Source organism: Nyctibius grandis, chromosome 1 (assembly GCF_013368605.1).
Source record: "Nyctibius grandis isolate bNycGra1 chromosome 1, bNycGra1.pri, whole genome shotgun sequence".
Taxonomy (NCBI): domain Eukaryota; kingdom Metazoa; phylum Chordata; class Aves; order Nyctibiiformes; family Nyctibiidae; genus Nyctibius; species Nyctibius grandis.
In genome coordinates, this window is record NC_090658.1 from 104893507 (window position 1) to 105037685 (window position 144179).

Consider the following 144179-nt stretch of genomic DNA (forward strand, 5'->3'; position numbering starts at 1 on the left):
CTAACCACACTGTAGTACTTTCTTGTTTAACAATAAATTTCCTCTTTAGTTTGCTTCTGTGCAGGCACAGAAGTAGCGCATTTTGAGCTTAAGTGTGCAGTTGTCATGTAGGGCCTGACGAGTGTTCTTCCATCGAAGATCCTGTGAGCATGTTTAACTGATGTGAGCAAGATTGACCTTCTCACAGAATGAAAGTGAAGTCACCCCTTGAAAAAAAAGTAGTTGTGATGCAAACTGCCTTTTAAATACTAGCCGGAATGTTGGGCTAAAGAATTGGTCTGAGATTAGCTTGCTACTCAGCCTGAGGAGATTCAAATGCACATTTTTTCTGCATCCTAATCAATGGATTTAACCGCGAGGCTATATACAGAACGGAAAAAGAATGCACTGGGTGACACTGGGTAGGATGGAATGCAAAATTCCTGAGACCAGAAAGGTCACAGGAAAAAAAAGTCTCTGCGACAGATAAGGGTTTTTTGCCTTGAAGATGGTGGTGAGGGCTTCAGCTATAGGCCAAGTTAGGAAATGAACTGATACTGTCCATTTTTTTTGATAAGTATACTAACCATAGCATCTTAGATAAAAGTGAGTGGTTTCGCTATTACCACAACTTCTGCATTAAATAAAATACCTATGTAGAACACAGGCTATAGAATAAAAGCGCTAGCTCTGCTCAGTGCTTCGAGAGTTCTAGATGTCTGTGTTGCTAACTACCATGGAGGATTGCTAACTTTGGCACTAGGAGACCCTTACACTCTGGAGGAGTTTTCAGATAAGCCTCTGTGCATAGTGCATCCTAGGCTTCTCAGCATCTGGGCTGTCCAGTTTGCAATTCTGAGGCTCTTAACAGTCACTATGCACTGAAACAGGGTACCTATTAAATCACGGGGATGAACAACCTAAAATGCCTCCATTCTTTATTGGGTCTGTTTTAGAAACTACTTGGGAGCTTCTGGAGAGCCTTAAATGCAGGTCTGTTATTCTATAATGATGTGAGCATTGGAAAAGATGAGCAGTCACGTCTGGAGCCCATGCTTTACCCGCACGTTCAGCTTCAACCACATAGTGAGTTATAGGAATCCAGGGTGGAGGTCACAAATAAATAGATTTTTTTGTCAGGATTGTTACAACAGAGGAAGAAACGTAGAGCCAGATTCAAAAAAACCCAACGTTTATGTGCCAAAAGTGCCACCTGGGATGAATTTAGGCCTGTGGGTCCAGGTGAGAAATCCCCACAAAATCCTTCTTTACTTGTAGTGTGACTGAGAATCCTGAGACATCTCACGTTCTTGCTACTAAAATTTGTTAGGCACATAAAGTGCTGCTGCTCTGCTTTCCTGGGCTGGCATCATTTTGACTATGTGGAGCGTTTTAACACCTAATCTTTGGCTTCACAAAATAGGCATATATTGCCCTTAAGATCAAGGGCTAATCCAGTAGCTATGCCATGAGCATGCATCACTCACGTAGGCAGCTTTGAGTTCAGCACATAATAAAGCAGTTGACACTACATCCCTTCAAAAACATGGCAAGAACTGTAAGTGATGTGATGGCACTACTGCTTTCCAGTGCTTCTGAACTTCTGAATCTTTATGCTTATATTAAGAGTGACCCTCCACTAGATGTGCCTGCTTTTTTAGTCCCTACCAGTGTCCCCCACTGAGTACATTGCTGTGACTTCACCCTGAAGTAACCCTCTGGCTGCGGAAGGCTTGCATCCAGGTTTTTGGCTTCCATGAGCAGGTGTTCCTATTACTATGTCATTATAAAAATTATATATATATATTTGTTGAAAGGTATCAAGAAAAAGCAACAGAGTGCTGAATATCATGATCACACTGTTGGAATGTGGGGACATGCTGTCTCCTGTCTGTTTTGCTGATGGTCCTCTGTAAATGCTGAAAAGGGGACAGCATAAGCTCTGAGAGCCTGCAGAAGGAGAGAAGGGGTACTGGTTGACTGCCCTCTCTGAGTCTTATCAGAGACAAATTGGATGTACCAAGATACTACTTCTATACTTTGGAGACTTTCTTCTGTGGCTCACTGTATCAAAGTCACTGCAGAGATCTTACAGAACAATGTGGCGTTCGTCTTACTTGTGCCAGGGCTATGGAATGCGTAAACCAGAGTTCCCAGGGCAGTCTTTGGTCTCTGCCCTGGTCTGAACCTGTGAAGGTTCAACAGCTGACCAATGTCATATTGCTGGCATTTTCTTTGATACTTTCACAGTAGTTTTTCTTTTTCCCACGTTGTTGGCAATAGCTAGAAAGTCAAATACCGGTTTCTTTGGCTGGTCAAGATATGTTGTTCTAAAGGCATGGCTGGCTTTCTCCTCCTTTTTTGGAGAAGTTGATCAGTTCCGTTAGTAATGGGCATAATTGTTCTTCAGTGCCTTTCACAAGACAGCAATGACATGGATCCCATACATGGATAGTGCAATGTCTTCCAGCAGCAGCTTGCTTTGTAATTTAAACTTTTATGTATTAGGGCAACTTGGCTCTGGACCAGCACTTTAATGTTTCATTTTCATGTATAACCAGAGTTTATGGAAATAAGAAGTGAATATTCTGGTCTTATGAATAAGTCTAGAGAGGCTTTGGCTAATTTTCCTTTCTTAATAGCGTCATTTGAGTTCATAAAACTTTTATTATTGTAATAAGGAGCCGCAAAATGAAGACTGCAATTCTGTGAGGTAAAATTCCTATGTTTGGGATCAGTGCTGTTGAAATGAAATACTTGTCCAAAGAGTTAGTGTGAATACATAAGATCTGCCTATTTTTTCACAGAGTTAGTTTTAAGGGGTAGAAATATTGTTTAGTTACTGTGATACCTGAAAATGAGTGTTCTCTGCCACTGAATTTTTCTGTGATTTCTTAGACTGCCTTAAGTTCTCTTTATTGATTGTGAAATGTCTGGAGAACTGACTAAACAGAAGAATCAGTCTGGAGAAGTGAATGAAAGATACTTGCTTTCCAGTCCTTGACTTGCTGATCAGTGCTTTTCTTTTGTTATATTTTTGAAGATTATTTTTCTCTACAGTCCTGCTCAAATGCAGTGTTGATCTTCATTGCTGCAATAACACAGCAGGCAGAAGGACTGCAGCCAAAGTTAACTTACTCCTTTGAAACCGATGTCAAAGAGATGATGTTTGTTAAGGAATTGTCATGTACCCTCTTGGTTAAATGCATTTGTGATTTTGCAATATGTGGTGTTGAAGCTGAAATAAAATCTATCTCAGTGTTTACTGAAACTGATGTGCTCACATATTATGCCAGATTCAGCAGCTCTGACTAACCAGCTCACACATACGGCATTAGCAAATACAAGCTGTCACTCTGACATTACGCCTGTGTTGACTTTGTTACCTCGTAATCCATTTGGAGTGCATTTTCTTAAGATTGCCTTTCTATCAGTTGTTCCTGTGTGCTTTTATAGCTGACAAATCTCTTCTAAGTTACTAGGGAAACATTTCTTCCCTCCATTAACTAAACGTTAAAAGCTACAGCCAGGAATGGAGGTAGGAGTCGAAAAATTCAATGAGGCATTATCTAACTTCAGATGTTCCACTGCAAAGTAGAAATCTGTGCCATCTAAGTGATGTCTAAGACCCCCTGCACACTTTGTGGGAGACTGGATGACTTCAGCATGTGGTCTGAAACATTAGCAAGTTGATCAGGGAACTTTCTTGGAAAAGTCAACAGTAAAATTCCCTACCCCATTCTACTGTTGACATGAGCTGCAGTTAGTTATCTTCACCAGCTTGAATCCAACAGTATTTTCCCTGGTGGAAAGACACCCACAGTATTTTTTTTGGAAGAACTGAATGGTGTTCACTCTTTTAAGACACCATCTTGGGGATGGTGTTGATGCTGCTTCCATCCATGTTATTAGCTTGATCTGACATCTAGCTGAGTACCAGGATGCAATTCCCACAACAGCCTGAAAAGGCTGAGTCCACACCTGTCTCTCCAAACAGCCCATTCTCTCACCTCACAAACAGGTGAGACGGCTGAGGAAAATCTTCCTTTTGAAGAATTCAAGATTCACTGTGGCAAGACAGAAGTGAAGACTTGGACCTTACAGCCTTGTAGCTTCACTACTGCATAAAGAATAGGTCCTGCATACTTGTCTCAAAAACTCTTTACATGTTTAATTTGAAACAATCTTTAGATAAACCACATAAACAATCTTGAAAGAAAAAAATGGAACCCAGTATGTCCCCTTTCAGATGAGAGTGCTGTAAGGCTAAAATTTATGCTTTCTTCCTCTGGCCCAATCAGTCTTCATTTCTTCACCAGCGATGTCCTAGCTCCAATGGAAGGGAAATGAACACCACATCCTTACACAAAATGACCTGTGTCCTGGGAATCCCAAGTCATGAATGAGACTTTATTTTCCTCAGCTGGGAATTGGGTGCAGATGTCTCACTTCAAAGGAAAAGATTTTAATGATGAGGCTGTTACAAAAATACTACTTCTTCATCACAAAACGGTTCATGAAGAAATTGGAGTCTAATCATGATCACCTGAATACAGATCATCCCAGCAGAAATTCCTTTATTTAATAAGTAACGCCTAGATACAATTGACAAAATACAGTGTCACTAGGAAATATAAATCAAATGAATACATTTTACATGTATAATGGAGGAAATGTATTTTTCCATTAAGCATTAAAGTCAGCCCTAAAGAAGAGAGCCTGTAAAATTAGAGAAGCAACACAATAGCTACTAAATATCTTGCTGCTTTTCAGAGTAACTCACATATTTGCCCTCTGCTTCAAATACATTTTATATACTTGTGTGTGTATGAGTGTGCGTGTTTGTCTAAGCATATACGTGAGGAGAATTGCTAACATCTAAATATAAGATAATAAGAAAACAAAAAGTTTATAGAGATGTTTTTATGATTGAGGTTTAGTCAAATCTGAATATAAATAGATCTCTTCAAATTTTGTGACACAGAGGGCTCAGCATTGCATCGTTGTCTTTTGAAGTCAGATTGAAAACCAATACAAGGTTCACTTTGTATGTATATCCTATATAAAGAAACGTTTTTATCCAACACTGATGAGAATATATTCTCAACAGTATTTTCAGTTTGAACTTTTCCTCTTCACAGTTTTAAGATTTAAGGAGATTGTTTTGATTAACAAACTAACCAGCTTTCCACTTTTCTGTTGTATTTTTGTCCAAAGGCTGATTTAGTAATGGAATAGCATTTGATCACAAGAAAAGAAGGAATTTTTGATTTTATGCAGATCCTAAAGAAAGAAAAGCGGCATGTTGTAATAATTGTTAAAAATTTCTAAAACTCTCCCTAATAGAATTGCATGCCTTAAGCATTTCACAAGCTACCAAAGCCAGAAGCAAAAGTCACACTGAAGAGTAGAGATTCCTGCTCCTCTGATCACATCATAGATTTCTAGCCCTAGATCTAAATCAGTCCTGGTCAAAACTGGAGCTGAATTCAGTGGAACCGGTATTTCATTCCTGATACTGTTTGTTGTATGAGTTATATTTAGTGGGAATTCAGACAAAATTCAAATTAATCAAAAATAATTAATCAAATTAATCAAATTCAAAAGCATCAGATGCCAACATAACAAGACAATACATCCACTACTTATGGTAACAGTTGTATAAGAAGTACCTGTCCATCATCTTGTGCTGACCAGAACCAGATCGTTACAAAGATATAACAAAGACAACCAATTGCTAGTAAATAGGAGCTTAAATCTGGCAAAACAACTCAGCTACGGGGAGAAATCCAGAGCTCATAGCCAGAAAGTGGAATCCAGGGTGGTGTGTTAGGGACCATGACTCCCAGTACAGTGCATGGGGAGAATTAGGCACTTCGGGTATTGCCTAGAGACAATGAATAGGAAACACAGATGATGAGATGGGTCGTAACTTCTCTCTCGAGAAGTAGGCACTTCACTCCAGCCCCAAGCAAGTGGCTCTCTCCACAGGGCATTCAGACCACAAAATGCTTTCTAAAATTACTGTGTTTGAATTGGCAAGGCTCACTCATTTCTTCTTGAAGGAGGAGAAAGAATAACCGGTTTCAGCAAAAACATACTCGAGTCAAAGCATTAGCTCAGATAGTCAGAGTTTAGTTCCTTTTCATACTGAAAATGATTGTAATCCTGATCTCCCACCCCACCAAGTGCTCCACCATCAAACTACAGGCAGTCTACCTGTGAGTGCTGCCTTACAAATATGGTATTAGGTACTTGGGAACCTAGTATACAAAACTACCCCATGTGTACTTTTTAACAGCTCTTTAAAATGTTTGTGAGTGGATTTTTTTTCCTTTCTGCCAGATGAGTTCAAATCAGAAGGGTGGGTTGCAAAGATTGCCACTGCTACGCATATTCATGCTGATACATCATTCATACCATTGTCATGTGCATCTAAAGATGTAGGAAATGTGCAGCTTAGGACAGGTCTGTGCACCTATGCAAATGAGAGTACAGTTCTACTTTTTTTTTAGCTTGTGAAAGGTTTTGTCCTGGTTTGGCCCAAACCAGGCCAATTAGTCTTAAAGAAACCAAGGTCACTGCTAAATTCCTCACTGCTTACGAGTGAAGAGCCGAAGGGGGGTCGCACCTGCAGGGAGGAGCAGACAGGGCAGGTAAACCCAAGATTGACCAACGAGGTATTCCATCCCATACATGTCATTGTCACTTTCCTATTTATCACTAACCCACTGCCTCCTGGAGGTGGGGCCCAGGAGGGACGGGCCCTCCTGTCTCCCACTGATTGGTACCAGCTTTGCCAATTCTCCAGTTAAAAGCCTGCAGGTGTGATGGCAGGGGGAGCTACTGCATTTTCCCCTCTGCCTGTGCTGGGGGGGAGCAACTCTGCCTGAGGAGGTTTTCCAAGCTCTCGATCTTGGTTTTGTATATATTTGTATATATTTGATTATTTCTATTATTCTTATTATACTCTTTTTTTTTTATTACTATAGTTTATTAAAACTGTTTTAACTTTCCAACCCGTAAGTCTCTCTCCCTTTTCCCTTTCCCTTAGGGTCGGGGGGGGGGAGAGGGTTAACAGAGAGCGTCTGCCACCGGGTTAACAGCTGGCCCAGCTTTAAACTGTGACACCAGCCCAGCTTTAAACCGTGACAGGTTTAATATGTGTTAATAAATATAAAAATCTTTTCTATGCTCAACTACAAAATTCCATAATTTATAGTAGGTTTTCTAATATATATTTTATTATCGCATATGTACAACAGGCTGGCTTTCAAGAATAGCCTTAAAAAGCATAAGCAACAGGGTAGTTCATCTGTGACTTTTATAACGGACCATAAATGTTTCAGAAGAATGGTCTGGCGAGGGACTTCTTGACTCATGTTTTGCTCTGCAGGCTCTGAAAACAAAGAATGTGCATGTATTTAACAATAAATTATGCAGCTTTTGGTTTGAACTTTCGCTTAATTGAAATCAGTGGCAAAATTCCCCTCTTTTTATGATGAGCACTGTGGTATAAAATAATTCCTTTCATCATTATTAATGTACTGTTCTTTCTTCCATCTCCTGTATTCTTTAAATCTGAGTTTTATTTATATGCTGATATTCCTGTAACTGCAAACCTAAAGAGAAAGCCTGTGTTCCCATATATCCTTGACTTGCCTTTTGCATTTTTCTGCATGATTCCTCTTTGATCTGCCTCTGAATTTAATAATGAAATTTGACTCAATATCCCTCCCACTATATATAGCTCCTGCTACATTATGTTCTGTTACCTATCATCTGACAGTGTAAGTCTTGAAACCTGGCCATTTAATTTGGTCCAAGAAAATGTATCATTTAAGAAAAGGCCATGTTCATTTGACTAAGTGAATGCACATTTTTGTTTTCTTACCAAGCATTGGTGTATGGGCAGTTTCTCGTACTGTGTGTGGGGAAATGTTTACAGAATCCTATCAGCAAAAATGGCATTTGGCAAGAATATTAACTACAATAGCAGCATTCACGGGTCGGTTTCTAAATATGTTATAATGTTGAATATTCTCATTTCCTTTCTGCATTACCTCTGCCTGCTACAGGGCTAGGAAGGTAGCCTCGCAGAATTTTTGAATTCAGATTTCACCTTCCCCTGCCATGGGACAGGAAATGAAAGCTCCTGAAGCCTGGGATCTCTGCATGAATGGGGGGCATTGTAGGTACGCATCGTATTTCACTCCTTCCTGCTGACACTCGCAATGTCAGTTCTTTCCATCACTGGGGCATGCTGGACTGTTTTTTAAAGACAATCGCAGTGCCAGCCTCTTAACTAAGTCAAAACATTTTATTTTCTGCTTTTCCAATTTGCTAGAACCAATGATTAATATCCCTATCAAATTACCTGATCTTTAGGAGAGTCAACAGGACTATTCCTAGGATGAGAACTATGCAGGAGGAATAGGCAATAATGTAGACTGTTTCACCTGTAAGTAAAAAACAGAAAGCAGACATGAAACATTCACTTCTTCAGTAATAAGAATCAGATTTGAGATCAGAATTGGAATGCATACATATGTAAGCTAAATTAGCTATCAGTTCTGACATCAGTAATTAAAAGTAGGAAAAAGACCTCGATAGTATGCCAAGGGTAGGAATTACTCTCCCTTCATCAGTTGGTGCAAAATCATTTTCAGACTCCTTTGAGTAAATACCAGCTCCAATAGCACTTCATATGTGTAGCACTACCTTTTACTCTTCTACAGGAAAACAGCTTGTTACTCCGATTTGTGTTTTTGGGTATTCTCCCCATTGATTTTAAGGTGTTAAATTTTATTCTGTGTATCAGAGGAGATGTGGATCTTACTTACCTGCTAGACCTCTTTTCCTTTTTCACATATTACCATAATTGCAGTGTGCAGCAATACTTGATCTACAATCAAATTAATGTAAAATGGGATCTAACACTGTGTTTCTCGGCCCTGTGCCCATGGAGTTTCCTCTTTCTCTTAGGCTGCTCACCAAAAAGTCACTTAGGCAGCTTATGTGCTAAAAATTCCAACTGTTGAAAAACTGGGAGTTGTTTCAACTTTTGTTTTCCAGATGAGGAGAAACTTATTTTTCCTGGAGAAATGAATCCATCAGTTTTGATCAAATATTCTGAAGGAAAAGTTTCAGTTGAGAGTGTAATGTAAGCCCTGAACCTGGAAAGGAGAGGTTAGATGACTTGACAAGAGGATTCAAATCCAGAGCCACAAGCGTAAAACATGAGAACTTTCTGTTACTTTCCTGTTGCATTGATTATGTTCTGTTTACAATTACAATTATAATTACATTTACAATTAAATAAGTTTTGTTTATATAGGCACTCAAATGCAGAGGGCCTTAGCTGTTCTCAAGCTGCTCCACCTTACGTTGTCAGTGAAACATACAGCGAGGAAGAGAAGGAGTCCTGGCCCCATCACCAGGCCACTTACTTGGGCAGCAAGAAGGCCAAATTCTAGTCTCTGAATCAGTTATTAGTTATTATATGTTGTGTATGTTTGTGCATATTCACACACACGGATTCTAAATGAGACATTTCTGTATACACTACATACATGCAACGGATGTAGTGTAGTGTAATACAAACACAGGTGGTACGGATACTGGAGCAGCTCCAGTAAGAGAGAGTAAATATATTTTCTACAACAAGGCAAGCAATGAGCAAGAGCTGAGCAGGGGGTTGGATCTGCCTGGTTTTTATTGCAGGATGATGCTCACTTTTTCTCAAAAAGCTATCCAAAAGTCAAGTTTTCCAATAAAAGAAAAATGAAAGCAATGATTGAACCATCATGAGTTGCACAGAATGAACGTAGCACTTAATGCAGCAAGCTACTGAAAAATATTTAATATGTGGTGAATTTTTGAGAAGGGCTGAGGTCTATCTTAGTGCAGGACTGCTAATATCATACATTAAAACATAGATCAGCAGTTGGCCCTCCTCCCAAATTACAACATTTCTTTAAGATAATGAATTTTAGGAAAAGAATAATTTTTAGGCTTTTCTTGCAGTTTCTGAATCTTAATTGTATGCTCAGTCAATTTTTAAAACTTTCTGCAACTGCAGGGGCAGTTGTAGGGGCAAAAGTTTCCCAATTTCTTGAAGTGGAAAGTGAGGTTCACACATATTTAAGGCAAATGAAAGTTTTTAAAGTACATACAAGCCTAGGAAAATTATTAGGAGCAACAGCCGTGGATGGTTAAAAATGGTCTAATATAATTTCACCAAAACATTGTAAAATTTTTCTTTCAAAAGTTGGAAAAAAATGCTTCATTTTGATAAAACAAAACACTCTGAAATGATCAAATGAAATAGGAATGTTCTACTTTGTGTCAGAATCTTATAAAATGCTATGTTTTTGGTGAAGTAATTGCTGGTTAAAGAGATGTTGATTATAACATTTGCAGTTCTATGGGGAACAGTAGAAGGATGTTAATGATGAGATCATGCTAGAAACCATATATTTTCTCTTGCCTTCTGAGAAGTGAGGGAATTTGTAAGGCTAGGAGAGGGCACAATTTTGTGGCTGTAGAGCTATTTCTTCATTTTATATATTCTTTGTGGTTTAACTACTTGAATGTGCTTATTCATCTTCCCTTAAAAATGTTGTTGGGGTGTGCATTTCTTGATAGATGCTCTGCTCTTCTTTAAAAATCCAAAGGAATAATTTATATAAATTTTCACAATTAATCTATATCTAACCAGCTCTTGAAATGTGAAAAATAGCTAGGGAAGTTAAGAAACATAGATATGAAATTTTGGCTCGGTTCATCCCCAATCCTGTCTACCAGAATCCATGTTTAAATTCCTCTATGACATAACAGGATGTATTATCCCATTTTGATCTCTGTATATGCGCTATCAATCTTCTAAACACGATCTAAATAATGACAAGTTAAGGCTTAAAAAACAGTGGCCTAAACGAACAATAAAAACACTGACTGAAATTAGGCACATTTGTAATTATGGATCTGTAAGCAACCTCAGCGCTCATGCTGTGTGCCCATTCACAGTTCACTGGAGAGCAGACAGATCCATCACAAGAATTAAAAACATGATTGAAAGTTAGAATACTTTCCTCTTCTTAGCAGAAATGGTAAAAAATGTAGTGTGCATAACCTGCCTATGTCATTACTCTTCTAAGAAACAGCTGTTCCTATTTCAGTACTTTTCAACTGCCTGAGGTGCAGAAAAGCAAACCTAGTTTGGGTTCTCTGACTAGATGGAGAAAGCAATACAAATATCTGCATGTACCATGGAGAAAGACACATGCGGCGTCCAGCCTTTCTGGCTGGAAAAAAAGATGTTTCCAGCTCAGTCCTGCAGAGTGAATCAACACAAGTGGAGAGCACTCATTTCCATTGCAAGGGGAAGGACTGCAAGGCATTGTGTGGGCTGCTCTGTCCTGTGGAGGTGGCCTGTAGTCATGAGAAGCTCATGGACCATCTCACCTTGGGGTAGGTGTATAGCAGGGTCACCATGGCTGTGTGATGCATGTCTTGCCCTTCCTAGGGTGGGCTGCAAACCTCAGGGACACAACTACTGGGGCTGCAGGTACCACTGAAGCACTAGCTGGGGCTGCCCACATAGACACACGGACATTTCCAGTGATGAAGTTTGGTAGAGGATAGCTGTGGGCTCAGCAGCTGGAACAATTAGTGGGATTACACTCTTGTATAAATCTACCTGCTTATGTATACCTAGTGAAATGGCTGTGAATATTCATCCGACAGACTAATTGCAGCTGGTGCCCAGAGGTTTCTTGGCTACCTGCAGCTTGTCACAGGCTTTTTTTCTGCATTTATAAAACAATCAGATTGACAGCGTTTCATACCTTACAAATTAAAGTTGCTGGAGATGAACTAATCTTAGTTCCCACAGCAGCTGGTATAATTATAGATAAACCCTGCCAATTACTTGTTTATCTAGATTCTCAGCATGGCACAACTCCTTAGTAGGAAATATATGATAACTCTACAATTTAAGGCAAAATAAGATTAATTTCAACAGTTTTGGGTCAGGCCCAATTATATTGTATCTCACAAGAACAGGATAAGAGTCCTGTGTTTCTAGCTCTGTCTTCCAGCCAAAAAATACTTTAGCTCCAAAGCTCTCTGCTGATGAATGTAAATGCTTATCTTCACATATGAATAATTTTTTAAATTAAAGTCTGGGAAGGAATCCTTTAAACTATGTGGATCTGTAAAATCCTAGAGATAATTTGCGTAAGATAAAGTCAAAACAAGGCTGAAAGTGCATAACTAGGTAGGCAATAACAACATTTTTGAAGTTCAGAAAACTTTTGATTTATCACTTTTTGATGATGTTTCCAAAATGACATAAAATTCTGGCCCCATCTAAGCTTACAACAAAAGTCTCATTAACTTTCATATAGTTAGGACTCTGCCTACATCACATCTTGTTAACAGGGTTATATCAGCCCACAGACGATGGGGTTGGCCTGTACCCTCCTGGGTATGTGAATGAGTGTAAATCCAGTCAAGATTTTTAAACAATCCCATTATCACACCAAGAGCTGGAATATTCTTCCAATTGAACAGGGTTATATTTATTTGCAAATACATCCAAATATATGTATATATGTTTAGATTTATTATTTATTATGAAAGACTCCTTTTATTAAAACCAATCTTATCCAATGGCATGATTTGCAATGCCACTGAATAGAATGGAGTAATCTTACTGGTTTTTGAACAATAAGTATTTTTTTTGAATTACAAAATTAAGAAACAGTTCAAGAGGTACTGAGTTTCTTCTGAGCTTGTTCATCTGTAGACAGTCATTAGTTTGAATTGGTGAAAGATCTCCTTGTATCTTTCAATGACAAGCTAACTAAAGGATTCTTCTGAGATTTTGATGTAGGGACAAGACATCAGCAAATTGTATCTCCTGCTTTACAAGCAGAAAATAGCCAAGAAGCAAGTATTTTCAAATATCTTCAACACACACAGAAGGCCATATTTGACAAGTTAACCATTTTGCCTCTGCACCCTGCGATTCTCGTCTTGGGATTTGATTTCAGTAAAGATAAATATTTTGTAATGATAACTCCCTTTGCAGCCTGAGTAATGCACATTTACTAGCATATGAATCTAGGATACTGGGTTAGATTTTTGGCAGTGGGATTTATGAAACAATTTGCAATATAGTTTTTATCATCAGGTAGATATCCTGAATCAGATTCTCCTTCTTGACCTGGCTTCCTATGAGACATTTATAGCTTAGAGAGTTCCCAGCTAGTGTACATGACAGTTCCAATAGAAGGAATATTTTATTGTATGGTTTAGGCTGGTCAGCATTCTTTTTATTTTTCTAAGGCCATCCAAAATTCTGTTGAGTTCAAGGACAGGTTTTTGGAAAGTATTCAGACTTCAATGGGAACAGAATTAACTGGGTGCAGGCTGCTTTTTGCAAACATTTATCCGAATCTCTGAGGGAAATGTGTAATACATTTTAACCACTAAAAGGGTCTGCAGTTAAAACTAGTCACAGGGGTGAAATATCTCACATTTTACATTTTCTCACTTCAAGCAAGATTTCTTGCATTATAACTGGTATTATTTAACCACTATAGTATCTTTCCAGCTATAGACTCAGGCTTCCCCTGTAGCTGGCAAAGAGAAGCTAACTCTGCCAGCAAAGACAGTCTGAAAAGTAGGATTAATCTTCCTCTGAGGGTCCCTGACTTTCTTCTCTGGCTACATAGAGCACTTGGATGCCATGCATGGTTCCTAAGTAATTTAAATGCTAAAATTACAGCTGAGTGCTTAATTATTCAGATACAGGTCTCAGGAATCCCATTCCCATGAATCTTGTTTTTATACTTCTCAGGTTGCCCACTTCAGCAGTAGTTGAAGGATGGAGATGATACAAGTCCCTTCATTTTGTACTGCATGCGGAGCTTGAATTGTTTTTCCACTGTTAAAGGTGTTCAGTATGAACAATTCTGGGAACTAATTTGTAGTCATGTCTGGAGTATTGTAGTCTGCCCCACACAAGGTAGAACAGGTCATTCTCATTTACAGTTGATATTTGTACATTAAGCTCTTTAGTGTTCTCACTCTGTAATTGGGTCCTTCAAAAGGAAATATAAAATTAATATTATTTCAACCATGAGAAAAACTGTATATTAATTCAGTATCCTTTAACTTTATGTCACTTAATTGCTTACTGTAAATACGTGGAAATAAAACCAGATGCAGCTCTTCAGCCCAGGGGGTATCATGATCTGCAATTGCGTGCCCTTCTGTTGCATGAGAAGGTAAAGTCTGATGGCATGTAATGCAAGCCCCTTCTCAGACCACTCACTGTGGCTTCCTAATTTCGTTGTTGTAACTACTATGGCACAAAAAGTTAAGAGAGACAGGAGAGAAGTAGGTGTGACAAAGCTAATAATTTGTATTACACATTATGACTACTACTCTCTAATGACTCTATGGAGAGTCAAGCTCCGGCAGGCTTAATGGCTTAATTTTCCCCAATTATAATATAGTGATTGTGAGACATCTATTTCAAAACCACTTATCAGAGAAATTGATTCAGTCTTATTATCTTTATTTTGTGGTTATATAAGCTAAGCCGAACAGGTAGAGAGATTTTTCCACATTATGTTGTACAGGGGAGCAACAGCTAGAGCTCACTTGCCTGAACCCACCCAAGGGGCCCAATCTTTAGTTTTCCCTATCATACACATGGGAAATTTCAAGAGTACTTCTACTAAAATCATGGAGTGGTTTGCCCAAACTCACCATTAATTGAAGAAGAATGGAGCTGTGCTCTGGAAAGCTTTTCTCCTGGCATTTCTGTATTTACCCAGTTGAAACCTTTCATCTCAATGGAAATTTGACCTGAATGTTGGAAAGAAAATATCCATTCAAAATATTACTTTAAAATAATAATTTAAGTGAATATTGTTGTTTGGTGTTTTGATCAGAGTCACATAATTTATAAAGGCAGATATTTAAAAATATTGTTTACTGATACTCAACGAACAAAGTGAATGAGTGAACGAGAGTTCTTCCTTTCACATCTCAGTTAAACCTCCCCTGCAGTTTGTCTTATGGGGGACAAGTGTGCTTTAAAATTATTCTCTGCCTCAAAACAGCGTAAATTCTCTTTTCACATAAACTATTTTACAAATAGGCCCACCAGAAGAATTGGGCCCACCAAACCAATATAGAAGCGATGAGAAATGGGTAGTAGTTTGAAGTAATTTCCAAAAGGCAGAGCTTACTCTCCAAATGAATTGCTAGACCTCAGTCAACTCTTTCAGAAAGGCCTGTACTCTTAGTGGGTGTAATTTCATGAATGTATCTGAAAATATATATCTCTGTTGAAATGAAAAATAAAAGGTTTACCTAAGTAGAACAGTTTACAGAGCAAGAGGCTAAACCATACAAGACTATGCGCATGAACTGTAAGCTGAGAAATTTTTATTCCCTAGAAGAATGAAAACAGTATGACAAAGTCTCATTTTTGCAGCCTGGAACATTGTCTAAATAGCAATGGACTAAATCTTGTAATCTATTTTTTCTGTGAGATCCAAAAGTACAACCCAGAGTTAAAATATTTTGCAAATTTAACTTTTTACTTTCTGTCACTGGCATTTTTGCTTATTCCTGTTGTGACACATTCTACATTGGCACTGATCCACACTGTGCTTCTGTCTCATATAGCAGCCAGTTACTCACAGTTCTTACCTTTTATTGAGTCTGCAGCAAGCTTTAGTCCTGTAAGCACAGCCCCAAGCGCAAACACTTGTAGCAAGGGAGTGCCATAGGAGAGGAGGAAGATGTGATGGTGTAAACACCACTTGTGGGTCTGTTCACAGGAGCTGTAGAGGTAAAGATCCCTTTTGCTAGCCCTGGGTATTTGCCTATTCAGAAAGACTTCAGTGTTAAAAATCATCACCACTGTAAGAGTGAAAGTTATCCAAAATTCACACCCAGGCCAGATGAATGAGTTCGCAGAGGGGATGGATGAGGTCTGCCGCAGAGCACTCACTCCACGTCTCTGAATGCCATGCAGATAATGGCATTTAACACTATGCTTTACAATCAAACCCATAATCATCTCTCTCTTCAGTTTAGCTGCATTACAACTAGACATCTAGAAAAAACAAAAGCAAGATTCACAAGACTCTGCAAATGTTCTGTAGAGTAGGTGCCAGTCCTTCACTCAGCCAAAGGCCCTGGATCCCCACACTGTTTTTGTTTAACTAGCAGGAATTCACTGCGCTTCAGGAGCAAGCAAGCTTCTGTTCTTCAATCCCAATTAGGTTAGGGAAGTTTCCATCACAAAAAAAAAAGTTATCCTGGTACTGCTTCAGGGAATGGCAAAAGCTGATGAGCAGTTATTTGATTATTATGACATGAGGGTCATCTTTTTGCTTTGTAGGTAAAGAATAACTAACACAATGATGTGATCACTCATTTGGACCATTAAATGCAGCCATAAAGCGAGAAAACAAATAACATTCATCAGCAAAATCATCACCAGTAGTCTGAAATCTAAGTGTGTTATGGTATCACTTTTCCAGGGGAGATGTTATATGATTTTTAAACTTTTCTGAGAGTCTGAATTTTAATAGCGATTAACTAAACTAAACAGCAGTGTTTCAGCAACTTGATTTTAGTTTCTGGATAGACTTTGAGTGACAAGAAAGAAATTACATCCTTATCAGTGGTAACATTTTGGCTGCTAAAACTAAAAAATTAGCTAATTCATTCAATGAAATGCAGGCATGTAATTAATACATGTTTTTAAAAGACAGTCCATCAGATGGAACTATGAAATAGTCATTGCTTTTCATTGAAATCTTTAGATATGGTTACCTATCCCAAGCTAGGCTGAGAATATATATAATTACATATAGAAGATGACTGGTATAGGGTACGATGCACTAGCAAGCAGTGTGTCCTAAGAGGATTTATATAGCAAAATAGCTGTGATAGGTGTGATAGATCAGAGATTTGATGAGAAGAGGGTACTTTGGTCTTTACTCTTGTCCATGGACCAGATGCCTGGATGTAGCTGGAGCATTGCAGAGGCAGCAGATGAACCTTCAGGTTCAGTTTTAGGCTGCAGGAGCCCAGGAACCACCCTGTGATGTGACCCACAGCACAGTAAGTGGGGACAAGCAGGGGATTTGCTTCAAAGGCACACCCTGATTCAGACTAAAACCCCAGAAATTATTTTTATTGTTATTCCAGCAAATTCATGTAATGAGATATGTAGTTTATTTTATTGATTTAATACTAATATTTCCCACAACCAGAGGAAAAAATTGTACGTGCAATTTGTATTTTGATTTGGATTTAAAAAAAAAGCAGATAAGTCTTGCTGAAATCAGTGGTAGCAAAGATATAGTAAAGATTTGGTGTAATTCAGCATTTTAATAGTCTTTAATTATTCTTTAAATTTTTATGTGTTACTCACGTAACTCACTGAAGCAGGATTTGCTGTGAAGCATGTGATGGAAGAGCTTGCACAAAGACTGTTCCGCAGGAGGTAAATCCTGGCAGGCGCACTCCACACGCAGCATTGTGCCCCAGTTGCTAATGTAGGCTGCTTTGCAATCAGCATTTGCAGAACAGGGCATGTCACCCTTGATTAACATTTCAAGACAAGTTTCATCGTCATAGCATTTTTTTGTCACGTGTCTCCAACACTTTGACCGAAAAGTTGTGTATTTTTTCCTCATGGAAAAAAAAAAAAAGAATTATATAATGACAGTTTAAAAACTCTGTAATTCCACAAAAATACATTTAAGGATCATAATGAAAAAAGAGTGTATTCCCAAGGTACTACTTAAGCCTTAAAAATCACAATATTCTGTGATAACTGGCCTAAATTCCGCTCTGATTTGCACCTAATGGTTTTGAGTGAAATCTGCAAAATTGTAATTTGAGGAAAAACTTGGGTTTATTGGCAAAATTTTTAAGAAAAAGCAACTGCACTTGTAATTAGCACTTGTGAATATTTTCCCAGGGTCCAGCAAAAATCAGTGTGAATACCAACAGTCTTAGATCCTCAAAGAAACGCAGACAGAGGAATTAGACCAGTCACCACAGTGAAACCAAAACAGGTGCCATTCTAGTGAATCAGTTTGTTGGGCAGTGTAAAGGAAGAATGAATATTCAACTTATTTTACACAAAACAATCTACATCCAATGCCAACCCCTCCTCCTCCCCAATGCTAACAAAATACAAAATGTCTGAAGCTCAAGAAAAATTAGAAGTGATTCGGTTGTCCTTAAAGATTAATTGATAGCAGATAAGGTACAAGAAGAATTAACTTTTTTCCCAGCTCAATAATCTCAAATTATTTCATTTTATTTGCTGTTAGGATGGAATAAAATTGGCCTTGAGTGCACTATGTATGACAATAGAAAACATCTATTAAAAGTTAACTAAAAAACCTATAGATATTAATTAGAAACCAATTTATCACTTACATTAAATGTTGAGGACAATAAACTTTGTTGTATATTGTACATTAATATATTAAAACCTTATTTCCTTAATAACAAAATCAGGTTATTAATTTACTGTTGATACTGTGTAGCTGGAACAGGCAAGTCACATGGAAAGACATGGACTGTTACAATACCAGCTAGGACTTTATTGTAAATATTTTCATCACACAAGCAAAGGTTTCAAAGCAGATGCCACCTCTGTGCTAAATTGAATTATTTTTATTCACCTCCTGGTTTATAGATATGGCTAGCCATAATTCACAGACTAATTTTGCTAATTATATCCACTTATTGTCAGTGCCAGGAAACATTAATGTTCTCAAAATAATGTGTGGTTTGCCACATCTCCATTATGATATTACATGTGTACACATGCACATGTACAGACATATATTTGTAGCCCAATTCTTCTTGACATAGAAAGGGGCAATTCCCACTGACGTCAATCTGAACAGCCTGCACAGAATTGAAAGCATCTCTTGGCCTCCTGGTTTGTTGACTGAAGGTTAATTTGAGCACAGCTTTGATGTAAAATTCAGGTCTAATCCACAAGGGAACCAGTGACTACACTGAAAACCAAAGTGAGTCAGTCAGCCATCCACAAATGGTCGCAATTAAGTAGAGCTACGAATATGGGCTAATCCTGTTGTGTGTTTTCTAAAATAAAATCAAATCTGTGAAGTGGGTTATTCTTCATGAGTTTGGTAGTCTGTACATGTTTCAGGGAAGCTTTTTTCAAGTATCAGTATGCTTGAGATGAAAAGAATAAGACAAGTTTTCTGAACAGGACAAGTTGGCTGTAGGGCCGTTGGGTACAAAGGGTCAGACTCTACAGTGGAAGAGGTAATTACTTTAACCAAACAAACTTCAGCCGGTCTGCAGCATAACTTGTGCAAACTGCTGGAGGGCCAAGGTACAGAATGGCAGGCATTATCTGAAGAAAGTGATAATGAAAATATGCAACAGCACAGTTTGTCCAGCAGAAATAGTGTTGAGAGTCATGAAAGAGGCAGAAGCAAAGCCCACACTAGATTCCAGAACTTTCTGGAAATTAACTTTTTCAGTTTCCTTGTGGAATTACCACAGCTGATGCAGACATCTGTGAAGATGTCAAACACAAGTGATAATATACAATAGATACAGTGCAGAAAAAGATTTTGCTATAGAGGAGATTTATGGCATATGTATAAAAATTATTTTATCAAATCCGTATTCACAGGCACATTACTAAGCAAAATCTTTCGTTCACTTACCTGCACAATTCATTCTCCTCACACATGTGGATTACATTCAGACATGATGGGGGTGGGACTGCAGTAACTGCACAGGGCTTGCCATGGAGAAGTTCTTTGGCTCTGTGGCAGGATTCATCAGGCTGGGGACAATCACAAAATGTCATCGTTTGGGCAACTACAAAAGGCATGTTTCGATAGAAGAACCTTATGGCTTCTTGACATTCTTCCATGTTGCACTTCTTATTTACTGAGCAAACCTTAAGGTACAGGGACAACTGTTTGTTACATACTTCATCTTCAATACACTCCTTGTTCACGTCCAAACAGGTTCTGTTTGCCCTGTATGCTAAAAAGAATAACAGTTTTTAAAAGCAAAATCACAAGAAAACCTATCTCAACTGATGATTGGTAGCCATCCTGCCTGCAACATTCCCATTCAAAACAAGTTTGAGTCCCAAAAACTCTGATCCAGCTTTTCCAGCATCGCCTCTTTTAAATCTATTATGTGATCTTCATATTTCTCCATTCCACTGCTTGGCCCTCATAAGCAACCCTCCTGCAAGTTTCTGACCCTGCCAGGTTAAGTGAGGGAGAAGAAAGAGAAAACTGGCAAGATGGATGTTTCTTCACAGCATGTGATGGTTTCTGGGAGCTAGGGGCTAGTGGATACCTGAAACTGCTGAAGTCTTAGGCTAGGCTACATAATAACCAATGGAGAAAAGTATATAAAGGGCATTTCCATGTTTTTAAAAAAAGTTCAGGTATTTCTAGCTTATGCTATAAACCTTCTAAAAAGACCTAGATAATTCTGACCTTAAAATGTTTATGAGATAAGACTTGCCTCTGTAAACTTAACAGGATCAGGATTTTGTCTTCGTTTAGCCCACACCCAGGACTAAACAATAAGCAGTTGTTCTATTATCCAGTGACCCCTCCTCGACCAAGAAAGGGAAGTGGGAAAAGGAGGGAGACTCATGGGTTGAAATTTAAACAGTTTTAATAAAATAAGGAAACCAATATCAATGTTAATACAAAAGACTCAAAATTATACTTAGCCCACAGAGTTGTGGCAAGTTGCTCCAGGGATATTAACCATTAAGAAGAAGAACAAAGAGCAAGAGAAAAAGATAGCAGATCAAACAGCCCCCCACCCGTACCAAGCCCTCCCTTTTATAGTGAACCTGATGTTAACTGTATATAGAATACACCTGTGGGCCAGCCTGGGTCAGCTGCCCTGGATTTAACTGCTAATGGCCTCAATCACCATGGCTGGCCACAAACTGAAACAAAATGTAACAGAAAAGTGATTCTATAAATTCTATCCCCACGAAACCAGGACAGATTGTTACCTGACATTTTTGGATTCTTATCTACCCAGTAGCTTAACTGAAAATATGTTGGATCTATTGGCTCCCTGCTCTTCAGTAATTTGAATGAAAAATATTCATTTTAATCTTGAGATACATTGTACACTATCTGAAAACAGAGCTAAAACCAGTTATTAGGATTCATAAGTAAATTCAGACTTACCTTGTTTGGAGAGAGCAGATAAACTCCATTGTAATTTTGTTTCCTTACTAATATTGTCTAGAACAAAAAGAAATGGATAAAGGCACAAGTGACAAATCAGGTCTTAGCTTAGTTTTTAAAGTATTGGCTGTGTTGCTGACATAGCACCAGTAGTAAAAATAAACAATAAGAATAAAACAAATTATCTTGACCATATAGGACTTGTCAGCTTGTCAACAAATTCTAAAAGCTAAGTTTTGGGGTGACAGCACAGTTTATCAATGGCTGCTGATAACATTCTCTACATAATTATAGATCTTGTGAGCTCAAGAAGAGTTTTCAGAGCTGCTTAGCGCAGTATGAAGTTTCCTGTGAATAAATAAAGGCCAGAGGCATTAATGTGTTCATCTGTGCACCCAGTTTTCAAGCTCAACTGCTTGTCGTGTTCTAAAGTCAAGGCAGGCAGACAGTTCTTTGCTATTAGAAAATTGTTGCTATTGTTCTTATATTGTTTCTAGTTATAGTGTAATATTAAAAGGAACTGATTTGGATCAGATTGTATCAAATTAACACATTGAAGGATGATAATATTTGCAGTCAGACTATACTTTTGCTATCAGAGTATTCATTTGCATCTAAATAAGCCTCTTAAAACTATCCTGTTTCCAATGTTAAACTGCAAATTATTAAGAAAACCTTTTGCACAGACACGTATACAGTACGGTATGTATGAAAGCATTCAGACTGCTGGAATACCACTAACCTGTGTCAGTGTCCTGATTTTTCTCATCATCAACATCATCATCATCGTCATCATCATTTTCACTAGCTGCTGAAGCTTGGCTCTCTTCAGAGTATTGTAAACAAGGGTTGTTAAATATTCCCTTCCATATTTTAACACATCTCATCTGAAGTGGCTCTGAGCACTTGCACTCTCCCGGCACTGTTTTCCTCAGTTCTTTCCATGCTGACAAACACTCCTGGTTGACCTTCGTGAGCCTGCATTTTGCTGCGTCCGCCCAGCATGCTCGCTGGAAAGTCTCATACACTGGAAAACAGTAAGGGTCCTCTCGACAGCGTTGCTTTGCAATACTGCAGTGGTTCTCTAATTCATCTGGGTTTCTTCGGTCTTTGGGGTTTCTGTGTTGCCTAAAACTCAGTTCAGTATCTGATCTTGAGGAAGTTTCCAAATATTCTGTACAAATAGGTACAAACAGAGATATAAATCAAATGGAAGATGGAGCATCATCATGCGTCAGCTCAAAACGAACTCAGGAAAAAGACAATTGTCAATGCAATAACACGAATTAAACAGCCCTAGTTTCATTCTGAGCTGTATGCAAATACATAATAATTTCAGATTCTTGCAGACCAATGAATCTTCCTCATGCTTACTGTGTCCTGGTAGCTCTATAATACAGCCTACTTAAACAATTCAGCTGCTAACAGTAATACAAGAAACTCTCACTAAAAGTACTGCGTAAAGGGATTCATCTCACATAATTTTAACCACCTACAGATTGGACATATTATGGATTATCATCTTAACTCAATGCATAATTTGTAAAGAGAGAAGGGCAACTCCAGAAAATGGTTCATTCATTACCTAAAATAGTCATTTAAGATAGACAGGGTGAATTACTCCTGAAAGTACCTACTAACACCATAAAATATCATCTGTAGGTAAAACCAATACTAGCGTAACTCCATCCAAACTTTTTGCTATACTGGTGAGAAATGTAATCTCAATCAGCCAAAAATATGAAATGACTTCATTTTGCTAGAAGCAAAAGCAACTGTTCCAATGACATCTACATCAAGTTTTAGATACCTACACTTCTTGTTTGAGGCAAGGAATATTGGATCAGGATGTCATTATTTCCTCTCCAATAAAGTCATATATTCTACTACTATATGATATACACTGATTGATGCCAGCAGGGAGTGATGGATCAGGGCTGGGAATCAGCCTTGGGGCACACTTTCCAGACTCTCATTCACTGGCTGATCTTACCTCTCATATGTCAGCTTTGCTAATCATTAATCCAGGAGACACTGGATCAGAAACTGCAAGCCTTTCATGCACCAAGTAATTCTCAATCATAGAAATAGGTTTTCTGAAGGGAAAAGAGTTCTCAGGATAATAAAAAAATAAATTTAAAGGAGCTGGGCCCATTGATTACAATGGAATTTTTAAAAGGATGTACTTTATATATAAAGTACAGCTTTACGAAGGCAGTAGCTGTGTTTGCCACATCCAGTAACCTCTCCTGGATGTAGTGAAGATGTTCCTGTAACACAGTGTGACACAACTGCACAGCTGTGCATCCCCATTCACCCACACTCCCATTCACAACGTGGCTGGATGTGGGTCTCTGTATGTAACATAGATCCAGTGGTGCTCAAGCCTCATTGGACAACACATAGCCCTCAACACACGTAGTTTTTTCACTCTTGCTTTCCATTGGATTGAGCAAGAGTTTTAAAAACCATTTGAATTTCTCACATGCCTTTTATTGGTTTTGTTTCTTTTAAAGCAGATATGGCATTGCTCTCGTATGCATATGTGCATATGTGTGTGAATATCATAGAAAAGACAAAACTAATTTTTGGGGGGGACAATTAACAGATTTGAGAAATATGCAAAGAAACTTAAATCAAGTTAAAATGAGGGTTACAAAATTATATATTTCTTTTTGTTTTTCCTAATCATATCTTTATGTTTAGTTACCTTTATCAATGCTGCACTGTTTCCCAAGCAAAGTTGTGATACTACAGAAATCATCTGTAGTGCAGACACAGGTTTTAAATTCTGGGTATTTGTCAGCCAGGACCTGGATGATTCTATTACATCCAATAGCGTCTTCTGCCTTGCATCTATTACCTAGAACTTACCATTAAAATGATAATGTTATTAATGTTTATGAACGCTTAAGGGATATGGTTACATAAAACAATTAAATTGAAGCACAAAAATAATATGTTTTGCCAAGAGAAGATGGTTTGAACTTAGCTTTTTTGAAACCTGTCATAATTTACAAATTTTAAATAATATTCAGAGTGATATAATAAAGTTGTGGGTATGATATTGCCTTCTTTTATTCGATCTGACCCTTTGCCAGAACGTCTGTTTCTGTTCTCATTTCCAAAGTACATAAAACCTTAAACTCATACCTTTTATTCTAGGTAGAGGAGGTACAGAGACCAAGCTAAAAATGTGCGCAGGAGTTGGGGGGCACATCCTGAACTGAGGCACTGAAATGCTCAACTTGGTCCTGTGTAGAAATGAGGTGCCTGATACGGGGACAGGAATTCACAGTGGAAGCTAAGGTGCTGCCACGTAACGGAGTAGGAGAGGGGACGTAGGAGGGCAGGCGCAGTGCTATGATAGTGATATTGCTAACCCCGTGCTGAGAGATGTCAGCTCTGCTTCAGATCCCTCACTCACATGAGGGTGGCACGAGCCTGCAAATGCCTGGCTGCTTGGATATGCCCTTGGACTTATGAGGAGCAGCTGAGGGAACTGGGGGGTGTTTAGCCTGGAGAAAAGGAGGCTGAGTGGAGACCTTATCGCTGTCTACAACTACCTGAAAAGAGGCTGTAGTGAGGAAGGTGTTAGTCTCTTCTCTCAGGTAACAAATGATAGGACAAGGGGAAATGGCCTCAAGTTGTGCCAGGGGAGGTTTAGATTGGATGTCAGGAAAAATTTCTTCACCAAAAGGGTTATCGAGCATTGGAACAGGCTGCCCAGGGAAGTGGTGGAGTCACCATCCCTGGAGGTATTTAAAAGATGTGTAGATGTGGTGCTTAGGGACATGGTTTAGTGGTGGACTTGGCAGTGTTAGGTTAACGATTGGACTCGATGATCTTAAAGGTCCTTTCCAACCAAAATGATTCTATGATTCTATGCTACCCTATAGAACAACTTCACTGCCTAAGTTTAGCAATGACAACAAATTTAAAGTAGTCCAAGAATATTCTGATTTTTTTTATAATAAAAATAAGAGAAGTTAACATTAAAAGACGAAGAAACCTTAGTTTGCCCATCCAGTTTCAAGTCTGTTGCTTGCATAAGCACTTGGACTCATGACAAAGACACTCACACAGGCTGTTAGATCATATTTTCCTTGTATGTATAGCCAAAATAAAGAACATGTACTAGTTTGTTGCCCAAAGATAAATCAATCAACCCTCTACTTTATGGACTAATGTTTTTTAAAGTATTTTTTTTACTTATTATTGCTTAAGAAGGTTACAAGTTACTTAAGAAAGTTACATAAGAAGCAGTTTAATATAATTTAAGAAAGTTTTATCTTGTGAAAGCCGTGGTGTACCTTGTAAAAACAGGTACACAGGTCCTCAAACCAGCACACTCCTCTCTTTGCTTCATAGATATTAAGTATCTTGCAATATGTAGCATAAGGAGTATGTGGCTCACAAGATCCAGGCAGCACGAGGATCAGTTTTAATCTATGGAGCATATATGCTGCTGTCCCTGCCCTGTCAACGGTGATGTCTGGCTTCCTGCCTTGCTGCTTCCCAGGTGACTAGCGTGGAGCAGCAGAGCCCGTGTGCTCTAGTAAAACTGCAAAGCTAGCAGCCATGTGTCGCTGCCACCATGGACAAGCTTTAATGTGATTAGAGCTTTAATGTCCTTTATACATTGTTGACACAAGTAGCAGTGAAGGCAGTCTGGGAGAAGGCCTGCAACAGGAAACAGTGCATTTTGCCTGTGCCCGAAGGAATGAGTATTAGCTGTTCCAGAGCGCACATCCCCATCCTGCCACCCCAAAATCCTTTTTCAAACAGTGCCTGCACTGCCCTTTCCTCAGTTGCTGTCGCTGACTAAGGAGGGCTTGGGGATGTATTAAAATGTGCACTGCAACAGGGGGACGTTGCAGTCCAGCAAGAGCTACAGCTCTTGTATCAGCAAAGGAGGAGGTCATGGTGCCCAGGCTTGCCTGTATCTCTCCAACCCCATCTCCAACTTGCTTTCTGCATTTTTAGAGGTAGAGCATGACTCTGACCCTTAGCCCTCACATTTCTTTTTTTTTTTTTTTTTTTCCAGTAGCGAAGGAGCTGAGGAGATCTAAATAGGAGCTACTGATGGTCATAGACGTAGAACACTCCCTGACCATGAAGACAGGATGGAAAGTATGTGGTGACATGGGAACTATGGAGGCCCATGGAGGTGGGTGGGTGAATATTCTACTCTGTGTTTTATCAAGTGAGTAAGGGATAATAAAGGTATTTCAGGAGACAATTTCAAGAGGACAAATTCCAGGAATAGAAAAAGAGCAACAAAGATCAGGAGGGGCTTGAGTAAACATTAGCTAATTTACAAAATTTATGACTGCTTTCTTCAAGGTCCTGAGGACCCTTCAAGGGTGGAGGTAGTAGAGATGATAAGATAATAAGAAACACAAATCCCACTTTATTTTATGCAGCACCCCAGCCTCACTTAACTCATCTCCATTTATGGCACTAACAAGTTGTGGTTAGGAGTCAGGTGCAGGGGCCCTGCACTGAATCACAGCAACTGACAACGACGGGATGAGACGTAGGTTGTGGGGTTATGAACATACAAAGGGCACGGACAGAATCAGGAAGCACATCAGATTTATGGGGTTCACTTGCCTGGCCTCTTGAAAGCTGTGTAGAAATAACCTATTATCAGTATTGGTCTGTTTGTGCACTGTGTTGATTCAGCTGTGATGAACAGCAGAAAATATTTTATTGCTGGTTTTCAATTATTGTTGCTTTATCATTGATTAGTTCTAGGTAATATATTTTAGCTTATGCTTATGCTTCCAAGGCAGTTACAAAAAATGCTCTCTGACCTAATGCTTGGCAGCCATTATTCATAATTTGATTTATTTTTATGTACATGATTTATGTACATGGGACCACAAATAGAAGCATGACAGAGTAGAAGCTGACACTTCCAAGGTGATAATCTGTGTTCTTGCACAGCCAGCTCTTCAGTGATCTCAGTAGGAATCACATCTGAAGACTGCAGAGATGAGTACTGGGTTTTCCCCTCTAGCACTGGTGAGACCACATCTGGAGTGCTGTGTCCAGTGCTGGGCTCCTCAGGACAAGGGGGACATGGGCATACTGGAGTGGGTCCTGCAAAGTGCCACAAATGTGATTAATGGACTGAAGCATCTGTCTTAAAAGGAGAGGCTGAGAGCTGGGATTACTCAGCCTGGGGGAGAGAAGGCTCAGGGGTGTACTGATACACATGTCCATGGGCATAAATACCTGATGGGAGGGACTTGAATAAAGCAGGGACAGACTCCTCAGTGGTATCCAGTGACAGGACAAGAGGTACAAACTGAACTACAAGAAATTCCATTTAAAGGTCAGAAAAAGCTTTTTTAGTGTGATGGTTCCCTAACAGTGGAAGAGGCTGCCCAGAGGGGTTTTGGTGCCTCCATCATTGCAGATATTAAAAATCCAAATGGACGCAGACCTGGAAGAGAGCCCACAGTTGACCCTGCCTGAGCAGGAGTGTTGGACTAGATCTCCAGAGATCCCTTCCAACCTCAATGATCCTGTTTCTCTAAGAAAAATAAACTCTTACTTCCCAATCTATTTCAAAATGTGATGCCTTAATATCTGAGCAAACTGAGATTTTTTTTCTTTTGAACCCAGATGTTTCCAGTTCTGAAAAATTAAGAAAATGTATACTCATGGTTAAATCAAAGCTCAGAAATTTCTATTTTTTTATCAGTGAACTAAAAGAAGAAAAAACTAGCAAAATCCAAACCTTAAAATCTTCATTCTGCAGTGATGAAACACTTCTGACATTTTCAAAGTGAAAACTTTTGATTCTATCAAAATTAAATATTTCAGTCTTTTTCATCCTGATCTGGAAGGCGACTCATAGACATTTTCACCCCTTTTTTTTTCAATGTGTCTTGGCAGAGAAAAGGAAGTGAAAGAAGGATTGGACTCAGAGGACTATAAACTGAGACCCTGAAAATGCTGCTGTAGCAGTAGGGGAGCAGTGATGGACAGTTTGACAGAGAAAGGAGTGACTGAGGCAATCATCTGGAGAGTGCCCCCAGACCTGCTCTGAAGAACAAAAGATAGAGGTCCTGATAATGCATACATTTAACTTGGAGGTTACAGCTGAGGGACTGAGTTGTTGAACTCATACCACAGAGCAGGAGTATAATTATAATTTGCAGTTAGGTTTTTCATAAAGAATCTAGTAAAAGGGATATTTGCCTCATTGCCTGTTGCCTCCAACTAACATGCTCCTGCTCGGCCTTTCCATTCACACAGCTCGTCCATGAAGTTTGTAGTCTTGAATATGTGAAGTAATTTTGACAGGTAGTATAGTGTTATTCTTGCTAATAATGCTGCTGGTAGATTTTTCTGTTGCTGTTTCTGTGGGCTTTCTGAGAGGTACTATCAGCTGTCTCACTGTGGGTTTACACCCTCTGAGGTCATGGCACCTAACAACCACATTTAGAATAATTTGTCCTAGACCCAACACAATATCTGAGTGCTCTGCAATGCTGGAGAGTCCTTGCCAAAGGCTATTATCCTAAGGAAATACACAGATGCAAAAACAAACAAGCAATCACAAGAAGCGTTTATTTGCAGCAGGTTTCTCTGATCCAGTTACAAATACCTTTAATATCGGTGAATAAGCACATAGGACAATAAGTGAGGGAAATTGCTTATTATGGGACAATGCAACGAATCCAAAGGGGAGACCACAGAAGTCATCATGCTGGCTCACTTCATCTGGGTGCAGCGTATGATGAAGAACAGGCTACAGTACAAATCCTGATCTTTATGTCAAGTAGTCTTGGTGCTAATGCCTTTGCAAATGATGTGAGAAGCATATTCAGCTTCTGATTTGGGGAAGAGGTTTGGTTCTAGAGAGCTCATCTTTAGGTCACTATCTTGAACCTGAAAGCACTGCATATTCCAATACTTCTTTTCAAACAGCAGCCATAGCTTTTGAAACTTTTCTGCTTCACATAAAATATTTAAAAACTCAATAGAACATGAGCTGAAACCCAGTTCCTTTGGGGACTGTTGTAACCATTAGGTTATTATGTATTTTTCATTTTCTCTGTCTGTTCTTAAAAGTATTCAGCCATTCTATGCAAAGCAGATACGTATCTGGAACAGGACACACTAAGAAGGACCCCTCAGAGAATTTTCTGCTCTAATTATTTTGAATACTGCCTTGTGACTTGGGACACTTGGGTTCAAATCTCTGCAACAAACCAGACAGGCAGAGGCATTCAGGTAGCTCACACTGCAGGTGAATGTTCTAGCAACGGGCTACTGAGGATGAAGTCAGGCAGCATCTTCTGCTGCCTGGCTTCCCACACAGACTGAACATGAGACTGGGTCCTGACATCAAGATAGACAGAGGGACATTCACTTTATCAACTCTGCTGCAGCTTAGGCTCAAAGCAGATTATGGCATCGGGACATGTCTGGTTTTGTTCAAATAATGTCAATATAAGGAGGAGGGAGGTTTCCATGGAGTTATAGATACCTCTTATTCCCAGTGACAGAGAACCTGCCTTATGTAATTAAGTTGCTAGAAATGGAAGTTACATACCTAAATATGTACCCTGCCCATGGCAGGGAGGTTGGAACTAGATGATCTTTAAGGTCCCTTCCAATCCAAAGCATTCTATGATTCTATGATTCTATACCCTTGGCTGCATTTATGAACAGGACCAAGGTGTGGGCTAGGCTAATGGCAAGTGACTGTGTCTATACTGCTGTACGTTTGCATGGCACCCAGTCTGGACTGAGCCAGCTAGACTGTGAAGATAGCGTGGGCCTGGAGTCACTCCCAAAAGGCAGTTTTGTGCAGCCAGCATGGGGGTAAGACAGTTTCATTGTGTGGATACATGATGCCCCATGACAGCTGAACTCAGGGCCAGAAAATAGTCCCTGGCCCATTTTATTTGTTAGTACTGATGTAGCCTTGGCAGATCAAGGCCCTTTATATTTATCAGTCAACAAAGGCGTTGTTACTAGCTTGGTCTAATGACACTACCACTCTTCTTCTCCCTTCTATATTCACAGCACCTGGCAAGTGAATACTCAACATTTAACAGCAAGGTCTCGGAGGGATTTAAAGGAAGAGAGAGATGGTGACTGATACCCAAGATTTGTTCAAGAAGATAATAGACCTTCAGAGAAACTAACATTTTCATCTGAATGACAACAAAGATTAGGATGAGTTTCAGGTCAAACTTATAATACCTGGTCTTCCCCCACTTAAAACATACTTTACTTGGAAATGATGCACCCGGTGTTGGAAGTGCAATAAAGAGAGACAGAGACTGATTTTCTGCTTTCATTTATGTGAGAATCTGTTTAACAATTCAAGGAGGCTTAGTCACATCATAGCCTGCACTTTATCATACCATCACTCCCTGCAAGTGAATCACTCTGACACGTAGGTACTATTCACTGAATAAATACAATGTGCCTCCCTACAACACAACTTTCTTTGACACATGCTTTATTTGATTTGATTCCTGTTCTAATACAATATTTGAAAATTACCGTAACTAACTATGACATTGTTTTGGGTATCGTGCGAGATCATAGATCACAGAGTCATAGAATGGTTTGGGTTGGAAGGGACCTTAAAGATCATCTAGTTCCAACCCCCCTGACATGGCCAAAGACACCTTCCACTAGATCAGGTTGCTCAAAGCCTCATCCAACCTGGCCTTGCACACTGCCAGGGAGGGGGCAGATCAACTCCTCTGAATTATGGAAAGTAAGGTTGGAACTTTTTTCCCAGCTGCATGCTGGCTTTGTTTAACAGGATCCCACAAGAGCATAATTTCTGTTGAATCCAGACTTCGTGAGTTGGTTCAGACTCTGTTCATAGTCTGGAAATTTACTTTATCACCTTATTGAAGAGACAGTGTGACTGTTACTGAAAATAGTATTGGCCATTGTCAAGGATTTCAGAAGTTGACTGTCTTCTGCAGTCATTTGCTCTTTAAAATCTCACTGACTTCGTCCAGTTACCACAGCAATATTATGATGAACTATGAATACACAACCATCCAGCAATTCAAAATAAAGCTGTGTACACCATAAAGGATTACCTGAAACATTGCAGACATGTTCAACAACATTCCAGACACTCTCACATCCATTTGCAGCATTTATACATTGCTCCCTCAAGTGCAGACAGTCGGTAGTCTGGGCAGTAGATGTGCTTGTGCAGTACATGAACAACACTGTAAAAACAGAATATAATGACTATTTAATACAACAGATATTGTACTGACCTTTTTCATTTATACTTAGACTATAACAAGATAATTTAGTTTAATTTATCTATAGATTCAAATTTTCTACCAAGTTACTTTTGAACAGAAAAAAATTTTTCCTCAGTTTCACAACTAGAAAATTAAATTTAAATTTTAAATTTCAAAGTTGCAGTGTGGCATCTTTTGTATTATTTTTATCCCAGTATTATAACATCATCAACCACAGCTATATATGACATCAGTCCATAGATATATATAAATGACTGCAGTTCTGAGATCCATAATAAATTATAGAAAGGAAGACAGTATAAAATTCAGAGGAAACAGCATTTTATTTGGACTGCAGTTTGGTCCAGCTAGAGACTACATGAATAGATCATGTGAAAGAGATTTGACGGCTACACAACTGTTAGATAATAAATGAGATTTTATTTCATAATACAGTACTCTTCACTCTCTTTATACTTCAAAGATGCATCATTTCTTGAAAGCAACCCCCACATTTATGTCTTTATCTGCTTCCCTGAGTGCACTGAAACTAAAGGCCATGTTAATTGCATAAAAAATTTCTGAAACTGAAGACTGATATGGAGACTTCAAGGTAAAGAATTTTAAATCAGCACCACCTCTGGCTTATCAGTAGAAAATTAAATTGCCTTGCTAAGAAAAGACAAATCAGTTAGGGCTTAGCTCTTTCATCAACATTCCCATGGTAACACAACTTCTAATTTGTAACCATGTGTCTTAATTTTCTATAAAATTAAGTTTCAGACACTGATTTCAGGCCTTATCAAACTAGCTGCGGAACACCTGATGGGAGTGTTTTCCTTAGGTATTGAAGGACACAGCATCTCCCAGACCAAGTCTCCTTTTTTTCCTCGTAATCAGACAAGTTCATATGGAATTTGAGGAATTTCCAGCACTGTTTAATTCCTTAAACATAATCTCCAAGAGGCATGAAATACTCACTCAGGACTTGTCCAGATCCTACCCAGAGAAATGAAATGTTTCCAATGATATATTTGAGAAATAAGAAATGAAATATTAAATATTGGTCTTAATAATCTTGAAGAGCCACTACTGTTTAGAGGTGATGCCATCCCTTCTGGAAATGATGCTTACCTGTGATATAATAGTGCTGCCGTAGGGAACACTTTCTGGATGCATGTTGATAAAGATGAAGCAACATTTAATACTTTATAACTGACAGGTGCAATAGCACCTAGTGTGCCTCAGAGACATAGAAGTGGCCACATGTGCTTTCCGTAAGAGAGTGAATGAAGCTGGTGCTAATCCTTTCCCAGTTGTGCATATTCCTGCCAGTTCTCAGATCTATGCAGAGTTGGTTGTGAGATCAGTGGTTTCCAGCCTGAAACACTCTTTAAGGCTGCTTCTGTCAGTCAGCCTGGGAGACTGATCGATAGGAACGGCTCCTGCCACTTGACATTGAGGAATGTGAAGCTGGCCCATCCAAAGGGACAATTTTGGCTCATGACAATATTTTAGTCCTGGAACTGTCTCCAAAAGTCCTTTCTAATTGTGAAATTACTCACTATTTATTCAGATGACAGAGAAAAAAAGGTTGCCATATACCTTACAGGTGAAAATGACTGTATATGTAAGACAATGCAAAATTACAAATCCAGAAACTTTTTAAGAAATGGTATTTTGCTGGATAACCATTTAGCTATTTTGTAGGTACTAACATGATGGTAGATTTACACAGATGATTAGGATCTGCAGGACAAAGACTCTGTGCTGTCTCCCTTCTGTTAAGACAGCTTTTCAGAACAAGTGGCTGAAAAGGAATAGTCAAAGAAGGACTGATTAAACAGCCAATTAGCAGCTCCTGCTCCTTTGTAAGGATTATTTCAGAGTGTGTTTATTTCGAGCCCATCTGGAAACTGTGCCTGCAAAAAGGAGGAGATGCTTTTGCAAAATAAAGAGCCGAGTGGCATAATCTATGATTGAAGCTAGTTCAATCTAAGAAAGGGCTTCTCCAGATCTAATGACATACTATGGATGGGTCTTTTGTTTCATCAGCAGTATACAGGGGGCATATTGTGGCAAGCCTACATGAAACAAACTAGCCTATATGATTTTAGAATCCAGTGCACTGTAGCTTATACAATTGCCTAAATTGGCAGCTATTACTTTAGTCAGTCACTTTAGTTATTTGCTCCAGTGTTTGGAGTACTCAGTCACTGTTTTCTACTTAAAAGAGTTCAGGGCATCTAAGAGTTTGAAGCTAAAACTTTTAGAGTGATCCAGTTTGATATGAAGATACGTAAATTTAGATTTCTACAGGTGTCTGCATTTTTGTACAGGTGTCTATTTATTCACTGGGTAGGTGTAAAATTCCCTGTTCTGAAGAATTTGGTGTCTAAAGTAAAACGGGAAAAGAAGGGACATTTTAGCACCTTCATTTTTGCAGATTGGGAACAGAGGAACAGAGGAATTACAGTGTGTCTCCCAAGATTGCAGAATTATTATCTGGCAGATAATAATGAATAATGGGAAACCAAGCTGTGGTGTCTATCCAACTGCAAGAGCAGCAAGATAGCTAGCGCCAAAGCAGAAAGGCAAACTATAGTTAAATATAGTTTGAATATAGTTGAAAAGTGATAAAGGACAACTTTATTCTAACAAAACCTGTGGCAGAACTACCTACAGAATGTTTTTAACAGTGGAATATGTGTTTAGAGTAGTGGGATGTTAAAGGGAGGAGCAGCACGTATACAATGCATAGAGAGCGGAAAAGGAGAATAAAAGAAATTAAAATATATGTGTCTCCTTGTATTCTCTTCTACCAATTCCTTCTGTAGCTGCTTTGTTGATTTTCCCCTTTTGTCCATCCCAAATGCAAAGGGGAATGTCCATAGCCCTCTGTGTAGCTCTGCCAGCACCAAATGCTTTCCAGTTAGCAAACAAGTGGCTGTTTATTTAGACAAGGCATCCCATTTGTGGGTCTCCTCGCCAGTTCAACTTTTTACCAGTGCCAGCCCTGCTACCATGCCTTACCTCCCGCTTCAGACACGCTACCCGGAGCCGGGCTGAAGACGTCTGCACCAAGCCGCGGGGCCTGGACTTCGCAGGCTGGTGCGAACCCCCCGACAGGTACCTGCTCGCCCCCGCCTTGAGGCTCGCCAGGAGAAGGAGCAAGGGACGGAGCTGTAAGGGGAACCCGCGGAGAGGAGAGGCCAGGGGGCGCGGGGCGAGGCGAGGATCCTGGCGAGGCTGGGGGCTGCCTCCCTCCCCTCCTCCCGCCGCACTTACCGAAGCAGAGGAGCGCGGCCATGGCCGGCCGCGGGCGGCTGCAGCTCCGCGCCGAGCGGGTGGCGCCGGGCGGCAGGTGCCGGTGCGGCACCGCCCCTTCAGCACCCGCCGCGGGGACAGCGCCCCGCCCGCTACCGCCCGCCCGGCCCCCGCCCGGCCCCCGCCCGGCTGGTCCCTGCCCGCTCCCCGCCCGGCCCCCGGCAGCTCTTGCCGCGCAGGGCGGGCCGTGTCGGGGGGGGGGGGGGTGTCGTGCCGACAAGGTCACGGCAAAGGGCGGGAGGGGGCAGGTCTGTCGCCCTTCCGAGGTAAATATTGTCTCTCGCTCTGCCCACCTCTTTCGGTCAGGAGCCGTTGATTAAGGTTCCGCCCTCACCGCCCACCCCCGCCAGCTTCCTTTGCTGCCGTTGTTATACAGAATCACAGCATGGTTAGGGTTGGAAGGGACCTCTGGAGACCATCTAGTCCAACCCCCTGCCAAGGCAGGTTCACCTAGAGCACGTTGCACAGCGTGGTGTCCAGGTGGGTTTTGAATATCTCCAGAGAAGGAGACTCCACGACCTCCCTGGGCAGCCTGTTCCAGTGCTCTGTCACCCTCAAAGTAAAGAAGTTTTTCCTCATGTTGGGATGGAACTTCCCATGTTTCAGTTTGTGCCCGTTGCCCCTTGTCCTGTCACTGGGCACCACTGAGAAGAGTCTGGCCCCAGTGCTAGACTGTACCTTTTGCTCACATTTCTCTTTTTGCCATAACCGTTAAGCTGGACTGCATCTACATGAGACGTGGTTCTTGGGTGTTTTTCATGGGATCTGGCAATCCCTCTGCATTCAGTCCTGCTTGATTTCCAGAGAAGCTAACAGAGCAAGTCTTTGGCTACTGCCTATAATCTTTCCCAAAAATGCCTGTTGCTATGTCCAATCATCTTCTGTCAGCACTTTAAAATGCATTTTAGAAGGGAATTTGTTTGTTTTCATCTCAGACATGGAATAGGATCATGATCTAGTAAGGAAAGAGGGGAGCTATGGAGCATGTTGGACAGCAGACCAGAGGAACAAAGAACTAGAATGAAAGTATAGAATGAAAGTATAGGTTTGCAAAATTTTGACATAATTGATGTTTTTCAGCAGTGGTTTGAGGCAACATTTTATGGCACAATTAAATGATTACTGATAATTATTTGCAGCTACATTACTATACTAGTTTTTAACTTTTCAACTTTTTATTTACTTATATAAAAATGAAGGAAAAAAATTAGAAGACTTCAAATTCCATTCTTCCATTTCTGTAATTTTTTCATTCAGCAGCTGTTCATCCAATCATTTCAGATGATATAGAAAAGTTATATATTGTTCCACTCAGTTTAAGAATATAATTTTCTATGGCTGAAAAGCAAAAATAGCCTTCTAATGGCAAAGGAATTGCAATCGCTATGAAATAAAATCCTGCTGTACTTTCCACAACTATTTGGGTTTTCTTTTCTTAGAAGAGACAAAGTAAAATAGTTTCTTGAAATAAAAATGACATAATAGCTATACGAAAAAATTAAGTTTACACATAGGAATATAGGAATTCCTACGATTTTATTTGATGTTTAAACACTCTTTCCATTTAGGTATTTCTCCTTATTCTTTAATAGAAAAAGAATATTCTCCTTTTCTCTTTTAATAGAAAAAAACACTTTAATATACAAAGAAATGCAAATTTTTTTCTCTCACTTTACACCAGTGTAAACTAGGAGTAATTGCAACAATGTCACATAAAACAGCTGTCGGGGAAGGCTAAAGCATAAAGTGATTAATCAGTTCAGAAAACTATAGCTGTCATGATAGACAGTACATCGCATGATACTAGGTCAAAGTGAAACCTAGAAAACTATTTACATAAGTTAATGAAATAACACCTTGTCTATGAATAATTGGTTTTTCAGAAACATTTGAATGTGTGAGAATGTCTTCTTTCTATGATGTCAAATGCTTTTTACTGAAAAACAAATCCTCCCTCGCATCTTACCCTTCCTTTTGAAAAAAATCTTAACTGAAATGCAAGAATAGTGCCACAGGGAGATTGTAGCTCAGGTTCTTATAGATTAGCCTCTTTCTAACCAATAGGCCACATGCCCCTCATAGACTAAGCCTCCACTGATGCACCACCTTCATTCTTTAAGAAGGAAAATTAGAATGTGTGGTAGGAAGCCCCAAGCCAGGGAGCTTATCCCATAAATGGAAAATGGATAAGTGAGTACTTGATCTGCTGGTCCAATGAGGTATCACCTCTATAATTTCCAGAGAAAAACATTTTAATTGTTGAAAAGTCAACACTTTCTTGGCATATAAATCTATTAACTGTTTGTATCATTAGTATTAAATGGCAGCTGAGAAAGAAATTGTGAAAGCAAGCAAGATAACCAATCTTTTCTGTTTTAAAGATCCTCAGATATCTTCTAGAGCAACATTTGCAGACATTATGGATTAAAATGAGCTACCAAAATTTAAATGTCCTGTCCTTCAGGGGTGCTGACACTTGTTACTCCTATTGGTCTGAGTAGGAATTTTGAGCTTATAGCACCTTTGAGCATCACATAAGTTTTATTTAAGTAGTTACTTTTTAGGCACTCAAGTCTGAAGAAAAATGCCAATTGGCTATTTAGTGTAATCTTATGAAAACGTGTGACTTGCAGCACTTTGGGTTCATGTCTTAGAAGCATGTCTGTTCTTAGAAAAGTAGCCTGGAATCTCCCCAAATCAATCTGAAGTTAAACTTCCATAATGAACGTAGAATTTACTAGAAGTGAATTAGCAGAAAAAGAAGTGCAAAGTAATTCCAAAATATCACTAGTGCATAAGTAAGCATTCCTTGTAAATAAGTCACTCATTTATAGAAACAGGATATAAATAAATGATGTTTGAGACTTTTTTCAAATACTTAGAGTTCTTTATAGGATACATTTTAGAACATTGCACAGCATCTAAAATATATAAAAATAAATATCTACAGTATTTACAAAGTATGATACAATACAATCTTTAAAAAGACTTGTAAAGACAGGTTCTTCAGTTCATACTGAGGTAAGCAGGTTTCTGTAAGACTGAGAAGAAACAGGAGAGGCAATCATTTTGAAGGAATCCCTTCAAGTCCAGTTGTTGTAGTCTGTAACACAGCTAAAAGCATGTGCCATTCTCTGGTAGTATTACATCTACTGAGCTAAAGTCATCCTTGCTGTAACTCCATCGAGGTAAGTTTAGTTATGCTAGGGGTGAATTTGTCCCACTCTACATTCTTTGTGTTGCCAGTGTCTTCTGCAGAAACCCTCACAGCTTCGTGTAAATTTGAGGTCACGTTCATCCCTGGTATGTGGAGATGCAGTGATTTCAATGGGCTGAATGTAGCTGGGATATCTGTAAGATAAAATAAGGATTTAAAGTTGATTTTACTGTTTGTAGCAGGTAGCTGACTGGCTCACCCTGTGATTGTCACTCTGAACACCATGCAGGTGATGATCTATTAACAAAACGGTCTGCCCAGAAAATGTTCCAAACTGCACTTCCAAATTTTAAGACTTCTTGACTGAAGTCTAAGGGGATTTCTGATGCATAAACCTTGTTTTTCTTACTTTTAAACATTTCTACTGTGTTCTACTACTTATTTAATATGCACTGTTTGGTAAATTGCCCTGTGGTTCCTTATTCAGATGCCACTGTGACCAGCAGAGCACTACCGCTTCCTGTGTACAAGTCAATCATAGAATCATAGAATGGTTTGGGTTGGAAGACACCTTTAAAGATCATCTAGTCCAACCCCCTTGCCATGAGCACAGGACAGACAGGGAGAACAGAATGATGATAAATAATAGATATATAGCAAAACATCATCTACAGCCACAGTGTTGTCCAGGTTTCATGGCTGCAACCTTCCTTGTGCCATACATACAGGAATGGCAACAATACCAGAGAGAGCAAGCTGAATTCATGGAAAAAAAAATTCCTTCTATAGTAAGTGAAAAGAACAGACTTCTTCAGAGGTAATTTATTTAATTCTTTTTAGATATGTATTTTAGGAACAGATCAGCTGTCCTTGGAGATACCAATTTCTCTGCTATCAAAATATAGCTTATAAATTCCTAGCCTATAGTGTCTGAGATAACTTCTAGACAACCAATGTTCATGTCCCTAGGAAAGGAGGGAGGAGTTCTGTACTTGCAGTCCCTTGCAAAGTCCTGCTGGGATATAACATATAATGTAATGAGAAATATCAAATAATAAATTATATGCCATTTTCCAACTATTCACAAAGCTAGGGAATTGCACAATCATTTCAGTGTTTACCCAGAATTGGGAAAGTTTGAACAACTCCTGCCTTTCATTCCAGACTGTGTTCATTTGTTTATCAACCTGTATTGCAGAAAAATCACGAGTGGTTTCCCAGCTGTTCCTGAATACATACCACAACCCACCCAACAGGAAAAAGAACAGAAAATGTAAGAAAATAAATTAATGTGAATTTCTGATTTGATCAGCCCAATTCACATCAGAATGCATGGTAAGCAGATCATTTGAAATAGTCAAGGACATTCAGGTAGCTCAATCTACACCTAGTTTTGGTTATAATATTTGTTATAAAACTGACCACAACTTCAGAGAATTAGCTCTGAGTAGAATATAGCTGTTTATAAATACATTGCAACTCCAGAGAAAATTATTTTCATACTTTCAGGTACCTGTTCTTTACTTAGGAGTCTGAAGGAAGTAGAGATCCAAATAAAATATTTATATAAAATATTATTACTTTATCCCCTCCCCAGTTGCAACTCAGCTTTTGAAATAAATGAGATGAAATTTTGTTTCATCAATATATAACAAAAGTGGTAGCATATTCTATAAACTATTTCTTGCAAGTTACTTTCCTTACAGTCAGTTCTTAATTGTAAATGCCCTTCTCTTACTGCATTGTGCTCAGATTCAAATATTGCTGTTTGCACAATTAAATTTTACTTCCACCGCATCAAAAGACATAGGGACAAGCATACTACCAGTGGGTAATGGGTGCAGTACCATTTGCTGGAAGTGTGTTTATGTTGGTCAGTACAACGTGTTCTGAAAGTTTTGAAACGTTATCAAAATTGCTGATCTGGGTGGTCAAGGATTTCCGACTCTCTGTACTGGCATGACCTCTGGTGAGCCGTTCATCTTGGTGACTGCGAATGCCAAAGATGCAACAAGAAAATGCTGCTTTAAATTCTTCTCTAAATTTCCCTGCCAACCACAAAAAAAAAAAACCTCATGAAAAAATTGTACTATAAACCGTGTTTCAACAAATTTTATAGATTTGAAAAAAGCAGCTATCTAAAGCAAAATGAACCCAAAACACCCAGATGTTCTTCTAATGCAGAAGTAGGAAATCACAATTTCAACATCTTGGAGAAAGACAGAAAAAATATAACCTTTGTAAGAAGATATGTGAGGTATGGTATGAAACCTAAATTATTCTTGGCTAGACAGAATGGACAAATTAGAATGATTTATGAAATCATGTCATGGATAGTCTGTTGATTAATAACGTATCTAACAAAAACAAGTAGTTGAGCAATCATTGGCTTAAATGACTCAATCATTAATTGACATGTGAAATGTGAGGGCATGGATAATTGGTATTTCATCTGGAATATATTTTAAAAAAAGATTCAAAGTGTGCAACAGCCCATTAGTTTGCTTTTGGGGCTCAGACTAAATTGTTTAGATCATCCTCACACTACACACCACAAAAAACCTACAATGGGCAAATGTGTAGTGAGGATCAACAGACTTTTGCCTCTCTGCATTTAGCTGTAATACCACCAGTTTAGGTCATGATTCTGCTGTCCACAACCAAATAAGACAAATACAAACTAAGAGAAATCTACACCAATAAGCAAACAGCATCCTGGCTGGTTCTTTGACCTTGAACCTAATTGGCACAATCTGGTCATGCAAGTGCTGTTAAATACTCGTAGCCTCCAAAACCCAATAGCTGCATATAAAGTACCAAGTGGGGACAGTGCAGTTGGCAGCCTGTGCTACCTCCCAGACAGTATCCAGGGAGTTTTTAGGAGAATGGTAATTGTTACAGACCAAAGTCATGCCAGGGACTTCTCTACCAAATTAATGGCATGGACAGTCAAATTCAAGCCCTTGGACTCAGGCTCTGGCACTGTTTAGTTTAGTTATAGGTAGATAGCCTGAAGGTAATGGGATACATCAGGCAACTCGTTCCAAGAAGAGGATCTAATTCCCACCAGAGGAGCTGGGCTGATGTTACACAGTCATTAATCTTATTTGCTATGGCTCATTACATTCAAACTATACATTAAACTTGAATTCTAGGTGACTGTAACTTACCACTGAGGAAGTTATAAATAATAGGATTGGCTGCACTGTTTGCATATACAAGCCAGTGTGAGAATGTGAACCAGGCGTATACAGTTTCTCTGTCATCAGCATTATTAAACATCCCAAAAACCCTACAGAAAAAGAAAAGCAAACCTGAAAGATGGCAAAATTAGAAATCACATAAAAAGATTTGGCAACTTTTAGCCTAATTTTATCTCTGATGATCTATTTGTAGTATCGCAGAAAAGCTGATTCTACACTGCTCACTTTCTGGAGCGAATGAAGTCCTCTCCCCATCCCTCAGCCTCCTTTCTTGGTGGTTTAGCACAACAGAGACCATCAGTACTTTACTTTGCAATGGTGCAGATGCATGACTTTTCTGCTAAGCACCAAAATAAACGGGTGTTAGATAAGCCAAAAAAAAAGATGGGAAAAGTTGCTTTTGAACTATTCCAGTCAAGGTTGCCGGCTCTAGGCCCACTCTCCAATAAATAGGGCCTCTGGCGTTACAAAGGCACTGAACTGGCCCAAAACCTGAGGCCACAGTACCAGCTTCTGTCCTCCAGAGAAACCTGCTTTGCCCAGATTTGTTACAGCTAACTTTTGCCATTTAAGTGAAAATCTAACTACAGGCGCACTCTGCTATTGTAGTCGAGGCAGCCTGTGTAGTTCCTCTGTGGTTCAGATCACAGGTGGCCTGAACTGCCTTCTGGAAATACTTCTGCCTCTCCGCATTGCCTACCAAGGGACCTGAGGATGAAAAGTACTTAAATTAGGCCTCAGGAAAGTGCCAGAATCAAGTGGGAAGCCTTCATACCCAACTTGAAACTATTCCTTAAAAACTAAAACGTTCCTCAAGCACCAATAAAAGGCTGGTTATTTTTTTAAGATATTCAAATCTTCTGCTATATGTTACTATTTATTCCAGAGGTCTCAGGAGCTATAACAATATGAAAGCCTTAGCCTGTCAGGCACTGTACCAAAAAAGAGAGTGTAAACAATTATGGCTCAAATAAGCAGGACAGAAAAGGGTAAATAAGTAAAACAAGGCTTCATAGGCAAACTAAACTGTTAGCCTAAGGTCTCAAAATTGTACATGATGGTGCTTGGGTTTGAACCCAGCATTTCACAGTCCTGGGGGCCAAGCCACAACACTACAGCTCACCTTCAGCTGCTGCTTTAGGTAAATGCACTTCCATGGGTGCATTTAGAGCAAAGAAGCTGTAATCCCATGTATATGACAGGTTTTAATGAGGAGATAGGTTAGATCATTTTCATGAGGAAGATCTTGCTCATAAGTGTTCCACAATCTGGCCTTTAGTTTAATTAATACGGATGAGTTAGATATATGTTTTTCTTGTAACTGTATGCTTATTTTCCATTTCTTTATCATGAAATAAGTAAGCTTATCCTTCAAAAGTATCTGCCAGAATAAGAGCAATCTCATAACAGAGGATTGGTTTTAGACAGAAAGCTTTACCAAGTGTTTACACTTTGGGATAAACTTTACCTTTTCAAGACATTGAGGATGCTAATTGGTAGATAGCAAAGTGCAAAAACCAGGAGGACAACCATTAGCATACGTGCTGTTTTCCTTCTTGCATGAATCTGTTTTATTTCAGCTGCCACAGCGCTAATCTTTGACTTTGATTGTCCCAGCCCTCGGGGCTGTGCTGAGGACTGCAGAGGCTTCCATTTTTTCTGAACAACAGAAGAAGTTCCTGGGATCTAAAAAAGATAAAATACGGGCACTTTGAAAAACTAGCACCATGGGTAGCTAGAACAAGAAAAATAGACATGTTGACATACACAATGTAAGTTGCAAGGAGAAGTAGGTTTTTTTATTAAATTAATCAATGTAGCTGCAAGAAAAAAAAAACAATTTCAGACACACTTGAAGGACTGCATAAAAATTTGTGTTTTATCCAAATATATCAACTGATGTATCAAAATTGTCTTTACTTCACACATACTTTGCCTTCTTGTCTCTTCAGACTATTACACTTACCAACTCTATTACTGCAATTATGTTGCTGTAAAGTTCTACATTAAATGCTTTCTTGTATGCCAGAGTAGTTTATCCCATTCATATGCTGCTAATTTAAGATGCTAAACAGCTTTTCAGCATTGGAAAACAAGGATTTAAAGCCTACATAGTTTTAAGTGCCATAAAACTTCCAAATATGCAATCTAGATGACAATGAAGCAACTAAAGAAATCACAGCTGAAGTGTGGATCTCCCTGCAAAGCTCTTCAAAACTGAATGCATATACAGTGATGAATGGAGGGGAATCACAGAAGAGTGCCAAGATATAGGAAGAATTAGGTTAGCCAAAGACACCTTGCAATGGGTAGATGTAGCACCATGATATTAAAAAAAAAAAGCTCATATTTTTTTTTCCTGTGCCCTCACATAAACTGAGCCAAATAAAGCAATTTTGCCTCAGTTCTTCAAAATTATTTCCTGCCTGCAGCCAAATGTGAAAGACTACAGATGGCAAGGTCTTTCTCAGAGAACTCTATTACAATGACATTTAGAATGTTTTCAATGTACACATTGTGAAAACCTTTTGGGTAGAAATATAGTTATATTCATGCATAGTGCAATTGTCTGTGGGGTGAGTAGTCTCATGAGTGCAAAATAATTAATGTTTAAAAGTGTCTGCAAAATTCAGATTGTCTATTGTAACATTTTAAAAATTAGGGCTTATCCACACAAACTGACCAGAAGAGAATGAAATTTTGGATATTCATTTCAGAAAAAAATAAGCTAAAATGAAAATACTTGTTCTAAAATAAAAGCATGCACATGTAGAACTGTTCTAGAATAGCTATTATATATTTTTTTGTGAATAGCTTCCTTGCACAGACAAGTCCTTAATTTAATTTAGCGTTTATGTGCACCATCAAACCTGATTTACAACTAGTGGAACATTTTGGCAAAGCTGTGTTGTAATGAACAGGAAATCAATGAAGCAAAACGAGGGCTACGTTATAACATACATTTTTTTACTAATGTCTCTATGGACATAAAGCAAAAAAAAAAATCCCTTGCATTTACTTCTACTGAGGATTTCCACTCATTCAGCTGAAATCAGTTTCATATCTGGACACATCTGTCCTACTGCAAGGGATTTACCTGACTTAGCTGTGGGGTGTAGTACTGCAATGTGTCTTTGCCATGCACTACTGAGATAATACACTAAGATTCTGATTTTGGTTTATCAGGGGTACTTTGGTACTCTGTTCTTCTAACTTCAAAGCAGAAGCTTTTCCTTCCTTTTCAGTCATACCAAGTTACCATATTTGTAGCAAGAACTGATAAGAAAAAGGAGATGGAAGCAGAGAAAAACAGCCAAACCTCTCCCTCCTGATCATGCCAAAGATTCACTTGAAGAATTCTTTGACCAGGTTTCTTGGTAGCTAGAAGCAATTTAGAGGAAGAGAAACAGTATCTGGGCTCGAAATTGTGAATGGCTATTTCTACAGAAATGTTAAAATATGTCTGGTTTTGTACATGGCTTGTACCTGTCTGTACCGGTAGAAGGGTCTTTTCTGCTATTTGAGCAGTCTTTAATAGCAAGGGGTGATCAAAGGCAGGGACTGTGTACAACATACAGTCTCACTGTACTATATATTACATTGCTAAATCTTCAGGAGTTTGTATTGAGGACCTTTCTACAAAGCCCTATTTTCCTCAGTCTTTACCTGGCATACACCTGGGCTTTGCTACAGTTACGCCAATAAGCAATAATACAGCAAGAATTTTATCAGAAAAAAAAAGAAGAGCTATATGCCCACAGATGTGTTGCTGAACCAGTACCATCGAAGGAGCAAAACACTTAAGTGTGTGTGTGTGTATGCAGAAACATTTACAAATACACATTTATGTTAGCACACACGTGTATTATGTATGTGCAAGTACACACATGCCAGCATAATGCATATATTTGCTTTTCAGTAATGAATCAGCTATAGAGATAATTGTGGAGAATTTGTGTAATCCCAATAATCCACGAAAAGCCCACTAGCTGTGTCCAAACAGGTACTAAAAGTTGCATAGTTATTTTCATATGCACTTTTCTTCTATCCCCTCAAATTATTATCAAGGGGTTTATAACCAGAGGAAATCTCTCCAAACATAATAACAGCGTGCAAGGATTGGAAGGCAATATTTCAGCTGCCAAAATAAAAATGAGTAGGGTTCCTAGTTATCAATATGAGTAGGCTTCAGTGTCAATGCATTGGGACATTGGTAAACCAAAGCATACAGTATGGAACTTGATAATACAAATTATGTACCAGCATTTTTATTGTAAGTCCATTCAGTCCTATTTATTTGTTCAGAAGTTACTTTTAATCTCCTTAAAATTCACAAGAGAACATAGCCTTCTAAGTCACCACTTCCTTGCTAATAATTAAAATAAATTGCTCAAAATCCCATGCATTTGTGGCATGATTGTTCTTGTCTTTACAAAGATGAATCACTAATTCAAAGTTTGTAAAGCTTGTATTCAAAGGTCTGCTTGAAAGACACAATCAGTAATTTTAAGAGCTAGTGAACAAAGTACGGTAAGGATAGCTTGTAAATCTTACCTTCAGTGATCTGAAAATTTGCACGCACAACACACCCTATTTTAAAGAAGAACCTTTAGAAAAAGTGTAAGGCATAGAAAGCATCTAGTGTTTGTTGTGTTTTTTCTATCATGTACATCTGAAAGTCTCATTGTACCTTGCAATAGGATCACTATATTTAACTGAAGTTCTGGTAAACAGCATGATTTCTTAATTGAAACTATTATCAAATAATACATTTAAGAGCACTGCATTCATTCGCTCTACATGACTGATTCTGGCACACCTGTTGCACTTGGAAAAACACCTGATGTTGGCAGCCAAGTCACAATTGATAATAGATGTGCAGTGGTTTTAATTTCACTTAGTGCAGCCTTGTGCTATCATCTATGCTAGGAAAAGAGACATCTGTAATTTCGCATCACTGATAGCACTAAGCCTGTAGCAGTATTTTTCTTTTTGCCACTGAACAAAAAGGATCAACCTAACCTTGTCAGCATGCAAGATGTATAGGGAGAAGAAATATTGTGAGAAAGAAATAGGCCAGCTAATACAATTGGGGGAAAAAACCCCAACAAAACAGGTTGGTTTCCAGTCATTCAACTTCTGCTCTGAATCTGAACCAGCATTTTCAAGCTACATGCAGGTTAAGAACAAGTACTTTGCATTTAACTTAATTAATGTACAGTTTGAGACACTAGGTAGATTGTAAAGAAAGTACAGAAGAGAAGGTTAACAAGGAATATGGTGATAAGGCCATTGGCTGCTACAGGACAGATAACAACTCTTCAGCGATGCAGAGCATCTTAGAGCTATGTTAGACTGAACTTAATTTCAAAACTAACCATGCAAAGCCTTTGTTCTGGTGAAAAGGCCCCTCAAATTGTAAAGGTTACATTTTACCTTCAAACTATCTTGTTATTTAATCTTATAGATGTAAGAAATTAAAAGCAAAAATAATAATTTAAAGATAAACAGCAAGACAAAGAGCAACTCTTGTTTAACCTAATATGATTAGACATGAGAATAATTGCTGTTACGATGAATGGATGATAACAAAATGCCTTAAAGCAGATTTGTTTTTTCCTATATTTTAGCTATTTGCAAGAGAGATGTTTTGTCAGTGTAAGATTTGATTTTTACTTTTAACATATATATTCAGAAATCTAAAGTCTACTTGTGATTTCTCTGGTGGATCAATTTGAACTGCACAGAAAATGCTCCTGATGTGGCAGATACTATGCCCTGTCCAGGACAGCCTCAAATTCGGATGGTATCAGACACAATGGTGAGAGAGAAATGATTCATGCCCATATCTTGACAGAAGTGTCAGCCATTGTTAGAGCCATTTCAGAAGACAGGAGAGGGAATATCTTGCATCATATCTTCAACAGGGTGAGTTTATTGTCATTTACAGAATGACAGGGCAGGGGGTGGTGGGGGACTACAACCATGGACAAATTCCAGACAAAGCAGAAGACAGCAAAGGGAACCATAGACTGATGTATGACAGATTACAGCTCACATCCAGAAAATGATTCTTAATCTGACACCACTTTTGGAGAGTGAAGATGTTCCTGAAAAATTCACATCATTTTTGCCACTTCAGTTCAAATGCTCTTTGTGTGCTTGCTTGTGTTCTTTTTTTTGTTTAGTATTTTTCTTTTCTTTCCTGTACTTCTAATTTGAAGCTTGAAAAAAATAGGTGTTCACATTAGAAATCATGCCAATTATTTGACAATAATTCACATCAAAAGTTACTAATAACAGCTAGCTTCACATCAGGCAATTCGAGTCTCACAGTTCTGATAGCTGGACTTTCTAGTCTAACTTTTGTTCAGATTGGACCTGCTCTGGCCCTGAGACTTTGTAGAATGAAAAATAAAACCAAAATATTGTACAGACTACTAACACAATGAGAAGGTCAATCCTAACTTTTGACTTCTACAGGAGATTTTAGCAGTATAAATAAGGTCACCTAAGGTATTTCGGTAAGCATTTCAGATACAATGTGAGAGATCTTTCTTCTGCCTATAACTAATCTTTCTGTTGCCTTTTTCTCTCTTTCTCTCCCTCTAAGCCCTTCATAGATGTGAGCAAGAAGGGGTTTACATTCAGCCTGCCTTCATTTTTTAATGCATCTCAGTGCCTATCCAAGGTGACTGTAAGCCAGCAGTGTCACTGAACTTGGTAACAGTGCTGGATGTAAAAATCCAAGTCCTAATCGACAACATGGAGCATCTAGAGAAGGAAACTGCACACAATCACAAGAACAAGCAAATAGAGCTAGTTTTAAGTGACTTACCTGGCGACACCACAGCTTTCGAAATATTTGCAAATAGGCCAACACCATAAGACACAGTGGTGCCATGTATGTCACCAGAAAAAAGCATGTGTGATACATTTTGGGGTAAACCTCAGCTGGAAAGAGAATTCAAATAGGAAAAGTGCATTTAAATATACATACATTTCGTAATCACTTTAAACCAAACTATTCGTATAGATATGCATGTGTTTTTCAAACATTATAGGTTATAATGGAAGATGTAGACAATAATATTATGGTCAGGACTGATTTTTTAATCGCTTCTATATACATTCTGTTTCTACTATAAATATGCTTTTATCTCAAGTGTGTATCTCTTACATCACATTATTGCCTTCATATCACATTTTAACCTTAGGTATGAAGCCTTGAGAAGTTTTGTTTTTATTAAAGCAGAGAAAGAACATTTCATTGTCTAGCAATAGCTAACCAATTATTCAACCTACCTCATCTTTGATGCATTTAACAGGTTGTGTAACTGTCTTTAGTTTTATTCCTACAAAGGCTACTATGTATCCCTGAGTAAATTGCACAGTCTCTCACCTATAAACAGAGAATGTAGACTACAGCACACAGGATGCTAATAGGAGGAGAAACAGACATTTGTTAAATCACTTTTTGGTGGCAGAATAAATGTGTCTTAAAGGTATACTCAGTGATTTATTATTATGATTACAGTAAAAAAAAAAACAAACAAAAAAAACCCCAGAATTAATTCAGTCATGTGCTCCAGACTTAAGAAATTTCCAAGATTATTTTTGACTCAGCTTTAACAATATTGAGTTTGCTACCATTGTGTTCTAGTTTCCTGTCTATCTCTTTTCAAAAGACAACTTATGAATGTTATTTGCTTACAGACAAACATCTTACAAGTGCTGTGAGTGTGTTATGTTTTTAAGAATATTGTGTCATAAACTTCGTCGTTAGATTATAGCCGAATGTGCAGCGGGTGCCTGGAAAACTTGCTTTCACTTTTGTAACATCAAATGTAGTTTGGTAATACCAAACATTGATATCGATTACAGCTTAACATTTATGGATGGCCTCGGAAAAGGAATGAACATAGCAGAAAAGAAACTGTGCGCTACATGATCGGTTAGATTTCACAGTAATCCTAAGCATTGCGTTTTGGGCTAGAGTAAAGAAGGAATGTTTATGTTAATTTCCAGAATCTCTGAATGTTTCAGGATGATGAGATCTGCACTTGAATCTCTGTATTGATTGTGGGTTTAATTAAAAAAAAAAAAAAAAAGAAAAAAAGAGCTGCATGAGATCAAAACATTGGTGAGTCAAACTTATTTTCTGCCTCTTACAGTGACTAAGATTGTGGACCCTATCAAAGAAGAAGCCCCTTTGCATGCCAGGAGAATCCCTGAGAGTTTGATTAGACAAGGAGATACACAGCCTTGGCCCATGACTCCCACAGCAGGGAGGAGTACACCCTCATGTTAATCCCAGGCTCAGCCTCAAACCCAGACTCCTGTAATGTCACACTCAATGTCAGGCCTCAAAGAGCCAGATGGTTCACCAGTCAGAAAAACTTCAGTATCAGGGAAATAAAAAATTGCTATAGCAAAAAATCCAGCCCATGTTCATCGCTAGCAAAGGTCATAGAGACATTGCCGCTGTCATTTGACGGCTTTGATGGATCAGGATTCAAAAAATTCAGATGAGCAGCATTTGGCTCCTTACTTGCTCTAAGATCCTGTGGCAAACCAGCTTACCAGCTCTTAACTGAGCAGCTGCAGCTCCTAGCTTTCATCAGTGTCCCTGGGGGAGGCAGAGCATCTGGGGCAGGTTTTTTTATAAATAGTGATAACCTGGGTTTGTAAATTGACTGATGATCTCAGAATTGTTTTTGCATTCCAGAAACTGCAGCCTCACAGCAGTTCTGTCAGCCAGGGAAATACTGACATGCATGCGTCACAGGTGGAGAGATTAAGGAGAAACTGGAGTAATGTGACTTACTGGGATCACGGGAGGTCAGAGCTGAAAGTACATTCTTTCTGCTCAGAAGGAGGTGCCACCTGTATCATCAGTGCTCTGCAGGCAGCCAGGCCCCTTTCAGGTAGAAGGACAATACATATTTAAAAGGCCATCTGGACTTTATTGCTTCCAATTTAGCATTCCAAGTAAAGTGAAACATTAAATGAGCCTAGCTATCTACAAAGAACTGGCGGACCAGGTTGGAGGAAGATCCTAACCCTTGCCTTTGAAGTTTAGCCACCTGGAAAGTGCCAGCTGCTAAACATCAAAGGAAACCTGTCCCTCCTCCACCCAGGGTAAAGCCCGTTTCAGAACTTCTCCCTAAGAAGCATGACTCTGTTTAGCTTCTCAACCTAAAGAAAAGCTTTAAAGCTGTTTGACAATCACAGCAGCATGAAGGAGGAAGGGCTGGTTTAGGATACCATTCATTTATCAAGTGAGTGAGTTCCAGGCTCCTTGAATGAGAACATCAATCAGTCTATGGTCCTGGTGATATATCAGCCGCCTGACTGGGACCGATGAATCTCTTACTGCCCAGTAGAAGAGGAGAAAAGTGTCTTTGCCTTCCATGGTCACTTAATGGGCTTTAGGACAGGGGGAGATCGTTCTTAGCTGGAGTAACCCTCTCTTTAAGAACAAATTAATGATTCTCACATCACTAGCTGCTGTTTTACTGAAAAGAGGGAAGGGGACAAAAAGCAAACAGGTGGTCTTGGGGATTGGATTGGGGTGAGATCGGCATTCCTACTCAGCACCAGTCATACAGTATGATTACTCCACCTGATAAATGATCAGTATGTTAAAACAAGCTGCCTTCTGTCTGCTGCAGGGGTCATTAAACAATTTTTAAACCTTTCTAAAGCTTTCTTAGCACTGTGTTCCAGTCCCAGACTGTCCAATGAAGCAAAGAGATAGAAGATTGAAACTACAGCTTCTGGATTTTTGCCAGAATGTTACTATATTTGTGTAAATACATATATACATACATGTATACATATATCCTTCTCTGGAGATATTCAAAACCTGCCTGGATGCGACCCTGTGCAACATACTCTATGTGAACCTGCTTTGGCAAGGGGTTGGACTAGATGATCTCCAGAGGTCCCTTCCAACCCTAACTGTTCTGTGATTCTGGGATTCTGTGATATCTATATGTATACAAACTGAAAACAACTCAGACTCAAAATGTTTTATATACGTCTAGCAAATGATATATTCCCTTAAGACATAGGTGCATAATGAAATGGGTGCTCTTGACAGCCTCTCTAAGAATAGGGAAAACCAACAACACTATCAAGTTTGTTGAGCATTGGTAGAGAGTTCCCAGGTTCCCTACTCTCAGGAAGATAGCTGTGAGGTTTTGGAGTTACCAATATGAAGAAGCAATGCAGCTAAAAGAGTATACTTTTAGAATAAAGTTTAATAAATAGGCATGTTAGCAAGTGGGTGCCCATAGTAGAGAAATTCGACCACACAGCATAGTCCTTTCCAAACTATGTTCCTATGTCAGAGTACTTACAGTTAGCTAATACTAAAATTACATTTTCAAACCTGATATATTCTGCTTAAGCTATCAATTCATGATAACACCAAGCATAATTTTAGCATTAGCAATATTCTGACTTCTTTCTGCATTAAAATGTTCCACAAGTTTTTCCTTAAATTCTGGATGCTTCAATAATCAGGCTGTATAAACCTTCATGTAATAATGCAATTTCCAGCTATTTGTTTTCCTGAATTAAGACAATATGTTTTTTTACTATTTTATGAGTAGCCTAAGAGGAAATGGAACAGAAAGTCTTCCCTTTGTTTCCATTCAACCATGTAGTTTTGGGAAAGGATTATCTCCATATTCTTTTTATCATTTGCAAAGGGGTTGGCTAATGCACTTTGGCTAACACTCTTTTTGCGAACAGCTCTAAGAGAATGTATTTAGCTGACTTGGACAGATGGTGAACTCATTTTAATATATGTTTCTTTTATTTTGGCATTTTATCATCAAATTCAGCACATAGCAATTACAATTATAGAACTGTGGCCAACACTGGCTCCTTAAGTGAGTATGCATAGGTCACATGTTGGATCCTTCTGCATTCCCAAATAAAATATTGTTATTAGACAGTACTCAAAATTAAAAACCCTCAGCCTAGAACTGGCAATGAATTTTATATTCAGGAACGCCAGAAGCAATTAAAAAGAAATTGAGCCCTGTTTTAGGCTGAACTATTTATTGCTCCATTTGCAGTCACTGGCAGCTCTCCAACAGCATGCTTGAAATCTTATTAGTCAGGGTGGCCACTATTTTTTCACTGTTAAGCAGCCCAAGTGTCACAGTGTTGATCAGACCTTCCTTCCAGACACTGATCGGACTTGTATGGATTTCAGCAGCTGGACCTGCTGAAAACAGCTGACAGCGGCGGCAGCGACTTGAGGTGAGTGCGGGGGCGACACCGGGCTGTAACCGGGCAGTTTTCATACTCTGGGCCCCCCCGAGCAGCAGCCCCGAGCTGCTTCCCCCCCCACCCCGGACCCGGAGGTTCCCAGCAACGAATCAGGAGAGGAGGGGGCGTAGCACCACCCCCTGTTGATTGGGTGATAAAAAGCCTCCTGGAGGACAGGGACTAGTCCCTGGCCAGAGGGTACAAGGGGAGTCAGCAGGGACTGTGTGAGTCAGCAGTGACTGGGTGTGTCCCAGGGCGGGAGAGGCCTCAGCCGTTTGCAGCTCATTGGGGAGGGCGCTGACTCCCTCCCAGTGCACAAGGCAAGGAAGGTGCCAAGGAGCTGTGAACCAGGGGTGTCACCAACAGGTATTTCCCAGCTCAGTGAAAGAACAATGGTATCTACCCGGCGGAAGAAGACCAAAATGGATGTGGGAACTCAGACAGAGCTCCCACGGAAGGAGGCAATGGTGCAGGTCGCAGGCTGCAGGGAATGCTACAGCGTCTCTGTGGTGTCAGGGGGCTGTGTGCGCTGTGAGCAGGTAGATGATCCGCTCGGCCGAGCGGCACATCTGCAAAGCCAGGTTGAAAGGCTTCAAGCTGAAGTAGAAAGGCTTAGGAGCATTCGGGAGGCTGAAATGGAGATAGACTGGTGGAGCCAGGCTCTGCCTTCCCTGCGACAAAAATGGGAGCACCTGCCGGAGAGCTCCCAGGATCGAGGGACCCCTGTACACTGCCCCTCTCAGGTGGAAAACAATAACCTAGAGGAGAGGAGTGAGTGGAGGCAAGTCTATGGCCGTGGCAAAAGGCGAGTGTCCTCCTTGCCTACCTTGCCTCCACAGGTGCCTCTGAGCAACAGATATGAAGCCCTAGTGGAATACAGCCAGTTCAATGGGGATGTGGTGGAGAGGTAACCTATATCAGAGGTCCCACCACAGTCAGAAAAACCTGACAGGCGTATAGCTACCTCCTCCACAAGGAAGAAGAGAAGAGTTTTAGTGGTTGGAGACTCCTTTCTAAAAGGATCTGAGGGCCCAATATGCAGAGCTGACCCCCATCACAGGGAGGTCTGCAGCCTGCCTGGAGCCCGAATCAGGGATATCACCAGGCAACTCCCCAACCTGGTGAAGGCCACAGACTACTACCCCCTGCTGATCTTCCAGACAGGTGGGGAAGAAGCTGCATCCCGTAGTCTGAGGGGGATGAAGAAAGACTACAAGGCCCTAGGACGGCTGGTGAAAGAGTCTGGGGCACAAGTTGTTTTCTCCTCCCTCCTTCCATTTTCAGGTGATTACGTGGGATGGAATAGTAGGATTCTCTCTATAAATGCCTGGCTACGAGACTGGTGCTACAGGCAGGGCTTTGGGTTCTTTGATAATGGCTGGTTTTATAAGACACCAGGCGTGACGGTAATACATGGGAAGGGTTTATGTCGTAGGGGCAAAAGGGTTCTGGGACAGGAATTAGCAGGGCTCATTCAGAGAGCTTTAAACTAGATTCGAAGGGGGATGGGGTAGTAGCTGGGCTTGCACCACTGGGGCAACGCTCTAGTGTTGAGGTAGACCACGAGGCCTCCCATCCCCCTGGGGTGAAATCCGTGTGCTCAGCTCGCTCCCTGAAATGCCTGTACACCAATGCACGCAGCATGGGGAATAAACAGGAGGAGTTGGAAATCCGTGTTTGGTCGGGGGGCTATGATCTAGTGGCAATTACAGAGACTTGGTGGGACACCTCGCATGACTGGAATGTGGTCATGGATGGCTATGTCTTGTTCAGGAAAGACAGGCCACTAAGGAGAGGTGGTGGAGTTGCTCTTTATGTGAGTGAGCAGCTAGAATGTATTGAGTTCTGTCCAGGGGCGGATCAGGAGCGAGTTGAGAGTTTGTGGGTGCGAATTAAGGGGCAGGCTGGCAGGGGTGATACTGTTGTGGGTGTCTATTACAGGCCACCGGATCAGGATGAGGAGGGTGATGAGGCCTTCTACAGGCAGCTGAGAGCAGTCTCGCAATTACAGGGCCTGGTTGTCATGGGGGATTTCAACTACCCTGATATTTGCTGGGAGGCCTACTCAGCCAGCCATCCTCAGTCCAGGAGGTTCCTCCAGTGCATTGATGATAACTTGCTGATGCAAATGGTGGATGAGCCAACTAGAAGAGGAGCGCTGCTGGATCTTATCCTCACTAACAAGGAGGGTCTGGTTGAAGCGGTGAAGGTTGAGGGCAGCCTTGGTTGTAGTGACCATGAGATGGTGGAGTTCAGGATCTCATGTGGCAGGAACAGAATAGCTAGCAGAATCACAACCCTGGACTTCAGTAGGGCCAACTTTGGCCTTTTCAAGCAATTGCTAGGGGAAATCCCATGGGACAGGGTACTAGAAGGTAAGGGGGCCCAAGATAGTTGGTTAGCATTCAAGGACTGCTTCTTCCGAGCTCAAGATCAGAGCATCCCAGCAGGTAGGAAGTCAAGGAAGGGTACCAGGAGACCTGCATGGTTAAGCAGGGAACTTCTGGGCAAACTCAAGTGGAAGAAGAGGGTGTACAGATCATGGAAGGAGGGGCTGGCCACTTGGGAGGAATATAAGTCTGTTGTCAGAGGATGTAGGGAGGCAACTAGGAAAGCTAAGGCCTCCTTGGAATTAAACCTTGCAAGAGAGGTCAAGGACAACAGAAAGGGCTTCTTCAAATACATTGCAGGTAAAGCCAACACTAGAGGCAATGTAGGCCCACTGATGAATGAGGTGGGGGCCGTGGAGACAGAGGATAAAAAGAAGGCGGAGTTACTGAATGCCTTCTTTGCCTCTGTCTATACTGCTGGAGGCTGTCCTGAGGAGTCCCGGACCCCTAAGGCCCCAGAAGAAGTCAGGATAGAGGAGGAATCTGTCTTGGTTGATGAGGGCTGGGTCAGGGACCAATTAAGCAATCTGGACGTCCATAAATCCATGGGCCCTGATGGGATGCACCCGCGGGTGCTGAGGGAGCTGGCAGAAGTCATTGCTAGGCCACTCTCCATCATCTTTGCTAAGTCGTGGGCAACGGGAGAGGTGCCTGAGGACTGGAGGAAAGCGAATGTCACTCCAGTCTTCAAAAAGGGCAAGAAGGAGGACCCGGGTAACTATAGACCGGTCAGCCTCACCTCCATCCCCGGAAAGGTGATGGAACAACTTGTCCTTGGTGCTGCCTCTAGGCACATCAAGGATAGGGGGATCATTAGGGGCACTCAGCATGGCTTCACCAAGGGGAAGTCATGCTTAACCAACTTGATAGCCTTTTATGAGGACGTAACCCGGTGGATAGATGATGGTAAATCTGTGGATGTGGTCTACCTCGATTTCAGTAAAGCGTTTGACATGGTCTCCCACAGCATCCTCGCAGCTAAACTGAGGAAGTGTGGTCTGGATGATCGGGTAGTGAGGTGGATTGTGAACTGGCTGAAGGAAAGAAGCCAGAGAGTGGTGGTCAATGGGACAGAGTCCAGTTGGAGGCCTGTGTCTAGCGGAGTCCCTCAAGGGTCGGTACTGGGACCAGCACTATTCAATATATTCATTAATGACTTGGATGAGGGAATAGAGTGCACTGTGAGCAAGTTCGCTGATGACACCAAACTGGGAGGAGTGGCTGACACAACGGAAGGCTGCGCAGCCATTCAGAGAGACCTGGACAGGCTGGAGAGTTGGGCGGGGAGAAATTTAATGAAATATAACAAGGGCAAGTGCAGAGTCCTGCATCTGGGCAAGAACAACCCCATGTACCAGTACAAGTTGGGGGCAGACCTGTTGGAGAGCAGCGTAGGGGAAAGGGACCTGGGGGTCCTAGTGGACAGCAGGATGACCATGAGCCAGCAGTGTGCCCTTGTGGCCAAGAAGGCCAATGGCATCCTGGGGTGTATTAGAAGGGGTGTGGTTAGCAGGTCGAGAGAGGTTCTCCTCCCCCTCTACTCTGCCCTGGTGAGGCCGCATCTGGAATATTGTGTCCAGTTCTGGGCCCCTCAGTTCAAGAAGGACAGGGAACTGCTAGAGAGAGTCCAGCGCAGAGCCACGAAGATGATTAAGGGAGTGGAACATCTCCCTTATGAGGAGAGGCTGAGGGAGCTGGGTCTCTTTAGCTTAGAGAAGAGGAGACTGAGGGGTGACCTCATTAATGTTTATAAATATGTAAAGGGCAAGTGTCATGAGGATGGAGCCAGGCTCTTCTCAGTGACATCCCTTGACAGGACAAGGGGCAATGGGTGCAAGCTGGAATACAGGAGGTTCCACATAAATATGAGGAAAAACTTCTTTACGGTGAGAGTGACCGAACACTGGAACAGTCTGTCCAGAGAGGTTGTGGAGTCTCCTTCTCTGGAGACATTCAAAACCCGCCTGGACGCGTTCCTGTGTGATATGGTCTAGGCAATCCTGCTCCGGCAGGGGGATTGGACTAGATGATCTTTCGAGGTCCTTTCCAATCCCTAACATTCTGTGATTCTGTGACCTAAGTCTGTGTAGGGAACAGTGCTGTCTCCTGCTTTAGCATCTCTGACACTTTCCTGGACACAGCTTCCCGTTATTCCCCCACAGCACCTCATGTTTCAGTAGCTCTGAGTTCCCAGAATTAGAACAGACTTCCAAAACACTTTGGAAAGTGTCGTTAAGCACCCTCTTTTGCAGTCCCAACCTTGACAATTCACAGTTTAACATCCTTGGGACATATGGTGTACATGATGCTCTGCAAAGATTTCATCAGACGTACCCTAATTTTAGACAGCATAAATTATATGCAGTTCTAAACAAAGCAGTAAACACCCAAATATAATCCCTTTCCTCTTCACATAAATTGACTCTCCTATAGGATTTGCTCAGGGTCTTTTGAGTGTGTGCAGTATCTACATCTCCACTTGCTTTTTTTGCAAATATGGCTTATTCATAGTAACATGAATTTATTTCTCCTTTGACTTCCTCCTAGTTAGCTTTCTTTGACCCCAGATATTCCCATACTCAAAAAAGGAAGGCAAAACAAAATCTAACATAAAGGCAACTATTTTCCCTGAAAATACTAGCTTTTTATTCCTTCTTCTGGCCTCAAGGTTCACCAATCTTTTCAAACTGCTATCCTGTTATCCATGTTCTTTTTGCTGGGGCCTTTGTGATTTCAAACCCAGGTTCTCAGTAGAAACTGGGTCTTCTATACAGCGTCTTCTATATAGCATCTTCTATACTTTGGTCCAACTCATTGTCCTTAGACACTTTCAATTGAGTGGAAATTATTTGTGGCTGATGACACTCTATTCTCCATAGTCTGAAAGGGATGTTAATGTCAATGGTATATGTTAAGGTATAATGTTTTATCCTCATTGATAATATATGGTCAATTTTACATTCACTAAGTAATTAAAATATTTGAGCAACCTATTTGTAACTTAACACATAAAAGTGTTCTTATCTCAAGTTACTGTGATGAGCTATTATTAGAAACTGGAGAGGATTATTTTTTATGGATAGCTGAAATGCACCAGCAGAATAAGTAGCAATGATGGTGCCTTATCATTAAAAGAATAATTCATTAAAAAGGCAGCAGGATAAAACCAGGATTGTTATCTTCAGGTGGAATAAAAAAACTTCCCATTTCAGAAAACTTTAACATATTTTTAACACAAAATTATTTTCATTTCATGCTCAACATAAATAAAAAAGGAAAAAAATAATTTTGGAGTGTTTGTATTTCATTTCTGAAGCCACACACAAAAATAACTTAATTCTATGCACAAATGCTTGCCTTTGTTATGCCCCTTTCTACCTCTCCAAAGATCCAAACGAAGGCTCACAACATAACCTGAAGATCAATAAATTTCATTTTGGACAAATACACTCCATAGAAGTAGAGTCTTGCAAACACATGTGAGAGCTTTTTTCTTTTGTATAATGGGTACTTCACCTCAGGCATATCTGCGGGCTGCAACTACTCTAGTGCAATACTGAATGATAGACACTCTTTAAAATAGTTCCAAGGCTACTATGGACTCTGTAGTTCGAAAGCAACACCTTCCTGTTGGGAATCAAAAAGTGGCCAATGCAGATCTGGAAATTTTGAGATTATGTTCCCTGATGAAATGCTCTCCTGACTCCCTAATTAATTAACAAAAGTGCTTTCCATAATTTCCATTTCCTAGGTTGATTAAAAGAATCTTTGCTGCAGATCTAACCTTGAAGTGATGACAGCACTTTGTAATAGTTCTGCAGCCAAAATGCGGGGACACAACTTGGAGTGAACTCTCTGAAAGAAAATAGTCACATAAATACTGCAGCACCCAGCAGCAGACTGGGATACAAAACTGCTCACAGATGAATAAAGAACACTAGAAGTAAAGAGCAGATGTGGCCTCTCCAAGGAAACAGCAAGTACAGTACTCACAGCTTAACGGAGGCTTCCTCTAACCTACAAACTTTCAGCCCACCTTTGTCCGCAATGAGTGCCAGCTAGCTAAAGGCCATCTCTGCCCCGTTGCCTTGTCCCAGAGGACTAACTGGGATGGAGGAGGTAAAGAACAGCGAATGTGATAGCCAGTGTCTTCTCATTAATCCCTCCGTGGCCCTGCAGTGGCCGTTAGAAGGGGAGGAACTTCCAAAACAGCACATGGAAGAGCCCTCAGCAATTCCAGCTGCTTAAGCTAATTTATCACGATAATTAAGTACAGGTGATCCATTTGTATTTTATCTTAATTGTTCACAGAACTGGAATCTTCTTCCACAGAGGCAGTTCCGGGGGACAATCTGATTGTGTTTTAGTCTAACCCGAGGCTTTTAAACAGGCACCTTTTAGTTATATGTTTTGGCAAACTTGGCTTTATTTTCCTGTGTGTGAATAATGGTATTACTGACGGTCATTATATCCAGTGTCAGAGTCACAGCATGTAACTCATATGCTCTGTTAGCATTGGAGTTATGCCAAGGCCCACCAGAGTTGAGTCTCAACCATTCGGGTGGGCGGCTAACACCACTTGCTGTGATTGGAGATGAAACGGAAGTAGTTACTCCTGGCAACCCTTATGGCTTCTTACAGCTGAATTCAAATACAGAACAAGTCAGATGCAAAGTTAATCTGGAAAGGCAGAATTACGTTTCTTGGATAGAATCATTTGTAACTGATTACATTTATGAAGTTATTTAAATGATCTTGTCCATGACAAATTTCAAATTGTAGTCTAATTTGCTACCCTATATCGATGACAACTCTATAAATTCTGTAATGACATGCAATTGGCATTGAAGTCCCAGGAGATATCTGTAAAGACTAGTCAAATATCAGCAATTAGCAAAAGCAATATAGCAGGTAAACAGAAATTCTGTTCTCATGTAGTTATTTCTGAAGGCTAAATCCTGAAGTCTTTGTAAACCTGCAATGTCCGTCGATCACAGAATTATATAAGCATAAGTATTTAAGGGTGGGAACATTTCTACCCTCTGGGAAACATTAACACGGTCAAGACACAAGCCAGCCTCATTCATTTAAACTTGGTTTCAAATGTACTTTAAGTCTTAGCAATAGAAAAAAAACCAGGATTTCACAGTATTTGAAAAACAGTAGTTCTAGGAAAGCTTACATAATTAAGAATGTTTTGTGATATGTTTATACAACTTGCCTTATTAATATGACCTGATACTTTTATCACATAACAGGAGGAAAAATTCAGTCTTTATGGTCATTGACACACTCACCTCCCCAGCGCTCATCGCACACTGTGAACAAGGTAGTTTTATTGGCTAATCCTGGGAACACACTGCTGCACTCCATAACGATAGCCTGAGGGATCATTATGATGCAGGACACAATCCAGATAATTATAATGCTGTTCCTTGCTCGCTTGGCTGTGCTTTTAAACATCAAAGGATGACAAATTGCATACCATCGATCCAAAGCAATGCAGCTAAGTGTCAGTACAGACACAGAGACTGAAACTGTCTAAAAATAAAAGGAAATACTGTGTAAATGTAAATGTAAATATAAATGTAATTTTTTCAGAGCTTTAAAAATTGTCATCTTTTTTCCCAGAGTTTTAAAAATTATTTATATTCTCAACATAGTTAACACTTGATCTGTAATTATTAAATAGAAATTATTCCCAGAAAAAGACTCCTTTTAAAATCACTTCTTACAGAATTACAACATATATCCTCGACTGCTGTAGTCCCACTAGAATCAACAGGACAATTCACAGATTAAGGTGCTACCCAAACTGAGTAGGAGTAGCAGGGTCAGATTCTGAAAGAGCAAATTTATGCAACTTAGAAATTGCAAAATTTTATCTGAGAAATTACTTTTAAAACATTAGACAACTAATTAGATGTTTTTTTCTTTATAGAACAATTTTGTTTGTTTGTTTTCTATGTTATATTTGGATACCAGTACCATCACTTTGCCTTTTCTGTTTTCACAGGAACAATGGAAATTCAGGGTCTCATGAAAAAATGACAACAATCAGCTTAAGGCAGACTGTCATTTTACCCTTCTATTCAGCATAGGAAATGATTTCTCACTTTGGTTTTATTCTTTCACTCTGTACACTAGGTGGTCATTTCACTTTCTCTTTGGATTTTTCTTCCACTGGAATGGAGGCTTTGAAACAAGTTTTGTGATTTTGATTCTATTGAGTAGATGGCACAATGTGGCTCTTCAGCCATACAGGTATCTGCTGAAAATATAAATTGTGCTGGAGGCACAGAGCTGATCACCTGCATACATTCAGATTTCTGCTTAATTCTTTGGATTTATAATCACTGAAAGGCCAAGCACTTGTCATTCTATTACGCCCAGTAGGTTCATCTAACCAGCTAGTCTTAGGAAAGGTATTTGTCAATTAGTTTGATGCAAATGATCTCACAACTAAGTCCACTGTCAATGAGTGCTGGCAGTTATTGCTTAAGGCAGACAATCTGATCTGCTTCCAGTGAACCAGGATACTTGGATACTATTTCTAAAATATGCAAATGAAGTCACTAAATTTATATGAAAGCCCGAACTCCCTTCAGAAGTCCAGATTCTCTAACCTGGACACCTATGTAGCTGTTTCAGTCCCCACACAGAGAGCATAAATGACTGTAATTCTACTTACAGGTATTTATTGCTTTATATCCCCTCTGAATTATTAAAACAGATCACAAAAAGTTAAGAGCATCAGACAAATGTTCCAGAAAGTGTATTGCCCAAATCTAACAATCAGATGGATCAAGAACAGTATTTATTAAACATAAACATATTTACAAGTGGAACAGTCCTTTAATCCTCAGCAGGTACCTTGAGATACCTACTTCAGTAGCAGGGACAGACTTCCATCAGATTATCACTATTAGGAAGATGCTATTGTTCTCTCTCTTTTTCGTAATATGGATAATGTGTACACAAGTGCAGTAAAATAATACCTGTAAGTAGGGAATCACTTTGCAGAGGGGCTGCCCAAAGAACCACGTTTCTGTGATGTCCACTACTAAAGTTGCTGGAAGACAAGTAATTGTGACCAGAATGTCAGCCAGAGAGAGATTAACTATGAAATAGTTGGTAACTGTCCGCATGTGATGATTCTTCCACACTGCAATGCAAACTGAATTTGGAAAGACAAGTTAGTGAGATGGAACTGACTTAGGGAATGCTTCAACAGGAAAACACTTAATTAAGGAAACGTTCATCTCCTTTGTTTAATATGGAATATTTGAATATGCAGTTCAGTGTAAGAATCATGTGTCTTCTTTCAAAGTGGGAACAAGAGGGTACATGAAGAGAGAATCTTAGTACACAGAGTAGTTTTCCACAGACCACAGCAAGGGAGATAATTTGATATATAAACCAGTTTGTTTTACTGTAAGTACTATTTTCACTAGCTATTCACACAACATTCTTCATATCTATTTTATTCTACTGGCTCTAGTCTACGGCAATACACATCTACATTTGCAGAAGTTTATATTTTTCTTATGACAGTGTGATGCTTAATTCAAATTGCTACCACATGGACTCTTGTAATCTGTATCAAGACAACAATTCATTTTATAAAACATTTTGTTGGGCATAATATATCTATTGCATCTGCAGAGAATCTGTAACAGTTCTCTGGGCAACTGTGAATTGAGGTAAGTAAATAAAGGTAATTTTTGCAGTATTAAGTGCTACCCATTTTAAATGTGGTATATTTTGATGATGATTACTGTGGTCAAAATCAGCATGTAGCAAACACTCTACAAGATGTGCCTTTAAAGCCTGTTTTATATCTTTTCTTTTCCCTCTTTCTCAATTTCAAAGGGTTTTACAAATGACGCAAATCAGTCCTTTAAATTGGTTGCACTAAATTCGTAAACTAATACATTAAAAATGTCAAAATTAAGCCTGAGAAACCAGCCTAAAAATAAGGTTTTAATGACTTTGGAAGTAAAACTCTGAGAAATTGTAGCAAGCAATAGCTTTTGAAAGTTTTTGATCCAGCCACCAAAAGCTCTTTAAAAACTGATGCACAAAATTTTCTGGAAACACCACAATATTTCTTGTAAGAAAACAGTACAACTCATAGTACATCAAAGGTTCTTGTTCTGTAAACAATAATTCACCCATCAGGCAAATCCGGATGAAGGTTCAAAGTCTCCCTACTCTGTCAGGATATAGCACTGTGCTTAATTTAGATTTATTAAACAGATCACAGAATGCTTGTCACAGTTTAAAGCTGGGCCAGCTATTAACCAGGTGGCAGATGCTCTCTGTTAACCTTCTCCCCCCCACCTAAGGGAAAGGGAAAAGGGAGAGAGACTTATGGGTTGGAAAGTTAAAACAGTTTTAATAAACTATAATAATGAAAAAGAATATAATAACAATAATAATAGAAATAACCAAATATATACAAATATGTACAAAACCAAGATCAAGAGCTTGGAAATCCTCCTCAAGCAGAGCTGCTCCCCCCAGCATGGGCAGAGGGGAAAAGGCAGTACCTCCCCCCAGCACGGGCAGAGGGGAAAAGGCAGTAGCCCCCTGCCATCACACCTGCAGGCTTTTAACTGGAAACTGGCAAAGCTGGTACCAATCAGTGGGAGACAGGAGGGCCCCTCCCTCCTGGGCCCCACCTCCAGGAGGCAGTGGGTTAGTGATAAATAGGAAAGTGACAATGACATGTATGGGATGGAATACCTCGTTGGTCAATCTTGGGTCACCTGCCCTGTCTGCTCCTCCCTGCAGGTGTGAGCCCCCTTCGGCTCTTCACTCATAAGCAGTGAGGAATTTAGCAGTGACCTTGGTTTCTCTAAGACTAATTGGCCTGGTTTGGGCCAAACCAGGACAATGCTAAAGAATAGAGTTAGAAGGCTCCTCAAGAGGCTGTCCAAATCTAAAATGGAATCAGCTAGAGTTAAGCCATTCTCTTATTAAACTAGCTAAAATAGCTGGAAAAAAAATACATGGACTTTAAGGCATGTAAGCTCTTGAGATCAGATGCTTCTTTAGATCCTAAGAAGAACGGTGTGCCTGAAAGCTTGTATCCATCTTCCAGCTGCATCTGTTGATCTAATAAAATACATTACTTCATTCCACAAATCTTGTCTTGCTTAAGTCTTTAGACCAACACAACTACAGCAAGACTACCACTAAGCCATCATTGCCAAATTTACATTTTAAAATCTGTTATATTTGAAGATACCACACCTCTCTTAAATGTGTTGCAGTGTCTAACTATCTTCACTATTGAAAAAAAAAATCTTCTGATGTCTAATCTACCTTTCTTTTGCTGCTATTTAGATCACTTTATTCTCTGTACACAGGCAGCAATGAAGAAGAGTTTTTCCCTGTGGCCATGCTTCACATATGTAAAGAACATTTTTACACCTTTCCTCAGTTTTCTTTTCAGACTGTACAACTCCAGAACTCTTTATCTTTTACTGCTGGTCATTTTTAGAACTTCTGCAACCATCCTTGTTGCTGCTCTTTGGCCATGCTTCAGACTGGATTGCACCTCTGTTGTCAGAGTGCAGTGACCAAAATCAGCACAATACTTGTTCATGACCTTACTAAAGCTTTAGCAGGAGCTGAGATTAGAGCACTCCTTCACGAGGGCTATGTTTAGATATTTAGAGGTAATTTAGGACAAAGAGAGAGGGAGAGGCTAGGTGGCCTTCAGTTTCTCTAAGAGAAGGTGATTTTATCAACTACCTTTTTAGGATATATGCTTTCAAATTTCACCTAAACTCCCCTTTGTATATTTTAACGTGTTGCAGACATGGTTCCAAATTCTATAGATTGTATAAATTTAATCTTTGATATACATCTATCACACTCTTGCAAATGCAAGTCAAAACCCTTTTGCAAAGCCCTTCATTGTTCTTGGACTGGTTTTGGAGAAAGTCTCCCACAGTATCCATTTCTTCTATTGTTTTCTTCCTGGATATACAATTTCAGGTTTCTCAACTGTGGCCTCATAAATCTGAAAGGCAAGGCTTATAAACCAAAACCTTAAAGGAAATGTCGTATTAATTGCATTTACTTCTCATTGGGGTGATTTAAGTTACCTACTAGAGTAATTATTTCTACAGCATTGCATCATAATTACAGCATAACTATCCAGAGCTTTATTGTTGTCACTTGGTGCATGGGATTACTACAGTTATAACTTACATTCTGACAATGCAAAGGCATCACCTAACAGGGAAGATAATACATTGCTGCCCCTCTGGAATGTTCTTCGCTGTTGGAAATGCAGTGCTGGGGAAAAAAATTGCAAACACCATTTCACTTTCAATTTTAACATTTTGGGCTTTTACTTATGGCTTGTTCTGTGTCTTGAGTGCAATTCATATGGAAAGTATGGTCCTGTCTTGTACTTAGGCAGAAGTTAATATTAAGTGTCAATGTTTTTTTGTAGTTTTTATTTCTTTTATCAAGATGCAAAAGTTAAATAAAATGTTGTTTTAAAAGTTCAGTGGTCAGCTACTTTGTTCTCATGCTATGGTTTCAACAATCCTACATTCTACCCGATTGGTTTTCAGCAAAGGATGTCAGTGCCTAAAGGTGCCAGGTTTAAGCAGATACATATGCTCTTTGAAAAGGCCTATTCTCATTCCTGTGCTGACCTGTTTGGGAAGAGCACCTGAACATAAACATTGTTTCTGGTAAAACAAATCCATTAGGTTAACAAATGTGAGGTCAGTCTCATTGGCAGCAAACTGTACCAGAAATCAATTCATAGCATTTTTCATGTTGTGTTCAAAGCTTTTTATCAGTATGAGCAAATGAAGCCGCATGATACCCCACAGAGTTAGGAAATTTTACCATTTTCATCTTTGATGCAAGGAAAGTGAAGTGTAGAACAGAAGTTGCTAAAGCCATACAGTAAATCAGACACAGAATAAGAAACTTAAATAAGCCTCACAGATCACTGGCTTAACATGGATGGACTCTAGATGAACTCCAGTACCTGCTACTCCTCAGAGAAATATAAAAGTCTATGTTCCTTGATACTCAGGCAGCAGCAGTATGGCAGGAAAGCCGAAGTACAGAAAGTAGCTCTGAATTCCTTTGAATTCTGCTCTATGGGGGCAACAATTTACAAGCACAGAAATGCAGGATAATTTGTTACTTTAGATTTCTCTGTTTATGCTTGTGTGTTTCCTCTTTTGACCTCATCTGCTCTTTGCAGCATAGACCATCTTCCATTCTTTGGAGCACAAGAGCACCTTAGCGTGTTTACATACTACCATAATAATAAAGTATCCCAGAAACTTATGCCATGAATGTATACAAAAAATGAATTTGTGTAAGAAAGACTGTTAAGCTTCTGAAGAGAAAGTATTGTAAATACAAGCCAGATCTTCCCCCCCACCACCATTGCCCTCTGCTGGGTGCAGTATTGTTTTCAACCTGCACAAGCACTGGTCATGTTTTCTTTCAGAGCAAGGCTAAATAGAGCTGTGAGGATTTCCTACAAGTTATTTGGATAGGACAGAATGGTACAAATGACAGAAAGTTAGTTCAATATATTCCTTCCAGACTTGATGTCTTTCTGAGTCTACTACAGTACAAGGTTATCCAGTAGTCTTGGACAACAGCTTCATTGATACACCAGTGATCTAGCAGATCATTGAGAAAGACGCTCTAGCCTGTGTTCAAAAATATTATTTTACAGGCATGCAAAATAGACTACACTACTGAATTCTCAACTCAGAATGTATTTTACCAAAAGATACTCCAAATTCATAAAACAGGAGATGAGGCCAGCACCAGCCTTCCTAAAAAGCTTGGGAGACACCACAGAGTTAACAGGACGTCCATTTAGTTAACACACAATGTAGTGGCCCAAACTGAGCTCTTCAGACCTCTGCTGAAAAATCTATGAAACAGTAAAAATAGCTCTGAATAAAACCTCGATTTAACATTGTACTCAAAATTTTTATGCAACCTTTGATGTTCCCAGCTATAAATAGGAGTGAGGAAGAAAGAGGGAAAATGGTATTAACACAGGGAAAATGGTATTAACACAGGCATTGAAGAAGAGAGGATCAGAAATTAAAAAAAAAAAAAAAAGTGGGAGAGAAATGTGAGAAAAAGGAAACTGAGAAACGTGCTCCTACTGCGCGTGATTTTCCTGACTCCTGAAACTCTACTGGAACCCAATTACCTGCCCAGTGTATTGTATTATTTTCTGTATTTTAGTTTTTATTTTATAAAACCCCTGAAAGTTAACAACTCGGCTGCAAATGAAAACATGCCAGTCAGCTTTCACAAAGAGCAGCTATTTTTGTAATGGCTATTAAGTAATTCGGCTCTCATAACTCCTTCGTCTCACCACTGCTGCTTTCATTTTCTTCCGCGAGAATCAAGAGCAGAGCTCTAAGCACAACGTTTGCTATTCCCACCTGTGCCACACAGTGTCACTGAAGGCTCGGAAACTACCTTTTGTTGCCAGGCTTGACAGCGTTTGGAAAAACTTGTGGAGGCTTTCCCCAAGCGAGGGCAGCGCTGCGATGATGAAGCTTGTTTCAGAACCCATCCTCCAAACGCTCACGATCTCCTGTTCCCAAAAAAGTCTCACAGACAAGTCCCAGGAAAGACTAAACATAACAAATTCACATCAAAGTGAAAAAAATTAAGACAGATGCTATTAAAAGTCCATCAAGAAAGCTTCACAATACCTCATTATATTCCTGAAGAAAAAAAACCCCTCTCCAATGCGACATTAAGGCGAGATTGGTATTTTTCATGTACAAATTTAATCCCTGTTGGTTTAGTGTCCTGGGGCATTTTAATTAGAGGCTGTAATGACGTCTATTCAATTAGCATAGCTCATTGTATCTCAAGCTGAATATGAAAACAATACAAAGGCTCCAGATTTATGCTGTCTTGAGCACATTAAATGTGCTGCAGTCCTTCCGCTGGTGGACTGCTGGTTCAGCTGTCAATTTGTTTTTTACATGTCAACCCTAAATCATTTCCCTTAACACTCCAGAAGTCTTGTCAACCTCTTATTCAACGGGTCTTCTTCCAGTGTGATTTCTTGGCCAAAATAGAAACATAATTTCCATAAGCAGCAATACCTCACATTTCCTTATATAAATGAATGATACTACCTCTTATCTCATTTTTGGTGAATAATAAATCCCAGATGGATGTCAACAAAGAATTATCAGTTTATTTCCCATTATACTAAACTCGAATTATTTTATTTTGCTTTGGTAATTCAGTATCACAATTATTTGACTAAAATATCATAATATGTCCATCCAGCAGTCATTTGGAAGTAGTGCTGTGATTATAAGCACTGGTCATCAACATCTCCAAATGCATGAGGCAGAAAGCTTCTAGAGACCTTTCCTCCTTCACAATATTTCACAATCAAAGTAATTAAAAAATGTGTTAAATAGATTCAAGTTACATATTACTTACTCTCTACCTCCTATCCCCACAAAAAAAATTTCCACCTGGCAATGAATTTGTTCTGCACATGGCATTCTCCCCCTTGGTCTTTGTTGGTGATGCCGTTACCTACTGTGAATCAAGGTCTGTGTGGTGGGGTGTCGAGTGACACAATCATGTTGAAAGGAAGGCTGAGTAAATAGGCTACCAAATGGGATTCTGGAGAGCTAGAGCCCCTGTGGAAACACTGAATCAATGCATACAGTTGGAAGAAAAAACACTGTCATTGAAACTACTTTCATTATGAACAATTCCTGATTGAAGACTCTTCTGCTTTAACTTAAGGGTCTAAAAATTAGGTGCCTAAGACTAAGCTTATTTTATTTGTTTTAGGAAGGCTTTCCATGAGTCTTTCAATAACTTTATTGATGATCTTGATTAAGGGGTGAGAAGCACTCTAACTAAATTGCACAGTATATTTAATTAGGGGTTTTTGAAACCAGCAGTGAGAACAAAAGATCTAAAACAAAGCCATCTCTCCTGTGAATAGGAAGATGATATATACTTCCTAGGCTGTCCATCTCTTACCCACTCTTAAGCTCTAAACTCACACATTACTTCATCTTTTACATAACTAATCTTACCTGAAAAAAGGAGTCCAACATAAGACCAGGATTATGTTGAAAAAGTAATAGAAAGAATGACACAAAGAAAAGACACTTTTTATACAATATTTATTATAAAGGAAATATTGAAAAAATTCTACAGCTGGTAATAATGCCCAGCAGATAAGAACTGTCCTTGAATATGTGATGGAACAGCTGAAAAGATGGACAATATTCTGGGCTGCACATACAAAGGAATTACATAGCTTGCCAGTGAGGTGATAGCTCCTCATCAACAGGACATACTAGATGTGTTAACAAATTTGAACAGAATCATGGAAGCATGACAAAAGGAGTAGGTGGTTAGGTCATGCTCCCTATGTATCACACATAAACAAGTATGTATGTGTAGGTTCTACCATTTTATTCTAGTAAAACTCTAGGAAAAATACTGAAACTGTAAGAAATATAGTTGCGTTAACACCGAACGTAAGAAATCTTAAAAGTATTTTGTTGAATATCAGCTTCTCTGAAATGTACTAATGGGGAACTGTCTCCCACAAAAGACAGAGTCTACATAAATAAAACATATATAGCAACTAGTTTGCTTGCAGCAATATATTTTCTGAGAAGTTTTCTAGCTACCAAGTGCTCTATTGTACTCAGGCTTTTAAAGGGACTTATGAGCTGGGGGTTGTGGGTTACTCATGTTCTCCAACCCACTGCTGTACTTTTTGTACTGCTTCGTTATTATAGCACTAGAGAATAATACAAGAACTAAATTCTGCTTGTTGGAAGCTTGTCTCTACAGATTACAACTGGGAGTAATAGGACAACCCTCTAACTGGCACAAGATTAGTTTTCTAACTCAGTCACATTACGTAATCTTAGACAATTAGCAATCTTATGGAAATGGGAGTTATTACCAGACGATCAGCTATACTATAAAAACAGACTGCCAAAAATACCAGGTTTGGTCAGCTCTGAAGGAAGTGAAAGGTACCATTACACAGTTTCCTGATCTAACTGTACTGATTAACACAACGGATTGTTTTTTAACTGTCCCACCACATACACACACAAATCATTACTCATATTAACTGGCAATCCTGGTCATCTCTGCAGAGCTGGATATACTGAATGACCAGTTATTTCATAATCACATTTGATATGCTTATTTTTCTATCCATAGCAAGAATAAGAAGCCTACAAAATCCTTACATACACTTCATGTTAGAGATTGAAGGACCATAAATATAGCTGTCATACTGCATGTGACACTACAATAAAAAGATTTCGCACTTCACTATGATTTAATTTAAACCTGCATGAGGCATTAAAATCCAGGTATGCTCCACAGCTGAAATGCTGTGCAACTTTGAAACCATATGCTTTAAGATGCATCTGTCAGTCACCGTAGATTGGAGTTCCACTAGGAAAACCCCTTCTTTTTCTAATGTAGATGTAAGAATGCCTTTTCTTTAGACTACACAAAGAAAATACAATTCACCATGCTAGTGAAATGCTACAAGTATCTTGCGTAGTATACAACTTCTGAATCTGTATCACGAATCCACATTACCAATATAATATTCCTCAAACTGGGCTAAAATCCTTGCAGTCTTACTGTGCTGAGAACCAGGAGACAGAGCACAGTTCCGTCAGGGCTAAGTGCACCCACAGGCTCTGCAACCTCTGGCCCCTGCCTCGGGGTTAGGTGCCTGTGCTGGAGGCACGCTCTGGTATGGGGCAGCATGTAAGCTGGGATCAGGCTGCTAGGAACAGAGTTTTCAGAGAAAGATGTGAGACACCTCTTTTGGGGACCACTTCTTTGTCTAGGAGCTGCATTTAAGCTCAGGTTCTCACACTTAGCTCAGGCAAAGACCACGTTGCAAGTATGCATGTGCCTTGCTGATTTTGATTGTAATCCTCACCCACTGACTTGACTTTCTGGCTTAACCTCAGACCTGCTTCATCCCTATGGATTTGTCTGGTGATTGCTGGGAGGTGGCTGAACCCTGGTAAACACCACCTGACCTGCCATGCTCTCAGGCACTGTGGGACTGTGTTGGTGAGTACACTGCCCTGTCACTCTTGCTGCTGCCCTCAGCTGCTGGCTTTCCTTGCCCTGGGGAACAGTCCATCTGAGCTCTTCTCCGACAAATTTCATTTGTGAGATGTACAGTGAGTAGATCAGCTGCTAATGTCCAAAAAAAAAAAAAAAGGTTTCACTTGACATGCAACGCAGAAAGGAAACAACACTTTAAAAACAAAGCAGCATTCCAAAACCTTCAATTTTTTGGAAAGATGGTGAGTTAAAGCAGGAAGCGACAATAGCTTTCATTTTATTTGGTAATGCCCCAAAGACACTTCTGTCTGGAGAGTACTTCACTGACTGAAGGGAAAGATGTGTTAGTCTCTGTTCAGCTCCTGGCAGACAGGCTTTTACTGTTTTTAGTGGTCTTGGAGCTGTGCTGTTGCTGAATAGCTCTGCTGAGTTACTTTCCTTCTTCCATAGATAGTTGATTCTTTCCAAACATCACTCACAATATAAAATTAATACTAGGCAGTATATCCTGCCACCATCAAGGCTGCACCTGTTTTGGGTCTAAATAGCAGAGCTGGTTTTCAGAACTATCATTCAAACAGCTTTGAGAACGTACAAAATTAAACGGGAGAAGTTATTTAGAAGTTTCACACATTTATCAGGAGTACATCTTGAAAGTAAAATGAAACAAAACTAAAACCATTCAAGACATCAAGCACCTCTTGCCGCTCACCTTCCTTCAGTCTTGGGCACTGCCCTTTTTCAGAGTTGGGTTCAATAGGACTGCACTACTCACACTAGGCAGAGTTGCCTTTCGACATAAAGAATGGTAAAGGAAAGTAGAGCTGCCCCCACTCTGGACTCTCTGGTGAGAAAGCACATGGAGTGGAACTAGTTACACATCTGAATATAAGAATCTAAAAGAAAAGGGCAAAATTTCAAATCAGCTTCATCTTTTAATGCTTTTCTACTTTTTGTGTATCTCACATAGATGTGCATGACTCTTTCTTGCCAGTAATCCCCATATTATGCAAATACCAATGTACTTTAGCTGGTACTTGAACTCTTACCTAAATTGAGCTCATCCATGCTATATCTTAGGTAGATGAAACGTGTAAATATTGTGTCATTTCCTATGTGGTATCTTTTTAAAAATGATAAAGTGACTCTAGTTATTATTCATCCAACAGATAAAGGTAACTCTCATGCTGATATTACAAAAGTAAAAGCCCTTTCAATGCCAGATTCTCCAAGTAATCTGGACAAAATTAAATGTAATAACTTAAAAAGTGATTAAATGAAATATGGCTCATCTACGGCAATCAAATAGGATTCATGAAGATCATGGCACCATTTAAGAGAATAGATGACTCATCCAATTCTATCTACACATGCACATATACATAGACCTCAGTATTCATCAGATACCTTTAAAATGATAACAGCAGCATTTGAGAAAGTTGCCTATTGATGGGCATTGGCTAGGACTCTGGTGTTAGGACTATACACAAACCTTTTCTTCTCCAGCCCTAAAAAATTAAACTACAATGAGCAAAAATCAAATTAATGCTCTTGAGCTTTATGGGTGACTACAAACTCTTTGAGGAAAGGACCACAGTTGGGTTCTGTACAGATCTCAGCATAACTAGCAGTTCCTGTAAAATAGATAATAAATAATAGAGCTATCCAGAGAAGAGTAATTCTCTGTCAATTAAATTTGGTTTTATTCTGAGTTGGAAAGAAAAACAAGTATCACCAAATTGTGTGAGTACCGAAAGTTTCTGAAATCTCACTATGTCCTGCATGGTCTCTCAGCCCTGGAAGCCAGCAGTGCTGAGGACTCTCAAGCTGGGTGCTGGCAGGTTGTGTGCACTCAGGATCTCAGCTCCTGCCAGCTTGGGGGAGGGCTGCCAAGAAGGCTGCTTGCTCTGTGTTCAGTCTTCGGTCAAACCAAGTGATCTTTGCTGTACATTTTGATTTTGGTGAATGCATGTTCCCTGAGGGAAACCAGTTCATTAGAAAAGTTCTGACCCATGTGAATAAATAACTTAAAACGAGAACCATTCCCATTCTTTACCTGCATAAATGGAGTTAAATGTATGGAGTTGTACATTACTTACTGTACATTACCCTTGTGGTCTTATTCCAGTTACTAACTGCTGCAACTGGTTAGTGTGGAATGTTCATGTCAGTAACCAGAGACCTTCATACATCCTAAAAGTATCTTTCCTGCTTTAATTATCCAGTTTTCTATTTTTAAGCAATGTTTTTAATGCAATGTTTTCAAATAAAGAAGAAACACGTATTTACAGTCAACATACATTCTCCATCAAGAAGTCCTATGTTTTGCACTAGCTGTGCAAAGAAGCTGCAGGAGTTTCATTGCTGCGCAGTGGTAAAGATCTTTTGAAAGTCCTTGTCCTCAACACCTATTCTACTTCTAGTCATAAATAGTGACCAAGTGAAGAAGAAAATAGGACAAAGCATCCTAATGTTATCATCTGGATTTCAGATTCTCTGAATGTTTATGCAAATATGTCCTAAAACCACCTTCTGTTTCTTCTCAGTGGCTTGCACTGAAATCTCTGGTGAGCAGCCAATGTGGGCACACACGAGAATCATTGACATGGAAGCACTCAAATGCAATAATGAAACTTGCATTCAAATGCAGAGACTTGCTAATGGTTTTCATTTTAGCTGGTTTGTGCAGCAGCTCGGGCAGTGTATGTCAATTCTCTTAATTAAATTCAAAGCTAAAGAGCAATGCAGACCTTGTTATATAGCTACTATAAGCAGAATTCCGGCAGTGCAGCTCACTCAAGAGCCCAGTAGATGTCAATCAAAGTTCAACCTTGGTTGTTAATTAACTGTTAGAATGCTTCAATCTAGCTTATTACTAATATCTGAGTGATGTGCTGTGCCTTCCACTTGCACAGATGTTATTGCTGGGACACAATGAGTCTCTTCATCCCATGTGAATGTGCAGATCAAAATAAGAGGCAGAAATACAATTTTTCAGTACCACATAGGGAAGGCAAGGGTCTTCCCTGGTTACTTAAGTGCTATCTGAATAGGACATGGACAAAATAAAATCAAAGCATTGACTTTACATGCCACGCTAGTCCAGCAGCACTGGTCAAACATAAGCAGAGGAAAACACTGTAGCATTAAGGATGACACCATAAAGCACTATGAGCCACTAAAACTCTCTTTAGAACCACTTCTGCTCTGCTTCAAGAAGGTCCATGACTAAATCCCAGCTTAACCATGAATATGGATTTTTCAAGCAGGAAAAATTAGCTTCTCAGAGACTTCAAAATGTGTACTGTTGTAGATAAGATTTTCAGTGGCAATGAAATAAAGTTGCACAAAAATGTCTTTGGAAAGAGCATTAGACCACATCCATTTCTCTCCTCAAAATCACGTGAGCCTGCAGTCAGTGCAGTATGAGCTTTCTTGCATAAAGATGAGACAGCGTTCAGGTAACGAGCACACCTGCACCTGCAGATCCCACAAACAACTTGCCCGTGAACAGAAGCAGCAGTTTGGGTGGGTGAGGTCTGTGTAATGCACAAAGGCAGTTTAAAGAGCAAACGGCTCCGGGAGCTGCAGTCCAGTAAAAGGAAAGGTGGGTGGACAGCCAAATGCCAGCTTCCATCCCAAGCAAAAAGATAACGTACACAAATGTCAGGGAGGAGCGGCTCTACATCACCACCGATATCGTCTCTATTTGCAAGTGCACTGACAGGAAAGCTTTTCTCCACGGGGCTTCAGGGGAAAAAAAAAAGAGTAAACAGGGTGAGAGCTTCTACAGCTGAAGATTCGACCTTGACTCTTCAAAGGCGAGAGGACAGCCTGTTTACAGAACGGGTGGAGGCAAATAGGTAAACACAGGTAGTTTTCCTAAAGCCGTCTTTGCTCAAGACCAGAACGAAGGATGCTTTTCTTCCTAGTTTAAAGTAGAGCCTCTTTGCGAGGGCTATTATCTTTACACTGCCTGCCGAGCTGGCTGCCGAGCAATGGACCGAGCACACACGCTCAGGCTTCTGAACAGCTCTAACGTAACCTCTGTGGCTAAAAACTCACTGTTTTCGCCAACTGGATGTTTACAGGCAGTTAGCGCACCACTCCAGGAAAAAAAAAATAGTCTCATCGGTCCTTGAAAGAAAAAAAAAGCCTTGCAAAATCCTCTTTTTAGCTGCACTCTTATTTGCATCTTGCCTCGGGAAGCCTGGAGAGCTGGCAGATGGCAGCCCTGACACGCATAAATCCTTGTGAAAAACATGAATGGAAGACCCGTATGGCAGGGCTGGGCGCCGGCGCGCCGCTCCGTTCATGAAAATGGCACCGATGTCAATAAAAAACGCGAACGGCCGGGACTCCAGCGGGGTGGGCTCTCACGGCGTCACCGGCTCGGGCACACCGCGGTCCTGCTCATTCAGAAACGCACAACTGATGGAGACCAACGTCTGCTCCGCTCCCCCGGCTACCGGCGACACGAAAGGGCACGGCTGCGGGAAGGAGCGGCGGCCGGTGAGGACACGGCCGCCCCGGGCGTGTGCCTGTGCACACGCGTGTCCGCCCCCGCCGCCCCCCGCAGCCAGCGGCCGGGCGGGGGCCGCCCGCTCCCCTGCGCCGGCACAAGCGCCTTTTCCGACTCCCCGGCCACAAGCCCCGGCGTGGGGCCGCCCCCGCCTCAGTCACGCTCCACTGGCTCCGGCTGCGAGCTCGGGGAGCGATAGCGGAGGAGCAGCTCCGCTCGGGAGCGGAGAGAGGGGGAGCGGCGGGCGGGCTCCCGACGGCCAGACCCCGCTTCGCCGCCCCCGCCTGTTCCTGTAAAGGCTCCCGCTTCCCGCCGCCCCAGCCCACCCGTGCCGTCCCGTTCCTGCCCTCGGCTCTCCTCCGCACTCCCCCTCACCGCCCGAGGGTGGGTGTCCCGCCGCCCCCCGCCCGCCCTGCTCCCGCCACAGGCAGCCCCCCTGCAGCCCCCGCCCGCCGCCTCCTTCAGGGATGAATGGGAGCGGGAGGGGGCGGGCCCCGAGGCACCGCCCCGCCTCGCTTCCCCCAATGAGAGCCCGGGAACGCACCGGCCTCCCCTCCCCCCCCCCGCATCCCCGTGTCGCGGCTGTTGCGCCGCGCGCCTTCCGCCCGCCGGCTGCTGAGGGAGCGGCCGCCGGTTCCCCGCGCGGGGCGGGCGCCGTCCCGGGTTCGGTGCCCCACACCCCGCGCCCCGCAGCCCCCGTCTCCTTCAGAAAAGCCCGCGCTTTTGTTAGTCCGCCGAGCGGGCCGGAGCTGTGAGGGGGAGCAGCAGCCGCCCGGGCGGGCGGAGACGCGGGGCCGCCGGCCGGGGCGGGCAGGGCGGCGGGGCTGGGAGGGGGGAGCCGTTCAGCACCTCGGCCCGGCGGACAGGGACGGGAGGCGGCCGGCAGCCCCTCGGCTCTCCCTCAGCGGGTCCTCCCGGTGAGCTCCGCCGGTCCCTCGCCGCCCGCCCAGCCCCGGCAGCGAGCGAATGCCGCCGCAGCCCCTCGCAAGCGCCGGGGGAGCGGTTTTCACGCCGTCCCGCAGCAAAGGCCCCTTCCGCGCAGCCTTAACTTTCCCCCGCTGCTGCGTTTCCAGCGGGGGAAGCGAAACCCAGCCCCGGTTTTCAGCCGCCACCTGTGCAAACCCCCACCTCAGTGAGGGGGAACGGGAAGTTTGGGGGGGGAGCGCGACTCACCCAGGACGTTCCCGACGAGCGCCACGATGAAGACGACGATGTAGCCGGCGATCAGCGCCCATTCGTACTCCTTGGGATGCAAATACTCCTTCCAGAGGTATCGCAGGAACTCCGCATCGTCGTAGTCGGAGGAGGGGGTTAAAAAAGCCTCCCGCGTTTCGTTTAGCTCCGAGCCGGTCGTCCAATTCCTGCACGGAGGGGAACCATCCTCGGGTTGAATCCCGGACATCCCTGATGGTTAATCCGCGGCGGAAGGGGGGCTGGGGAAAAAAAAAAATAAAACAGACCCAGACCCTCTCAGAGCATCCGAGCTTTCTCCCGCCCGTCCATCGAAGGCTTGTGGTTGTTAGTGCGAAAAAACAGGGTGTGGGGAGAAAAAATGACGCGGGAACTTACGGGAACCAATGCGGGAACAGGCTGGGGATCCACGTCGGTCCCCAACCCGCCCTGACCAGCCTTTTTCCCGGCCGGGGAGGGGGCGCAGCCGCGGACGCCGAGGCTGCGCCCCCTCCCCGACCGGGAAAAAGGCTGGTCAGCGTGGATTGCATGTCTCGGGTGCCGGACTGCACCTGACCCCGCTGGAAAAGTCACGTCCGTTTCAAACGACGCCGATTTTCATTCCCCAAACCATGCACATGCACCTCTGCACACCCCCTCATCTTTGCACCGCCTGCCCCCCCTCTACCCACGCATCTCTCTCCCCGACCCTGCTCCCAGCTTATCCATCCCTATTCTGACTCTGTCTCCCCTAGTTTCCCGCCCTCTCTTGCACAGGCACTTCTCTTTAGATCTTTCTACATAAAATACCATATATATTCAAGATATTTGTAGATTAAAGGCAGTGGAAGGCTGCTGTGGAAGGAAGCACAAGGTGAAAGGAGCCATTAAAAACTAGTGGCTAATGAGGCTGTCTCCTTTCTGTGCCCCTTTGAAAGCTGGGATGAGTATGGAGCTAAAACAGAGGAATTAACCCTGATGGGAAAATCCTAAGAGCACTTAAACGTGGGGTTTCATCAGATTTGAAGATCGCTGAGAGCTCACTGTAAGCTTGAGTCTAGCATGCAGACTCTCTGCGCTGAGGTTGTTTCAAATATCCAGTTTGGGATCTGAAGACAGCAACTGCCCCTTAGCTATTCTGAATTGAGCTGAGCTGGCAGAAAGCAATTCAAGAGAGCCCAGAAGTGCTAGTTAAAACAGTGTGACAGGATTCCTGGCTTCTGACCATTGCTTCTTGTATCATTTTCATACTTTGCCCAGTGTACAGTTCCCAAAAGACAAGGGATAGGTCTGGACTTATCCCTCCCCGACTGAAAAAAAAACCCTCTTATTCAGGTAATCTGTTCACTTCCCAGCTGAATAATTTAATGAGTCTGATATAAGCACCACTTCCATTGTGAAATGGCACACCCTCACTCAGTTAAGCGTTCCAGTGCAGGGTCTGCAATTCCATAGGAATGGAGGAACTATTATGGTGGGACTCCACTTCCAACACATAAACATAATAGTGTGGCAGATACTCATAAACACTGCAGTGCTTAGTTCTAGACAGTGCTTCAGGTTCCTGAATTGTTCTTTATCAGTGTGCAGCCTTCCCTACTGCCTTCAAAGTCCAATACAGCATACCTACACCTGGTATACCTACACCTATTTCTATAGACCTGCTCTCTTTGCTTTAGTTCCCTGTAAAACAAAGGAAAAATCCCTTTCCTATTCAACAGGGCAGTTGAGTGGACTTTTTAGGCTAAATACATTAAAGAGTGAGATATACTTGGATACACAGGATCAGCACCTGTCTTACATAAATTAGAAAGGTAGACTTTGCAAGCATCATAAATAAAGATTAGACACTCTGCTGCTAATGGAAACATCTGAAGTTATATTAGTTGAGGTATGAGTTTTGAGAAATGATTTAAACTCTCCTGAGAATGTGGGAATGCAGATCTGTTTGGTACAGAAAAAGAGACGTGTTTAAGGAGCTTGTCATGATCTTTGCTACTGGTGAAAAGACATAGAGCATGACAATTTGGTCATCAGTAACACACAACCACACTCATGCTCCAGCTTGTTTCATATGTTAAAATGTTCATCCATAATTCCAATATTTCCTTCCAAGTTGTCATAAAGTCTGCAACAGGTCATGCCTTTTTTGACATAGAGTGCTTTTTTCTTCCTTCTTCACCAATAGTAAGGAATTGAATTACAAAGGTATAAATATTAAGAAACAACATGTTTTTATGAAAAATGCATCTTAGGGCTCATTATTTTTTCAACAAGATTACAAGTTTGATTGGTAAAGACACAAATAATTGATTATGCAGGTTGATAAACTGCATAAATTTGGTATTCCTAGAGTACTGTAAGACATTTGCTTTGATTGATATAGCACATTCTGATTAGGAAGGCAGGATAGTAAAAAATCAATATGGCACACATTATGAAGATTAAAAATGGGCTAACTAACAGATCTCAGAATGAAATGGTAGACAAAGAGTCATCTCTGAGCCTGTGCATTTCTGCTGCCAGTTCTTGGTTTTGTTACACTCGTCGTTCAGTGACCTTGAAGAAGCTGACAGATGATCCAAAGGCCAGGGGTATATCAGCTAAACACACACTCTCATCATGAATCTGCAGCCAGAAAGCGTCATGTGGTCCTTGATGGTATAAAAAAGTATACCTATGAAAACAGGTCAAGGTATCTAGAAGTATGAGTGAAACTTGACTAAGCGAAAATATTCATGTACAAAACTCTGCTACTGAGGAAATACGTTTCAAATTGAGTCATTTTAGCTGTACATTTTAAAATCAAGATCAAATGCCTTTCTAAAAGGTAAGTGCTAGCTGAAATGGGAATTAATTCAGAAAAGTCGTACGACCTGTGGTGTGCCAGAGGTCACACTAGATAATTACTGTAGTCCTCTCTGGCTTTCTAATTTGTGAAAGTGTGTTAGCAAAATAGATTCATCTGATGAATTTTAGTCCTGATTTATGTTTTCTTTTAACTATACTATTTGCATCAAGACTAGTGCAACAGTTTGAATTTGTTCTTTTTGTATGCAAGTGAACACCAAATGCTCAAAAGTATGTAATTCTTATTTTGTTAACTGTTTTTTCAGTTCAAAACCTGTTTAACATGTGGTTTTACAAACTTCTATAAACAAAGAATATATCGACTACCCAGCACTTAAAAGAAGCATAAATTCAAGGTTATATCTATTAACCTTCTTATCTCAGGAGAGTACTGTCCGGTACTTTATTTAGCTAAAAGGTTCGCATACATTGATATCTCTTCTAATCCATAACTTTCCATCACTAATCCAAAAATCCTGAATTGAAATTACCAGCCCTAGAAGATATGCCTTGTGGCTTTCAATACTACTTATTGTATGATATTAGACCGTGTGAATATAAATCAAACACAATTTTATGCTTTATCGCATCTGATAGCTCCTAGGAACTGACATTCATAGAGAACAACCCTACTTCAGCATCCAAGTTTATTGCTTTGTCAAACACATTCTCCCCCTCCATAATAGTAATTCTATTGCAGACTTAGATTTTTATTAATCACACAAATAAGCAGCATTTTTTCATATCTTAGAGACTAGCCCTTTCATTTTGAAATCTGTTTGATTCAGAGGATTTGTGCCATACTCGTCTAATAGCATATTAAATTAGGAGCCTTTTATCAAAGAAGAATGAATTTTAAAGGTTTTGCAAACTGGGGTTAAGAGGCAGCTGAGCCAGAGGGTTTCTGTTTAGCTTTTGCTGAACATTTTAACAGGTGCTTTCATTCTTGGGAAGCAAACCACGTAAACAGGACTGCTGAAGAGAAATAGACTGCTGTATTGGCAGTAGAGGCAGATTGTGTGAATACATCCTTCCTTCCCATCTTCCTTTCACTGTTCTTATTTAACAGCTTTTCTCTGTCCCCTTTCCCTCTCTCATGGAATATACCACATGACAGTTCAACAGAAAACTGCCAGCCTTACTGTTTATTTACTTGAGCAATTCTGGTCAGTCACGTTCCAGATTTTATCTGTGAAGCCCCTCTGGTATCTTTCCTCCTATAATGGTATTTCAAGGTGAAAGTGCTGCTTCCCTGGCAGCATCACTAAGTAGTTCCTGAGAAGGAGATGGGCTGTCATCAACTAAATAGTGAAGAAAGGAAGACGGTAAATGAGCAAGCAGAAAGAAGCTGAGAGCAAGAGAGAAAGACTGATAGAAAAAGCCAGGTTTGGAAACCTATACAACCATAAAATTCAGTGGGTAATAAGAGTAGTAACTACCAGGCAGTAGGGTGTAAAGAACCACAAAAGAAAAATGAATACTGTATTTTTTTATGAAAAGAATGAATTAATCAGCAAATCTTATAAATGAACATAATGATGCTCCATCACACAATGCATTTGCAGCACCACATTTCCTTTAGGCCGCTTCTTGTCTTAGCATTAATTCAGTGATGGTTAGAGGCAAATGGCTAAAGAGGCAAAACTAATTTTAACGTGAGAGAAACTATTAAAACCTGCTGTTGAATTTTTGGAACAACTGGTGATATAAGAAGCATCCAACAATTAACCTTGTTTAGCCAACCTCAGGCATTTTTCTCTTTGTGTGTAGAAAGCATCATCCTGTTCAGCAGGATCCTGTTTTAGACAATGCAAGAGCTTGCTAAGGTACCATTACCCAAATATTGCAAGAATATCAGCTATGCTTTAGTGATTTATTAGCTCACTAGCACTATTAAAATGAGGCAAAGCTATAAGAACTTGCTCTGTTTCTAGCAGTGATCAGATAAGAAAAATCAGCAGTTGGTTAGATCATGCTGTCTTCATTATTAACATCCACCAATGCAGAACGTACTTGAAGTGAAAAAGTCTGATTCTAATCTCATTCACACGACTGTAAATGAGAAGTAACTTCATTCATGTCAGTAGACTTATGCTGCAGTAGTACAAATTACAATAAAACACTGCATAGTTCTGCAAATTCAGATGAACTGAAAGCAATATGAGAATCTGAGTCTTGGTGAAAATTCTGTTGTGCAACCTGCAACAGAATTGCCTAGCATATTTCCTATATGTTACAGGTATAATTTCCAAGGTGGTACAATTCATACAAAAAAAAAAAGTACACTGCTCCTCCATGCTTTTCTTGGGCCATGTGCTTATTAACAGCCAAGTACTGAAAGGAGTTCAGAAAAAAAATTGGGTTTGATATATGAAAATTCATGTGTTCCATCTGCAGTATTCACTCCACCAATTCTACAAATATTTAGAAGCAAACACATTTAATGATCAGGGCACAGGTCCAACCTTGATAGAACAAATTACAGTACACCTTTCCTGAAGAGGTCTCTGTGTTTACTCTTTTAAGACAAGGCATGCTCAATGATAATTTCAGTCAGCAAGTTTAAATAAGTAAAAAAGAAAAAGCTCTTCTTAACTTCATGTTTATGTGAATAGTGGAACTCGTTGTAGAAGCCAAGGCACATTTACTACAAGTCCATCAAAGCTGTTAAATGAAGCAGTTTGGATGCAACATTGCACTCAAGAGCTCTGAAGCCAGAGAAAATACAACTCCAAATATAAACTGTTTCTTAATTTCCCTAGCATCTGCTCCTGACCCATTTGGAAACAGCACAGGATCTTTGGTGTGATATGAGACAAGATGGATGCTTTCATATTAAGTATTTTGAGGAATAATAAGAAAGAGGCACAAAGCTTTTTTTTTTTTAAGAAAAAATTTGTTTATTTTAAAGGAAATAAAGGCCTTTCAAATGAATTTAGCACAAAACATCGTATTATTTATAGTAAAGGTTTTCATGGCAATTAGAGCTCTGGATCTACCCTTTACAACACTCAGCAAGGAACAATCTCTATTCTGTAGAATGTGCATTTTAAGTAGACAAGAGAGATTCAGAATGGGAAGCAAAACAGTGACTGTCCTGGTTTGGCCTAAACCAGGCCGATTTTCCTTTCAGTGATTTTTACTTTCAGCTAAGTCTCCTCTAAGTAACTGCACTTTCTGAAACTAACTGCATGTTTTTGCAGACAGTGTCTGCTTCCAGGACTGATAACGCTCGAAGTTTGTAGTTATCACTGAGGCACCGGTAGGGATGTTGTGCAGAAAGGCTCTTGCTGTACTTGTTCTTGGGAGAAACCAAGGTCACTGCTGAATTCCTCACTGCTTACGAGTGAAGAGCCGAAGGGGGGTCGCAGCTGCAGGGGGGAGCGGACAGGGCAGGTGACCCAAAATTGACCAACGAAGGTATTCCATCCCATACACGTAATTCTCAGTATAAAGCAGGGGGATCATGAGGGCCTCGCTCTCTTTCTGCTACGGCCGGTGTCCAAGGAGGACTCCGTCTGTTTCCCTGCTGCCCCCGATCCCGATCCGTGCGTTCCTGAATCCAGCTCTCGACCGTCGCTAGGCCCAGCCTGGGCCTTCCCGGAGCCTGCCCTGCAGTGCCGGTGGTGACGTGGCTGACTTCAGGGGAGCTCAGTCTTGGTTTTGTATATATATTTGTATATATTTGATTATTTCTATTATTGTTATTATACTCTTTTTCATTATTATAGTTTATTAAAACTGTTTTAATTTTCCAACCCAGAAGTCTCTCTCCCTTTTCCCTTTCCCTTTCCCTTTGGGGGGAGCGGGGGGGGGATAACAGAGAGCATCTGCCGCAGGTTTAATAGCCGGCCCAGCTTTAAACCGTGACAGATTTATTTGGCGCCCAACGTGGGGCTCGAGAGAAGCTCCGACAGGTTGCTCTGATAAGTCGAATCCCAGCTCCAGTGGGAGGAGATCCGGAGAGCTCAGCCAAGAGAGTATCAGATTTCTTCCTTTGAGATTTACGAGGGGTTGGAAATTAAAATAGATAGCTAAGATGGTAATGTTATTTGTGAGCCTTGTGTTACCTCTTCTCTTTATAAAGCTTGTTTTAGAGTTAAGTGTAATAATACCTTACTTGCCGTATGCGCTGTGTGTTAGTGTTTTCATGTCGTTCAACAGGGCGTGCTGGTCGAAATGTGTCGTTTCGGTATGGGTTGTGATACTGATTTATGTCGTGATAAACTGGGCAGTTATTATTCCGATCTCTTATCTCTATGATACAATGATGGGCAGCTTTAATCGCGAATCCGTAGCTGCGCACACCGGGTGTCTTTTAACTGATTTTGATAGTATCTGCTCCTTTTTTGCCAAGCTGATTCCTGCAAAATTCGAACAGGGCATGTCGTTATTTTTGTGTGTCCTGAATGTGTTACTGGTGTGCTACGTGATTAGATGTCAGTGCAGCAACAGCGGGAGGTATCATGCTGCCCCTGTAACCAGGAGAAAACACCGAAAGAAATCAGCTAGTAAAGTGAAGGATGATGACTCAGAGGCTTCTAAGGCAGAGCCAGCACAGGCCCCAGGTGAGGGCCCTTCTCAGTCAGAGTCAGGGCCTGACACAGAGGGGGGTTTCCTTGATCGTCTTTTTAAAGAAGGCCCATTACACAAGAAGGACAAGAAAGGTCCTTCTAAAGCAGAACAATCACAGGAAGACTCGGACTCGGAAGTAGAGATAACCTACCACTCCTTATCCCTGAAAGAACTGCGAAATATAAGAAAAGATTTTAGTCGTTATGACGGTGAGCCAATTATTACCTGGTTGCTCCGATGCTGGGATAATGGGGCAGATAGCATAGAATTGGATGGTAGAGAAGCCAGACAGTTGGGATCCCTGTCCAGAGATGGTGGTATTGATAAGATGCTTCCAAGAAGGTCGAACACTATCAGTCTCTGGAGGCGACTCTTGTCAGCTGTAAAGAGCAGGTATCCCTATAAAGATGATGTTATGAGCCACCTGAGCAAATGGACCACTATAGAAAAAGGTATTAACTGCCTTAGAGAACTAGCGGTGCAAGAGATCATTTATAAACACCCTCAGGACATTGTAGATCCTGTAAATCCTGATGAAGTGGAATGCAACCGATCCATGTTCCGGAAGGTTGTGAAGAGTGCTCCACCAACACATACCCATACATTGTCAATATTAGTCTGGGAAGAAGATGCTATGGCACGACCTAGTGTGGGCGAAATGGCTAACTGTATGCGACAGTATGAAGATAGTATTTCTTCCCCACTGCAGGCCCGTGCCTCGGCTGTGGAAAAACTGACTAAGGAGAACAAGGACTCATTTAAACAACTGTCAGACAAACTGTCCAGGATCGAGAATAAACTTGAATCTCTACCTACACAGGCCCGCGTTGCAGCCTTTAGGAGGAAACGCCCTCCTACTGGACCGGCTCAAAGAAAACGGAACACGTCACGAGGTATCCTGTGGTTTACCCTGCGTGATTATGGGGAGGACATGAACAGATGGCATGGACAACCTACCAGTACCCTACAGGCACGAGTACGTGAGTTGCAAGCTAACAGAAATACCAGAGAGAATTTTCCTAGGAGGATGGCTGCTCCAGTTACCAATGAGCAGGACCCCAGTCAGGGTAGATGGGCCTCAAGTCCCTTTTTTCCAAGAGTGAATAGGGGAAATGAAGGCCCAATCCCCGTGAGCTGCACGAATCCAATCTTTAATTAGAGGGGCCCTGCCTCCAGCCAGGAGGAGGAGAGGGATAACAGGATTTATTGGACTGTGTGGATTCGATGGCCTGGCACATTAGAACCACAAAAGTATCGAGTCTTGGTAGACACTGGTGCACAGTGCACCCTCATGCCATCGAATCATAAAGGGACAGAATCTGTCAGTATTTCGGGAATAACAGGGGGATCTCAAGAGTTATCTGTATTGGAAGCCGAAGTAAGCCTAACTGAAAATGAATGGAAAAAGCACCCCATTGTGACTGGTCCAGATGCTCCATGCATCCTTGGCATAGACTACCTTAAGAAAGGGTATTTTAAGGACCCAAAAGGATATAGATGGGCCTTTGGTGTAGCAGCTGTAGAGACTGAGGACATTAAACAGCTGTCTACCTTGCCTGGCCTCTCAGAGGATCCTTCTGTTGTGGGGTTGCTGAAAGTTGAAGAACAACAGGTGCCAGTTGCTACTGCCACGGTGCACAGACGACAATATCACACCAATCGAGACTCCCTGATCCCCATTCATAAACTGATTAGACAATTAGAAAATCAAGGAGTGATTAGCAAGACTTGCTCACCCTTTAATAGTCCTATATGGCCAGTGCAAAAGTCTGATGGAGAATGGAGATTAACTGTGGACTGTCATGGCCTAAATGAAGTTACGCCACCTCTGAGTGCTGCTGTGCCAGACATGCTAGAACTTCAATACGAACTGGAATCAAAGGCAGCCAAGTGGTACGCCACTATAGACATTGCTAATGCATTTTTCTCTATTCCTTTGGCACCAAAGTGCAGGCCACAGTTTGCTTTTACCTGGAGAGGTATCCAGTACACCTGGAATCGACTGCCCCAGGGGTGGAAACACAGTCCTACTATTTGCCACGGACTGATCCAGACTGCACTAGAAGAGGGTGGAGCTCCAGAACATTTGCAATATATTGATGACATCATTGTATGGGGTGATACAGCAGCAGAAGTTTTTGACAAAGGGGAGAAAATAATTCAAATTCTTCTGCAAACTGGTTTTGCCATAAAAAGAGGCAAGGTCAAGGGGCCTGCCCGGGAGATCCAGTTTTTAGGGATTAAATGGCAAGATGTGCGTCGCCAGATCCCGATAGAGGTGATCAACAAAATAACAACTATGTCCCCACCAACTAACAAAAAGGAAACACAAGCCTTCTTAGGTGTTGTGGGTTTCTGGAGAATGCATATTCCAGATTACAGCCAGATTGTACGCCCTCTTTATCAAGTGACCAGAAAGAAAAATGATTTTCAGTGGGGCCCTGAACAACAACAGGCTTTTGAACAGATTAAACAAGAAATTGTGCATGCAGTAGCCCTTGGACCAATCCGTATGGGACAAGATGTTAAAAATGTGCTCTACACAGCAGCTGGGGACAATGGTCCTACCTGGAGCCTCTGGCAGAAAGTACCAGGGGAGACTCGAGGTCGACCCCTAGGATTTTGGAGTCGAGGATACAAGGGCTCCGAGGCCAATTACACCCCAACTGAAAAAGAGATACTGGCAGCATATGAAGGAGTTAGAGCTGCTTCAGAGGTAATTGGTACTGAGGGACAGCTTCTCCTGGCACCCCGATTACCAGTACTAGGCTGGATGTTCAAGGGTAAGGTTCCTACTACTCATCATGCAACTGATGCTACATGGAGTAAATGGATTGCATTAATTACACAGAGGGCTCGAATAGGAAACCCTAATCGCCCAGGAATCTTAGAAGTGATCATGGACTGGCCAGAAGGCAAAGACTTCGGAATGCCACCAGAAAAGGAGGTGACACGTGCTGAAGAAGCCCCACCGTATAATGAACTACCAGAGGATGAAAAGCAATATGTCCTGTTCACCGATGGATCCTGCCGTCTTGTAGGAAAGCATCAGAAGTGGAAAGCTGCTGTATGGAGTCCCATACGACGAGTCACAGAAGCCACAGAAAGACAAGGTGAATCAAGTCAATTCGCAGAGGTAAAAGCCATCCAGCTGTCTTTAGACATTGCTGAACGAGAAAAGTGGCCAAGGCTGTATCTTTATACTGACTCATGGATGGTGGCAAATGCCTTGTGGGGGTGGTTAAAGCAGTGGAAGCGAAGCAACTGGCAGCGTAAAGGTAAACCTATTTGGGCTATTGAACTGTGGCAAGATATTGCTGCTCGGCTAGAGAAACTAGTCGTGAAGGTACGTCATGTAGATGCTCACGTACCTAAAAGTCGGGCAATTGAGGAACATCGAAACAACCAACAAGTGGATCAAGCTGCTAAAGTGTTCCAAATAGATTTGGACTGGGAACATAAAGGTGAACTATTTTTAGCTTGGTGGGCTCATGACACTTCAGGTCATCAAGGGAGAGATGCAACATACAGATGGGCTCGTGACCGAGGGGTGGACTTAACCATGGACTCTATTGCACAGGTTATCCATGATTGTGAAACATGCGCCGCAATTAAGCAAGCCAAACAGTTAAAACCTTTGTGGTATGGGGGACGGTGGTTGAAATATAAATATGGGGAGGCCTGGCAAATTGACTACATCACACTCCCTCAAACCCGCCAGGGTAAACGTTATGTGCTTACCACGGTGGAGGCGACCACCGGATGGCTGGAAACATACTCTGTGCCCCATGCCACTGCCCGGAACACTATTCTGGGCCTTGAAAAGCAAATCTTGTGGCGACATGGCACACCAGAGAGAATTGAGTCGGACAATGGGACTCATTTCAAAAACAGTCTCATAGATAACTGGACCAAAGAGCAAGGCATCGAATGGGTATATCACATCCCCTATCATGCACCAGCATCTGGGAAAGTTGAACGGTATAATGGGCTATTAAAAACTACCCTAAAAGCAATGGGGGGTGGAACCTTTAAAAACTGGGATAAGCATTTGGCACAAGCTACCTGGTTAGTTAACACCAGAGGATCTATCAACCGAGCTGGCCCTGCTCAGTCAGACCTTTTACATACAGTAGAAGGGGATAAAGTCCCTGTGGTGCATGAAAGGAATCTGTTGGGAAAAACTGTCTGGGTTCTTCCTGCTACGGGCAAAGGTAAACCCATTCATGGGATTGCTTTTGCTCAAGGACCTGGATGTACTTGGTGGGTGATGCTGCAGGATGGTGGAGTCCGACGTGTCCCTGAAGGTGATCTGATTCTGGGTGAGAATACTTAATTCTGAACTGCATGATGTTAATTGCTGCATAATACTAACAGTGTTCATAAGTGTCTTTCAGGTTGAAGCAGTGGTGAGGAGACCGGAGCTAGCTGCAAGTGGCGTCCAGTAACCTCCTCGAGACTGACATCTTTAACCTGCAACCCGTGGGCACGAACTGTGACAAAGCTCATACCATCTCTCCTACCCTGGGAGACTCCTAGCCAGATGGAAACCCACAATCCTGAACTAAATGAACTTGATGAACTTTTCTTTTGTATAGAGATGAATCATAAACTAATGTTATCTGTATATATTTTAAAATGAAAAGTTAGTGGTGATCTGAGTATGACGTGAATGGTATGGAATAAGGGGTGAAACGGTTACAGACTGATCTCCTCATTCTCTCTTTCCCCCCTTCCCACTACTGCACTTGACTAGTCTTTTTCCAAATAAATCTGTCACGGTTTAAAGCTGGGCCGGCTATTAAACCTGCGGCAGATGCTCTCTGTTATCCCCCCCCCGCTCCCCCCAAAGGGAAAGGGAAAGGGAAAAGGGAGAGAGACTTCTGGGTTGGAAAATTAAAACAGTTTTAATAAACTATAATAATGAAAAAGAGTATAATAACAATAATAGAAATAATCAAATATATACAAATATATATACAAAACCAAGATTGAGCTCCCCTGAAGTCAGCCACGTCACCACCGGCACTGCAGGGCAGGCTCCGGGAAGGCCCAGGCTGGGCCTAGCGACGGTCGAGAGCTGGATTCAGGAACGCACGGATCGGGATCGGGGGCAGCAGGGAAACAGACGGAGTCCTCCTTGGACACCGGCCGTAGCAGAAAGAGAGCGAGACCCTCATGATCCCCCTGCTTTATACTGAGAATGACGTGTATGGGATGGAATACCTTCGTTGGTCAATTTTGGGTCACCTGCCCTGTCCGCTCCCCCCTGCAGCTGCGACCCCCCTTCGGCTCTTCACTCGTAAGCAGTGAGGAATTCAGCAGTGACCTTGGTTTCTCCCAAGAACAAGTACAGCAAGAGCCTTTCTGCACAACATCCCTACCGGTGCCTCAGTGATAACTACAAACTTCGAGCGTTATCAGTCCTGGAAGCAGACACTGTCTGCAAAAACATGCAGTTAGTTTCAGAAAGTGCAGTTACTTAGAGGAGACTTAGCTGAAAGTAAAAATCACTGAAAGGAAAATCGGCCTGGTTTAGGCCAAACCAGGACAGTGACAAAGATGGTTTTAAGTGATGTATCGCTTTCGGTGTTATGAAAGCAAAATGACACTGACCTGTATCACAGGCTATGACCTGTATTTTCTGTATTCAGGTTCACTGACCTACTGACATAAAATCAGACCAAAAGCACTGTCTTGTCCTATTGCTTTCATCGGACTGGTTCTTTCTTTGTTATCTAATCCTTCAGAAGAGCAGGTCATATTGCATGAGGTCGAAGATCCCTCTGATCAGTGTTACACCTCTGACAGTGGCCAGGAATAGATGTGTAGAGGAGAATATCAGGGCAAGGCAAGTTTGCAATGATACTTTCCATCATTACAACTTCCCATCTTTGAGCAATCTGCAAGTTAGCGTCTTCCTGAGGCAAACCATTATGTCTGGTTAATAGACAGGTCTGTACCTTTTTTCCCCCAACAATTTTGCTTAATTGCTTTCTGAACCCATCTGAACCTCTGACTTCCACCGTAACTAGAAGCGATGATTTCCACGGTTTGTTACAGTGTTCCTCCTTTGCTACCTTTAAAACTGTTTCTGGATAATTTTATTTGGTTTGTTGCTCAAATGATGTAAAATTTAGAATATTTCCCTTTCCACTTTTTCCATACCACTCAGTCAAGTCCTTCTTGAAAGGATCTCCATTTCAACAATCATTTTATTTTTGTTACTCAAGTTAGCATCATCAGAAAACTTTGTTACCTTTTATATTCATGCCCTTTTCTAAATCATTCATGAATATGGTGATTAACACAAGTCCAGTGTAGGTCTCTGGATCTAGTAATAGATTTCTATTGGCAATTTTTTCCATTTTCATAAATAATTATTTATTTCTACTGTTTTCTTTCTCCCCTTGAACCTCTTATTAACAACAAGAGGACCTACAAGATGATAATTTAGCTTCATAAAGAGTATTTCAAAGACCCTGAAAGTAGAAAACGTTTTGAAAACACAAGTATACTTCATAAAATTTAAGGGAAATGGAGTAGATATGTGATGTGTACCATCCCTCTTCAAAAAATCATGGTGATTCTTTTCTATTATGTGATTCACATGTCTACTACCTCTATTACATCAAATTGCAAAGAATTCAACTTGCAAAATGAAGAAAAGATAATAAAATAACCCCAAATATGCCAAAAAGGAAAGGAAATGTTGAAAAGCCTGGATACAGATCAACCTTGTACTGCAGAAATTAGCCTAGCCTGAATATCAGATGAGTCTTTTCGTGAATTAAACCCATATTTTTGTATCTCGGTCAGGTCACCTTGCATTTTATGAGTCAAATCTAGCTTCAGTTCTCATGCCTGAGAATGATTGTGATTCAAGACAGATTTTTCTATTCATTTTGCCATTTGTCAGCTTTTGAGCCTCAGATAATTATATTTCTGTCTACTATTAAAATATTTTTGTATGTGTGATTTAAAATAAAAATGTGTGTGTACTTTGCAGGGTGAGCCTATTATCTATGGAGGGGAGGAGGAAGAAGTCATTTAAGGACTGCCTCTGCTACCAGTAAATGCAAGTGTGGAAGGATCAGACCTATGACCAGGCATATGCAAACTTACCCACCTATTGTGCAGCACCCCATTGGGGTTGGCAGGACCCTGAATGGGCTCAGATATGTGCCAATACAGACATGACAGTTGAAAAGAAGCGTGGCCAGCAGGTTGGGGGAGGTGATTCTCCCCCTCTACTCCACTCTTGTGAGACCCCACCTGGAGTACTGTGTCCAGCTCTGGGGCCCCAAACAGAAGAAGGACATGGAGCTGTTGGAATGAGTCCAGAGGAGGGCCACGAAGATGATCAGAGGGCTGGAGCACCTCTGCTATGAAGACAGTCTGAGAGAGTTGGAGCTGTTCAGCCTGAAGAAGAGAAGGCTCTGGGGACACCTAATAGCAGCCTTCCAGTACCTGAAGGGGGCCTACAGCAAAGTGGGAGAGGGGCTTTTTACAAGGGCATGTATTGACAGGGCGAGGGGTAACAGTTTTAAACTGAAAGAGGGTAGATTTAGATTAGATATTAGGAAGAAATTCTTTACTGTGAGGGTAGTGAGACACTGGAACAGGTTGCCCAGAGAAGCTGTGGATGCCCTCTTCCTGGGAGTGTTTAAGGTCAGACTGGATGAGGCTTTGAGCAATCTGGTCTAGTGGAAAGGTGTCCCTGCCTGTGGCAGGGTGGTGGAACTAGATGATCTTTAAGGTCCCTTCCAGCCCAAATTACAAAAAAAAAAAATAAAAAAAAAAAAAAAAAAATATTTGGACCAATGGACTGGAAACCAGCACAGGAATCTTCCTTGCCTTTTCCTGTGTTTATAAGCAAACTGCAAGCTGTCAGAGTCATATGTGCCAACAAAGTATTATAATCTTTCACATTGCTGTTATGTTCTGGGGCATCAGCACTGAAAAGGACAAACATTTATTTTTCTGTCAAGTTGAAAGCATGAGGCAGTGCTTAATATGCATTGAGTGATGAGTATGAACCTGGAGACTGTGGCAGACCTGCAACCTTAGGTCTCTTCTAGTAACTCTTTTGGGGGCATGTCTGTGTCTGTGCAATTCTCTCAGGGATTTGTGAAGATAAATAATACATTTTTTCAGGATGTCAAGCTATAAATAACACTTTCACTCTGTGATACTGTTAATTCTTTCCTCTTCTAAAATGTCATTATATTGGCTGCATTTTTCTCATTTACTGTTATAGAACAGCTTGCAAACAAGGCAGCCTCATCCCAGTTTAAGTTCAGCTGGATGATGACTAGCGAAGATCTTCAACGAAAGATCTAAAGATCTCATGGTAAAGCATGAGAGGAGCTTGGGAAAGTATTATTAGAAAAAGCATTATTCACATTTTTCCTTCCAAGTTTCCTGCCTCTTTAAATGCTTAAGCCTTCTCAGATGTTCCTCATGGTTTCTTCGTTGGCCTTTTCTTCTGGATTTCAAAACTATAGATGTAAAAGCATTTCTTGTGAAGCACAGCTGAGCTCTTAGCTTTTTCACTGCAAGCAGGATTATATTTAATGAACTTCATAAGGATTCTGTATGTTTATACACATCATAGTAAGTTGCTTGCAACAACTTATAGAAAACTCATCACTTAACCTCAGCTTCCAGTTACTCATCTGCAAACTGAGTTCACAGAACTTGCTTAATATGAATGTCTGTAAAAACATAAAATTACAGTGCTATAAGTGAAGGAGGTGAAGGATGGCAAGTTGAGTACCTAAATTTATATGAGTTGCATAAATCCTGGCACTGGTGCACTAACTGAAGTCCAGACTAAGTCCACTAAGTCCAAACTAAATGTCAGAACTTGAAAAATCTGTCCCTTGCTTTAGCTGTTTTGTCTCCTTTCTGTAAATTTGCTTAATCATTAATTTTGTGTAAAAATAACCACAAATGATTCTGGCTTCAGGATATCTACCCACATCTACAAATACCTAAATAGAGTTGGCTTATAACCTTTGTAAAGATAGACGCATTTTGTTGTAGGACTTATAAATTGCTGCTTCGTTTTCTATTCTCCTTGCCAGAGAGTAAGAGTGAGCTGGACCATGAGAAGGAGAATCTACACTGAATAAAAAGTGCACCCCAAATTATTAGTTACGTTGTTGTTAAAGTTCATTGAAGGACTCCAATTAATATGTATGTGCAGGGAGAAAGGAGAGTTTGGAGAATTATACAAGAATATAGTATCATTAAAGAGATCAGTGGTGTTGTCTCATCAGTAATACTGTTGGAAGTGCTAGTCAATCTGTCATTCAAAGAGCACACTGCAGGTTTTGAAGATCTGTGTAAAAGGGGTGGTGAAAATGATAAAGACAATGAGAACATCTTTGAAATGAAGTTGAAAAATTGGGATGTTTTATCACAGAAAACAAATCAGAAAGGATATCAGTAAAAGTGTGCCAAAAAATGAACAGCAAGAGGAAAGCAAAGTACATATTTCTGTTCTCTAACTCGTGGCACAAGAAGGAATCACCGAATTAAATTATTAGTGGGAAATACAGAATAGATCCAACAGCTTTTCTTCCAACAAGGTAAAAATAGACCGTAGAACTCATTAAGGTAAAAAATTTACCTACATTTTAGAAGGTCTTGTAATTCATACAGATAACAAGAATATCCAGGCTTGTCACTGTTAATTATAACAAAAGGTTTGGCTTAGCTTTCCTGTGTTAGAAATTAGGTAAGATTTCTGAAGTTTCCCATGGAAAATTAAACTACTTGGTATCCTATCACTCATAGGTTAACACACTATGAAATCTGTTCAATAAAAGTAACAAGCTACACCTAAAAACCAGCTAAATTTCTTTTCTCTCCAAATCCAGCTTATTGTAAGTAAACAAACTGTCCCCAGATAAACAATATGTCTGCTGTTGTCACAAAATAACAGCAAAGATAGATGATTACAATTGAACTGAATGTCTTCAAAGTCACATTATCAGTTACACATAAAGAAAAGTTTAAAAGAAAACAATTTAAGAAAAGTATATTCCTTCTTGAATATAACATCGTAACCTTCTCTGTGGATAATTAAGATAACAGGCTTCACCTTCTGTTGAAGCATCAGTGCGAAAGCTGCGTAAATGTACACCTCAGAACACAGGAATTCCAACCCAGATATGCAGATTAAGCCCCCCAAAATTGTGCCTGTGTGGTGCATGCAGGCAAGATAACCTCACAGACTTCTAGTAACACATACATTCTTAAAGTCTGTATTTGGGTCCTACTCACCTCTCCTTCTACAGAGAATATGAGAGGCTAGCGTAAGTAACCTGGAAACCGTCCTAAATTACTCGTCGGTAATTCAGGACTTTTGCACAGGAAACAGGTTTCATATTCCCAGATCTATTAACGGAGCTTAATATTGTAGGTTGAGAGCACACTGGATAGCAAGCAAGCTCCAGAGAAGAGGATTGATCCTGTCTCCTGTGCATCAATCCGTCTCCTAGGAAACTGCTATTTAATTCATTATCCAAAAACTATTCCCTCACTTTACTAGGAACAGGTTAGTCAGATCATATTTTTCCACTCTGAGGAGAAATGCAGTTAAGAGGGAATACACTTTACCTAGCAGCCAAATGCTTCCTTGTGCTATTGATACAAGCATCATTACAGTGTAGTGTTGACAATACCCTGGGTTGTGTTGTACTGTATTGCTGTAATACGGTACTGTGTTATCTTGTGACTTTCAATAATTTTTCCTTCAGTCTGTACTGCAAGATGCTCATTTCCTACATAAATATGTTCATTTGTTTTCTTCAAATATAGCCATTCCCCATGCCCAAAGAAACATAACTTCTTTTCTGTTCTATAAGCTGTAGCATTTTCTATTGTTATATACTAAATTATCATTCTACGACTCTCCTAGTGATCAGTTTTTTAACCTAAATTTTAGTTTTGGTCTGTGAATAATGTTTTGCTGGACTTTCATTCATAAGCAGTTTAAAAAAAAAAAAAGAAAGAGAGAATTTGCATTTAAGTAACAATACTGAACTTGAACGCTGAGGAAGTTTCACTTTGTATCAGAATTTATACTATTTTTGTAAACTTACAATTATCTGTTGACTTCTGTTCGTATTTTTATTGTAAGACAAACATTTGTTGAGCAGTAATAAATAAAAAATATGAAAACAAAAAACATATGAGTTTTTAAAGATTAATAAAGTACTCAAAACTGCTGTACTCAAATAAAATAATTTTATTTTTAGAATTAATTGCTGTCTGAACAGGCTTCTGGAAAATATATCACACATATAGGGATGTACCACAGAGCAATGGGTTGCACCCTTTCAGTGGTTCGCCTCTGCTCCACATGTTCTGCTAAATAGTCTTTGACCAGTTCCAGATAAGTTCTGCTGCTTAGAGTGGAAGCTGACTTCAGATGAGCAAAGCATTTACAACCTGCTTGTCTACGTGCTTGCCCATGGAGTGCCTATGCATGTGTTTAACTGATAAGTGAAGTAATGAATGTATCTGTCATTTTAATTAAACAGGTCCAGGGTCTGTTCTCTGGTCCTGTGTTAATGTGTCACACATCAATGCTACTTTGCACTCAGCTTTAGGTCTCCTTGACTACATCTCTACTGGCTATATTTATACAGTAAACCAAACAAAACAAGAACTGCCTGAGTATGGTCTGGAGGTTAAAATAGGGTAGGAACCATTTCCAATACACAGTTTTCAGGACACCACCCATTTTCCAAGAAGAGATTTTATCTGTGCTGACATGAGTCATGCCATGTCAACTGGTGTCATGAGAGGAAAGTTCCTGGCTTGTTTGTTTGTCTCTGGACCCCCCTTGTTGCCCTTCTTGAAGACGGAGGGGCTGGCCACTTGGGAGGAATATAAGTCTCTTGTCAGAGGATGTAGGGAGGCAACTAGGAAAGCTAAGGCCTCCTTGCAATTAAACCTTGCAAGAGAGGTCAAGGACAACAGAAAGGGCTTCTTCAAATACATTGCAGGTAAAGCCAACACCAGAGGCAATGTAGGCCCACTGATGAATGAGGTGGGGGCCGTGGAGACAGAGGATAAAAAGAAGGCAGAGTTACTGAATGCCTTCTTTGCCTCTGTCTATACTGCTGGAGGCTGTCCTGAGGAGCCCCGGACCCCTGAGGCCCCAGAAGAAGTCAGGATAGAGGAGAAGTCTGTCTTGGTTGATGAGGGCTGGGTCAGGGACCAATTAAGCAATCTGTACGTCCATAAATCCATGGGCCCTGATGGGATGCACCCGCGGGTGCTGAGGGAGCTGGCAGAAGTCATTGCTAGGCCACTCTCCATCATCTTTGCTAAGTCGTGGGCAACGGGAGAGGTGCCTGAGGACTGGAGGAAAGCGAATGTCACTCCAGTCTTCAAAAAGGGCATAGAAGGAGGACCCGGGTAACTATAGACCGGTCAGCCTCACCTCCATCCCCGGAAAGGTGATGGAACAACTTGTCCTTGGTGCTGTCTCTAGGCACATCAAGGATAGGGGGATCATTAGGGGCACTCAACATGGCTTCACCAAGGGGAAGTCATGCTTAACCAACTTGATAGCCTTTTATGAGGACGTAACCCGGTGGATAGATGATGGTAAAGCTGTGGATGTGGTCTATCTCGATTTCAGTAAAGCGTTTGACAGAGTCTCCCACAGCATCCTTGCAGCTAAACTGAGGAAGTGTGGTCTGGATGATCGGGTAGTGAGGTGGATTGTGAACTGGCTGAAGGAAAGAAGCCAGAGAGTGGTGGTCAATGGGACAGACTCCAGTTGGAGGCCTGTGTCTAGCGGAGTCCCCCAAGGGTCGGTACTGGGACCAGTACTATTCAATATATTCATTAATGACTTGGATGAGGGATTAGAGTGTACTGTCAGCAAGTTCGCTGATGACACAAAACTGGGAGGAGTGGCTGACACACCGGAAGGCTGCACAGACATTCAGAGAGACCTAGACAGGCTGGAGAGTTGGGTGGGGAGAAATTTAATGAAATATAACAAGGGCAAATGTAGAGTCCTGCATCTGGGCAAGAACAACCCCACGTATGAGTACAAGTTGGGGACAGACCTGTTGGAGAGCAGCGTAGGGGAAAGGGACCTGGGGGTCCTAGTGGACAGCAGGATGACCATGAGCCAGCAATGTGCCCTTGTGGCCAAGAAGGCCAATGGCATCCTGGGGTGTATTAGAAGGGGTGCTGTTAGCAGGTCAAGAGAGGTTCTCCTCCCCCTCTACTCTGCCCTGGTGAGGCCGCATCTGGAATATTGTGTCCAGTTCTGGGCCCCTCAGTTCAAGAAGGACAGGGAACTGCTAGAGAGAGTCCAGCGCAGAGCCACGAAGATGATTAAGGGAGTGGAACATCTCCCTTATGAGGAGAGGCTGAGGGAGCTGGGTCTCTTTAGCTTGGAGAAGAGGAGACTGAAGGGTGACCTCATTAATGTTTATAAATATGTAAAGGGCAAGTGTCATGAGGATGGAGCCAGGCTCTTCTCAGTGACATCCCTTGACAGGACAAGGGGCAATGGGTGCAAGCTGGAACACAGGAGGTTCCACATAAATATGAGGAAAAACTTCTTTACGGTGAGGGTGACCGAACACTGGAAGAGGCTGCCCAGAGAGGTTGTGGAGTCTCCTTCTCTGGAGACATTCAAAACCCACCTGGATGCATTTCTGTGTGATATGGTCTAGGTAATCCTGCTCCGGCAGGGGGATTGGACTAGATGATCTTTCGAGGTCCCTTCCAATCCCTAACATTCTGTGATTCTGTGATTCTGTGATTTTCATTTTTGCAGTCAGCAGGAATCTTCCCTGATTGTCGTGGCTTTTTAAAGATGACAAAGAAGGGTCTGTCAATTAAATTAGCCAGTTCCTTCTGCGTCACTGGATTCATCTCATCCCACAGAGCTGAACTTGCTTAAGAGTTCCTTAACTGTATCTTCCTCTGCTATGAGTAGTGTTCATTCTCACACCCTCTCCTACTAGACACAAGAAGTCTGAGAGCAGACCTTATCAGTAAAGACTAAGAGAAAAAGACTTGCCTTTTCTGTGTCCTTTGCCACTAGGTAAGCACATTGAGCAGTAAACCCACATTTTCCTTAGTTTTCCTTCTGCTGCTGCTGTACATTGAGAAACTCTCTTTTTTGTTCACAGACCTCACTAATTTCAGCTCCAGCTAACCTCTGGCTTTCCTAACTCCATCCCTACATGCTTAGACAATATCTCCATATTCCCCCAAGTAACCCATCCCCATTTCCACCTTCTCTGTATTTCCTTCTCATTTGGCTCAATATGATGGCAAATCTGCTTTCAGGACTGGACAAGATAAAAATGATCATAGTCATCTGATGTGAAAGGCTTAACCAGTATGAATACTGCTAATCCAAATGTGTTCATAATTTTTGGAAGAGTTTTTAAGCTAGGTCAGGAATTATCAATTCTTCACAGCTAGTATAAAACTTTAATAAATAACCCATTATATGTTCTCTTTGAATCATCAGAGCTACATTCATGTCCTTATTTTGTCCAACCATCTGGTTGCAGCTGGTACTACCAGGTGACCCAACAGTGCCCAGATCTTGGGTTGATGATGGATGAACTGTGGCCTACATCTTGCTGAAGGAGATGAAAAGTAAGCAGGGAGATGCTGGTTACCTCTCCTGTGGATTCCAGCTGCAGGTACTCCCTCCCATATCACATGTTGCTGTGTTCACTATTTGTTTTCTGTTGGAACACACTATGTTTACTTAGTTAGGAAGGATTTTCCTGGGAAGAGGAGAAGTGCCTTTGATGTTTTCTGTGACAAGTGCTATACGCATTGTGTTTGGACTGAGTTTTTGGTTGAATGAAATCAGGCAGTGCAGGTAATAAATCATAGCATTTATAAATCAATAAAAGCCTGTGAAAGTTAGAACAAACTGCCTTGTTCTTATTCCAAAACATGCAGTTTAAAAGAAAACCACAGTAGCCTAGAAAACATAAAGAAAGGGAGTTAAAAAAATGGCCAACTTTGAAGAGCTTATTTGGGAACAGACAAGAAAGAAAAATGTGGGAGGGCAAATAGGAAAACAGAGATGTGCAGACCTTTCTGATGACCCAAAGAAAACCATTCACGCTGCTGGAAATTAAACTCATGTCTCCTAATTCCAAACCTTGCATCTTACATACCAGACCTTTGCACTTCAGAATTACAGGACTATGACCAGTGTGGCAATGTGGTCCGTTAAAATAAGAAGCATCTATAAGCCTGAGAATTTAAATATATTCCTTACATCTGAAAGTATATTCTTCATTTGAAACAGTGGATCACTGCAGAGCTATGATTGTGTGCCCTGTTATTTCAGCTGTTAATCAAAGCCTCCGTTCCCTGTACTGGATACCTACTGAGAGTTATACACAAGGGAGGCTGCTGGAAAGGCTTGAAGAGACACTGCTCTTAATCAGCACCTATTAAGGCTTCTCCCAAGCTCAGTTTGGCTCCTTGGAACATGGAGGAGTCACTTAGCTATGTCTAGGTCAGGTACTCGCAGGGGTGATGTTTACATGTAACACATCATAAGTGCTGGTCCAGAAACCCACTGTGCTTGAAGGCAGGCAGCCAACTACCATTGCCAGCAGCTCACAGACCCTTGTGGGAGTTTCCGTCTGAATAAATAGAATCATAGAATCATTTTGGTTGGAAAGGACCTTTAAGATCATCAAGTCCCACCGTTAACCTAGAACTGCCAAGTCCATCACCAAACCATATCCCTAAGCACCACATTTACTTGTCTTTTAAATACCTCCAGGGATGGTGTCTCAACCACTTCCCTGAGTAGCCTGTTCCAATGTTTGACAACCCTTTTGGTGAAGAAATTTTTCCTGATATCTAATCTAAACCTCCCCTGGCACAACTTGAGGTCATTTCCTCTCATTCTATCATTTGTCACTTGGGAGACGAGACCGACACCCTCCTCGCTACAACCTCTTTTCAGGTAGTTGTAGAGATCAATAAGGTCTCCCCGAGCCTCCCTTTCTCCAGACTAAACAGCCCCAGTTCCCTCAGCCGCTCCTCATAAGACTTGTTCTCTAGACCCTTCACCAGCTTTGTTGCCCTTCTTTGGACTTGCTCGCTCCAGCACCTCAATGTCTTTCTTGTAGTGAGGGGCTCAAAACTGAACACAGTATTTGAGATGTGGCTTCACCAGTGCCGAGTACAGGGGGACCATCACTTCTCTAGTCCTACTGGCCACACTATTTCTGATACAAGACAGGATTCTGGTGGTATTTATCATGAAATAAGTCATATCATGAAATTCATCATAAATAACTGGTATTTGTCGTGAAAGTGAGTCTATGTCTATACTAATAAATTAGTATTCTGGACACAATTCTCTCTCAATTGCATCAATACTACTTAACTCTTTTCCTCTTCAAATCAGGGCACCCATGTCAAAGCGGTATTTTGGTACATTAGTATAAACCTAGGCATAGTCTGAATGTGTACAACTCCTGTCAGTTAGTGATCCCTGGAAGTTTGATGTTAGTGATCCCTGGAAGTTTGATGTTGTTCTCAATGAAACCCCCAAAATTATTTTTGTTTGAAGAAAGGCATGTGGTGCAGCGTCACATGAATATTTCCTTGGATGCATGAGCATGACTAGACAGATCGACTACTACAACTCAAGGATTTCTGTTATAGAGTAGTCCAGCAATGTTCTTAGAACGAGAGATAGGTTAGGGTCATTCTAAATTATTCCACTTGCTCACAGCCTCAAGGCCCGTTCAAAGCCAGAAACTAGAATTGCAGAAATGTGCTAGTGGGTGTAGCTAAGTACAAGGAATTGCCTTTTTCTCCCAGCAGTGCCCATAAAATATTTCTTAAAAAAAACAGGAAATCTTCTAAATGTCTTGACTTAAAGCCTGTTGGTTTTGGATCCTGTCCAAGCATTCCAGAAATTTTTCTTAGGTGACACAAGTGAAGGCATGAAGTTTCTAGGGAGCCACCTGAAAAAATTTGTTTGGCAATAGTTTCAACTATAAGGAAGGAGTACTATAATCTGTGCAATAATCCACATATTTCTTGCATTTAAATTACTCCCAGGAAATGAAGGACTGTAATCAAATAAGTTGGAGGATTCTAGCTTACCTCTTACAAAGATGTGAGCTAAATAAACCAGCCATGGGAGGTCTCACCTTATCAAGCACTGGCACAGATGGAGATGGTGCTGATTCCAGTCACAGGCTTACTTCTGGGCTGTAAAACTTTAGGTGATAAAATCGCTAGGGACTATCTTAAGGGAAAAAAAAAAAAGAAAAAAATGAAAGCATCAGCAAAGAAAAAAAGCTTAATTTTAGAGTCATTTAAACCTTTAAAAAATATTTTTTTACCCCTGATTCTTCATTTCCGGACAGACACCAGAGTTGTGTTAACTGTCCCATCTTCAACATAAACCGGATAGCTTTAGGAACTAGAATGGTATACATGCTACATATAGCACATGGAGATTTACTCCTCACTTCACCCTCCCTAAAGCAACAGCCTACAGAGCCTGAAAAATGAGCATACTTGCATGGGTGCAAGTGACAGGCTTATATTATGTGGAATGAATAAGAAAAACCCTCTATATTTCTTTTTATTTTATGAATGATTATTTATAAAAGAGACAACAGAGGTTAAATTAAAAAAAAACAGGAAAGGAGCTCAAAGTGATCTTAGGCTGACCGCAAAAATTCACAACCTACAATGTTTCTGTGTTAGACAGTAACATGTCTCCCCAGATTATAGATGCTTAGACAGAGTACAGACAAAGATTTAAGAAAGTACCATCAACTCATGGGAAGCCTACAAAGTGTTTCTATTTGAGAAGAATTTGCAAGGTTTCCAACATGCTAATGGCAGGCACATCTCAGACACAACACTACTCCATTTCACTTGAAAAAAAAGCTATTCTATACATTAGGATACAGGCTCAAAACAGCAAACTGCTGGTTAAAAATCAAACAAAGACCTCACCTAAAGTCTCCATGACAAAAACTATTCAAACTGTCCTCGGTGTCAAAGCATGAGTCCAGGCACTGGAACTTAGTGTCCACAATACAAAGTTGTTAAATTGTTCTTGACCTGATTTTCAACCACGGTAAATAATTCTTCTGTCAAACAATTCCTGGGAATAGTTCAAGAGGTAGCATAGACAAGGCAATATTCTCAACAGAGTCTATGAGTAATGAAACCCTGTCTTGAAGACAGTTTAGTAATACGGATGTAGCCAAACTGTGCCAGTTCTCCTTAGGACTGGAAAATGAACCTGGACATTGTTACTTTGCTAACCCAGATGTAATGTGACAAGATTTTGAGCATATCAGAAATGTAGATTTATTTTTAAGTATTCTGCTTAGGAACTGGTCTTATCTTCCATTTGTACTGACATACAGAAAAATTAGCTTTCAGATCCCTGTGAACATGTAAGCAGCATCTGAGAATAGTAGTTAAGGTAGCTGATAGTTAAGATGCTAGTGTTGGAGGGAAAAAGGAGCTCCTGATCTCAGGGGATCTAACTTCATCATTAAGGTAATGTTGTTTAAGTATGATAAAAGAAACCCTTGTAATTCTCCCACCTGCAGCAGAATTGTATTTCAAAAAGAAGAATTAAGCAGTAGCACATCTGCTAGTACGTACTAAAGCATTTGCTTTCTCCACTATCACGTATTTTTACAGCACTGATATCCTAGACAGCCTAGTGAGAATTCTGTGATTTCCATTATTCTTTGCTTTTTTGAGCTGTTAGTCAGTAGACAGGAACACCCATGACTGTCTCCATTTTGAGAAGAAATGAATGATAAAAATGAGGTTCTTCTTCATCCTACACACAAAGCCTGTTTTCCCTGAGCACAAGAGGAACAGGACCTTGGTTTTAGTTTCCTCCGGTCATCTTCTCAGCCAGTTTTGCACCCCCAGAGCTTCCTTCTTAGAACCAGGTGCATGACTGCTTTTCATCCTGTCTTTTTCTCTTCATGGGTATATGTTCTTCCAAACAGTCTGCATGTCTCTTCAGTTGCAACCAGTCAAACGGAAACCTCTCACAAAGTGTAAATCATCTCTGTCCTGGCTCTGGTATTAGGCTAACTTCTTTAGGAGATGTCTTCTTCATTTTTATAACTATCAATCTGTGAAAGGGTTTTACTTGTTGCATGTACTTAAGATAGAAGGCTGAACTAGACATCGTTTTATTTAAACTGAGTTTGTTACTATCTGTTGATCAAAGACCCATTCACAGCAACCAATAACACCTTCTAGCACAAGAAATATGTGTGCCTCTCATAATTTCCTATGATTAGCCATGATACAAGAAAGCCACCCCAAGTTTGATGATCGTTAAATTCAACCATTTTTTCACTGTCTGATCATTAGAAATTCACAGAATCACAGAATCAACCAGGTTGGAAGAGACCTCAGGGATCATCGAGTCCAACCGTTGCCCTGACACCACCCTGTCAACTAGACCATGGCACTAAGTGCCATGTCCAGTCTTTTCGTAAACACATCCAGAGATGGTGACTCCACCACTTCCCTGGGCAGCCCATTCCAATGTCTAATAACCCCTTCTGTGAAGAAATTCTTCCTAATGTCCAACCTGAACCTCCCCTGGCGAAGCTTGAGGCTGTGTCCTCTTGTCCTATCGCTAGTTGCCTGGGAGAAGAGGCCAACTCCCACTTCACTACAACCTCCCTTCAGGTAGTTGCAGACTGCAATAAGGTCACCTCTGAGCCTCCTCTTCTCCAGGCTAAACAACCCCAGCTCCCTCAGCCGTTCCTCGTAGGACATACCCTCCAGACCCTTCACCAGCTTGGTCGCCCTCCTCTGGACTCGCTCCAACACCTCAACATCTTTCTTGAAGTGCGGGGCCCCGAACTGAACACAGTACTCAAGGTGCGGGCTCACCAGTGCTGAGTACAGAGGGACGATCACTTCCCTAGACCGGCTGGCTACACTATTCCTAATAGAGGCCAGGATGCCATTGGCCTTCTTGGCCACCTGGGCACACTGCTGGCTCATGTTTAGCCGGCTGTCGATCAGCACCCCCAGGTCTCTTTCCACCGGGCCGCTTTCTAACTACTCTTCCCCCAGCCTGTAGCGCTGCATGGGGTTGTTGTGGCCAAAGTGTAAGACCCGGCACTTGTTCTTGTTGAACCTCATGCCGTTGGTCTCGGCACATCTATCTAACCTATCCAGATCCCTCTGTAGGGCCTTCCTACCCTCCAGCAGATCGACGCTCCCACCCAGCTTGGTGTCATCTGCAAATTTGCTGAGGGTGCACTCAATCCCTACATCTAGATCATCTATAAAGATACTGCACAGCACCGGCCCCAGAACTGAGCCCTGGGGAACACCACTAGTGACCGGCTGCCAGTTGGACTTTGCCCCATTCACCATCACTCTCTGGGCTCGGCCTGCCAGCCAGTTGTTAACCCATTTAAGAGTCCACCCATCCAAGCCCCGGGCAGCCAGTTTGTCTAGGAGCATGCTGTGGGAGACAGTGTCGAATGCCTTACTGAAGTCTAGATAGACTACATCCACAGCCCTGCCCTCATCTACTAAGCGGGTCACTTGGTCATAGAAGGAGACCAGGTTGGTCGAGCAGGACCTGCCTTTCATGAATCCATGTTGGCTGGCCCCGATGCCCCGATTGTCCTGCATGTGCTGTGTAATGGCACTCAGGATGATCTGTTCCATCACCTTGCCTGGCACCGAGGTCAGGCTGACAGGCCTATAGTTCCCTGGATCGTCCTTCACAGAATCACAGAATGTTAGGGATTGGAAGGGACCTCGAAAGATCATCTAGTCCAATCCCCCTGCCGGAGCAGGATTGCCTAGACCATATCACACAGGAACGCGTCCAGGCGGGTTTTGAATGTCTCCAGAGAAGGAGACTCCACAACCTCTCTGGACAGACTGTTCCAGTGTTCAGTCACTCTCACCGTAAAGAAGTTTTTCCTCATATTTATGTGGAACCTCCTGTGTTCCAGCTTGCACCCATTGCCCCTTGTCCTGTCAAGGGATGTCACTGAGAAGAGCCTGGCTCCATCCTCATGACACTTGCTCTTTACATATTTATAAACATTAATGAGGTCACCCCTCAGTCTCCTCTTCTCTAAGCTAAAGAGACCCAGCTCCCCCAGCCTGTCCTCATAAGGGAGATGTTCCACTCCCTTAATCATCTTAATCATCTTCCGACCCTTCTTGTAGATGGGCGTTACATTTGCTAATTTCCAGTCATCTGGAACTTCTCCAGTTAACCAGGACGGCCGGTAGATAATAGAGAGTGGTTTAGCAAGTTTGTTTGCCAGTTCCTTCATTACTCTGGGGTGAATCCCATCCGGGCCCATAGTCTTGTGGGTGTCCAACTGGCACAGCAGGTCACTAACCGTCTCCTCCTGGATTACGGGAGGTTCACATAGCCCCCCGTCCCTAATTTCAGGCTCTAGGGGCCGAGTCTCCTGAGGACAACTGGTCTTGACATTAAAGACGGAGGCAAAGAAGGCATTGAGCACCTCTGCCTTTTCCTCATCCGCTGACACTACACTACCCTCCTCATTCAGCGAGTGGTGGAGGCTCTCCTTGACCCTCCTTTTGCTGTTGATGTATTTGTAAAAGCTTTTTTTGTTATCTTTAACTGTAGCAGCCAAATCAAGCTCTAATTGAGCTTTGGCCCTTCTAATCTTCTCCCTACATGACCTGGCCATGTCCCTATAGACCTCCCAAGTTACCCGACCCTTCTTCCAGAGCAAGTAGGCTCTCTTTTTTTCCTTAAGTTCTAGCCTAAGTTCTCTGCTTAACCAGGCTGGTCTTTTTCCCCGACGGCTTGTCTTCCTACAGACTGGGACAGCCTGCCTGAATATTTAGCAATTCCCTTTTGAAGCATGTCCAGCCTTCCTGGACTCCTTTGCCCTCCAGGACCGAGTCCCTTGGGAATCGGTCCACCAGCCTCTTAAACAGGCTAAAGTCAGCCCGCCGGAAATCTAAGGCAGAAGTTCTGCTCTTGCCCCTCCTTACTTCCCCCACTATCGAAAACTCTAACATTTTGTGGTCGCTACTCCCAAGACGGCTACCGACCCTCACATCTCCCACTAGTCCTTCTCTGTTCACAAACAACAGGTCAAGCAGGGCCCCTCCTCTAGTGGGCTCATTTACCACTTGCATGAGGAAGTTGTCCTCCACACATTCGAGGAACCTCCTAGATTGCTTCCTCTCTGCCATGTTGTATTTGCAGCAGACAGCCGGCAAGTTGAAGTCACCCACGAGTACAAGGGCTGGCGACCAGGCGGCTTCTGACAGCCGCTTGTAAAACGCCTCGTCCGCCTGCTCATCCTGGTTGGGTGGTCTATAACAGACTCCCACCGTAACGTCCGCCCTGCCGACCTTCCCCCTGATCTTCACCCATAAACATTCAACCTTGTCATCCTCACCATCTTCCTCAATTTCAACACAGTCCAAGCACTCCCTAACATACAGCGCTACCCCACTGCCTCTCCTGCTTCGCCTGTCTCTCTTAAAGAGAGTCATGAGAGTCATCCCACCACGTCCTTTGGCTCTACACTGAATGTAGGATATCTGCAGAATGGCTTTGGATCTGTGGCAGAATTATTTATCCTATATGCCTCTAAAGATAGAACACAGATGCTAGATCCTATTTAATAGATGGTCTCCTTTTGGCATATGTTTCACTATCTATGGCATAATGTTCATATTTATTCAAAATAATTCAGATGCTGAACTGAGACATCCAATTCAGGATTGTCGTGCTCCTAGGGTCAGGGTAGAGGGACAGAGCAAGGCAGAAAATTCTCCAGAGAACCGATCTTAGACAGGCTTGTCTGGAAGCCTTCCCTGACCACAGAAGGAACTTGAAGAACCTGTGTTTTGAACTTAAGTGTCTTCGTTAATTGCTTAAAAATAGGCAGAAAGAACGTTTTACCCTAGCATGAGGCTTGAATGGGTGCCCAGTAAACATAAAGGGGTGTTGTTTGCCTGGTATATTGAACTTTATGGATTGTAATCACTAGATCCCAACCTGGACTCAACATATATAACTCTGATCCTTATGAAAAAAAAAAAAAAAAAGGTGGAACTTTCTAGTGTTACCAAGCCAATTCTTTGTTAAGGTAAGTTTACTAACATATTCAATTTCCTATTAAAGTACAGAAGAGAGTGTACCTCTGAATCCACTTTAGAAATGTCTGTTTTTCCATTCTGTGCATGACAGCTGTATTCTCTTCAGTCTAATCCACAGATACCAGAGTAGGATTTTCCTTTTTCTTCTGTTAACTCTTCATACCTATGTTTAAAAGATTAACCTGTTATGTAAGTCTGTTTTTGCATCTTGCGAGATTTGGATCTTTGAGTCAAAGAGCTTCAAGCTGCACCTTAAATGTAATCGAACAGAAATTTCGTGTTTGAAATAAGGTCTAATTTTACTTTTATATTTTTAAACTAAAATTCTAAACTACTACAGGCAAATATCTTTTTCTCCTAACTTTTTCATTCTACTACTACTCACATTGTGAAATTGGCCAGTTACAGCTGAAAATATAACATTAGACATAATTGTTTATTGTAAGCATATTCTGTTTTTTAGATGTGAGTGAAGTCTACTACTTCAGACAATTTTAATTAGCATATGAAACAAAATACTGTACAAGATAAATGTATGTCTTATCATTAATAAACCAACTTAATAGACTGTAAGTATTTTATATGTATTAATTCTTTAAAATGTAAAATAATGTTTTCAGCACACTCCTAGCTGGTAACTTGTTCCTTGACTTTATGTTGTTAACACATGGAGGCTAAAAATTGTTTTGATAGATTATAAGATATTACATGTTCTTATTTTCTGATTACTGCCATTTTTAATATTGAGACAAGAATTTGCAATTTATTCTTCTCAATATTTTGTCTACATTTTATTTAACAAATTTATTTGCTAGAAAAGAAATGCAGCTGAGGAAAAATAAGCGCAGAATTGCTCAGAACAAATACATAAGAGAACAGAAGTGGGTATCCACATGTCTGAGAGGGTTTCATCATTCTTTTTGTTTGCTATAGTCAACTTGTACTACTCCTGAATAATGAAATAATTTTTACCATAAGCAGGTGGAGAAAACGGTCAATAATTTGAATGCTTTGCACAAATTTAAACACATCCGTTTGAAAGGATCTGTGATCTGCTGGTTCCCCAAAGGTAAAGCACTACCTACAATGAAAAACTCTTTCTTAAAAAAAAAAGGAAGTGCAAGGAAGAAAAAATAAAATAGGTGAAAAATGAACAGTTTGGAAAAGATTAGAAATATGTCCAGCATGCTTGCAAACCTGTGATTGTTTTTAGTCTTTAGATTCCTGCTTGGCTTATCAGCAGAGGCAATGCTTTGTGCTTAGCCATACAAATTTTCATATCAAGAAACAGCTGCTGTTCAGACGAAGTACTGGAGGAAAAACATTGCCAACTGCAATGTTTGTTTCAGAGTGTACTTCCCAAATGTGTGATTAACACAGTGAGTTAAAGGTGACACGGAGAGATAGATGGCACGGAATCATCCCTAAAATGTAAAAAAAAAAAAAAAAAAAAAAAAGCAATATCAACAATAGATGTATATATTTGCCTCCTTTGATGTTTTCAGAAGCATGGTATATAATATAAAGTTAGTAAATACCTGACCTTTACTGACAACTAACCAATGTTTTGTGACATGTATTACGCTATTTGAATCTTTTAAATTTGCAAAGTGACTAAGTGTAGGTTTAACGACATCAAAAGAGAAAGGTTATCATTCTCTTTCTTTCTATTTTCCTGGCCTTTTTTCATATTTAAAATGTATTTTTACTTAAACGCTTCTATTTCATTCATCTGTAGCTTGGCAAGTCTTGTCCATGCTAGTAATACATCAGCCCTCCTTAGGGTAAAATCTATTTCTGTGCTTTGAAATAGCTTTCTGGTGTGTGGAACTTGGACCTTGTGCTTGTATATGGTATAATATCTTAAAGAGCACAGATGTAGAACCTGACTCACAAAATGAAAGCATGAATTGAATTCTGTTTTCTTTTACATCCAGACATCCCAGGAAAGCCAACAGAATGAATTACATAGAATCATAGAATCATTTTGGTTGGAAAGGACCTTTAAGATCATCAAGTCCAACCGTTAACCTAGAACTGCCAAGTCCACCATTAAACCATGTCCCTAAGCACCACATCTTCACGTCTTTTAAATACCTCTAGGGATGGTGACTCAGCCACTTCCCTGGGTAGCCTGTTCCAACACTTGATAACCCTTTCGGTGAAGAAATTTTTCCTGATATCTAATCTAAACCTCCCCTGGCACAACTTGAGGCCGTTTCCTCTTGTCCTATCATTTGTTACTCAGAGAAGATACTTTGCTTTCACATGAGTGAAAGCAAATTTTATCAGTATCAAATTATTTTAGGTTGGCATTCTGACCTCACTGGATTACAGCTGGTCCCTCATCAGATACAGCTAACACTGATGGATCATCTAACTCTGTTGACAGAGGCTCGTGTATTTTGTGAAGTTCTGGAGCTGATCCCTGCAGCTAGCATACTACTGAGTTGCCTGTAATAAAGTGGGAAGACAAGAATGGCAATAAATGACACTACACAAGTTACAGCACATTACCACAGTAAGATGCACACACCCCAGTCTCTAGGAAGGAGGTTCTGCTCTAGCTGTACCTGACTAGACATATGTGCAACATACTACAGGCTTTGTTGTACAACTTGAACATATCTACCAACAAGCATTGTTATGTGTCCACTCTCACACAGACACAGCTGTATGTAAGGCTGCCATCAGTGAACGTTCTTGCTTTGGACAGTGATTTCAACAGTCAGTTGCTCACTTTACGTATCATTACATTATGTACATGTAGCTAAATGCCACACCTACGATCTATATGATACAGTGGAAGCCAAACAACAACGCTGAGGCAAGCTAAAGGTCCATCAAGTGTGGTAGTCTTTCTCAGTTCTTGGCAACAGATGCCCAGGAAGAACATAAGAATACAACAAAAATGCAATGATGCTTCCCACAAATAACCTCCCAGCTTCCAGTGACCCTTGAGCTAGAGCATTTGCATTCACTAGCACATTGGTTTTTGTTCCATAGTTTTGTCGTTTAATCCTATGTATATTTTCAACATGCACAGCTTGCTCTGAGAAGGATTTCCAAAATTTGACTGCTTATTTTGTGAAATTACACTGTCTTTTGTTTGTCTTAGATTTGTCATGAAGACAGTTAATGAACAAAACACTGGTTTTAATTCAGTAATTGCCACTTGGCCATGATAATATCCTGAAAGAGAAAATTTATGCCTTGTGTCTCACTGAGCAATGACATCATGACATGACTGTGTTTGTGTTTGTGTGAGTTACTCACACTTATAAAAAGAAATCAAGTTGATTTCAGCAGTTATCTTATTTAGTATAAAAAAGGGAATAAATTTCTAATCAGGTGAATTGTTCCAGACCAGCAAAATGGCTTACACTTAGTGGCATTCCTTAGTCACTAAAAGGTTCACATGAACCTGAATTACAAAACTAGGAAGAATGAGTATTCTATCGAAAACATCATCTTGATTAAATGAGTCACACATCCAAACCGTACAAACTCAGCAGTGTAAAAAGAGAGCAATTGCTTTGACTAGGAGATCCTGCTCCACCTCTGTGAGGGGAATGGTATCCTTCCATAGAACTACAAAAATTTTGAAGCTACTCTGAGAATGGTTGTGTGTAAATGCCCTATTTATGCCCTGTTTACATCTATCAGATGTCCACATCTGTGTACAGACCTGTAGGTGGGAACAGAGAATCTGTGTCTATGAATGTTCCTGTACAGGCTGTCAGTATTTCCTTATAGAAGAAATACAGTATGGCTGCCAAAGATATTACAATCTCTCTGTCAGTAATAGCTGTTACTAAAAGATGACATTGGATAAACCTTGAGAGTATGTGGAAAAGTAGTATCTGGATATTTTAAACTAATTTCTTTAATACTTGTCTCATATCTTCCTAATGGAATAAATTATCGGAGTTAGCATCATAAAAACAAGAATGAGAAACGGCAAAGAAATAGTCCATACATCAAACAGTGATCTGCAATATATGAAAATAGGATGTTTGTAAATACTGTTTTTTCTGAAGAAATTGAAAAGCTGCCATTTTTGGTATTGAGTATACTAACCTTTTGTTTTAAAAAGACTCTCATTTTAGAAAGTAAAGGAATGGAAGATCAGCATATGCGGGAGGCAAAAATGGAAATTTGACTGGCAGATAATTTCATAGAACAACTCTTAACTTTGTTTAAACTAGACGACTTTGAAGCAGGCTTTTTCCCTACATTAACAAGAAAGTATGGCTAGAGAGGAAGAACAGTTAGGGGTCCATTGAACCTTGACTATTCGATGCTGGCATGATATTAGACACAAATCATTACAGTCTAGCACATCCTTAAACTATCATTATTGCTAGGGACTTGCTTTGAATTATACTGGGAAACACATAATTTAGTCAGCTATCATTAGCTAAAAAGAAGTTGACACAGTAACTGCTTCAAAGTCCCTTTCAAACATCTAAGTGTTGCCAAACTAGGCTGAAATGAATGGTCCGAGGGATTATAGGAGTTCCTGGAGAGTTTAAATTTTGAACAAAGAGACAGAAATTTATTCAATGTATGAAAACATTGATATTACTCATTATTTTTCTTATCTCAATATTTTTACTAGTTCTGAGGTTTTTTGCTACGTATCCTGATCAGCTCACAGTGAGCATTTGATGCTTGCTATTTTAAAACCAAACTCTACTTTTAACACTACAAATGACATTTTATATCCTTGCTGGGTAAGTCTAATGTAGAATGTAGAAGTTTATATACAAAAAACCAATCTAGAAATCTCACAGTTCAGAGCTTTCCAGCTTCACTAGGCACATTCCCAGTTTCCTACAGGATCCAAATCAGCTCCGTGCATACTCAGAAGTACGGTGGTATGGAGAGCTAGTTATTTATCTCATCTTTAACCTCTTCTGTGACCTAGTTGGAGAGTGTTTAGAAAAAGGCTTAATGGCTCTAGGAACCTCACATAAACTCTAAAATGTTAAAAAACTAACCAACAGGCATAAACAGACAACAGAGGAAGCTGTTTTATGTTTCAGAAGCTGTTTTATGAATTCAAACAAACACAGAATAATGGGCTCTAAACCATTGTCCCGGAGGACACTAATCATAGCCAACATGTTTTTAAGCTTTGAAATATTGTTTAGCTGTGTCCATTTAAAACATTCTTTTTTACTTCTCTGCTTCTGTCTTCACTGTGGTCACACTGTCTCCTTTCTCTACTAAGCAGTTTTTGGTTTGTGAGCATTTTATGCTTATTGATTTATTACTTCATACTCCTTAATTAGCCACACTGACCTCAGTTGCTCCCTTCCTTCTTAAACCCTTGTGTAGATCAATTTCAATTAAAGATGGGCTCATGACATAGAATCTGATCAGGAACTTCATTGGGCAAAGCTTAGACTGTTTGTGTTCATGTGCTGGCTTAGGGACTTGCTTAACTCTAACCATATCCACTGAAGCCTGTCTTTCCCTTAAACCTTATTCTAAAAATTTGACATGAGATGAATGAGCATTATACCACGGTCACGTAGCACCAATCCCAGAGTGAGAGATTTACTAAAAAACATAACTTTCAGAACACTAATTCCACTTGCTACTTCTTTCAGGGTTGAGAGATTACAGAATGCAATGCTCTTCCGTTTGTTCCTTAAATTCAGTATTTCTATTTCTGTAGCCTTATTCCCAGTAACAGTCCAATATTTAAAAAAACAGTGTTGCTGAAAACCAAAACATAATATTCCTTTGTGTGGGCATTATATGTAGATGATCTATCTTCCTCATTCTTGGTGTAAGATCAGCTCTACTTCTTTCCTGTTTCATTTGTTTTTTATGGTTTTTGAATGAACATTTTGTGGTTCATTGCAGTTTACAAGATGTAGCTCAGCTTTCTTCATTACACTGTATTTTCTCCTTAGTTCTTTTAGGCTCTTATTTATTTCTAGTACTCTGTATCAAATGGCTTTTCAGTTGTGGAGACACAGAGCCTCAATGTGTTTTCCTCTTGATGTGAGCTGCAAGCATCACAATGTTTTGTATTCAGCTTAAAAGAAATTCTGTATGCCATGTTACAGCTAAGCCTCCAAGGAGCCTGACCCCAGCTGACTTCAGCGAGTCTTCCAACAAGCAAATGATAATTATTTTTCTAATCATGTCATTTTACAGGTCTAGTTTAGAGCAAAGCAAACTGCCATCTTAAAATGCACAAGTAACGGTATCTCCAACTTCTATGAAGAGGTGAAGAGGCAAGTGGTAGGAATCTGTGACTGATGGTAGGTAAAAGAAGGATGGAAATTAAAGCACTTTTTATCAGTTCTTAAAGGTTTGTAACATGGACTCAAACCCTTAGCTACAGATTCCTTCTTGTAAAAAAAAGCTTTAGCTTTAGCATTCTGTTTATTTGTTTTCCATTCAATTGAATCAGCTTGTGATTACTCAATGTAAGTTTAGCGTCTATCATCAAATCTTCACTGAAGCTCCCACTACTATCTCGAACTAAGACTGAAAGAGGATCAGTTCTCATGGGTACATTGTCACATCACAAATAACTGATATTCTCCATGTTCTTCCAAGTAGGAAGTCCCATAAAGAGTACAAATACTACAGGAATTCTCTCTTTAACAAGGTTGTAGACGTTTTTGTTTTCACTTGAAACTGATCATATAACATACTCCAAGCATTTCCTTGTAAAATGTGCTTTTCTTTTTCAGACTGATTTTGATTCAAACAGCTTCTACCTTCTACATTTCATTATTTTTATTCCTTTACAGTTTATCACATTACCAATGCACAGTTTTATACTTTCTTCTTTGCTCTTCTTTCTGTTTTTCCCAAATGGTACTTTGGAACACATTTCATCAATGTGTGCCTATGGTGACATGAGACTCTACTGCTGTAGAGTTGGATTGCTTCAGGGTAATCTTAACATGTATTTACAGTCCTTGCTAGCATTTTAATCCCTCCAGCGTTTTCCTGTGACAAACTGCAAAGAGCAAAGGAGGTTTCCAGCTGGTTAGGAGTTTGGCTTCCGTTATCCTGTCTTTGATCTATCTTTGATTTAGGGGAAAGGCACTAGCAAAGTTTGCAGAAAATAATGAAGCAAGACTAAGGCTGGACATGGAGGTTTTGAAGGCTAACTTAAATTCAAGGACTGTGACTTTCAGCATTATGTAAGCTTGCTCCAGTTCAGATACTTGCGTGGTTAATACCGCTTTGTTTCTGCTGAGTCACTTCAACAATTTAAAGTTTTAAAACTACTTTTCATTTGGAAGAGGATGATATATAGCTGAATTTTGTTTGATGATGATGTACAATGAATTTATGTATGTGCAGATCCACAAGGCACACATCCAGCTTTGTCCTTCCTTAATGCCTGAGGTTGTATCCCCAGGACAGGTTCACAGACCTACAGCTCCTGTACATTGCATGGGAAGTGCCATGAAGCGTTATGTGTCTAAGAGGCAGATTCACAAGAGAACACAAGCTGAGCAGAGGTAACTCATAAGCTACACAATAAAAAATGTTGAGATGTGGTTCTGAAATTTGTTTCCCCTTGGGGTTAATTACCTCCCTGGAACTCTGAGGTACGTGTTTAAGTGAAACAGAAATTTACAGATCGAGTGTTCTCCTGATTCCAGGCACCTTTAGGCAAAGGAAAACTTATTCTTTGAAAGGGAGGTGAGAGTAGTGCAAACCTTATTAAATAGTAATCTGAGCCATTATTTAATCATGAACTTGCACTGTAGGCCACCCTCTGTCTGAAGAGGTTTCCACTGGTATTTCTGAACTCCCAGGACAGAGGCATGATCAGTAGGCTAAAAGCTTGACAGATTAGGAGACCATCCCTGTTGACGCTGCTGTCCTGTGGGGCTAAAGGGAGAAAGCAAGATTCTGCAGATGAAGGAAGAAAAGGAGAAACCTCTCATTCCAGTCCTTGCTGCCAGGATCGTTTCTGCATTTTATATTGAAGAATCTCTAGAAAATTACAGTAAGAGGGCTAGACCTCAATTTCCTACATACCTTCATACCTTCCAGCTAACCGCTGGGTTATATGGTCGGGTTCCTTCTTTTGGTACCCATTCTAGCACCTGTGCTCTTGGCTGCTTGTTAACCCAATTTCAATGGGATGTAGGCAGCAGACTATTTAGGAACTCCCTGGGAGTGGATTTGTGTTCAAATATGTAGATTTGAACTTCCTTGGGACACACAGAAACTGAAGTTTCTCACTTCAGAGGTATTTCAGATTTCAAACTTAATTAGATCAGTGGGATCTACCTCTACTCTTCTGCTACCTTACAAAAAAGTGAGCACTGCTCAGCGGGTAATCACCTTCAGCTAGAGAATTAGTGTTCTGACCTACATTTATCTCTTTCCATTGCCTTTATGGAGATCCAAAATGTTAAATTTAGAAGCTCTGAATCATCCTGCTGGGGAATCTGGAAAAGATATTCTGAACATGGTCCTAAGCCCTTTATTTGCACTCTTGTATTTTGCATACTTTTGAATGGATTTAAAAGGACAAAACATCAAATATTGTACAAAAAACACTGGGAAAATAGTTTTGCATCACACTTGATAAAAATGTAGTCTTTTGAAAAGACTTATTTATTGATTCAGTCAATCATCCTTGATTTTCCTAGATAATAGTTCATTGATAATATCAAGAATGTAGACTTGCATTCATTTTACAAAAAAAATGTAAAACAATAATTAAGTAAAACTTATTTTGACAGTTACTGGTTATCCTGTATGGCCAATAGATACATACAATTGGTATCTTTGCCTGCAGTGCTTCTTGTTTAAGCATTTTCCACACCCTGAACAATGACTATACTGTCCCAAATGTTCACATTTCACATCCAAGTGCAGTATGTTTTTCAAACTGTGGACTACATAACCACTTACTGAACTAATCCCAGCTCTAGAAACTCTGGAGGAGCAGCAGGAATAGACAGAAAATAATTAAATTAAAATCTTATCAAAACATTCATATTTATTCTCACATGTGTATTCCTCAGACAACTTGTGTCTGTTTGAGCAAGTCTTTATTGTAGCAGCATGTTCTCGTGTACAACGTTTAGCCATACATCTGCCAGGCTACCATCTCACCTTCAAGCCCTGCTTTCAGATTCCAGCAATACAGGAAATTGCTCATCCCACAATCTGTAGTGGAAAGGGACCTGGGGGTCCTAGTGGACAGCAGGATGACCATGAGCCAGCAGTGTGCCCTTGTGGCCAAGAAGGCCAATGGCATCCTGGGATGTATTAGAAGGGGTGTGGTCAGCAGGTCGAGAGAGGTTCTCCTCCCCCTCTACTCTGCCCTGGTGAGGCCGCATCTGGAATATTGTGTCCAGTTCTGGGCCCCTCAGTTCAAGAAGGACAGGGAACTGCTAGAGAGAGTCCAGCGCAGAGCCACGAAGATGATTAAGGGAGGGGAACATCTCCCTTATGAGGAGAGGCTGAGGGAGCTGGGTCTCTTTAGCTTGGAGAAGAGGAGACTGAGGGGTGACCTCATTAATGTTTATAAATATGTAAAGGGCAAGTGTCATGAGGATGGAGTCAGGCTCTTCTCAGTGACATCCCTTGACAGGACAAGGGGCAATGGGTGCAAGCTGGAACACAGGAGGTTCCACATAAATATGAGGAAAAACTTCTTTACGGTGAGGGTGACTGAACACTGGAAGAGGCTGCCCAGAGAGGTTGTGGAGTCTCCTTCTCTGGAGACATTCAAAACCCGCCTGGACGTGTTCCTGTGTGATATGGTCTAGGCAATCCTGCTCCGGCAGGGGGATTGGACTAGATGATCTTTCGAGGTCCCTTCCAATCCCTAACATTCTGTGATTCTGTGATTCTGTGTTTTACAGCTGGTTGAACCTCCATTGCCACTATTGTCAGCTGGCATCAGAGCTGGATAAATATTTCAAATTTATGTCTGCTAAAAAACCCCCACCTTTTCCAACATAAATAGCCCAAATATATAAAACAAGTACAGTGGAACCTCTTACATATCTATGTGAGATACGATTTTTAAAGTTACCAAAATTTATTATATTCTTTGAAAGTTTGGCACGTATAGTTACAGATTGCCTTTAGAAAATGTTTTTGTGATCTGTGTCTGGCTCATATGCACAGCAGACCTCATGGTCACATAAATGAATTGTAAAATCTTCCATTTGAACACAGCTGAAAAATCTACAAATATTCATCCCATTTTGATTGTATATTTATTCTTAATATTATGGCCATTTTTTAGGACAGCTAACACTACTGATTTTTGAACCTATTAAATTTATAGGCTTACTGTCAGTTCTTGGAACAGAAAGGCTTTCTAAATCTATGGTCTAACATCTACTAGTGAAAATACTGCATTAGGCTGATTTGTGTGATGCAACTATAAGCCATGTTTATTCAAACAGTTTTCAATCAATTGGTGAACTTCCAGAAATTTTCCAGGCAGATGAAAATTGTCCAGCACAGACAATTTTAGCCTATAATTGTTGCTCCTGTGGATTATTTGCGAGTAAACTATGAGTTTTAAACTGTGGAAGCGAGTTGTAGGTCATGCGAAGCTTGAATAGATTCAGGTGCTTTGGCGATGAGGATCAAAATTCAAAATAATCTCAACAAAATAAAGAAATAACACAAAATAAACAGGATGCAGTTCAGTGCAACCAAAGGACTTAGAAAGGAATAATAAACCACATGCTAACCAGGCCTCAGTTCTTCAAAAAAGGGCCTAGAATTTACGAACAAAAAAACAAAGAAAAGAATGTCCCACCCTTACTGTGAGAAAAGGCATAATTTTAGCCTAGTTTTACACACACAAGTGACATGCAACATAATCCACCTGTTCTACTCATTATTGGCCAGATGCTAGCTGGAGAAGTGAACCCAGTCCTTGAGCATCACAGTTTAAGAAACCGTGGATCAGTTTGGGAAGAGTCAAAGAAGAACCAGAAAATAATTGAAAGGTCTAGAAAATGCAGCCTCTGAAGAAGATTGAATAAGTTGTTTTGGCTGAAGAAAAGCAGATTAGAGGAGACTTTATAATGGCATTCAAGTACACAAAAACCTATTGCAAGGAAAAGAAGAGAAACTTTTTCCCCTGAGTACTCTTTCTTACCCAGGATAGAACAAGTAAAAATGGCTTTAAGCTATAGCAAGGAAGATTTAGATATTAGGGAAATGTTCTTACAGTAAGGCTAGCGAAGCTTTGGAACAGATATTTTAGTAGAGTATGAAATATCCGTCTCTGAATGCTTGTAAAAACAATTAGATTATTAATCTTATATGAGCAGGGTGAGGAATAAATGATCATGGGTAGTATTGGACTAGACAACCGCGCAAGATCCCTTACAGCCCTATTTTGTGTTCTTCTCTGTACACAAAATTTCATCAATCTGAAGTATGCAATTAAAACATGAACAATAAGGCATCCCATCTGATAACAACACTTATTCAATGGAAGGACACTTGCACAGCACTTGCTCGTGCTTCCACTTACAAACTAAATCCACAGCAATCCACGTCACACTTGGGATCACTGTCCATGTAAATGCCATTCTGGAAGACCCTGCTTAATTTGGCTGAACAAAAATAAATTCCCTTTCATCCAGTGATATAATAAAAAATATGAGGGAATGTCAAAGAAAATAAGTGCCATGTGGTATTTTCACTAATTTTTGGCTGATCAACCATAAGATGTGCATACTGTGTAACATAACTGACAAAACTGCAGAGAAAGTATGTCGAGGGAGGTGATTCTGCCCCTTTACTCTGCTCTCGTGAGACCCCACCTGGAGTACTGCGTCCAGCTCTGGGGCCCCAAACAGAACAAGGACATGGAGCTGTTGGAACGAGTCCAGAGGAGGGCCACGAAGATGATCAGAGGGCTGGAGCACCTCTCCTATGAAGACAGGCTGAGAGAGTTGGGGCTGTTCAGCCTGGACAAGAGAAGGCTCCAGGGGGACCTCATAGCAGCCTTCCAGTACCTGAAGGGGGCCTACAGGAAAGTGGGAGTGGGACTTTTTACAAGGGCATGTAGTGACAGGACGAGGGGTAACAGTTTTAAACTGAAAGAGGGTAGATATAGATTAGATATTAGGAAGAAATTCTTTACTGTGAGGGTAGTGAGACACTGGAACAGGTTGCCCAGAGAAGCTGTGGATGCCCCCTTCCTGGCAGTCTTTAAGGCCAGACTGGATGGGGCTTTGAGCAATCTTGTCTAGTGGAAAGGTGTCCCTGCCTGTGGCAGGGGGGTTGGAACTAGATGATCTTTAAGGTCCCTTCCAACCCAAACCATTCTATGATTCTATGGTTCTATGACTTTCTTCCATGTACCTTTCTCTTTCCTTCATCTTGTGACAAGGGTCTGACCTACGAGGAACGGCTGAGGGAGCTGGGGTTGTTTAGCCTGGAGAAGAGGAGGCTCAGAGGTGACCTTATTGCAGTCTACAACTACCTGAAGGGAGGTTGTAGTGAAGTGGGAGTTGGCCTCTTCTCCCAGGCAACTAGCGATAGGACAAGAGGACACAGCCTCAAGCTTCGCCAGGGGAGGTTCAGGTTGGACATCAGGAAGAATTTCTTTTCAGAAAGGGTTATTAGACATTGGAATGGGCTGCCCAGGGAGGTGGTGGAGTCACCGTCTCTGGATGTGTTTAAGAAAAGACTGGACATGGCACTTAGTGCCATGGTCTAGTTGACAGGGTGGTGTAAGGGCAACGGTTGGACTCGATGATCCCTGAGGTCTCTTCCAACCTGATTGATTGATTCTGTGAAGGCTATCTTCTTTTTAAGGACAGCTTTAGATCTGATATTTCAACAAGGGCATGTTCATATTTACATTTTCTAGATACTGCACTTATTCAAGATTTGCCTAGAATAATAAAGACCCATATTACTCTTTGACATGCTAACCATATTGTCTCTTGGTAAGTAAGCAGACAGTTTGATAGATGATGTGAAAATACACTGAAGAAAATGTATATTGTGGAGTAGTAAACATGCATCCTTGTGATAGAGTGGAAGAGTAAATGTACTAGTAAACATGCATCCTTGTGATAGAGTGGAAGAGTAAATGTACAACCTTGTGATAGACACCCTGAACATTGGCAACATTGCCTAATACTCTACAGCATAGGCAGACTGTTTGTGGATGCTGTATTTGGGAAGCCTTTGGGTTCCTTGTTAGCTTTCAGAACGTCTTCCACCTCCTACCCACCACTCCTCAAGTTTGTCATTGGCACAGGGAAGTTTTATAAACCACGATAGCTGTGTTTTACTGACCAAAATACTCATCCCACAATATTGATCAATTAGTACACCTCCGTATTCTTAGACTGTTGTCGAACTGCTCTGTCTTTCAGAGACAGGGCTGGTTAAATACTTTCTATCATAACCTTTCCTCCAAATTAATTAAGAATTAGATTTATATTTCCAAGTGATGAGAATTCTACATTCACAAACAATAAAAATTCTCTCTCTTGTTGCAGACATCAACAATTAAATCACTTTGCCCATATGAGTCCAGGGGATTTAAATGATGCTGCCTACATCACCATAAAAAAATATCCTGGGAAGGGATCTCCTTCCTCCACAGAGGACACTGCAGTCTTTTTAAAACTTCTGACAAAATATTGAAGTGTCCTTGCATTGGTTGTTTCACTAGGACTATAAATGTGATGGCAGGGGACTGGGAGGGCAATTGGATTTAGGATCCCATAGGAAGTGTTTCTGTCTTTGTGAGTTCCAGGGAAAGTACTCTGTGGACTTCAACATCTTTCAGACTGGGACTCGGTAGTGGCATATCCTCACTTCTGTACTGGCAGTAGGCAAAGGTGGTTGGGGAAAAGGGAGATTTAGGGTAAGATGAGGGTTAAACCAAGTTCGAGAAAGACAAAAGATGGTACATAGAAGTCAATGGTACAACAGTGGACAAGAAGGTATGAGATGTGCCAAGCTACCTCCTCTATACAGGCCTCAAGATGAATTTCATGCTGAAGGAAGTGCAAATTCTACTTTATTTAAAACTTTAAATTTAGCATATTTATGCATTGTGTATGCACTTAGCTTATTAAATCTGCTTGATTTTTCCCTGATGTTAGAAAAAGGAGGCTCTACCATTTCCCAAGTAAGGGAAGGCAGGGATGCCTTTCCACTAGACCAAGTTGCTCAGGGGAAGCTCTTTATTCCTAGCTCTAGATTACTACAGGAAGTATAGGACGGACTGTGGTAGAGGTGGTGGTATTGGACAAGGGTGTCAAAAAGGCAAATGCACTTGGAAAGGAATAATCCCATGGACCAGTACAGGCTTGCAGCAACCAGATGGAAAGCAGTTTGCCAGAAAAATGTCCTGTAGTTCCTGGCAGACAGCAAAGTGACAATGAGGCAGCTGATCATGAGGCTTTCTTGTGGCAGACAAAGCCAATAGCATCCTAAGCTATGTTAGGAAGAGTGTTGCTATTAGGTCTAGGGAGATGATCCTTCCCCTCTGGTCAGCTCTGATGAGACACATCTGGAGTGCTGTGCCCAGTCCTAGGCTCCCCAGTACAGGAGAGACATAGGTATACTGCTGTGGGTCCAGTCAGAGCCACAAAGATGACTAAGGGATTGGAGCATCTGTTATCCAAGGAAAGGCTGAGAGAGCTGGGATTGTAAAGCCTGGGGAAGATTTATACACATATATCAATGTGTAAGTCAGGGTTAATAAAGACACTTCTCAGTGGTATCAAGGGAAAGAACAAGAGGCAATGGGCACAAATTCGAATATAGAAAATTCCACTTAAACATAGAAAAAAACCTTTTTTACCATGAGAGTCATCAAACACTGTAACAGGTTGCCCAGAGAGGTTTTGGAGTCTCCAACCTTGGAGACCTTCAAAACCTGATTGGACATGGTCCTGGGTGACCTGTTCTATCTGACCCTGCTTTGAGCAGAGGGTGTGACTGGATGAACTGGAGAGGTCCCTTCCAACTCAGCAGTAGTATGATTCTGTGCTTCTGTGAATTGCACTCCCTGCCCCAAAGATAATGTCTGCATCTTGTGTCTTCGTTGTCCAGAATTGTCCTTGTAGTTATGCCAACGTGGCAGGCTGCCAGTACAAATTTTTCTCTATTTCTTTGGCTATACAATTTAAAATGTGATGATCCTTCAGTGAAAAAACAGAAAATCAAGGATTGTTTTCATATGGAGCTTAAAATCTGTGAAAGACCTACTTCAGTTCTCATGACTGCAAGGCATCAGTGGCTGCTCTTCTTGCCCCATATTCATGGGTGACTTCCATCCAGAACATTCTGATTTTTAAGTGTTTTGTCTGAGTATGGACTGCTATTAAACTGAAAGAATGTGACCCCTCACATTTTCCTTTGTGCAGTATTTTCTTTTATTTTGCCTCTTATCCTTGAACAGAAGGTAAAATAAACAAGAAATGATGAGCTGACATAATTTAGTTCTGGCCCAGTGGAATCACTTTTGCAGTCTGTCCTTGCCAAAAGCAAATTACAGGAGGCACTATTATTGATGGTATTTGTTCTAAATCCTGCAGGTGGGGAGTTGGCTTCATTGTCTTAGGTGAGTTAGTGATTTGTGAGCCTCTATCCCCATGCTTCCTGAATTTCAGTAAATTCATTGGGAACAGGTTTCTTTGCAGACCTGAAAAAAGTACTTAACTGTCGAAGCTGACAGGCAATATCAGATTGTACAGTTTAGATTTTGATTGTGTCTTTTAACTAGTGTTATCAGATAGATTTTTATCAGACCTTTAAAGTGTTTCTCATCTCAAAATTTTGTTTAACTGCAAGATATTTGTCTTCTTTACTTCTTTAATAATTGTACATTTTCATACACCACTTTAAATAGCTTTATAGTATGTTATTTTTAAAATCTATGTTCTTAGGAACATCTATCATTATGGTGTTTGTATAGTTTTCTTCCATTGCTGTGGGCTAATACTCTGGATCTCTTTCTTTCGTCATAGAGCTATTTTTAAGTTACCATTATGGGCTAATAATTTAGAAAGTAGCTTTTGCATACTAATGAATAGATGATACACAGTTTTTCTACAAAAAACAGTCGTTGCTTTTGTACAAGTTGTAGGAGAGTTGTGTTAATTTGTGGAAATTCCATCAGCAACATATAGTGTTTTTCCCATTTTGTGTTTATGTTAGAGAACTGTGTCTGTTCAGATTTTAATGCTGAGCAATCAAAGAACATATTTCTCATTTAAAGTATTGGCTTATTCAGATGGTTCAGATTACTTGGTTGATTAATGAATTCAGAGACTGAAACTCAGACCTCAGTTTAATACATGTGGATGTGAGTAGATACAACTGACAGCATAATTTTACATGGTAGAAAGCAGCTACCACATCCTTCCATGTTAATAAACTCATCAACTGCATAACTGATTTAATATAAAAATCAATGAAAAATATATAGTACTCCAAACATATTGTATTAGATTTACTGCTGCAATATATATAAGGAAAAAGGAAAAAATCAACATTAAAAATTACAAATCTCAAGAAAACTTAAAAAAGCATTTACATTTTTTAAAGTTTAAATAATCTGTAAGTTAGAAAAGTTGAGTAATACAGACTTGATGTATTTTTACCCAAAGAAACCTTGAAAGAGTAACTTTCTAAGGGCTGAGGATCCACCTACTATTTGCAGGTAGAGTTTGCAACATCAGCAAGAATGATCTGATAATAGCAGCTTAAAGGAGGCTGCAGAACACAGAAATATCCACTGCTAAATTCTGCACATCTCCTTCCAGCCCGTGTCTGGCTCCTGTTTGAACAGGAGAAATGCCTTCCATTACAGCTACCAAACCTTGGAAACTATTGGTTAAATCTGACTTTTTAGATATTCATTTTACAAAAGTGGGTATCCAGCATAATTCTAAAGATCTACATGCATTAAGAAGATTACAGTCTACAAGAGAATGGACTTTGTGTCCGTAGTGGTAAAATGGCATTGAATTTCAGATGCTTGGTGACTAAATTAAATAAACTATTGTGCAGCATGTGTAGGTGACACACCATAAACAGATTTGTTTTATAGATATTTATACACACAGAGATATGTAGATACGGATACTGACATAGGCATAGGCATAGGCATAGGCATAGGCATAGGCATAGGCATAGATAGATATAGTTGGGGGGAGATTTCCTGGTAATAGAAAATTATAATTAAAATAGAGAAAGAATATATGCAAAAAAAGAAAGAATCTACTTCCTTGAAAGAGCAGTCTTTCAAGGACAATTCTTATTTTATGAAGGTTTATTAATTCTTATTTCATGAAGATTTATTAATCCAATGTACTAGCAGATAGGAGAGGAAAGCAGTCATTTCATTTGTGAATTGTACAGTTCAGATTTATGTAACAAAAAGAGAACATAATCCCATTGTTTAAAAGGTAACTTCTAAATTTTTACTCAAAATTGTCTCCTTACTAATGAATGAAAATTGACATAGAAAATTTGTGTGCTTTTGCTGTAGATATTTAATCAATGTAAATAGAAATCTATGCTAAATTATGAATATTTAGGAATTAGAATTACTGAAATCCTTCTGCATTGACAGAATGGGATTGGGAAAATTAAAGAAATGGGCATTTTGGTCATTGTTTTTGGTTTAATATCAAAATAAACACAAGGGAGAAGCAACACCTCTGACAGCATATATGAACAAGAAAGCAACGAGTCAGCAGATGGATGAATCATTGCAGAGGCTCTGATAAAAATACACTGACCTCACTCTGACATTCAATCAAAACTTCAATCTTTTATTGTTTGTATGAACTTTTCTTCAAAATGTGGTAATTAAAAAAACACGAAAGCAACAGATTGAATTTTATGTGGAGTTGTTAACATCTCTGGCTATCTGATTTGTTGTCTTACCCATTAGCATATTAACTCATAGATTACAATTTACAAAAGCTTTTTTTATGTACGCATGATATCTAGAAGTTATTTATAATAGCATTTAAGTGAGTCCTCCAGTGTTACTGAGTTCAACCAGAAAAACAAAACTGGAGAAATACATTCTAAGGAGTTATGAATTGAGGTCTTGGACCTATTATTTGTCCAAGACTCCTTTGTCAACCTAAGCTCTTACAACTTAAGCCCATCACATGAAACCTAAAATTCAACACCCCATCTCTTCTAACGTAATAGAGATGCCTTGGGATAGCTGACAACTACACTCAGATTGAGAAGGTGCCTAAACCTATCTGAGAAGAAACTAATGGAAATGAAAGGGTCTTAAACCTACACCTTTTGGAATTTTGACAATCAAGCCAGAAATTATTTTGGATCTGTCTACATTAGCAAGCAGGGAAGTCCACTGAGACCCAAATTCATCAAGGAAAATAGATGCCAGTGCTGAGGATCTGGCATTCACAGTCTAAAAGTTTCAGAGGGCTTTTTCTATGAGTAGGATGGCTTGGTCCCTGTGACTGAATGCTCACGAGTGCCTGGAGCATATCAGGAGCATGCCTTCTAGTTCAGTTTCACCCAAGGTAAATTCAGTTTCTGTGTGCATGATGTGAATCAAAGCACAGTCAATGAGGAAGCTTCAGAGATTCTCTTGCAAAGTGCGTTATCAATACAAGTGGAAGCACCAATGTAGATTCATCCTTTGTCTACTGAGGAGTCACAGAGTCTAGACTCTTCTCTTCAGACAAGTTATCTATATTCACTCTTAAAAAGAGCTGCACAGATGGTGGTGATGGTGTGTACTATCAGAGTAAAGAGCATGGTTTCCATTTCTTAGATGACCTGAAGCAGTAGCCTACATCATCATGTTCCTCTGCTCACCTCATCTGATCATCTGCTCTCTGATACACTCAGATATGAATTCTTTTGCTGCAGTGGCCCAGCTTTACTGGGGAAGAGCAAAATCCTTCTCTAAGACAATAATTAAATGATGGAGCAGCTCATTCTGGAGGTCATCTCTAAGCACATGGAAGACAAGAAGGTTATCAGGAGTAGTCAGCATGGATTTACCAAGGGGAAATCATGCTTGACTAACCTGATAGAATTCTATGATGTCGTGACTGAATGGGTAGATGCAGGGAGACCAGTGGATGTAGTCTACCTTGACCTTAGCAAGGCGTTTGACACAGTTTCCCATGACATCCTCATGAGCAAACTCAGGAAGTGTGAGGTAGAAGAACAGACAGTGAGATGGATTAAGAACTGGCTACACAATAGAGCCCAAAGAGTGGTAATCAATGGTGCCAAGTCCAGCTGGAGACCTGTAACTAGCGGAGTCCCCCAAGGATCAGTGCTGGGTTCAGTCCTGTTCAACACCTTCATCAACGACCTTGATGAAGGGACAGAGTGTCTTCTCAGCAAGTTTGCTGATGATACGAAGCTGGGAGGTTTGGCTGATGCACCTGAAGGCTGTGTGGCCATTCAGCATGATTTGGACAGACTGGAGAGCTGGGCAAAGAGGAACCTAATGAGGTTCAACAAGGATAAGTGCAGAGTCCTGCACCTGGGAAGGAGTAATAAAATGCACCAGTACAGGTTAGGAAGTGATCTGCTAGAGAGCAGCTCCATGGAGAAGGACCTTGGAGTCCTGGTGGACAACAAGTTATCCAACAAGTTATTGGACAGCAATGTGCTCTGGTGGCCAAGAAGGCCAATGGTATCCTGGGGTGCATTAAGAAGAGTGTTTCCAGCAGATCAAGGGAGGTCCTCCTCCCCCTCTACTCTACCCTGGTGAGACCTCACCTGGAGTGTTGCGTTCAGTTCTGGGCTCCCCAATTCAAGACGGACAGAGATCTACTGGAGAGAGTCCAATGGAGGGCTATGAGGATGATTAAGGGACTGGAACACCTGCCTTATGAGAAAAGGTTGAGAGACCTGGGGCTTTTTAGTCTGGAGAAGAGAAGACTGAGATTAATGTATATAAATATATGAGGGCTGGGTGTGAAGAGGAAAGGGGCAACCTCTTTTCACTTGTGCCCTGCGATAGGACAAGGGGCAATGGATGCAAGCTAGAGCACAGGAAGTTCAACCTCAACATGAGGAAAAACTTCTTTACTGTAAGGGTTACAGAACACTGGAACAGCCTCCCCAGGGAGGTTGTGGAGTCTCCTTCTCTGGAGACATTCAAAACCCATCTGGATGCTTTCCTGTGCAACCTGCCCTAGATTGGTCCTGCTCTGGCAGGGGTGTTGGACTCGATCACCAGAGGTCCCTTCCAACCCCTAACATTTTATGTTTCTTGATTCTATGATCCTGGAAAAGAGAAGCTGAGAGTTAAAAACTTTCATGCCAAAGAGGGCAAGATCTCCCCATTCTTCGGTGAGTAAGAACAATTCCCCAGTTCCAACTTAAGAGAAAATGTTAGGGAATTTATTATTGGAGGAGCTGGATCCTGCAGACCTATGTTAAGGAGCCAATGTTTAATTGCCTGCCATATGGAATCCCTCATTGGATATAAGCTTTCATTCACCATTTTTCTGGATGGATCCTCATGGAAAAATGTTACTGAGTGTCTAAGATTGAAAAAATTTACAGTGTGCCCCGAACCAAACCAACTAGACACTGAAAATTTCATAGCCAAAGTGACAGAGGCTCCCAGTAAGTTCAGGCACTATCAGGTTTGGGTGCTCCGAGAAACTTTTTGGACTCTAATTTTGACTGTAGACACACGTATTTAGACACTGCTTCTGAAAAAGGTGTGTAGTTTAAATGTATAACAGTTATCCCTTGTGAGAATGAATGACTAGTATGAAAAATGAAGCATTAATTTATAACAACCAATATTATTTTCTTGATATTAGAACTTTTATTGCCAAATATAGCAGGGAGGTACTATTGATTTTTTCACTAAGATTTCTTAACAGCAACAGATGTAGTTCAAGTATAACTTCTGTAGCTCAAACAGCAGTTCACCTTAACTTGTGGTTTAATCCAAGAAATATCATCAGAGGTGTGAATTATTTCAAGACCCCAGGAATGAGAGCAAATATTGCAGAATCATCAGTATGTTGAATATGAACACATAATCAGAACACATCATCTGCTTCAAAAGTTGTCAAATAGAAAATGTATTTTTAATTAGACAATGAAGGGCAAATTTCGTGCTGTCTGACTGTAATTTAGGAATCTACATTAGGAGATTAGTCATATTAATTTCCCACCTAGTGAAGAGGGAGGTTCCTTCTGAGATTGAGTCAGGGTAAGTGTAAATGGGAAAGCCTGAGATTACTTTCAAGTTGCGTCTCTGCTGATCAGAACTGAAGCATGCACCAGCGTGCTCTAATCCTGCCTCCCTTGGGAGAGAAACCAGGCCGTGGGGACTGACAGATGTGGAAGTATCTGCTGATGAATGCTCTAGCTAGGGCTAACGTGATGATGCACACTCTGAGATCAGTCTACACAGGCCTTCCAGCACCCAGGTTAGGTCCCTGGTACTGTTTAGTTCTGGGTTTTGATACTTTTAATACTGGGCATAGTCTCGCTCACTTCCCTTTAATTTCCTTTCTCTTCCTACAGTTTTCCTCTTTTTCACCTTCTTTGTGGTGCATTGTTTGCCCCTTCATATCCAGACTCGCAGTCTTCCACTTAGGGTACGGCATGGCAAATGTGGGATTGCATACAAATGGAGAGCATGGAGGAAGAATAAACAGAGCATTTTTTGCCAAAGTTGACTGACAGTAGCCTGCTAGTGTTAACAAGGTCTTTTACAAGGGTAATCTTATATGGCTCTTTCTCCAGAAAGAGAGAGGATTTCCTCTAGGGGAGTTAAGAGTACGTCTGAATAGCTTTCTGGAGGCACTTCTGCATTCACTGAGAATGTCTCTAGAAAGATTAACCCCACTTCAATTACTTGAGTCTTTTTTCTAATTACCTTCTATTTAAATATGGTAAGCTCTTCAAGTCAGGGGCTTCCTTTCATGTCCATAAGCATCAAAAATACTTGGCAGTAGTAGATTAAATACATATTTAGCTTTTATAATTAATATCATACCTTGTAGCAGCATTAAACTCTGACTCAATATTCTGAACTTTTTCCTTTTGAAGCCTGAAAGGAATAGACGTGCGATCCGGCCAACTCATGGAATAAACTCCAAGGGTGTGTGGAAGGAGAGAGCACCTGCTCCTTTAAGGGTGTATGGTCAAGGGCCTTTTCAATGCAAAAAGGAGGTCATAAGAAAAGAGGGAAGTCATAAACAAGAACATACAGAGACACAAACCCGACAGACAAACAATGGAGACAAAGACAAGAAACCTGGTCAGTGGTTAGTGGGCTATCAAGAAGCTGCAAGCAAACCCAGACTTTGCAAACCTGAGGGTGGAGGATGATGGAGGGGAGTCAGTGGAGCTATACACACTGATGAGGGAATGGGCAGGGGAAGGGGGAGCTGACAGGGGTTATAAAAGGGGCTGGTTGCATATAAAATGGGGCTGGTCAACATCCTTGTCTGGTAGAGCCCTGCACCTGATCAACACAGCCTGTCCTAGAATCATAGAATTATAGAATTGTTTTGGTTGGAAAGGACCTTTAAGATCATCGAGTCCAACCATTAATGTAACACTACCAAGTCCACCACTAAATCACGTCCCTAAGCACCACATCTACACGTCTTTTAAATACCTCCAGGGATGGTGACTCCACCACTTCCCTGGGCAGCCTGTTCCACTGCTTGATAACCCTTTCGGTGAAGAAATTTTTCCTAATATCCAATCTAAACCTCCCCTGGCACAACTTGAGGCTGTTTCCTCTCGTTCTATCGCTTGTTACCGGGGAGAAGAGACTAACACCCGCCTCGTCCTGTCTTATTACATCCTTTCTTAACTAGTTATCTGCATGATCTCACCCTCTGTCCCATGGGGTGGGTGCTGCAAGGACTGAGTGCCAGCTACTGGGTGGCTGGTGTGAGTGAGGCGAGTGAGGGGCTCAGCACTGGCGGCTGGAGCAGGACCGCAGTTCACAGCCTGTGTGCCTGCTGCCAGTTGGGAGGAGGGTAAGTGTCTGTATCACCCCCAAACCAGGTGTGCATGGGGTGCGCATCTGTCATTCATCAGCAAAATCCAAGATGGACTCACCACAGCAGGCCCCAGGTTGGAGCAAGAATGTCAGGCAGGTGGAGAGTCCATGGGGATGGGTGGGTGTGGGAAGCCTGTGCAACGAGCATGTGAGTGTGTATGTCTTTTTGCGGCAAGCACTGAGCTAGACCAGCTGGCACACTGGGGACCCATGGGGTGGGGAAGAGGGTCTGGAGTCCTGGCAGGGGTGTCAAATGGACAGAGGAGCCATGCCAGTACTTGGGGGATCTGCGACTGTGTGTGTGCTGGTGAGCCTGGAGAGTGACGTGTGTGTGCCCGTACTAGTGACCTGCAGTCTCTGCCAGCCCAAGGGGAGGAGGGGACGGGGCTCTCTGTTCTTATCTCTGATATGAGTCCTATAGGTAGGTGCTGTTGAAGGCAGTGCCCTCCCTGCGTAGCTGTCTGTGTCTGCATCCTGTGTGTGTGTCCTGTGCAACTGGGACACGTGCTCCGCTTCCCTTCTGGATGAACCCTCAAAAGGGAAAGTGACAGCCACATCCCTCAGCCTGGGCAGAGACCCCAGGTCCTCAGGGCACCACGCTGGGCTCCAGCTGTCAGGCAGGAGGAAGTCCTGGGCCAGGGCTGCTGAAGGTGGTGACCACTGCTAACAACCCTTAACAATAACCACAGTGAATTTTGTAAGACAAATTTTTGATCATTAAATCTTCTGTTACTCTATGAGAAATAATTACCCTCCCTTTTGGAAGTAGTTTGAGAAATAAGTATCAATATTAAGGTACTCTATACATTACGTGTTTTCAGAATTACTTTTGGAAGAAAGTCTTTAACCTTTCCAAGAAACATTAGTCCACCTAATTTTTATATTTAGAAATAATTATACAGTTTCATACATGTAAGTAAAAAGAAAAAGTAATTATTTCTACAATAGATCTAATTACAAAAATGTTTTATGGAAAATGGAAATGTCAGCCTTTCATTAAGATCATGTTGGACTCAAATTCCAAAGTGACTGTTTAATAAAAAATAAATATTCCTTCAGTGTAGTGTATACTGAGGAGTTATGGTAAGAGATTATCACCAAAACAGGATAGGAAAAGGACAGTTCCTACATTTCATAAGATTCATTCATTGTTGTTTCTGGATTTATAAATATTTTGCTTCAAGAAATTATAACATAGATTAAATGATCACATAGAAACATACTTTTTTCTCTTTGTTTTTCTCTTCTATTTTAATTTCAGAGAACTATTTTCTAGTCGTCCAGACACAACACATCAGGGAAAAAAAATCCAGGTGTCAGGATGGATGGATTTCTTAGTGTCTTGGGCCACCTAATGCTACAGTACTTAATAAATGGAAGAGAAAGTCCCATGTTCATCCTACCAAACATTGAACATCTCATTCAGGAACACATTCTAGATTTTTTCTATAGCTATCTAATCCTTAATTAAAGTCCAAGTAAGAGGAGATGTATAGAATACAGCAATCACCTCCAATCTGTATTCTTTTGTGAATGCAGCCTACTGATGTAAGATGAACTGGTGGACCAAGCCTTCAAGAGTTGATCTTGGAATAAATATATTAATCTTGTCTGCTATTGTGTTACCTGTTTCTTCATAAATTTCCAAAATTTACCTGTAAAATATCAGGTAATCACAGATGCAGGTGGTTGTTCAAAGGGAGACAGCTTACGTTATCACCATCACTGTGGATTTAACTTTCCTTTTGTTTGTTTTTCTGGAAAATGCCTGCATGGGTCTGGGCCACTGAAAGCAGGTCAGGGACTGGACCACTTTTATTGTCCTTGGCAAGGAGGAAGGTATTGTTTTAGCAAGAAAAGATGAAAACAAATTTGATTATTTTAAACTTATTTTTGTATACTTGAGAGTTGAGTCAAAGAGTCAGCTGTGAAGGTAACTATAACCTGAGGCTCTTACTCTATAAATTGTGTAGAATTCACAGAGAATGGAAAAATAAAAAAGAAAAAAACAGATCACAGACCTGTGATTTTCACTCAAGGTTTGTTGAGTGCTGTGGTCAGCTGAAATGCTATTTTCTTTTTGTGAACAATGTTACGACACATGACTGCCATAGCACTTAAAATTATGTTGGCCTTGTGTGGAAGCACTGACAGCAATTCCACTTCCATTGACTAGAAATTAATCAGCACAAAAATTGCTGTTCTTTCTTCCTTCACCAAACTAATTGGGAGAGATACTAACAATAGAACATTATGTACTTTTTGCCATTCCTTTTCTCTTCCCATCTGATGGCATTTGCTCACAGAGAAACTGATTTTCTATTGGCTCCTGCTAAATACATCAGCTGAAAAATACACTAAGATAGCCACAAAAATCTTAAAGTGAATACAAATACAGAAAATATATGACAACAGAATATGTTTTTAATTGTATATGGGCCTTCAGCAATAAAGAAAAGAAACATCATGGCTGGAATTGCTGATATTTGGCAAGTAGGTGACACGGGTAGAATGATAAAAACACTGGTTATAACACAGACAAAATTAAATTATTTGGTGGAGCAGATTGTATTTGATATCACAAACACCACTACTATGTTCAGAAGGGTATTGGAAATCTAGTCTTAATTTTTCTATTACTTTTACCATGGCAAAAAAATGCATCAGCATTTAATCACATTCCTCTCAGATTAATGAACATTTCCCTGGTTGCCCAGCCTCTTGATAGCTTTCTTTAGAGAAGGAGCATGTAATCTCCTGCACTGATTGCTTTCTTGGGTGTCTCCACCAATTCCAGAAGGGCCAAAGAAATTGGTTTTCACAAATCCAGTCTTGAGGGAAAAGGGAACTTTTATCCTCACCTGCAGCTGTTCAAGGCACAAAAAATATGCATAATTTGGAGGTTATTGGAGATACTGGCATCTAGTCTGTCACACAGAGCCCAACATCCTTCATTGAGATGACCAAACACATATTAAACTTTTATCCTCCATTAGTAAGATTACAGACTGGACATAGCCCCAGAGGACATAGAAGAAATGAAAACAAGGACAGGCATCAAAAGAGGATCATAATAGCACAACTCAGACATTTAGGGACAAAAGCAGGAAAGTCAAACTTCATCTGCAGATAAAGGTAGCTGAATACAAAAAGGATAAGAAGAAAGGACTCCACAGGTGTGCTAGTAATAAGAGCAGATTCAGGGAAAATGTGGTGCCTTTTTGGAAGGGGAGGAAGAAGATCTAGTAAGGGATGATACAGAAAAGGCTAAAGTACTCAATACTTCTTTTGTCTCAGTCTTCACAGTCAAAATTGGCTTCCAGCCCTTCTCATGTACAATCTAAGATCATAGAATGATAGAATAGTTTGGGTTGGAAGGGACCTTTAAAGGTCATCTAGTCCAAGTCCCCCCTGCAATGAGCAGGGACATCTTCAAGTAGATCAGGTTGCTCAGAGCCCCATCCAACCTGACCTTGAACGTTTCCAGCGATAGGGCATCTACAACCTCTCTGGGCAACTTGTTTCAGTGTTTCACCACCCTCATCGTAAAAATTTCTTCCTAATATCTAGTCTAAATCTACCCTCTTTTAGTTTAAAACCATTACCCCTTGTCCTATTGCAACAGGCCCTGCTAAAAAGTTTGTCCCCATCTCTCTTATAAAACCCCTTTAAGTACTGAAAGACTGCAATAAGGTGACCTTGGAGCCTTCTCTTCTCCAGGCTGAACAACCTCAACTCTCTCAGCCTTTCTTCCTAGGAGAGGTGTTCCATCCCTCCGATCATTTTTGTGGCCTTCCTCTGGACCTGCTCCAAGTTGTCCATGTCTTTCCTGTGCTGAGAGCCCCAGAGCTGGACGCAGTACTGCAAGTGAGGTCTCACGAGAGTGAAGTAGAGGGGCAGAATCACCTCCCTTGACCTGCTGGCCACGCTTCTTTTGATGCAGCCCAGGATACGGTTGGCTTTCTGGGCTACAAGTGCACATTACCGGCTCATGTCCAGCTTTTCATCCACCAGTATCCTCAAATCCTTCTCAGGGCTGCTCTCAACACCCTTCGTCCCCCAGCCTGTATTGATACTGAAGGTTGCCCTGACCCATGTGCGGGACCTTGCACTTGGCCTTGTTGAACCTCATGAGGTTCAGATGGGCCCAATTCTAGAGTTTGCCCAGATCCCTCTGGACAGCATCCCGTTCCTCAAGCGTGTCAGCTGCAGCACTCAACTTGGTGTCATCTGCAAACTTGCTTATATAGAGAGGGGCAACTAGCAGTGGGGGAGCAATAGATTAGGGGCTACTTAGAGAAGCTGGTAGTAGTGAGATTCATGGGGCTGTATGAGATTCACTCAAAGGTGTTGAAATAGCAAGCTCTTATGAGAAGGTTGACTATCATCTGCAGAAAGTAGATGACAACCGGAGGAATTCCCTGCCAGCTGGAAAAAGTCTGTTATGCTTATCTTCATGAGAGGTAGGAAGCACCTTGGGAACAATAGGCTTATCAGCCTCACCTCAGTCCCTGGAAAGGTCTTGGAGCACATCTTCTTGCAACCCATTTCCAGCTACTTGAAAAACAAGAAGGTAATAAGGAACAGGCAGCCTGAATTTACCAGCTACAAACCCTGATTGATCAATATGATTGTGAGTAGGTTAGCAGGTGATGATAAGTTAAGGGGCTTGGGTGGAGGGCTGAACTGTAGGGCTTTAATCCAGAGAGAAGCTGAGAAACTTGAGGACTGAGCCAAGCGAAACCTCACATAGTTCAGGAAAAAGAAGTGCAAAGTTCTGCTCCTGGGAGAGAATAACCCCATAATAACAACAGGTTGGGAAGTAGCTGGAAGTTTAGCGGCCTGCTGAAAAGGACCTGGAGGTTACAGTGGATGGAGGGTTGTAAGTGATACAGTCATACTACATGTATACTAAGATTAAAATGAGTCTTTCATCGCTCTTCATGAAGTACAGAAGAGAACTGATCATGGCTTTGGTGATCTCACTGTGAAAGACACTTATTTGATATCTTGCATTTTCTCATTTCCTGTGAACTTTTAATGTCATTGGACCGGTCATTAATATTTGTATTAATTTTAAAAAGTTAAGTTCTTACCAAAACAGTCATCACTTCTAACTTTGCATTTAATATCCTGTGGTGGGTTGACCCTGGCTTGACACCAGGTGCCCACCAAAGCTTCTCTATCACTCCCCTCCTCAGCTGGACAGGGGAGAGAAAATATAATGAAAGGTTCGTGGGTCGAGGTAAGGACAGGGAGATCACTCAGCAATTACTGGCACAGGCAAAACAGACTTGACTTGGGGAAATTAGTTTAATTTATTACCGATCAAATTGGAATAGGGTAATGAGAAATAAAACCAAATCTTAAAAACATCTTCCCCCCACCCCTCCCTTCTTCCCAGGCTTAAATTTACTCCCAAATTTTCCACCGCCTCCCCCTGAGCGGCGCAGGGGGACAGGGAATGGGGGTTGCAGTCAGTTCATCACATGTTGTCTTTGCTGCTCCTTCCTCCTCAGGAGAAGGACTCCTCACACTCTTCCCCTGCTCCAGCGTGGTGTCCCTCCTACAGGAGACAGTCCTCCATGAACTTCTCCAATGTGAGTCCTTCCCACAGGCTGCAGTTCCTCACGAACTGCTCCAGCGTGGGTCCCTTCACGGGGTGCAGTCCTTCAGGAACAGACTGCTCCAGTGAGGGTCCCCTATGGGGTCACAAGTCCTGTCAGCAAACCTGCTCCAGCGTGGGTTTCCCATGGGGTCACAGCCTCCTTCAAGCACACCCACCTGCTCCAGCGTGGGGTCCTCCACAGGCTGCAGGTGGATATCTGCTCCACTGTTAACCTCCATGGGCTGCAGGGGCACAGCCTGCCTCACCGTGCTCTTCACCACAGGCTGCAGGGGAATCTCTGCTCCGGTGCCTGGAGCACCTCCTCCCCCTCCTTCTTCACTGACCTTGGTATGTGCAGAGTTGTTTCTCTCACATATTCTCACTCCTCTCTCCCTACAGTTGCTGTTGTGCAGGAGTTTTTTTCCCCCTTCTTAAATATGTTATCACAGTGGTGCTACCACCATTGCTGATGGGCTCAGCCTTGGCCAGTGGTGGGTCCATCTTGGAGCCAGTTGGCACTGGCTCTGTCGGACATAGTGGAAGCTTCTAGCAGCTTCTAACAGAAGCCACCCCTGCAGTCCCCCTGCTACCAGAACCTTGCCATGCAAACCCAATACATATCTACATTAAAAAAAAGGGAAATTATTTTAATTTACATCTTGAAACATACCTCTGTACTAGTGCTGTATTTTAACCCTGCAGGCAGCTAAAACAACCACACAGCTATTTGCTCACTCCCCCCTCAGTGGGGATGGGGAAGAGAATCAGAAAAAAAAGGTAAAACTCATGGGTTGAGATAAAGACAGTTTAATAGGACAGAAAAGGAAGATAATAATAATAATATACAATAATAAATAATAATAATATACGAAACAAGTGATGCACAGCACAATTGCTCACCACCCGCTGACCGATGCCCAGCTAGTTCCTGAACTGTGGCACCCCCCCAGTCAACTCCCCCCCAGTTTATATACTAAGCATGATGTCATATGGTATGGAGTATCCCTTTGGCCGGTTTGGGTCAGCTGTCGTGGCTGTGTGCCCTCCCAGCTTCTCGCTGACAAGGCACGAGAAGCTGAAAAGTCCTTGACTAGTGTAGGCACTACTTAGCAACAACTGAAACATCAGTGTGTTATCAACATTGTTCTAATACTAAATTCAAAACACAGCACTATACCAACTACTAGGAAGAAAATGAACTCTATTCCAGCTGAAACCAGGACAACCAACAGACTAAAATGTTTTGAGATTCAAAGGCCAACACATGCATGCTATTTATTAAAAATCTCTGACCTCTGAAGAGGAGGTCTGGACTAGATTAAATCCCAAATTGTGCTCAGAAACTGCTTGGGGCAGTATTGGCTGGTTGACGCTGCAAGGCACAGTTATAACAATTAAATAGTTTAGACAGTTGAGTTGCCACGCCTGTTCCTTTTACCATGCTACTTAATTTACTAATATGGAAACAGCAAAAGGGGCTGAGAAGGCCCAGTAAAGAAAACAAATTCCAGGAGGCAACACGGCAAAAGTCAGCTTTAAATAAAATAGGAAAAAGAAGTCTGTAGCCCAGTGCTACATCTGAAGTATAAAAAATTTTACGTGCAGAAAAGAAATTTTTATTTATTTATGTTTTACGAAAGCAAAAATGATCTGGCAGGACGAAACAGTTTCAGGTCATGACATCATATGACCCAGAAAAATTACACATAATGGTCTTAAAGAAAGTAGCCAGAAAGCTCTGTGAACATTATGTAGTTTAATGAATGATACATTAGGAATTAATCTCTGAAAATGGCAAAAAAATCTGGAAGATGGCTGCTCACGTATTTCTAATATTTAGATATGGTAAAAAGGGAGAAACAGAGCATCACTTCCAAGCAACATAATAGCTAATTCAGGGCCAGCAACAAAGAATCAGCACACATCTGACCAGCACAGAGTAACTGATTATATACTCACACTTCAACATTTGCAAGAGGTTTCAAGGACAGCCTTAAAAGAGGGAAGAGTCAGAAAAAAAGAGAGCCTTGTGACGTAAAGCTTGAAAAGCCCACTCTATCTAGCTAGTCAGAGAGAAGCTATGAAGGTCACTTGTCCATAACAAGTAATGGGTACTTACCCAGTGTGGGAAATAGAGAAGTTTTTCAGTCCTACGTACAAGAGCATGAGATAGCACAGCTGCTAGAAGTTGAAGCCCGGCCACTTCCCTGAGGATGAAAATTAAACATTGGAACAGTTCATCAAAAGAGGTGAGGGAACGTTAAGCTCTTGCAGTGATATTGAATTTCATTTTAAAACCACCCATTGATCCATGTCCTGGGAGCAATCCTGTAGTCAGTGTTCAGAGTGAGCCTGCGCAGATCACCATGTAGTCCTGTGGCAACAATTCAGTTTCTCTGTGCTGAACTGCCCCAGTATAATGACATGACACATCAGAGTGGGCCAGAGTCCTCAATGCATGGTCTGACATGCCCTATGCCCAGATCTTGGCGAGGAGCCCAATACTAGCCAGTCTCTCTGGAGATACCAGAGCAATGCAAGTTCCATTTTGGAGCTATATGCACTGCTAGTGAAACCGCAGGGGGCTGATTCTAGCCTGTTTCAAATACTCTTGGGTTTGGGGCATTATAGGCTTGTTTTGAACTTCCTCTTCTCACTGTCATTCGCATTAGTCTTTGGACAAAAGGACTTCTCACCTTGAGAAGCTCCCACTTATCTCCCACTGCATACATGTCCAAAAGATAATTGCTCAGGTTGTATATCAAAAACAAGCAACCCTATACCAATTGAATGCTTTTGCAGAGTTTTTCATGACTAACTGCTGGCAGGCAACTGAAAATCGGGGCATTGGGGCCAGCCAACATCGATTCATGAAAGGCAGGTCCTGCTTGACCAACCTGATCTCCTTCTATGACAAAGTGACCCGCTTAGTAGATGAGGGCAGGGCTGTGGATGTAGTCTATCTAGACTTCAGTAAGGCATTTGACACTGTCTCCCACAGCATACTCCTAGACAAACTAGCTGCCTGGGGTTTGGATGGGTGGACTCTTCAATGGGTTAAAAACTGGCTGGATGGCCGAGCCCAGAGAGTGATGGTGAATGGGGCAAAGTCCAACTGGCAGCCGGTCACTAGCGGTGTTCCCCAGGGCTCAGTTCTGGGGCCGGTGCTGTTCAATATCTTTACAGATGATCTAGATGTAGGGATTGAGTGCACCCTCAGTGAATTTGCAGATGACACCAAGCTGTGTGGGAGTGTCGATCTGCTGGAGGGTAGGAAGGCCCTACAGAGGGATCTGGATAGGTTAGATAGATGGGCCGAGACCAAGGACATGAGGTTCAACAAGAACAAGTGCCGGGTCTTACACTTCGGCCACAACCTCATGCAGCACTACAGGCTGGGGGAAGAGTGGTTAGAAAGCGGCGCGGCGGAAAAAGACCTGGGGGTGCTGATCGACAGCTGGCTAAACATGAGCCAGCAGTGTGCCCAGGTGGCCAAGAAGGCCAATGGCATCCTGGCCTCTACTAGGAATAGTGTAGCCAGCCGGTCTAGGGAAGTGATCGTCCCTCTGTACTCGGCACTGGTGAGGCCGCATCTTGAGTACTGTGTCCAGTTCTGGGCCCCGCACTTCAAGAAAGATGTTGAGGTGTTGGAGCGAGTCCAGAGGAGGGCGACCAAGCTGGTGAAGGGTCTGGAGGGTATGACCTATGAGTAGTGGCTGAAGGAGCTGGGGTTGTTTAGCTTGGAGAAGAGGAGGCTCAGAGGTGACCTTATTGCAGTCTACAACTACCTGAAGGGAGGTTGTAGCGGAGTGGGAGTTGGCCTCTTCTCCCAGGCAACTAGCGATAGGACAAGAGGACACAGCCTCAAGCTTTGCCAGGGGAGGTTCAGGTTGGATATTAGGAAGAATTTCTTCACAGAAAGGGTTATTAGACATTGGAACGGGCTACCCAGGGAGGTGGTGGAGTCACCATCTCTGGATGTGTTTACGAAAAGACTGGACATGGCACTTAGTGCCATGGTCTAGTTGACATGGTGGTGTCAGGGCAATGGTTGGACTTGATGATCCCAGAGGTCTCTTCCAACCTGATTGATTCTGTGATTCTGTGAAAATACCCTTACTGTGGCTGTGAAAAGGAGAGTTAGAATTAACACTTTAATGATTGCTAAGAAGACCTGACAACAATAAGAGTGGATAATTAGCAATAATTTAAAGAGCAGACTGTTCTTATAAAATGTAATTCCCAAATCCTGTTTTCTCTCCTCTCTTCTGAACTAATAAATGTTTTCTGCTTGTCCAGGCCTAAGCTTCCCACCAGCCCCCAACACATTGTGGCTGTGTTAAGACATTATTCACAACATTAGCAATCTGTTAGTCAAGGTCCCTAGTGAAGGGGTTTTGGCGAACTCAAAGGTTTTGTCTATCATAGTAAACAGCATGGATTGACTGGTATTGTATAAACTGAAAGCTAGCTGACACATACAATTCAGTTCTCATCTCCACAAAATCAGGAGGCGGACACATCTTAGCCAATGCTAAGAAATTAATGGTGAAGAAAATAGTGCCTCCATGCTTGTGTCTGTGTACCAGCCCTTTTAAAGGGCCAAGCCAAATGCACATATAGAGGAAGGCAGGGTATCTCAGCAGCACAACACTAACAGCATCAACACAGCTCCATTAAATTACAGTGTTGTAAAAAAATCCAGTGTGGCTTTGGACTTGCCTTCTCTGGTTGAAAGCCCAAACTTAAAATGTTATTCTGGACAGCAGGCTTATTAGGAGGGAAATATGTGTTGTGAACACAATTTTAGTGCTACCCAGCTGTCCCTTTGTGCCTTAGTCTTCCATTCTATGAGTGCTTGTATACTAATATAACATCATAAAATATATGAGAAATAGCTTAAGAGACTAATTGGTAAAAGAGTATGCCAATACACCAATTTTTGATAGTAGATGAAGCCCAGAAACAAGAAAAAGAAGCAGAAGGCTGAGAAGGGTTTTCATAAGAATAGAGTCCATGCTGCCATACCAAAACCAAGAAGTGAAATATGATTTCAGTTCAGTTGCTTTATAAATAAAATAATTGTTGGGATACTGGGGATCTGGGATGTCCAAGTAATTCCATGCCTAAATGAGCAGAGAAAGGGCAAAGGATTCAGCCAAAATAATGTGTAAGCAGACTCTGGACAAAGAAATGTGGGAGTCTTGCCACCAGCTGGTCAGTTCTGAAGGAGAAGTGATGCCTTTCACAGACCATACATATGAGGAGATAAACTGCAGTTGTCTGGAAAATATAAGCAAAACATGCCTGCCCAGAAATACAAACATCGGAATCCCTTGGGGTGTTTGGATGCACGGCTAGTGACTAAGTTAGACAAGCATCTATGACAACATAATTTCCGCTTATTATTTGACAATTTGCTTTGACGAAACGAAAGAAATCACCGAAGATGTCAAATTCAAACATATAGTGCTTCAAGACTATTTTTCATTTGTACAAACCCCCTCCCCCAAACAAAGAGCTTTCTTAAATGCAGAGGAGATGCAACGGAAGGGATTTGACAGCTGTAACTAGCTTAAACTCTCACTAGAAAAAGAGTGGACCTCATTGTTTGACTTCAGACCACTGCTGAAGTGCAGAAATTTCCTGTAAAGTTTGCAATGTAGCAAAAGGAATTCAAATGTACATCAATGTAAACATATTTTCTCAAAATCCCCCAGCTTCTCAGCTTTTAAATTCCCTTTTAATCCTTCTAAACTCATTACAAGAAACAAATTTCCCGTGGATCAGAAATCAAAAAATAAAACCAGAACACTTTAACATGTCTCCGCAGTTATTTCTGTCTACCTTCCCCAAAGACTAATCAGCCTATGAATACCACACATGTCCATCCCAAACAAAGATATACTTCGGCAACTATGATAAAGATGAAATTCAGTTTGAGATGAAGTTGTCTATGCAGGGATTCAGTCTGAGATGAAGATGTCTAAATTAATAGGTGCCTGTAGGCACAGCAAGTATCTCATTTCTCACTACAGTCAATGGAGGCACTGTTGTCATTGGCGCAGGGAAAGCAATTCAGCTTATCCTTCAGCAGAGACCTACAATGAAACTCATCTGCCTAGACGTTGATGTCAAGCATAATTTCAGTTGGTGTATGGTATAATATCTGGTTTCCAGTTGCCTTTCCAGAAGGATGCATGTTTCCCATATAATACGTGTCCCTCAGTAGGTATCTTGCACATCCCAGTGTGTCTGAACTGTAACTAGGAAACCGCGTAGGAGCAGCTGAATCCTGCCCATAATGCTTGGTCAACTAACTCACTCCATTGGCTGTAATGGGAATTTCAACTGAATCCCGCCTCCAAAAGCTGTTACAGAAAATCTATAGGTGATGAGAAGCACATGTTGTACACCAGACTATTTGCTATTAGCTGACATGAGTAAGTGAAATAATATACAGTTACATGATTTCAGTAGAAAAATTAAGACTAAGTGAGATGCAATTGAATAAATAAATATGTCTTTGTTGGGATATATCCCATGTTTTATTTTAGGTGTTAGAGGGCTTCAGAAGCTTATAGAATGAATAGAGCTGATGGAGTAGAACAAAGTAGAATAACTCAGGTTGGAGAGATCTCGGGAGGTCTATAGTCCCATCTCCTGCAGGGTTGGCTACGAGTTCTGACCAGGTTGCTCAAGGCCTTAATCCAGTCAGGTCTTGAAAACCTCCAGGGATGGAGACTGCACGACCTCTTTGGGCAACCTGTTCCAAATGAAATAGAACTCCAAATAGAACTCACATACTTTGTGTGCACCTTTGAGAATGTTACTTAGAGCTTAATTTTCAGAAACATGTAGGCATTGCATGCAGTCCTGAAGAGGATGAATAGGAGGAAGGAAAGGATTTAATCAGATATCCACAGACAATGGCAAATCGCAAGAAGTTTTGCAATAAGTGACATTAATAAGATCAGTTTGGATACTACGTTCCCGTTTTAGGACACAGATGAGAACAACCTCACAACAGATAAAGTTAAGTACAGCGAGCAGTACATGAGGCCTGACTCCATCTTTGCCCCACAGTTAAGACTGCACGGTGTCCCATTCAGCTGTTCTCAAGAAATTAGATGGCAGATAAAGAAAAGTAATATGGGATTAGAAAAGAGAGAGAAATACGAAACTAAAAGCAAAGCAAAAGCCGTAACCAACAATATTTAAAACAAACTGAGTCTTGGACTCTCCCTAGAGCCAACTAAAGCAGTCCATTTAGCAAAGAAGGAACCATACCATAACTGGGGAACATATGTGGGTTTACAGTGATGTCCTCTATAACGGGACTGTTTATTCTGGCATTAATATAGCCACTTCTATTCTTATTCAAGGAAAAGAACCTTCAATTTCAGAAAGAAAAACTACTCAGAAGACCAGAACTCCAGATTTACATATTTTATTTCTCTACCACTACATTAATGAAGAATATTTAGTCATCCACAGGTGTATTACATCTTTTCTCTTCATAGTAGGTTTTATTAGAGATGTTTGAGATGTATTTTCAACAAGGATAGTGACACTTAACCACTACCAAAAGCTTTTCTGATAGAGGAACAGGTAGTTCCTATCTCACCGTATACGTGTCATGTTTAAATTTGCTCATTTATATGGTCAGAGAAGTATATGGAAAAAAAGCCCCTAGTACCAAGAAATTGTAGTCAAATACGTAAGAGAAAACAGTATAGCTTTACCAGATAATGAATTGTGGAGATGGGTTCATGACCAAATAACGAGGAACTTCAGAAGTTATACAGTCAGTTTGAGAAACTAATTGTTTTTGGCACTTTACACCATTATGTAATGGAAAATTTAATTAAAAATTAAGAAACTTGTCTAGTCTTTGTATTTCCTGGCCCTAATTTAGCTAGGTCTGTTATAAAACCTTTCTTTTATGAGGGCAAATTGCATTCTGTCTGTGAACTATGGAAACTTTTCATTCCAACTTCAGCTGGGGAGACGGAAGCGTGGTCACTGTCACATCTGTTTCACTAATGGCTGTATGCCAAAGGAACAAGGAAAACATAAAAAACCTCTAGTCCACATTCCTTTCTCATCTGCTACAACATCTTAAAAATAAAGCAATTCTTTATTTGAAAAGATGGAGAAACTTTTGCATAGTGTAGAAAATGTCAACATTCATAAAAAATACATTTCTACTTAGACCCTTAAAATCATTCACAAGATTTTCAATTAGTTAAATCTGA

At 41.0% G+C, this 144179-nt stretch overlaps 2 protein-coding genes across 2 annotated transcripts; both read right to left on the bottom strand.

Moving 5' to 3' along the window:
* Positions 1-7290: 7290 nt before the first annotated feature.
* On the bottom strand, positions 7291-34817 carry GFRAL (GDNF family receptor alpha like). The gene is made up of 10 exons (XM_068415327.1): positions 34796-34817; positions 31352-31486; positions 23968-24126; positions 22000-22431; positions 21258-21314; positions 19746-20073; positions 17453-17712; positions 14764-14862; positions 8357-8438; positions 7291-7378 (listed from the first exon to the last, which is right to left on the bottom strand). Exons 1-10 carry the CDS (start codon positions 34815-34817, stop codon positions 7291-7293), a joined length of 1662 nt encoding a protein of 553 aa, XP_068271428.1.
* A 3180-nt stretch (positions 34818-37997) lies between these two features.
* On the bottom strand, positions 37998-77244 carry HCRTR2 (hypocretin receptor 2). The gene is made up of 9 exons (XM_068413368.1): positions 77093-77244; positions 76697-76884; positions 61869-62047; positions 60168-60411; positions 48033-48148; positions 42663-42880; positions 41162-41283; positions 39839-40039; positions 37998-38185 (listed from the first exon to the last, which is right to left on the bottom strand). The coding sequence occupies exons 1-9, from the start codon at positions 77242-77244 to the stop codon at positions 37998-38000; spliced, it is 1608 nt and encodes a 535-aa protein (XP_068269469.1).
* Between the last annotated feature and the right edge of the window lie 66935 nt (positions 77245-144179).

Bases quoted from the DNA above. Each gene is read 5' to 3' on its own strand.
- HCRTR2 (XM_068413368.1), bottom strand. From the start codon at position 77,244: ATGCAATCCACGCTGACCAGCCTTTTTCCCGGTCGGGGAGGGGGCGCA. The intron at 60,412-61,868 runs GTATTATTTTAC...TTTTATTTTTAG, and splicing joins AAGTGATTCCCTACTTACAG to ACAGTTTCAGTCTCTGTGTC. The intron at 38,186-39,838 runs GTACTGCACCCA...TTTATCTTACAG, and splicing joins AAACACACTTCCAGCAAATG to ATATCCCAGCTACATTCAGC.
- GFRAL (XM_068415327.1), bottom strand. From the start codon at position 34,817: ATGGCCGCGCTCCTCTGCTTCG. The intron at 31,487-34,795 runs GTAAGTGCGGCG...CTGTTTTTACAG, and splicing joins GGCCGCGCTCCTCTGCTTCG to TGTTGTTCATGTACTGCACA. The intron at 8,439-14,763 runs GTGAGTTTGGGC...TTTTACTTACAG, and splicing joins CCATTCTTCTTCAATTAATG to GTGAAACAGTCTACATTATT.